Source organism: Lepisosteus platostomus, chromosome 3, assembly GCF_059453375.1.
Source record: "Lepisosteus platostomus isolate fLepPlt1 chromosome 3, fLepPlt1.hap1, whole genome shotgun sequence".
Taxonomy (NCBI): Eukaryota; Metazoa; Chordata; class Actinopteri; order Semionotiformes; family Lepisosteidae; genus Lepisosteus; species Lepisosteus platostomus.
In genome coordinates, this window is record NC_142613.1 from 61,710,661 (window position 1) to 61,854,839 (window position 144,179).

General features: G+C 36.2%; 3 protein-coding genes across 9 annotated transcripts; 2 read left to right on the forward strand and 1 right to left on the reverse strand.

Annotated features, from left to right (window-relative positions):
• The first annotated feature begins 3,680 nt into the window (after positions 1-3,680).
• adgrg6 (adhesion G protein-coupled receptor G6) lies at positions 3,681-82,078 on the forward strand. 7 transcript variants are annotated; one of them, XM_088626304.1, is made up of 27 exons: positions 3,681-4,135; positions 16,741-16,832; positions 26,524-26,871; positions 29,960-30,565; positions 34,394-34,441; positions 37,977-38,045; positions 41,020-41,088; positions 54,485-54,573; positions 55,196-55,248; positions 55,487-55,540; positions 57,514-57,656; positions 58,110-58,224; positions 58,463-58,554; positions 59,746-59,947; positions 60,745-60,910; positions 61,389-61,529; positions 62,170-62,289; positions 62,867-62,912; positions 63,406-63,512; positions 65,448-65,575; positions 66,032-66,300; positions 66,865-66,967; positions 67,272-67,555; positions 71,530-71,631; positions 74,764-74,919; positions 76,043-76,090; positions 80,194-80,331. In XM_088626304.1, coding segments are annotated over exons 1-26 (3,630 nt in total). In that variant the 5' UTR covers positions 3,681-4,133; the 3' UTR covers positions 76,069-76,090; positions 80,194-80,331. The 7 variants fall into 7 exon arrangements, with proteins under 7 accessions (XP_088482430.1, XP_088482425.1, XP_088482426.1 ...); XM_088626299.1 differs by lacking the exon at positions 76,043-76,090 and having other exon boundaries at positions 3,689-4,135; positions 80,194-82,078; XM_088626300.1 differs by lacking the exon at positions 76,043-76,090 and having other exon boundaries at positions 3,689-4,135; positions 26,527-26,871; positions 80,194-82,078.
• LOC148675205 (uncharacterized) lies at positions 47,893-54,477 on the forward strand. Its single transcript, XM_088626306.1, has one exon. It carries the CDS (start codon positions 50,021-50,023, stop codon positions 53,075-53,077), a length of 3,057 nt encoding a protein of 1,018 aa, XP_088482432.1. The 5' UTR covers positions 47,893-50,020; the 3' UTR covers positions 53,078-54,477.
• Positions 82,079-114,193: 32,115 nt separating the features above from the next.
• On the reverse strand, positions 114,194-134,156 carry LOC148675206 (uncharacterized). Its single transcript, XM_088626307.1, has 4 exons — positions 133,972-134,156; positions 122,244-122,412; positions 117,150-117,278; positions 114,194-115,560 (listed from the first exon to the last, which is right to left on the reverse strand). The coding sequence occupies exons 1-4, from the start codon at positions 134,141-134,143 to the stop codon at positions 115,431-115,433; spliced, it is 600 nt and encodes a 199-aa protein (XP_088482433.1). The 5' UTR covers positions 134,144-134,156; the 3' UTR covers positions 114,194-115,430.
• Positions 134,157-144,179: the final 10,023 nt, after the last annotated feature.

Below are 144,179 nucleotides of genomic sequence, written 5' to 3' on the forward strand. Positions count from 1 at the left end.
TCAATATTTTGTAATGATGTATAATTTTGTACACACAATGCCCTCCTCTCATTGGACGCCTCTTAGGTGCCCTTATATAGATGTCATTAATAAGCCACTAATAACAAAAATTAAAAATTATGCGTGGTGTGGTTGACAAAATGCATTCAAGTAGGGTACTCCATGATTAGCAGGTGTGTCCACAATTTAGTCAAATATAATCATACACAATTAGTGGTTTACACCAATGAGACATTAAACACAAACCATGGTGGGGTCTGTCCATTAAACTTTCAGAGTAACAGTATTTTGGGGCAGTACATGTATATATACTTATAGTATATGTTCTAAATGTTAAACCCTATCTAACTGTTTATACAGTGGGATAGTGCCTAACATTAGTTTCCGATTGATGCAAATGTTTTGAATTGTCTCTCATTTTCTGAGTGATCCTTGAGTGTGGGTATACGGATTATCATGGTGAAATATTCATTTGACAAATGTATTTAATATTGATACTTTTTAAGAAATGTTGGAGCACGGGTCTTGAAATGCAGTGACATAACATACGTAATGCTGTATAGTGATGTTTCTATTGATAACGTCTGCTCATAAAGTTGGCATTAATTATCCCACATTTTAGGCCAAATCAATTTAATTCCCTTATCAAAACAGCATTAAATGCTTTATGCTTTCCCTGTGAACATACTGCATACTTTACTGCTGTCAAATGATTTGTGAGTGGTCACTCCTGTATTGCTACAATACGTGCTGTTGTTCAGTTCACGGATGCGTCATTTCAAACTATAGTTCTGCTGGAGTCCATTTATAGTGGATAGGCAGGACCGAGCTTGCCATTCCACCTTCCAGCAATATTCCCAGAGCATATTTCTCTCTTCTAGTGCCACAGAGTCATTGTGGTTTAATTAAACCTGCCCAACCAACATGTACAGTACAATAAATGCAAACTCAAGCATAAATTATGTGATATTATCAAATAATTATTGTAGTTTTTAAAGGTATATGCCACATAATATCATACTCACATAAGTTCATTATGGAAGCTTTCTAAAATGACCAATTAAAGTTGAGAATATATGTTGAATTATTAAAGTGTTTATTTCGTGTGGGGAGGGTCTGATGGCTACCAATCTGGAATTCCATTTTTCTACATTATTTGCATTTATAGTTACATATACAGAATGTCAGAGATCATGTTTGTCCATTGGCCTATCACCTTTATGTAGTCTGCATTCTGCTCACTATTCAGTAATGCAGAAGAAGGCTGAATGATGTCATTGCAAATGTTTTTGTTTCTTTTCCCTCACTATATCTTACTTCCACATGTAGGATCCTTAACCTCTAGAGAGGTTTTCTGTTGGCTACTTTAAAATAAGACGATCCCAACAATTTAGTCCATATTTAAAAGCAAAATATTGATAATGTTTTGCCAATTATTGTTCAGAAATAGACTTCAGGGAGTTCCCTTCTACCAGTGACGGGGACACTATACTGTAAACAGGCGCCGTCCTTCGGATGAGATGTAAAACAGAGGTCCTGACTCTCTGTGGTCATTAAATATCCCAGGACGTTTCTCGAAAAGAGTAGGGGTGTTACACTGGTGTCCTGACACAATTCCCATTGGGCCTTACCAATCATAGCCTCCTAATAATTCCGATCTATGAATTGGCTTCATCACTCTGTTCTCCTCCTCACTGATAGCTGATGTGTGGTGAGTGTTCTGGCACACTATGGCAGCTGCCGGCAGGTGGATGCTGCACATTGGTGGTGGTGGAGGGGAGTCCCCATTACCCGTAAAGCGCTTTGAGTGGAGTGTCCAGAAAAGCGCTATATAAGTGTAAGCAATTAAATTAACTAGACCACTGTGAACAGGAGTTATTCTTGTAGTTGTGCATTTTTCATTGAGTACTTAAGAAAACTTGCCTCAGACAGAGAATTAGCTGGTGTTTATGTCTTACTGGGTGCTGGAGGTTTTGCAGTGTCGTTGGTGAGAGTCACATAATTCTTCCGGTCCATGTTAATTAATGCTGCTGTTGGCACTGAAGGAACCACTGTGCGAATGTGGAAATGGTTCAACAGAACTCATCATTCTGTCCTGATAGACACAGAACGGGGTGTCACATGGATTCAAAGATCATTACGTCTTAACAGTAAACGTTTACACTATGTCTCAGGATGAAACCCTCGAGCAGGAGCATGAATAATGAGAAGAGAGTGGGTACAAACACAGTGTCCTGCAGGATTCCTCACATTGATTTTGATAAGCATGAATTAAAAATTATGCGTGGTGTGGTTGACAAAATACATTCAAGTTGGGTACTTTACATTCTCCCTCTTGCAATGTTATAAAAACCTGAGACTTCTCACAAAAAAGTTTAAAAAAAACAGAAGCACTAAGGGATTTTTGCCTTTAAAATGAGCTTACATTTTGCTTATTTCAATTCCTTAGTATGTTTTAATCTTGTCCTGCTTTGTATCATAAGAATGTCTAACTTGTAAGTACATTTTTTTCAAAACTGTTAGTGTTTCAAAGACCATCCTCTGAGTGTCAATTTAAACAGATTCTATTAACTACATAGTATGAGGATATATTAAGTCTTTTAAATGTTGAGAAAAGATCATTTTGCTTCTATATTAAAACAATAATAAACCAGCATTTCGAAAATTCTACAAATATTAGAATGTACTTGTAAAAATTCATCAATGATCTTATAATATCAGAAGAAGGGCATCATGTTTGAAAAGGATGATGTATGTTGTCTTCCATGGAGAGACAGATGTATATTATACATACAACATAATACAAATAAAACAGAAGATAATAGCTCTCAAGAATAAATCGGGACACTAAATCCGATCCTTCTACTAGTGAATGGCTTCATAGTCTGTCAATTAGAAAGCAGCTGTCATCAAGTTCATATTTTAGGTCAGAGTAATCTGTTGGTGTGTGTTAATTTGTTTATTTTTAAAATAACGTTTACGCTGTATGTGATTCCATTAAACATCTTTCTTTACATGTCACTTGTAACATACTGTACATTTTAGTGTTGTTACCTCTTAGATAACTTCCAAAAGTTCAGAACTACTTTAGCATATTATCATTATTTTAACAGATTTGGTAATGCTCATTTCAGGTTAATGGCTACCACGCCATCCCATTTCATTGAATATATTTTAGGTTAAATTCGTAGTACTGATGAGTATGTCTTTTCTGCAATTTCCCTCACGGGATCAATAAAGTATCTATCTTTACAGGTTTTCATTAAATTTCTTGTAATATTTTTAACAGAAATTTGTGTTGTTGGGAGACTAAGTGAACTCTTCATACAAATAACCGTGAATTATTGTGACCTTTCACCCTATAAATGACATTTCACGAATCACGACTAAGTGATTTAAAAGTCCCGCGAGCTGTCAAAACATCTATCAAAAAATAAATAGCATCCATTTAGAGTTTTTTCTTACTCAAACTGAATTAATAGTGTCGTCTTATAATCTTCTTCGTGGTCTGTTCTTTTCTAAGCAGTACTATTTCTTGCACTCTTTTTGAAAAAAAAAAAAAGGTGGTATCGTTAAGTTTAGAAAGCATCTATTTTCACTTATCGCTTTTATTCTATTGCCCAAGAAGACTATTTCAGAAGCCGTCTGTCCCAAACATTTTTGTTTGTAGAAAGAAAAAAAAGAAATTAATGTTATTTCCTCTTTTTCTAACGCAGATCATATTACTTGTATTGCAAGATCTTTTTTATTATTAATCGTGCTTTTTATATTGGGTTGTTCTCCTTGGTGTTATTGTAGGGTGGGGCGCCAGCACTGCCTCCAGTTGTGCGGTTGAACAATTCATGACTCGAAATCCGTTTCCAACAGCTTTAAGCATCTTATCTAACACGGAGGAACAGGTTCATCAAGGGAATGTGTCCCTCTGTACAACCACGTTGACTGGCTACAATCCCGAATGTGGAAATTTATTTAACATCGTTTTATATATGTATATTAATCCATGACGGGCTGAATGCGGTAGTACTGTCAAGTTACTGTACCAAAGTTTTTTAGAAGCTGAAAACTCCACTCGGGCTGCGGAGAGAGAAAGAATGCTTCTTCACAGAGACCAGCGTCCAGGGCAATAATAGAGAATGTAAGTTCAGAACTTATTTATTTTATTTCGCTCTTTTATGTTATGTATCTTTTTTTTTCTTAAGTTCTTTTCGCATGTTTCTGGAAATACTGTAGCCATAGTTTACAACCACATTCTCCGTTGCTCATTTTTGTTTTTAATCACGTTCGCTTTGTTAATTAAAATTTTGTAAAATGTGTAATACAATCTAAGCATACATTAAATCTTTCTTCTACAAATAACACGACATAAAACATTACACATTCTCTCTATTACGTCTGTAGATTATATCTTAATCAAAACTCTGTTGTCTTAAGTCTTGTCCGCTTTAAAGCCAGGTTCATACAAATCGGAGGGTCTTTTCTCAGAGACACAGTGCGATTTGGTGTCTTGTTCATCACACGTACACTTCGTCAAGATAATAATGATAGAGAATTTGCAAGTATACAGTAGGCTATCTTAATGTGTTACAGTATATTTTCAATTTAAAATAACAACCAATAATCTGACTTCTTTGAAATGGCTATTTAATTCAGTTCAAAAACTTTTTTATCATCATGTCACCTACTTTTTATTCACGGATTCTAGAAAACAAATGTCTAAAGATATGGGAATCTCAAGTTTCTCTGCCTAGGGAATTTATTTTCAAAAATGCATTTGCATCCATTTTCTAAACCGCTTTATCCAAAACAGGGTCGCGTGGGAAGCCAGAGCCTAACCAGAAAAGCAAGCAAGGGGCGCAAAACGCATTACATGATTAATAGCAATAGTGCTATCAATTATAAAACATTAAAAGTGGAACTGCAATTTAAATGTTCCAGTGTTAGAATAATCAGTGGAAACCAAATGTATAAGAATCTTGATTTTGTGCCATAATATGTTTTGGGTGAAAGTGTCCTCTTTGTTTTGCGAGACCCTGGGTCAGTTGTGAGTACCCCTGGGGCTCCTTGGACTCCTGGCTGAGACTTTTAACATTCAGATATATATTTTTAAAGGAAAGTGAGTTGCAAAATTCAGACAGTTAAAATTTTCATTAAAACAATCTAATAAAGGATTAACTCCCAAAACTTTTCTGGGTTGTATTCTGCTTCTCTTTAGATACAGCACTAGGAATTTGTAGTTTACCATCAACATAAAACGATGTATTTCTAAAGAGACCCAAAGGGGCATTTTGAAATTGTTGCTCTTTACTTACCCAGGATTATTGAAGGATTTGAAAATCTGATAGCCATGAGCTGTTCAGATTATTTGTTTAAGTGTGGTAAACTCACTCTTAGTGATGCATTTAGTATAAAATTACATTCTGAACTGTTTTTTGTGCTGTTCTTTTATGCTTTTTTAACCTCAGTGAGAATAATTAAGCGGACATGTGCCTTGTTGTTTGATGAACATTGAAGAGCAGAACTGTATATTATGCTGCAGAGATGTAGCCAGAAAGGAAAATCAAGCCCCTATAGTTAGTCTGTGTTTAGTGTCTTCATAGTCTGGCAGAGTTCCAAGACCTGAGCTGTACCATAGCTGGTTTTGGGTTAAGTAAAACAGTCAGGTGTAGAGTACTTATTACCACAAAGGTGACGGTGTGGGAGTCTTTTCTATGCCCCAACTATACAAACAGTGATGAGTGTGATCAATAATGACTGTTTTATTTTACAATGGTTACATCGAAGTAAGAACACAAAATAATTTAACTTTTAAACTTATAATGAAGGTGGATAGTATTGAAAGGATTTGGATACCAGTTAAACTGTTAAAATTTCTATTAGTTTGTAGTAAGGCTGTACACCTTTGTGTCAAGGTTAAATAGAAATTACTTCATACATCATTGTGTATAAAGCAGTTGTGTTGCTATGGAAGAGTTCAATAGCTTTTTTTATTTTTCTTGGGGTGCAAGTTTATGGCATTTTACTAAGTATAAAAACACTTTTTAATCTCTTTTTAAGTCTCCATTGATGTTCCAAAAAATAAAGCAAACTTCACCTGTGAGTGTATTCTCTTATGTTATAGCTTTACAGTACATCAAGGGGGTACACGCATCCCCTCTTTTCATAAATTAACTTTTATTTTCTGTTTGAATAAGGGTTCAGGTTTTTTTCATGTGTGGCCATTTTCCAAAGTGCAAAACAAACATAATAATAATTGTAAAATCAATTTCAGCCACAGCAGCTCACTGGGCCTGATCCTATTCTGGTTGCTCTAGCATTAAATGGACTACAGAGCATGGGACACCCCCACTGGATGAGACAGTGGTACTTCACATGGATTATTCCCCAGCAGGGCTGGTCCCCAGTTATCCAGCTACATGGACTGGAGCAAATGGGGTTAAATACTGTACCTCACTCAAGGTACAACACCAGTTTCTGTAACAGAGACTTGAATCCAAAACCTGTTAGTCAAGAGTCTGAGTCCAAAAGCTGACCCATTGTGCTATACCACCTCCAAAGAGCGAGAAACTTAAACGTAATATACTTTGAGAGAAGAGTTAAACATAAAAATAGTTATCTCTATACCACATAATGATAAGAGAACTGTGTGTGGAGAGAAACATACAGTACCTGTATTTAGCTGTGATTCACAAAAGCTGAGAGACATTCACTACTTTGCTGTTCCTTCAAGCATAATTCCAAAAGTAAATGTGATTTAAAAAAAACATGAATGGAAAATGAAAAAGAAGAAATAATTTACAGTTAAATTTAAATTTTGTAGAACATGGTTTCTGTATTGAAAAAACACTTTCTTAATGAGTAGGCTGGAGACTATGAGTACAGTCTTATGTTCTACTGTATAACAGAGTACAGTACGTATTAAAATATGCATTTAAGCTTTCGTTCTATTTACATCAAATATAGATGCCATAGTCGTATCTTGGAGAAAATAAGATAAGAACATATACTACAACTATACTATACAATTGTCTGTATACATTTATAATTAAACCTGACTTATTTTTTTCTATGTCAGGCACTTAAGCTATAACTGTTATGATCTCTGAACTTTCTTTCACCATCTCTTAGTCAAACATTATTTCTCCACATATCTTTGAAAAAGGAATGTTTTTTATCGTGATCTTCAGTGTTTCTTGACTTTCTTTTATGATAACTAAACAGTTCATACTAGTAGATAACCACCACCTAAACCATTAGGTATGGTTTACCTGAATATGAATGTAAAAATAGAATTTTCAAGGACTGGGGACTATGCGTTTGAATTGCTACCCTTGGTTATTTTACATTAACATGAGTTGACAGAAACAGGACCATAAAATTGTGGCAACACAGCCCCAAGACACATGGAAAATAGGATATTTGTAATTTCACATTTATTCCTGCATTGGAAACTTTTTTGCTTTAGGAGTGATGTGATGTCTCAAATTGGTTAATGAAATGAGGTTTTCATTCAAAATGTGACCAACATAAGAAAAGGGTAAACTGCCAATTTTTCACAGAGGTGCCATGAATCAGCAAGTGCATTTCATATACAGTACAGTCTTTTAACTGCTTCAGTGCACAAATAAATGTCTTGTTGTGGTTTTCAGTACTGTTAAAAGAAGTCTTTTAATATTTTAACAAAGTTTCTATAACTGCTGCTGTCTTGTGTCTTATATATTATGTCTTATGATGGGAGTTTCTGGTTTATCCAGCAGAGAAATTAATGCAAATCCAAGCATTAGCGGAAAAACACAGGTGTTTCTGCAAAACGTTTAATGCATACAAGAAACACAGACTCGGGCAGCAAATTCATAGTAATTAATGTGTTTTTTGCCATTCCTAAAATCTATCTTGGTCTCTTTCCTTGTACAAGACCATCTGTCAGGATCCTGTCCCACATTACTTCTGGGGTCTTCTTATATAATAGGCTCCAGTTACCGATCAATTATTATTTTAATTATAGTTAAGAGAAGCATGGTTGTGCAGCGGTTAGCAGTGGTGAGCATTACTGCCATGCTGCCTTGCAGTACTGGTGTTCTGGGTTTAATGGCTGATGTGCTCTATGTGTGGAGTTTGTATGTTCTCCCCGTGTTCATGTAGGTTTTATCGGGGTTTTCCGGTTTCATCCCACAGACTTAACTGGTAGGTTAATTGAGTTCTTGGGAGTTCTTGGGAAAACTGGCCCTGGTGTGAGTGTGTGAGTGTCTGTGTCAGAGTGTGAGCCCTGCGATGGACTTGCGTCCTTTCCAGGGTGTATCCTGCTTTGCACCCATTGCTTCCCCGTGCAGGTTAGGAGAATTTGATAAGCGGTTTTGAAAATAATGTCATGTGATATTGCAGTTTTTAAGTAGAAATTCTGCAGGATGACATTTTCTAACCTTGCCATTTCAGCTCTTCTATGCATAAATGTCTTATCTCTTGGCCACCCCTTTGGCACATGTTTTTCACATCCCTTCCTCCCCCACATCTTCATCCTTGCAGCTGCTCCCTGGTTCATTCCTCATGAAGTGAGGGAGGTGTCCTGTCAGCCTCGTCCCTAGAATTGCTTTCATTTGCTTAACCAGGCGAGTTAATGCCAAATAACATCAATACATTTTGTCTCTATGTGGCATTAATTAGGAATTCACCAATCTACTGAATCACTGTTATTTAAGTTCAAGAACAAACAGATGTTTACAAATGAGAAGAGAATGCTAAAAAACTAGATAAGAGCTATTTAAACTTAATGTATTTCTCTTGTTTGTAAGTTTCTTACGTTCTTATTCAGTTATTCCAGCCAGTTTTGTAGATAATAGTGAATGTATCTGAACATATCATGCAGTCTTTTCAAGAAAGAAGCTAGGATATAAACTTTAGCTATATTGCTGAATATCATATTTGCATATTCCCACAACCTTTTGTGTAAAAAAGTACCTTCAATTCTTGGCTTTAAATGCCCTACAGAATAATCCTATTCTCAAAGAATCCTATCATAGTTTTGGGGATTCATGCATAGTGCTATTCTGTGCCAACAAAGAATGTTATTGTGTCTTGTAAATATTTTTTTTTCAATTCAATGAAATGATTTGTAAACATATGAATTTTAATATAGTACCAAAATCATACAGACCACTTTGTTTCTTGTTTTTAATTTTTACTATTTTTAATTATATTCAGACTTACAATTTGTGGAATTACATCACCTATGTTTTAAAGGGGTTCCAACTAAGGTGTCCATTGGCCAAGAATAGTAAGGAAAATGATCCGTGCTGCTCTCACACTAATTATAATGGAGAACAGCAGTCATCAGGAAGGTGACAATCAGTGGTGCTGCTCCAGAAAAACCCACATAACCTACTGCGTGCCAGTATTTGGAATAAATACAGTGGATCCTCATATTATTTTACCATATTATTTGTGACAGTTGATAGATTATGCCTTGCACAATTGATATTTTATATGCCAGTTTTTACATCTTTGTGACATGCATTATTTTCAGTATTGGGTGTGTAACATTATGATGATTTAGTCCAAAATTTTACCAATTGCAGAAGTGACTTAAGAACATGTACAGTGAGTGGGGTTATGCTTTACTTTTCATCAAACTTGGAGAATTGTTTAATAATCAATAGCAAAGTATTAGTCAGTGAAATACATTTCCTGGTATTTCTGACTGTAAAGGATCGGTGCACTTCAAACACCTGGTGCAAGTTGTCGTGCAGAAGACATTTATTCATTAAATGGTGTTGCTTAATTTAGTTTCACAACTAACATGAAATGTGTGGGCAGTGAATGACTACATGGGCGTTACCATTCATTCTATCAGTGACGTCAAATCTCACTCCAGTCTCTAGGAGCCTTTCCCATTTTTAGAATATTATATGGTAAGGCAACTATTGTTGTGCATATGGGACCTCCTTGAAGCATGGGTCTAATAAAATATGTTTCCAATTACCATTGACTATAGATGATATCATAATCTGGCATTTGAAACACTAGGATTCCAGCATATTGGGTGTATCGTACATAAATTTCATCTTACTGTAAATGAAGCATAATGTATCAGTTATGGTTTTAGTTAAGACAGGTTTATAGTTGTACATGGATTTAGACATTATACAGTACATCAGGCACGTAGAGTATTAGTGATAAGGCAACCTTGCAACATCCTTGCTCCGAATAAAAAATTCAAATAGGTGGTGATGCTTAGGAATGTAATAAAATATTTAAACTCTTTTACTGAGAAAGTATGTACTATATTCTAAGATTTTGCTTGCTATAGCATCAAAGTTGCATAAATACAAGGATCTTCTGTACTAACATATTTAATTTTAACAGATTTGTGTGTACAATTTTTATGAACATGTGCAATAGTGTACATCATTTTTCAGCCTCCTCCAATATCATTGTAAAAGCTGGATAAAAAGACAGAGAGACTATTGTTTCCCTTGAACTTAGGTGATTTATATCATCTACAGAAACCGTAATAATGATAATTACTTATTTACTTATACATTTATACAGTATAGTGCTTTTCTGGAAACTCCACTCAAAGCGCTTTACACCAATGTGCAGGATCCACCTGGATGATGCCATGGCAGCCATAGTGCGCAGTACACTCACCACACATCAGCTATTAGTGGGAAGGAGATGAAGAGTGATGAACCTAATTCATAGATAGGGATTATTAGTTGGCCATGATTGGTAAAGGCCACTTTAGAAGAGACACCTACTATTTTTATGAAACACCCTTTTAATGACCACAGAGAGTCAGGACCTTGGTTTTACATTTAATCCGAAGGATGGCACCTTTTTACACTATAGTGTCCCTGTCACTATACTGGGGCATTAGGACCCACACAGACCAAAGGGTGAGCACCCCCCACTGGCCCCACTAACACCTCTTCCAGCAGCAACCTTAGCTTTGCCAGGAGGTCTCCCATCCAGGTACTGACCAGGCTCACACCTGCTGAGCTTCAGTGGGTTTCCAGTTGTGAGTTGCAGGGTGGTATGGCTGCTGGCAGACTATTCTATGGCAGACAACGACTCCACCAAGAACAATTTTAAACAAATTAGCAAGCAACTGAAGAAAAGGACTAAATCAGTCACTTTTCTAAGGAATTGTATCAGCTTCTGGGAAAGTTGAACAATTATAAATGTTATTCCATAAAAACAACACACAGAAAAGGACATGGTGTTCTGTGTGCAGAAGAAGGCTTCATTTTTTTTGGTCACTGGAAACCTTTCTATGGCAAAGACCATCTGTACTGACACATTTAATTTAAATAGCATGGGTACCAGTTATCTTGGTGCAAGAATCCACATACTGTAGAAATCCAGAAATATTTCAACTAGAAAGTGAAACAAAGAAAATGGAAAGGGAAGTTACAAGGGGTCCAAAGACCAAGAGAGAACCAAAAATAAAAACAACACCAATGATGATGTAACTAAGTGCTTATACTTAAATGCTGCAAATATCAGAAACAAATAAAGTGTTTATACTAACTCATAATTTACAGGTCCTGTACAATATGTGGAAGCAAAAAGGCAAGCAAAATGCTTTAATATACTGTTAAAAATGCATAATTTAAATCAAAGGATAGTATACTAAAATTACATATCTTATGAGTAAGGCCTCATTTAAAATATTGTCTATGCTGCACTTGCAACATGCCAGAAAAGAGCATACATTTCTATGGGTTTAAGGGGATGTCTTGCACAGAGTAGCCGAAGGGGCCAAACAGTTTTAGTATTGAGCAAAAATAATAAAAGATATTGACAAAGACATTGAAAAATCAACCCAGTGAATTTCTTTAGAATTAACAGTGAAGTACAAACCAGAAGGTACAGTGGAAACTATGTGGAAGTATATTTAAAACTGAGAACAGGCATTTTCCTCCCCAAAGGGTTGGGCTTTCATTCTGTCCTTTTCTGTTCACAACTGGAATTAATTATTATTTTGTTGTTCAAACTGTAAGCACAGTTTATACAGTTGATGTACTGTATGAATGAGTGTACAGTAAAGAAACAACAGACAACATCCGTTCATGGAAAAGTATCTGTAAATTTGATTTCATCAGAAGTAAAATGTACCTGAAAACTGATTATTTAATATTTTGTAGGATATGCTTTAGTAAATATGCTAAATGGTATTAAACAGAAAAAGATTTCAAAATGTGATCTGGACACAAAAGTGAATGTAATTTATTAGTTCTTATTTATAACTATCAATCTTAACATGGATAATAGATTTTCCTTGTTCAGATGTTGTTGAAGAAACACGTGTAATCCCTATGCAACTTCTTAAGATGCTGGAGCCTGAACATGTTCCTTTGCTCTTTTGCTGTCCAACAGGTATCCGAAAATAATCAGTATTGAGCAGTTGTTACATTTACATACTGTATCTACAAATTATCTAGTTTCCTTGTATTTTGATTTGTGTGTTATTTGGAGATAATCCCATTTCTGCAGACATTCATATGAGAATATATGAAACTACATACTGTACATCAAAACTTAGACCAATATTTAAATAGTAAGCAGTTCACTTAATATTCTATATACTGTACAGCCTAAGCTCTGTTTTCTACAAATATATTCATATCCTTGATAAAATGCAATTGAAATTACATGGGATCCTTTCAGAAATGGATAGATGGAATTGTTGGATCATTTAGCTTTGGGCAAACAAATGAGTATGATGGGCTTTACGGCCTCGTTTGATTTGTAAGAAATCAAGAATCTCAAAGACTCTTAGGCATCAGTCAGGATACTGAGTCTACAGCAATATGAAAAGAAAAGGCAGGTGATTTCTATGCAGCAACAGAGTTAGATAAGATAAGATCACTTTATTGGCCATGTACAATTTCTTGATTTAGGAATTTGTGTTTTTTCACATTCCCCAACTTGCTCTCTATGAGACACACAGACAGGGAGAGAAGGTTGGGGTCAGAGCAGAGGGCTAGCAATTAATACGGCACCCCTGGAGCAGTTGGGGTTAAGGGCCTTGCTCAGGGGCCCAACAGAGTAGGATTTCTCTGCCGGCTGCAGGATACAAACCAGCAACCTTCCAGCCACAGGCGCAGATCCTTAGCCACAGAGCCATCACCCTGACCCCTTGGCGAGTTGAGTTGAGTGGGACTATGTGATGTGGTTGGAAGAAGCACCAATTGAGCATCTTGGATACTCTCACCAGTGGTATGTTTGGCACAGACAGGTCAGCATTGCGGTCTTCAGCATTATACAGCATAGTATGTAAAATCATGTACAGTACAGTATATTCCTCAATTTACAGTTTTAAATTGTTTTGTGATCATTATTTTGCAGCTTTTCTTTTGACTTTGATAACTTGAACAAATTCAGGTTCTTCTCAAGAGGGATTTTAGACTACTCATCCATGCAGAACCATGGTCACATTTATGACCTGGTCCCTAAAGGACATGAAATTACTGCTTTACAGTGTACTGTATGTGAAAGTTGATAAATGTTATAAATAGTCTTCCTAATTAGCCACTGATGGTTGTCAAACTGTCTCATTGGACACAAAAGACTGGTTTGGTGAGCTTTGAAAAAACTGTAAATTATTAATTAAAATAACTGCTTGGCTATCTTGCAAACCATTTCTTACCAGAAAAGGTCTTCAACTGGCCTGTAGAGCTTCCCTCTTAGGTGTTAGAGATTATCTTATGTAATGTTCTTGTTTTAAGTGTGTTTCATTTTTCTAAAGTAGTTTCTTTCCTAGAACAGTATTTGGTCCATGTGGAAGTCACTGTTGAATTTCTTTCTTTGTTCAGTATTGCTGGAATATATCTTGATATACTGTACTGTACTTAAATCATAAGTTACTTCACACATCGTGACTTGTGCCAGTACACTACATCATATGATAGCTTTTTAAAAATATAAGCTGTTTTTTAAGTAGAATGAAGAAACACAGGAACTTATAGGTCATGAGGACTGGGGAAGTTCTAGGCACGAGCAGAATTTTGAAATAATTAAGGATCTGTGGCCTGGAGAGGAAAACAAGTTTAAGAGATATCTTTTAAACAAATGTGCTTAAACCCAGTTCTTGTTTAATTGATAGTAAGCTTATTCAGTAAATTAATTTGGAAATAGTTGACAGGAATTCCCTTCAAAGGGATATGCTGAAAGACCAACATAATGCATTTTGCTGACAAAATTACATTTGCTTATGAGTCGTGGAGCAATTTTAAAAAGTAAATTAAAAATTCTACCTTGTGGATGTAGGTCAGGAAGGTCTGGCTGCTTCATTCTTAGGGCACCAGAGGGAACTGTTTTAACTTTGTATAAGCACTCAATCAACTAATGAAACTTTTTTCTAGTTTAGAGTTGTCAGGATTAAACTTTTTACCAAGTGCACAAGCCAGAAGTATTAATTGGATATTAATATCCTACCTGACCAAAGGAGGCCAGTGGGTTCAATTGTAACTTAAAATCAAACAAAATTACATCACAAAAAGTATACAGTAGTACGTCCTTATCCATCTTATTATTTTTTAAACATTTAAGTGTTTCCGTCTTTCCATCTTCATATTCAAATAATTGGACATTTATGAATTAGAAATATTTTTTAAAACTTCATACTGTATATTTAAGGGAAGAGTTATCCTAGTTAAATAAAATGTCCTTTATACAGAGGTGCTGAAGAATCTTCACGTATATACCAGTGCCATTTTTAAAGGTCTAATACAAATATATTCAAAATATTTTGTGTCTTTCCCACAAAAAATGGTTCATCATGTTGCCACTGTAATTGCATTTTAATGAAAATTCCTGCTGCTTAAAACACACAAAAAGGTTTTTTAGTCCAAGACTGCATTGCTTGATAGCTAAAAAATGTTTGGCTTTGATTGCCTTTTAACAGTTTTCCTCTTTGCACTGTCATGACAAAAATTTGTGTGGACTATGAAAATATTTGGATAGATATTAATCTTTATTGTACACACTGCACATGCATTTGCATTTTGATCCCCGTGTAAACTTAATATTGTTGAAAGGCACTTGTCATCGAGTCAAGAATCAAGAATCTGGCATGGCATATACTGTACTGTACAGTACAGTAGTACAGCTGTGACAAAGGCCAAACAAGTATTGAAAAAAGGCAGTTTTCCATTACTCATGAGGTACAGTAGTCACCAAATGTTCTGGCTGAAATAAAATCACACTCACTCAGAAAATGATTGTGTTGGTTAGAATGATTTTGTGTCGCAGTAGGTCTTAAATACATCGATTTGTCATACTAAACACTAGTAACTTCTGCAAATGTAGTTAATTTTATGTTGCTTATCTTTTGTTTGGGCTTTTTTGTCATGGCATGTTTTGAATTCAAAAAATGTTTTGAGTTTATAATCACCCTCTCATTAGGACAAGATGTCAGTGACAGAAAAAGGCAAATTGGGCTCAATTTGAACATTTCTATGCAATCATTTGTTGGTTTTGTGGAACCCAATGGCTCTTTTCATCTCAAAGAACACAAGAGAAATGAATCAATCGGAAACTGAGTCAACATTAATTATCGACATTGGCAGAACTGAATTGAGATACAACGTTTCCACTAAGAGTTCAAAAGAATATAGAACCAATAGCAACATGGAGCTGTTGTTAAGACCTCTGCAGTAGAGTTGTGAGTTCACATCCTAGGTGGGATGTTACTGATATAGCTTTCACTCTACAGCATAAATAGGTGATCTCGCCACTTATTATTGTAAATTAATCATTGATTTTATCAGGTTAAAACAAAAGGATTGAGTAAAAAAATTAAAATAAGTTATGGATTATCTTCCCAAATACAGAAAAACACTATTATTCCTTTTTCCATCACGTAGTATAACTGCATTTTAATTCAGATGCTGGAAGTCTAATAACAGCTCCTTGCATTTGTGCCATGCTTGACAGCTCCTTGCATTTGTGCCATGCTTTTAATCCCCAAAAAGTGTTTTTATACACAGCAGTCAGTATGCAGCAGCAGCCTTGCTGCACAACAAGCTGTTAAAAAAAGAGAGGAAAATGTAGGTGCTATATACAATCTGTGTAAAATCAGAGCAGAATATGGCATAAATTGGGATAATACCCCTTCTCTTATGAACAGTGCCATGGGATCATAAAGACCAAGTACTATAGTCAGAAAATCGGTTTTCTGATGATCACTGGATCATTTCATAGAGGCATCGTGAAAGTGGCCATTTCAACTCCTATAAGTTGTAACCTGACAAATATGATAGCGGTGAACTTAACAAGAATATGAGAAAAGAAGTTAAAAGAGAAACACAATCTTGTAAATGTACTTTAATTTTTAAATAATTTATGCTAATAATAGAGAAACAGGCAAAAAAGTATTCCCTACTGTAGGCTTTTTTTCTGGAATTCATTACAATTTGAATTTGGTATAAGCATTAATTATATAACTACATCAATAACTATAGAAAATGGCATTGCCATGGTCTTATTATCCAGTGCCGTAGACATACATTTAAAACATATTGGGTACTGGCAATGTTGGACACTGAAGAACACACAGGAAAAATATAAGCAAAATTGATAGACGTCAATGGATATAATGCACAAATAACACAATGCATGCTGCTTTTCCCTTTCCACCATTTGCTTGTTTTAAATAAGATTTTTATTGCTTGAATTAAACACCATAACTTTTGAGAATGAATCAAAACTACACAACGATTTCACCTGTTTTGTGACTGACAGGAAGTCCTTCATCAGAGGTGGATGGTGGAGATGGAAGTTCCGGAACATTCTCTATTCCATTGCTGTGCTGTTGATGTGTCTGCAGAAAACAGGTAAGCACATGTCTCAATTTAGACTCTAACAAAGTATGTCTCACAAGATTACTTTTAAGTCTTGCATCTGTATGCAACATTATTTTAAACGTGACTACCCATTTGAAACGTGCTTTTCTTTTTTTAAGGTCTGTATGAACTTTAAGTTTTTCTTGTGCATGTCTGCTCTTTCTGTTTCCCCTTGTCTCTGCTTTTAAGTTTGGTATAACTTTCATTGCTCTACTAATTTTCAGATTTTATATGATGTTATAATAATTCATTCAATTCAATTCAATTTATTTTTATATAACGCCTTTCACAACAAGGTTGCCCCAAGGCGCTTAAATAACGACACAGTTAAAACAGTATTATTTTCACATAAATAACCCAAGGAAAAATATCTGGATAATGTTTAGTTTCAAATAGTGTACAAAGTATTTCAGCTTTAAACTGTTGCGGTGTGTATTTTACTGTGGACTGTACAGTATATCTCAGGGTTTTATTTACCTAGCCCTCAGAATATTAAAAAATGAGTTTTTTAATTATACTTTTTATCACCACACCAAATGTTGAAATGCATCTTTACAATGCACGTATGCTGCTTCAAAGGTAGCTGATATTTTTTATCTCTGTGCCTGGAAGCAGTACAAATTTAAACCAGAGCTTCTGGAAATTTCTAGCGTTTATGGGGCGCCTGGGCCTCTGGTGTCTTGGTAATAATTGGTGAGCATAATGTTCTCAAAGCCATCCCATCCCCCTCCTCATTATTGTGTGACATGCTTGGAAGCCTACTGCCTACCTGCTTTCCCAGTGCCCATCCTCCTCACCGAAACCCGGTTTTATGCTCGCAAACCCCAACACCGTCACTGGCTCCCCAGACTCTCACTTTCATTACAGTCTGTCTGTTGGTAATTTACTTCCGTGAAGTCATTAAGAAATACCATCTACCCAAGAACATTACGCACTTCTTATTCATATTTCTAAACAGCGTCTCAGACGTATCTTAAATAGGATAATTGTTCTGTGGCTTGGTAGGCTGTGACACAAAGTAGAAGGCTTTTTTGTGTCTCTATTTTTAAGGCAGCATTTACATTTCTGTGCAGACAAAATGAGGAAGTTATTGTCAGTTATGCAATATTGTTTGTGACTGGATGTTTCCAATCAAAGGCACTTTAGATTAAAGAGCAGAAGTGGAGAGCCATCATGGTTTTGACCACAATTCAAGAAGCTGCTCACAAAACGTGAGTTGTACTTTCAAAAGCATGTCTCATATTAATGTCACTTCCCACTCCAGTGGGAACATGGGGCATGTTTTCATGTTATTGAATTATTTTATTTAAATACTCCTGTGAAAAAATAATTTAATAATTTTTTCTGTTTATCATCTGCTGCTAGTAGCTCAGGAGGTTAGCTGCGTCATATGTTGTGGACAATAACTATGTGTAAAATTTGTAAAATGATTTAAAAGAACCAGCACATGCAAAACGTATATTTATAGACAGAGAGAGGTAGAAAGGAATACTGCAATGAAGGCTAAAATATTTTTTTTGAGTATTATGACAGCAAGACCAGTAAAGGATGAAGTAATGTTTCTGGGTTAATAACTGAAAATGAATGATGTATTGAACTTACATAAACGAATGATGTATTGAACTAATATTTCATTTAGATGCTCACCAAGTAAAAAAAAAAATCATCAACAGGCTGAAGAAAGACAAATATTAGCATAGGAAAGGCTGAAGTGTTACGGGCATTAGCAATACATGTGGCATTACGCAGGGCCGTGCCCAGTGTGGAGGCGGGGCCCTGGTAGTAGGACGACGTCTGGCCTTTGTAGTCCCAGCTGTCCTGGCTTCCAGTTGATGAGCCCCAGCTGGGCGGGTCCTATAAACGCACACTGGTCACTGCCTGATGATGTTCTGCTAATTGTACATAAATATCTGTAGGCCATTAGCAAAGCTCTACCAGGAGTCACTCAAAAAATTCCCCCTACTCATTCTGGGTAGGGGTACCCACTGACTGGAAAATTGCTAATTTAGTGCCAATCCTTAAAACATGTGACTGAACCAGATAATTATAGACCAAGGAGTCTTGCTTCTATTACATGTAAGGTTAAGGAAAAGAAAATTAGAACCTAAATTAGAGAGTCATCTAAATCGAAAAAGGATACTAGATGATAAAAAGCACAACTCTAGAAGAGATAGATCTTGCTTACCTAACTGGTTATATTTCTTTGAGTAAGCAACAAAAATAATTCATGAAAACAGACAGTATATGATACAGTGTATTTAGATTTGCAGAAGGCTTTTGATAGAGTTCCATTAAAGTTCCATTTAAGATTAATTCTCAAATTGAGCTTGAAGGCATTCAAAAGTACTGATGAATACAAACAGAGTACAGGAGGGTGTATGCTCCAATTGAGGTGATGCAATTAGTGGAGTAATGCAGGGATCTCTAATAATTTTAGGACTCTCTATTATTTCTTACTATTATAGTATATCTATTAGTACTGTTGGTACTGGTGCTTCTTCTGATTTATATCAGTGATTTAGGTTCTGGTGTTGTTAATAAACCTGTAGACAAACCTCTGGTAGTTAACATTAAATGTAGTTGAGTGCAGAGTATTAAAGCAGGTAGAAAAATGAAAAACTATAGATACAAAATGAGAAACACTGAGCTTGAAGAAGCTATTGTAAAAGACTTAGATTTTCATTTTAATCCTTAGGAAATATAGCTGAACAATTAATGAGAAAATGTTAGGCTATATATTAACATACAGTATATAGTTAAAAGCGAAGAAATGTAAACTAGTGATGATTTTATGTTAAAGCTGTACAATTTCTTAGTAATACCTCATTTAGCATATTACAGTATGTATTACAAAAAGACCTTGCAGGAAGTAGTATAGAGAGAACAATGAGTTACATTCCTGCGCATAAAGGAATGTCTCACTTCAACCTGCTAAAAGAACTAAATCAGTAAAACAGTAATCACAGATAGAAACAGGAGGCACTTTGTAAAAAAACAGTTGTGGGTTCAGGAACAAGCTGTTGATTCATGTTGTAGAATCTGATATTCTGGCTTTTCTTCAAGAAACAGCTGGATGAGATTCTCGGATCAATTAGCTATTAGGATCTAAATGGGTGAGACAGGCTGACAGACCTCTTCTCATTTGCAACCCAACTTATTTTGTTTTTTCTGTTCTTAGATCCCAGTTTATTTGTGGAAAATGGAACTATATGCTATATACCTTCATGATAGCATCATATAGTGATGTATACATGTATACATTAGTTAATCTATAGTTTTAATGTTATAATAATTGCTTACACTTATATAAAGTTGTTACAGTATATGTTATCTTTTTTTAGAGAGACTCCTTAATGACCCTAATTAGTCATCTGCAGAATTGTTTGCCCTGAGGATTATACTGATCCCTGAAAATCCCTGAGATGGTTCTTTTAAAATGCTAATACAAGACACTAACAAGCTTTGTGCCATCACTTTTAAAATCACTCTAAAAGGAAATTTTAATGACTCTTCCCTCAGAATTTATGCCAACCACAGTTTCTAGACTCCAGTGCTGAACCGCATTGCAAAGTATGATTTCAGATTCATATTGCAATGAAAATAACACTCTGCCTCAACATAGTGCTTGATAATTAGGTGCAGATGTTTACTCTAGCCCCTATCTTGGTGTCTGATCAAAATCTGTGTGTGAGTGTTTTGACTAATGAACGAAATTCTTTAAATATATTTTGGCATGCCATGAATTTAATTAATTATCATGCTACAGTTAAATCCCCACTGACTCCATTGCCAAACTTGTTTCAAACATATCATGGGCACTCTGAATGAAAAGATGAAGACTTTTCGTGTGTGTGATCCAAGCTGACTACTTCATCAAGTCATACATAATTACAATGTTAATGATAGACGATAATGATGGACAGAGGAATGCAATTTGGTAGGAAACACCTGGGGGACAGAGATTGCAAGTGGGCTGCAAGCAGAGATAGATATAAAGTGAAAGGCCCTTTGAAACTTTGTAGAGCTCACTCACCTGTGAGCGATCTTTTCAGAAATTAAGTATTGCTGACGGGTAAACCTCTCCTGCCAACTTTCCCCATTTTACATACCATACAATCCTCCAGTATCACCTCTCTGCTCCTGGCCTTCAAGTGACATTTTCTATCTGACATTTTAATTCCTTACACCGACCCTGGCCAATAGTCAGGCTGTTAATGATATCTTTAAGTTGACAACGGTTATTTCTTTTAAAATAAACCTTTGAAAGTAATGCAGATGGAAAAATAATGTGCAATCCTCTTTCAACCTGCTGCTCTTCAGAAAGTTCATTGTAGTTATATAGCAGCTAGGAACAGATGACTCATTCATTCATTGGTGGCCACATTCCTCTTCATCAGAAAGGCCTGTCATTGTAGATTTGTTCACTAGAAAATCTTTGAATCTTCAAGTCAAACTGCAGCTTTATTTGAGATACCTCACATGTGTCTTCTAGACAAAAAGCAAACACGGCTTTTTTAACAACACTTGTTAACATTATACAGGCCTTTTAAGAATTGTTTTGTCAGTTCATTTTATTGCTAAAAGCTATCTTCATATCTTTTCATTTATAGCTAATGTTGACATAATCTCGCAATTACTAACTTTTTAGTAATTTATTTGTCTGATTTTGCATAAAGTGACATACAGTAGGTTTGTGCCCATACTGTATATAAAGCTGGATGTTTTGCCCAGAAATCAGAGTAAAGCATGTTTTCCAAGGGTACATCATGGAATTCTTAACCTACAATTTTCCAGTTCAGAGTCTAAAGCCCCTGATGAACCCAAATAGTGAGGTTTGGCAAAGTCACAGTGCTGTAACCTTGTTAGAAATAACAGTTTCAGGATATATGACTATTGTCTCAAGTGACATCATACACTAGTTGCCCTGGTTTCATGAAAATAAGGTAACCCAAGTCCTGGGTCACAGCTTTGGTGCTCTTCCTTATAAATATACGAATTATACTGTATGATATTTCAGACATTCTGGATTATATAATTAACACCACACTGTGACAATTTCAGTGGGATTTAGTTTCTGTAAATTAACAATATTGGGACTTTGCATAGCCTGTGATGTGGGAAAAGGTATATTATCCAATTAAATGAATAATTCATATATTAAAGTAAATGATCACGCATATGTAGACATCTATAGTCATATTGCATTATAAGGTATCAGACATTTTGCTGACTGCAGCACCCTGAAGGTTTGCTTGTTTCACAAACCAAAAAGTGAAACCTTTGGTTTTGTATACCTTGCAGTTTGGTAAAGAGTATTGTGGCATCTTGTGGCATTTTCTAAAACCTGTAAAAAACAACAGCCTTTGCAATTGTATGATTTAGGCCTGGAGGTTCTTTGATATGGTAGATGTAAATTTACCATTGAAAATTACTAACACGTCTTTGAATATTCCACCCACTGCTATTAGAAAATTGATAACCACTGCAGAATATATCTGGAAGCCACATCACATCATTGACTTTTCACTGGTATATTACCGTTCCTTCATCATGCTATACTGTATATCTGTCAACATCATGTTACTCAAGCAACCGTGAGTTCTTTAATAAAAATAAAAAATGACCAGATTTATACTTTAGTTACACCAGCAGCTGTCCATTTTCCACCAGACTCGTGCAGGATTTTGTTAACACCTTACAAAACCATGAGAATACATTGTGTTCAAATAATGAAAATTGTAAAACAGTCTCAAAACTGAGTTTGTTTAATGAAGTCCCGGGAACCTATTGTATGCTAGGTTGTATGAAGTGCTAGTTTGGGAGAAACAGGAAATGGCATGCTTGTTGATGGCCGAAGAGGGAGTCTTAAAGAACTTGTGTGATGTAAAATAAATAATTTTGAACAGACGTCCCTTATTCCTTGTTGGTACATGTTCCAAAGTAACTAAACACTCACAGATTGGTATATGTTAGCACTCTGAACACATTGCTAAACATATCATGAAATAGTTGCTTCCATATTTTAAAACATTTTGTTGACAAATCACGAAACAACTGGAATTCTTAAATGAAAATCCAGAGAGGAAATCAATTTATGGATAGCAGAACATATTTATTATGCTCTATAATCTGAAAAAGAAGGTCATTACCTTTTCTAATTCATGGTGTTATTTACCAAAGTGGAGCATGGTGATTCTACCAGACAAATGTCTCATTCACGAGCAAGTAAAAACTCAGAAATTCAGAAGGAATGTCAAGACATATGAAAACCTGGACACCTTTCCAGTTCTGTTGGCTATTACCATGTGTCCATCTACCTCTAATACAATGTGATGCATTTTCCTTTCATGTTGGCAAGGAACCACAGCTTCTCTGGCTTATTTCCAATAAACAGTTCTCTTGGTTGCTCTGTGGTCCCAGATAAATTCACAAGGTATCCTCTGTCAATATTTAAAAAAATGTATTTTATGATAACTCAGAATTAATCTGAAAGAGATTGATTCAATTTACAGAAATATGATGCAATAACATTTAACTCAAGTTAATGACATTTAGTACTATTTAAATGGCTCTCCAGTTGAAAATGATGCTAAACACTAACCTTTCAGTCTGTACTTCTAACATCTGCTGGTCAACTACAGTCTACTTATTAGCCATCATGAATTTGACCAACTTGTCTAACCAGTTTTCAGTCCAAAACCTAAATGTATCCACTTCAATGCAATGTCTATAAGTTTTATTGGGCCAAATGTTACCTACTAACTTATACAGTAGGACTGTCTTTGGCATTACATATAGTGTAAAGTATCCTTGAAATGAAATGACTTAATCCTAATTGATCTGTATTTTGTAGATTCAGATTAATGCGACCCAAACTAACTTGTATTAATAACAAAGTTATTATAATGGTAGAAAACACTAATCCCCCAATAAATTGTTGATACTTACTGTATATTGTAACTTGATTGTGGCTAAGTCGTCTCAGCCTTTTGCTTTGTGTTAAGCATATACTTAAGCACACTAATGTAAAAGCATGCTTAAAAGCGTACAGTAGCCTCAGACTGATCATTTTTCATCACAAGTATAATACTATCATCCACATCACTAGAGTTATATCAGTTATCACATGGAGCTAAGCCTTAAGATTTGTATAAGCAGAGAGAACAATAGAGAACAAGAAACTCATAACCCGGTTATTTATTTCTGCTCGTCTACATGTAACTGAACCTCTAAATGATTGAATTTCATCAGTGTCCTAATTTTCATCAAAAATGTCAGTGTTCTAAAAAATACAAACAAATGACAAATTTCTGAACTAGCGTAAAATGAAGTGATTACACCTACCAGGGGGAAAATGAATGCACACTTGTACAAATCTACTTTCTCTTAGAAAGTTCACAAACGTTCAATTTTAAACAAGCCTAGGAGCAACTCAGTCATTGATGGCCAAAGCATTGCATTGTCCTACAGGTAGGTACCTCTGAAATCATCAGTCCAGAATTCAGTATGTAATAACAGGGTAGTATACTGTACTGTATAACAGAATAACCAGCCTTCCCAAAACACTTTTGTTTTGGTAAAAAGGTAAAAAGCCAAGCAAATAGTTTAATTTCAGGATGACAGCATGACTCCTCTGTGGGGACTCATGTTCTTCTTGCTTTCATGTGAGTTTTCTCCAGTTTACTTCCACCTCCACAGACATGCTGGCTAGGTATGGTTGGCAATTCCAAATTGTCATTTTCTCTGTGACCCTGTGATGGACTGTCATCCCATCCAGAGTACGGAACAGGATAGTCGTACTGTATGAATTCAGTCCTTTCTTGTGCCCAGTGATTCTAGGAAGGTTCCAGGTTACCTCAACCCTCACCTGGACTTTCTGATAATGAGCAGTAAAAGATAAAATAAGGTCTTGGCTTTATGATCAAGTTTTTGCATGAGAGTGACAAAATGAGATCTCAGAAGGCACCATCCTTTATGTCACTTTCTAAGGGAGTACATGTGTCACGGTCGTCGGTTCTGACTCCTGTGAAATGCATAGTTAAAGACCCTATGCGAGACAGTATAATCCGGAAGTGACTGGAGTAGGACATCAGTGGAGACACAGCAGGATCAGGTCGGGTAGAAACACAGGGGGTGATGACGGCCGTGATCTGGTGCATGGGGGGAGTGCAGGCGAACGAGTCCAAAAGGAAGTCCAATAGGGGAAGTCAGGGCGCAGTCCAGGGTCCAGGTGCCGGGAGATCCATCCAAGATGAACACAGGGAACAGGGAACTAGGAATACAAGGCGCTCTGAGCCCCGGACTTAGTAGGTCAGGACAGTGCCTATGCCCGGTGGTAGGTGGACTTCTGAGCCCAGAACTACGGAGACTCTGGGCTTAAATATGGAAAAGTTGATAAGACACAGCTGGGACAAATAAAACTGGGAACACAACAAAAAGGTAGAAACGCACTCTAGAGGAGGGATGACGACCGTGACAACATGTTTTCATACTGAAACCTCAAGATCCTTTTGAAATGTGATTACTCAAACATTTATCTACATATGTACAGTGGTACATAAGCAGATATATTAACATGCATTTCTAAAACAAAAAGTGTTATGGCTGTGGACTGTATAAAAAGAAAAAAAATGGGTACTAGTTTCACTTTTAAAAAAAGGAGCAGAATTCACAAACTCTGCATATTATTTTTTTCTTCCAATTCTGCCATTACTTTTTTTAATCTTTGTTCGCTAACATTCATCTGGAAAAGCTAAGGAATGAAAAAGACTTTCTTTTCTCACAGAAATAAGTCATGATTTGTTTTCCTCAGATCCTTCTCGCCTAGTTTTAGGAAGTTATTTTTAAAGAACATATTCATATTTAGATATAAAATGTTACAATGGCCATTTTTTGCATAAATCAAACCACATGTGTGAATTTAGAAATAATGGGGACATTTTATTCATTTTCGGTTTTATAGCCATGTTTCTTGTATTATAGAAACTTATAGCCTCTTCAAACCATTGTTTTTATTTTGTTCACATTTTCTTTCCTGTATTGTTTAATAGTAATTAGCAAAATAAGTGGTCTTGTTATTTATGTTGGATGCATTTCAATTACTCAACAGTGGGATTTTTTTTCTCGGATTTTTATATTTGACTTTATGATTGCTGTGGTTTTGGCTCATTTGAGATGCTGGCATTGATGAAGAGAAGTCATTGTTTGCTGAAATAAGACTGCTTTCCAGGTTATTAAAATTGTACTCAATAAGAAGTCTCCATATTACCTGTTAAGTTATGCGCGCTTTAAAAGTATTTGTTTAAATACATTTTTATGCATTTAAACTAGAGATCATTCAGTTTTTACACATTTTTATGTGTTCCATTCCCAGACGTTCTAGTGTGTAGTATATTTTAAAAAGCTGAAATGTGCAGTCTAGTTTGAATAGGCAAAGTTTTTTTTTAAAAGCATAGATCATGAGACTAGACTGCTGACTATTACACATTTCTACTGAAAGTCTGAATTTTCCCTGTTTCTTTCTGCCTGGCTCTGCATTCTGGTCCACTAACATAATTCCTGTACAACTGCTAGCCTAGCTTTGCACTGAAACCTGTGCTCCTCAAGTCTTCATTACGCCCTCTGTCCCTTGCCATTCCTTTGGCCCTCAGTTTGAAAGTGACCTGTCCCTGTTTTGGTTCAGCAGTACTGAGCTGTCAAGTCGACTGCAACAAAGTGCTCACCGCCTCTTCAGGATTTTTTACGTCCCCATGCTACCCCAGCGAGTACCCCAAAAGTCAGGCCTGCAAGTGGACTCTGCAGGCACCAGCAGGATTCATCGTGCAGATCACATTCCGTGATTTCGAGCTCGAAGAAGCTCTGGGGTGCATCTATGATCGTGTCATTGTGAGCAATGGGAAGAGCGAAGTCACGTTCTGTGGCATTACAGCCAATGGCTTGAGCTTCAACTCCACCGGGAACGTAATGAACGTATCTTTTAACTCTGACTTTAGTGTACAAAAGAAAGGCTTCAATATCACTTACAGGCAAGGTATGTTGAGAAACGGGCACATTTTATTTTATTTTGTTTTGTTTTGTTTTTGTTATTGTTGATCTTTTGGGATCTGTTTCTATATTATTCTTTTACTTTTATGTATTACTTTAAATAATTTGTGTACATGGCTTTTTATTATTGTTTGTTAATTATTTATAATTTATAAATCATAAAAAACATATTTAATAATGTTTTTATTCATTATTCATCTCTTGTGTTTGTTTGCAATGCCCCTAATGTTTCTCTTGTGTATTGAAAACTGAAGATAAAACACACTAGTTCAATGATAGAAGTGGTTTCTTACTATATTTAAATGTAGGAAAGCACCTGTTTTATTCCCTTTCAGTGAATAGGACTTACTGTAGCATTCACAAGCATATGATCAGTAGGATGACATAAGCTTATTATATGTTCATGTATATATTGTACAATGAATCCAATATTCATTAACTAGTTAAATTGACTATAGTCTTTAATATGCATATATATATTATAATTAATATTTTGATTTCCCTTCACTCCTCACTTCTGTATTTTTTGACAATTGTATTGTTACATCAACCTATAATAGCCTGCTCTACTGCCATGACATGTTGACCTGGAAGTGATATTTTATATACAGTACAGTAAAAACAGGAGAAAGGTTCAAATGCTATCTTCCATTCACAAAAAAATGGAGATCTTACAGATTTGAATAAAACTGACTTCTAAACAATTACTTAAAATATTGGAAGAGTCCTTAAGCAATAGAGTGGAATTATCAGGACTTTTCCTAGTCGGCCTCAATGAAAGTTCAGTTTCATAGAAACCAGAATTTGCTGGCCAACTATCACATATCTTTATTTTAAATATCAGCGCCCTCCTAATCCTTGAAAATAATTTATTTAAAACAGGGCTAATATCAACAAAGAAAGATCATAACAGTGGAAGTACAGGATTCCAACTACAAATAATGTGTCAGGAAATTTGCTCAAGCTATACTTTCACAATAATTCAAAGTCTGGAGAAAGATTTTACAGAAAAAGTCCTCAGCCAATACATTGGAAATAACTCCAGTATAGTGCCAGTATAGTTCAAATACTGTTAAACAGTAAATCTAGCCAAGAAATCTGGTTTGAACTGTGCTTGCTCTACATAATTATGAGAATTATCACAAAATTTTGAGCTGTAAGTTTGTTTAGGATTGTCAGAACAACTGATAGGGAAATTAATTAAATATTGTTTTTTAAAGAATAGCAATTATTTCAAGCAATTATTGAAGTGTATGCATTGTAGACATACAGTACTGTTTCTAAAAGAAACTAGTTAACTCTTGGGTGTCAAGAACAAAAAGTTGTCATAAAATTGAAGGGAATATTTTGTGTTTTGTAAGTCTTCAAAGGAAAACATTACCTCTGTAGCCTACCCAAGACGTAGAAGTGCGATAGTTTTGAATGAGAGTTATTGTAATTTCCATGGGAGTTTGAATAATTTACAGCTTCTTTGAAACATGATTCCCTTTCTACACACACTGATGCTTTTGACATCAGTCCTCATTGTTCTTGACCTTCAGCTCGGTTGATAATGTTCAGGCGGGTAGAAAGACAACATAAGATGTGAATGGACCACATGGTGTCCTCTTATTTGCTACCTTTCTTATGTTCTCATATCTTGTATGAGTGTGAAGTCAAATTTCGAAAGATAACCTTACAGTACAGTCACAGTTAGGGCTATTGTAACCAGTTGCACATCGATAGTCACGTACCACTGTTAAGACAAACACTGAAATCATATTAACACCATGAAATTGATCTATGGCTCCGGCTCCCCAGAGATCCTGTGTCAAATAAAGCAGTTAGAAAATAAGTGGATAGACAGATGAACGGATATTTGGATGGAGAGACATTTTGGACAGGTGGCGTTAAAATGTGACAAATAATTTTGGCCACACTTTTTGTATTCAAAGTATTGTTTATTCATTTGCACTACAGGCAACCTTTAAATGCTCAGTATTTACGTCCAAATCTAACAACCATCAACCTCTACCACCCAAGCACCAAACTGTCTAGCGACTAGTTACAATGTCTAGTGACATTTTCTTTGATGGCAGTGCTGCTTCATATGCGCTGGCGGCTGTGGCAGGAATTAAAGCTTCTGTTAGGAGCTGGCAATTATCCTGGCAGACAATCTGTAGACAAGCAGAGTAAGAGACGATTTTGGATTTTAAATCTTGCAAACAGGACTACAAAGCAGAGGTGCTTTTATCAGAAGGTGACTTATTTGAAATGACATGACTGTACCCTGATTTTTACCTGCAACTCTTTTCTAATCCATGACAAGAGAGGGGAGGTGGGGGGGATAAAGCTGTTAATGGTAGGACATGCAATATTGTGGGGAGAAAATGAGGCAAATAGAAACTGTTAACACAGAGGTAATCTAACACCAGAAGTTGCAGAGAAACAGGAAGCAGAATAATGATTATAAAGGCGAGCTTTTGCTGCATTTTCTAAACCACGTTCTTAAAAACTAGTTTATACCAGTTTTCAAATCATTATTGATATATTTAGGAAATGTATTGCAGTAGTTTAAACAATAAGACATTCTGTGTTATTATTACATAAAGTTATTATATCAACTGTATTAAATGGTCTGTATTAGCTGAATGTTAAAAGAATATTATGGATTACTTAAAAATGTAAATGGAATGTAAAAAAAGACCTGTAACATATCCAAAATGAGCAATGTACAGTACATGGAAACTAGCAAAGCAGTCGATAACTGCTTGTTATAGGTAAGTACCCTCAGCTCAGAATGGCAATTACTAAAGAGTCAGGACAGTGTGAGTGACAGATATCAGTGTAACAGGTCCAGTATGTCAGTGCTGACTGGTGTATTGCAAATTGCTGTACTAAATGATGTTCAGACTAAACTGGCATCTTGGATTACAGAAATACTGTATTTCTCATAAATGAAACTGTTGCTCAGTGAATAATACTTTATATAAAACCAACCTCTGTTATCATTGCTTTGCTCTCTGAGCATTTATGCATCTAAAATGTACAATGTCTTCCTAAAGTATATCTGTTTTTTTCTCTTTCTTTAACAGTTGCTGTGTCACTGAGGAATCAGAAAGTATCACTTAAACAAAATAAAGCATATATTGAAAGCGCACCTCAAGTGACCATACCTGTTCTTCGCCAGTTCACTACTTGCTTTGAGGCAGCAAAATCTGGCAGAGTCAACAAAGACTGGATGGTTTACTCCTACATGGACTCTTCTTCTAATGACATTCTTACTTTCGTAATATCAGGCACCTACACTGCTTTGACTGTCCTGAACCAGACATGCATGTTAACAAACATATTGAGTGAGAGTGATTTCACATTACAGATGACCCTCTTTTGTCTTACATGGGATAGTACAACAGGGAACACTGCAGTGTATACTGGAGGGAATTATAAAACCTCTCTTTGTGGAAATACCAAAGGGAAGATACCACAAAGCAATGGGATGTTTGTTCTCGGATCCAAAAATGGGAATATGGATGCCTTTTCTGGAGACATTTACAACTTCAGACTGTGGGATTCTGCAAAGAGCAAACAGCAACTTTCTTCCCTCACCTGTGATGTAAAGGGAAGCATTCTTGATTGGGAAAATGAGTTCTGGGTTATCCCTGCATCCTACATAAAAACAGACAGCACATTGAGTTGTAGTAAGTATACCCTTATAATATAACAAATATAAGAAGCAGTTGAATCCTCTAACTGTTATTCTATGTTTAGAAAATGTATATGTCACAGATTTTATCAAGTACCTTTTTTGCACTTTGATAGGAGATTATAAGGTTAATGATTGTACAGTCTGGTGTTATAAATAATATACAGTATATGGTAATTATGTGTATACAGTTTAATCATACTCAATTTAATATTCAGGCCATTTTCTGACATCCAGTACAGTTATTATACAGTAATTCGAATTTGTTTTCTTATAGAAATGGATATTGCATGCTTTAGGCAGGTTAGACGTATATAACGTGCTTTCATGTGCCTAAATATTTTTTCTTAGGCTTTTTCGTTAGAAAGTTTGGTTTAGAAATTGGGGTTTAAAATCATGTTTTATGCCCGTTAAGACATTAATGTTGAATTTCATGGTGAGTCTCTTTTCTTTTTATACCATTTTCACTTCAGGTTATTAACAGAAGAATCTTATTTATAGAAAATAAATCTCATTTAAGAATTCAACTCTGAATCAGGCTTTATATACCCAGAATAATGCATTTGTAAAATTATCTTCTTCTTTTCTTTTCTTTTTTCTTTTCATGACCATTCTAGCAAAAGACATAACTCATACCTGTACATACAATAGGTTTTCTTAATGCCGAAACTGTGATCCAAACCCTTGTATTAATATCAACCCTAACTCCTGTCCTAACAGTAATCATAGCTATAAACCAAAAATACATGCAATTTGCTAAATGTGATAAATACTTTGTTATGTTATAAGGAACAATAGTCTTCGGCATTGCATGTTGTTAGAACAACTAACAGTATATACCTTCTTCTAAGGTATTATGCAGGCTGCAAAAATGTAATAACATTCATATATAATAATGCTACTGCATAAAACCTAATTCAAAGGAAGTGTGACAAAATACTTTGATATGAATCACATTTGTTGCTTTGCTGCCTGTTAATATTTTTAAGTTATTGCAGTTGCAGAATAAGCTAATCTAAGCAATTGCTGGTACAGCAGCATGCAGATGAGCTTTTTGACAAGCAGTAGCGTATGGATGGATCTCACAATGGTTTCAGCGTTTTGCTGTTTTTAAACAAAATGGCAAGTGAACTGTTAATGTTAAATTTAAAAATAAATTCTGATAACTTATGAATATGCTTACACAAAGTCTGGCAATTTATGATAATAGTAATACATCATAAACACAAATGTACAGTCTGGAACACTTAACAAAAAAAATTACAAACAGCAAATGAGAAGTAAACAAGGAGTATTTAATTCACAAATGCTTATCAATATATTTATAGATATATAGCAATTTCCAATGATGAAAAGTAGGCATACATGTATATGTGTTCAAAATTTATTCTCTTATTGGATTTTGGATCAGTGCATATTTATGACCCTGTGAATTGAAGTAGGGAAAAATTCCTGATTTTCCACGTGAATTGAATCACATTGTAATTGAGGTCCTAGTAAATGAAAATCAATGGCATCAAATATGTATATAAATAGAGATAATAATGTATTAGTGATAAAATTAGGTATCATTAGCAAGTCAATCTAATGCTACAATGAATTATGTTTTCCAGATGATAAATGCTTTTATGAATGACCCTGTAAATACTATCATGTTAAGCACCAATAGTATCATAAAGGAGACATCGTGGTTTATGAATATTGATTGAAAACTGTAAAACATAAGATGAGCTGGTTGTAATGGGTCTTTCTCTGTATTCAGAGAAGCTATTGTGGTGCTTCAGATATTCTTTCTACTGCCGCTGATGCTCCAGTCATCCACAGAGCCTGAACTTTCACACCAATATTCTTCATGGACACATTTACTGTATACATTACTTAGCTCAAGATCTTATTCTGACAGGCTAAAAAAACTGATTAGTCTTGAACAGATAAAACTACAAGGGGTCCTGATTCAAATTCCAAAACCCTGAAAAGAACTGACAAAGTCCCAGTGGAGCTTTTCAGAATCAACAGGTAAACACAAACCACAGGTCTCAAATGGAAAATGAGGGGAAGCGTGTTTTAAAATTTAAAAAACAGGAGGCACATTATGACTGAAACTTGGGGCCCCTTTACACATAAATGGTTATTTGAGTCTGTAACAAGCTACTGAGTCGTGTTGTTGAAGCAAGTACCATGGCTTCTTTCATGAAACAGCTGATGGAGATCTTTATTCATGACGAATTAAAATTAACCACTATTAACCAGATGAAATATATGGACCAAATGGCCACATCCTGTCACTGATAATTTTATGAGCTATTTTACATCAAACCTCTGAACACTAGCCTCTACAATCCAAAATAGTGGGATACATACAATGAGATACTTTTCAGCTTGGTAATATAAACCTTGACAATTGTACAAAAATTGTATTTGATGGAATATTTGCAAATGCAAATCTCAGCAGAGTGTGAGGCAAAGGCTAATTAAAAATGTCAGAGTTGTACATCTTGAAGACAGAGTGCATTGGGTTAATCTTCTCACTTCTTAAAGACTTTGGAAACAAACAAAACACTTTTAGTCAATGTCGTCTTGTTCTCCTTTAGTAGCAACAGATGTCTTAGTTAGAATGGAGCTCTGACTGATTATTTTATAGTACCCGAATAAACAGAGCTATGCCTGTATTTTATTGGACCGTGTCTTCTAGAGTATAAACATGAAGTGAAACCAAGAGACCCAGTCATCACTGCACTCAGTAACAATAATTTTAACAAGCAAAGCAGATGCATGCAATCCTTATTAAATTATGACAAATCATAACTTAATGAGTGTAAATACTTACACCCTGGATTTTCTGTGGAAAGCATACATAGTGAACATCTATTAGTTTTTATTATCGTTTTATTTCTGTCTGCTGTCTAGTGCAAACAGTGAAATGAGCCTTGAAAAAGAGGTCTTCAATTTACTGATTTTGTTGCAGCAACATTTTGTTGCTGGAAAAGCAGTTTTAATGGATATAATACTGAAAAGAGTGTTTCGAGTAAGAACACTGTGTGTGACAGCTCTGAATGTAATGGTTTTGGAGTGGGAGCTTTAGAATTCTCTCTACAGGAAGATATTGAAAGACAGATTAAATTCTGCCAGCACTGTGCTCACTAGAGTTTGTAACTCTGTGGTTACAGGGTAAATGAACTACAGAACTGGACATTTCTTTTACTTATTCAAAACCTCCTTGAAAAAGGTTCAGACCTTAATGTTAGGGAAATATTATTTCATCTATAGAGGTCCCGAAACATTAGATGTCAAGGCACATACTGTACTGATTGTCAACTTATCCGAACTAACAAGCATTTTAATTTGTGGTGTGCAGGGTCATGTAGTAGAAGCTGGAGTAACATTTGCTTTCCATCATAGTTGTGGATATGGATATTATTCAGAGTCTTTCTTCAGCTTGTCTGTTATGTTGAACATTTTTCAAGTGTTTATCTTGGAAGTATGCACAGCATTTGGGTGTGGATAGTGTAGCGTTATAGAATCTGCCATTAATAACCTTCTTAAGTTACCCTGGCAAATCTAAACATTATAATGCCTGAATATAACTATTTTTCATTATGTTTTTCAAATATTTTATGCTAATTGTGTTTGATATCACTTAGATATTGTGATATCTAATATGGCATGACCATATTTTTTTATTTTAACTTAATTGTGCACAGAGCTGTTTCGATATTAACGTTTTTTGTGGCTATCTCTTTAATAACCATGGCTGCTACTACCTGCAGTTTTAATTAAGTGACCTGTATAATGATCCAACTAATTGTTAATCTTCTTTTTACAGTCTGTTACCCAAGTTGCTCACACTTAACAACAGCTACCCCATCTCGTGGTGAGTTGCTTCTAACAAAGTGCTTGCTTAGAGGAAGTGCTTGCATGTTAATTGCTTGTAAAACGGATAATATGACAGTGTAAACTAGTGTTTTGCATGTCCTTAATTTTCTACAGCATGAATAACAGTGTGTTTAATTTGATAACTCATTGAAATCAATGAGACAGGTTGACCTGTACCAACTGTCTGTTGGATAAATTGAGGCTGGAATCATTGGAGAATTTGCTTTGCTGGTAACATAAAATCAGAAACTATCAGACACAATTATGATATATTTCAGACTGAGTTCTTTGTCATACTGGAGCTTTCTGCTCCTTGAATAGCTCAGGCCTGTTCAGCAGGCAGTTATATTTTGATAGATACCGTATGTTTATGAGCAGTACATACACATACTGTAACTTGGTGCATTAAAAGCATGTTTGTGGTCATTTTCATTTTTGCACTCAGGCTTTTGATGCACAATTTGTCATCCTGTAATGACTGCTGAAACCAAAATCTCTCACAGACAGTAATTAAAAACTTCCTTTTCATTGACCTGCATAGAAAGACATATTGACATGAAGTCTAAAGTGCCAAAGGATCAGCCTAGATCAAACCATGCAGATACTAACCTTACCACTAATAACCCATCATCTGAAGGATTGGCATGGGATGTGAAAACACCCAGTATACTGCCAACTTGCACCGATCCACCCCCAGAAGACATCAACAGCCCCCTTATAAACCGCGTTGGGTTAGCTTCAAACCAAACGGAAATTAACCCTGGTTTGTCTTTGTGTTTCCATGAGCTCCATCTTTTTCCAGGAAGACCCACTGTTTTCGCAGAAAGGTGGGGTGTAATACGTAAATCAGTCAAACTTTTGGCCAAATACAATATATTGTGTTATTTTTCCAGAAAAATCCTGAGAAAGTGGTTTCCTTGTGGTTTACAACCTTTAGAAAACATTTAAACCTACAGTTAACAGGTGACACTGCATCAGAATTAAATTGTTTAAGCATGTTAATGTTAGGCTAATGTAATAAAGCAGTGATTTGTATTGCCACTTTTATTTGTTTAATGTCTATATACTCCTGATTAAAATTTCTCAAATATCGCTGAAGGGCAAATAATAATATTATTTCTCAGCTCTCAGCTAGATACTGCACCTTCCACTAACACATTTTAAGACTATCTGGATTGGGTACAGGGGATGTATCTTTTTACCCTGTCATGGTTAAAAGGAGGAGGCTTCCATTAGAGGAAGATTATAAATGTCTCCCAGCCTCATCATCCTATCCTTTATCAAACGAGTCGAGATATAGGTGGGTAGCTGAATCAGCGTGCATAGGCTGCAAAGGAACAAGTAATAGGTTTATTCCATGCTGAAAAGACAAGAAAGAAAACACAACTCAGGTGTGAGGCTCACATTACAGTATACTTGATCACTTTTTCAAGTGAAATTGATGTTTTCATGTGAAGAAATTAGGCGGAAATTTCCTTATTACTCTTGAAAATCACAGATAGAAGAAATTTTACCCCATCCATTGGACTGACCCCTAATTAAGTCATAAGCATCAGTTTTTACAGATTTTCTCCTAAGTATTGTATTCATGCACGACTGTATTGTCACTTCACGTGACTATAACATAATACTGCATCCTTAAATCAGAGGATGTGTGCAAGCCTCCCTCATAAAATCATTACAAAAACAGAAGCAGGCACAAGGAAGTCATTTTACATTGTATGATTAAGTGATGTAAAATCACTTCCTGAAAAGGAAAACTATAATATAATACTGCCACAACCATGCGTGACAGTAGGGATTGTCTAGACTGAGTGATATACTATGTTGGGTTTGCTTCTGATATAACACTTTGTATTTAGTCACAAAAAGTCTAATTGTGTGAACACAATACCTTTTTACTACATGTTTGCGGTAACACTCAGGTGCAAGAGTCCTTTGTGCAGTGACCAAGTATTGTTGGACCATAGACCATTCTTCCATGTCAACCGATGAACTCTAACTCTTTCAAAGTTGTTGTTGGCTTCACAGTGGCATCACAAACAAGTTTTCTCCTTGCCTGGCTTCTCAGTCCGGAGGGTCTGTTCGATCTTGGCAGTCTTTCACTTCTTACTGATCGACTTCACCATGCTCAAAAAGATATTAATGGTCTTTGAAATGTTTTAATATCCTTCTCCTGATTTGTGCCTTTATACAGCTTTACTTACAGTACATACAATCTTTGCTTAAAATTCCTTATGTGACTAAGGGACCTAATAGAGATGGTTTTAATTTACTGTAACAATTACTTTACAGTAAGTACTTTGATGACTGTTCAGTTGGGATTCAATCAAACATACTGTAATAATTTACAGTTTCAGAAATGGATTTTACATGTACTATACAGTACAATATACAGTTTGTTGATATAACACCAAACATGCATAACAATCAACAAACATAATAAGAATATTTTTGTGAATCAGTCTGCTGTGATACAAAAGGCTGATCATTCACGCAGGGATTACAAAGATCAGAGTTAATAACTTCAGAGTTAAAATCTAAAAACGACTTGTCTAACAATGTAATGTGTTATGGTTTTATCAGTCTCAGATAATTATTCATCCTCCTTCAACTGAACTGGCAATCTGACTTTCCAACCATGTGACTACATGCAGTCTGAATGAGAACTACAGTAACTTTTCTCCAAGATGCCAGGTTGAGAGAGTGTTTTAATAAAGTACAGAATTCTGCCCAGGATATTCTTTCTGCAATAGAATAAACCTTGTAATTGTAAACCCATTGTTATTTTCGCCTAATCAACGAAATAAGACAGTTGTACTCTTTTTAATCGCCATCCTGAATATCCAATTATATTCAGAACCAAGATATAGCAGGGATGAACTGAGTTCTTTCCTCCTGTCTTCCCTGTGGCCTGACCCCAAGAAGACAAACTGTACACAGACTCCTTTTAAAGACTGAATTTGAGCTTTAGGGCAGAGACAGGACAGGGACAGTGTGTTAACCAATGAAAAGTACGTTTAGTGCTATTTTTTAAGGTACAACACCACAGGTCGTGATTAGTTTAGGCTAATTAAATTGAATACATTGAGGCTAGGGTAACAAAGGGGGAGACTTTGGGGGAGTTTAGACAGAGCTGTCCCAACAAAAGTATTTCTGCAATTTTCCAGGTTATATAGTATCCTGCCTTGCGCTCGTTGCTTGCCGGAATAGGCTCTTGCTCCTCGGCGACCCTGTATTGCATTAAGTGGATGGATAAATCTTTCTATTGCAACCATTTAAGCTAAGAAAACATAGATTAAGCAAGCTGAAATGTATGATTTGAATATGTTTGTGCAGAATTTAGAAACAGTGAGTTTGTAGTGTACTTTTGAGTGGTGTACTATACTTAATACCAATACAGAACTCAAGGTCCTTGTAATAAAATGATTGATGGATGTGTTCACCATGTTTGTTTTAGTTTAACCTACAGTGTGCTATACTACTGTTTATTACAAGAACGATAAGTATTTTGTGTTTGGTTTGTCTTTCAGGTACATCTATAGTTTCTCCTAGTGCTGCACCAACAGCTAGTTGTACCTCATCTGGTCTTGGCTGTCCAGGTAGGAAGAATTTAACCTTCATTTTTATTTGCCTGATGGAATGTATTTGAAAGATTGATCGTTAAAATACAGTATCTGTAATTCAGCTTTAAACTATTAAATACAAACAATATTATTCCAGTATTATTATTCTAAGGGAAACTGACGCAAATAGAATTGATCGAATGAAGAAACAACCAGAGAAGTACCATACTTAGTTCCTGATGAGAATTTGAAAATAATGGAGTTTGCATGTTCTGTTATTGGCATGCGATTTGGTGACGAGCATGTTCATTTGAGGAATACTGTAGGACAAGGTTCAGTGTTGTGACTGAAAAATATGGTTCCAGAGAAGAACAGGGTAAATCTCATCAACATGAGAGAATAGATTAAAGGCATGAGAAATCAGTTTGCTAGCATTTACCCCTCATTTTTAATGCATCTTTCTAAAATTACTTTCCTTTATGCAAAATTTGTCCCCTCCATATTTTTGCATTGCATCATAAATAAAATAACATTCTGCTTCAGGGTGGATCAGCATTTTCTTTCAAAGAATAGCCATAAACACTCTAACTGCTTTGAAATAATATTTGGATTACATCAGAGTGGGGGAATGTTTATAAAAACATGTATACTGTATGTTCTCTTTTGTGAGCTAATTTGTTTGCCAAACCAGTTATAATACAAAGTGGTCACAGCTTGATTTTAAACTGGAGGAATCAAGTAATAAAAAAGAAGTCACAGAACAAGATGTGATGAGGCATATCAGGTATATTAGGTTGAATTAATGTTGTATTTTATGTGGAAAATTAAATATTTTTGTCAAGTCAATAATCCATATGCAAGCTAAGAGAATATACTGTATGTATTCACTTACAATTTAACATAAGCTTTGTTTAATTGCATAATACAGACTTTCACAACAGCATAGTGACTATTCTGTGTGGAACATAATGTACTGATGAATGTATATAATGAATCTCAGGAAGAACTAACTACTTCAGGTACTATTATTATTTCTAGAGAACAGAAAGAGTATGAATTAAATCCAGAGTTGGAAAGTACAGTATTACCATTACTGTACAGTAGGCTTTCCTTTGACCATGCACTCAGTGGGGAAATCAAACAATTAGCCTTTGCATGTATAGCTCAGTTTCATTTACCAAAACTTTGATACATCAAAATCATTCAGGTATGAAGACTACTCATTATTTTTTGTGCCATTCATGGCATTTTACAGAATACAATATATGTATTGATGTCATAGACTACTTAGATAACATGGAAAAACAGACATTACTTTTTTGACAACTGAAACAAAACAACAATTTAAAACAAACGTTTTTCAAAAGAAATATGTCTCAAGCAATAGATGTGATGTCACACTGTATTTCTTTAATGAGACCTATGAAGAAGGGACAGTTATTTGAGCTGCATTGTTCCACAGTTTTATATCTAAAAGTAACCTACATTTTTGTTTAGGTGTTTTTATTTAATGTCTGGTTGATGCGTGAGTCTTTTCATTGGAATTTCTGGGTACAGTGCTATCTCTTACTGTACCTTTTAAAAGACACAACTAAATCACAAAAGAAAAATATAAAATGGAAGATCAACTTGGTAGCCATTTAGGATTTATTGGCCTTTCAAATATCTGTATTCAGATATTTATACTATAACATCTAATTAAAGGCTATTTGCAAATATAATACGACCTAAAATATACATCATCTTGAATAAATGATGTGTTATAATGTATACTGTATAGATTTTTATTTGTTCATTTTTAAATTTCTTGAATTAAAAGAAAAATACAAAAATGTTTATTTTTCACAAAATTAAGCAAACATGTGGTCTTTGAAATCATGCTCACCAACACGTGCATGCTGAGCTTGTTGATCCAGATGTCCTGATTTTGAGCCTTGTTCATGTCACGTGGTGATGGTGACCAGGATTCCCCATGTAGTGCTCCTGTGATAGGAAAAGGATTAGTCCGGGACTCTCTGAGCTCCTAGAGACATAGCCATTCCTGGAGTGCTTGCAGACTCCCATTGACATCCATAAAGGACCTGCCTCTTTACCACTTGACACTGAGCTGGTTTTACACTGCTGCAGAGCTGTTACTGGGTGAAAGGTTGAATATCTCAATGTGTGGGTTGATGGAGTCCGCCTTTCCTCATTCCCACACATGGGCCTACTGTAGCTGTCACTGCTGTGACATAAAGACACAATAGCTAAGTCCAAACTGAGTGTGTGTGCTGTATAACAATAAATACTCATCAAGTCCTAATAAAATTGTCTCGGCAAACTTGACCTTAAAGTATTTATTTGAAAAGTTTAAGTGAAGTATTTTTTTCACTGTCTAGAGTGGTGTACCTTGAAATAATAATGTTGAATTAATTAATAATATACAAAACAATGCATGTCTTATTTTCAAGTAGTTTTTCCCTTTTTTCTTGAAAAGCTCAAATTCCTTGCATTTATATAGCACTTTTCAGCCCAAAGGATCTCAAAATGCTTAACATATACTGTAGATGGAGATTCACAATATTAACAACTGAAGTGCAGCAACATCTGGATGACAAACTTATCTGCATAATAATAACTGAAGTAGTCCAAAAACATGACATAATGTTGAAAATTAATGGATTTGGATTTTTTACACCTAGCTGAAAAATTAGAATTCGTTTCCTGGTTTTATTAGAAAAGAGAGAATAAGTAAAGAATTAAAAGGCTAATACAATAATATGTCTTCAGAATATTCTACTTTTATTGTGATATACAGTAGCTTGAAAATACATTAAATCAATATTTCAGCTTTTCACCACTACTTTTTAAGTGTGATCCATGTCGATCCAAGTCTAATACTTTCACTCAACTGGTAAGTGTCCTTAATAGCGCTTTGTGTTTCTGAGTATTTGTTCCATGTATTCTTTCAACATGTTTCATCACACATCCATTTAATTCATATTTAACCTTTTTCCATCCCTTCATCCAGCCACTTTAACTCCTACTACAACATCCTTTGTCAGCACTAACATGACTGATACTAATCCAGCATCACACGGTAAGAAAGACTTTTAATTGTTCAAGGTGTTCACTGTTATTATGTTGTTTGAAAACTGTGACTTGGTGTGAGGAGGGAGGGAAAAGGGGTTATTTTTAATTAAAAACTCTTGTCTGCTTTTCTTTTGTTATATAACCCGATGTGGAAATTTTGGAATGCCACCTCACTGACGTAACTGAGAAATAGGGTTGCCATCCAGGCCCATTATTTTGCAGCACTTAGTTAAACTTAAATGTTAACCACAATTTAATAAAAAATCTTTAGCTTTGTGAAATGTGCCAATTTCTGCACCATATTTTGCATACCTGTTATACTGATTTTCAGGACTGGATGTTAGAATTGCTAGTGATAATCTAATAGTCTTCACTTGCTGATTGTGGTGTGTCTGTACACATGATTTATATATTATTAATAAATGACAGACAGTTGTGACTTGAAAACACCAGAAAGCAAATGACAAAATAAGCAAACATTCTGATTGATCTTTTCATATTAAAGAATAATATAAAGTTATTTCCTTCAGGTATTTATGTAACAATATATTGTTTTGTGTTGGTGTCAGACTTGCTTTATGGACCTATTGCTTTCTGTCGTGGAGCTAATTAAAAACTGTGTGACAGTATTATGGAATAAGAGTATTAAGTAACAGTCCTACTTTTATTAGAGTATGTAGAGCTGTAGACCACATGAGAGATCCCACAGCACATACCGTATAAAGCCTGTTTTCAACCAGTAAATTTCATTTACTGCTGGGAAACTATGGAACAAGGGTGGAACTTGGATTACTTTTCTCTGTTTAGTTGATCTAAGTCACTGTGAATGAGGTAAATTATTCCCTTCCCAGCAATGACAATCTGAATGACCAAAGCAGTGCTCCACTTTAGGTCCTAAATAAAGTCAGCAACTTAGCAATCTTGGCTGAGCTCAATCATGATTATTATTTTGAGTCTTTTTAGAATGTGAGTTAAACAATATAAAACATCAGTGCCCATTGCTCCAGTATGGGGGGCTCTCTCAATATTTAATTAATATTTAATTATCAGCAAGGAGCAATATGTTGTTTACTTTTAAATGATGATCCAAAAGGGAATAAATATGTCCAAAAACACTTAAGGTTTATATCACCTCACTTCACTTTATTCAATTCAGTGAATAAACTAAACAAAATCAAAGTAATACTGTATGTTATGAAATTTCCTAAAGAGACCACAGTCAGAACTTCTCTCATCCACCAAATGCATTTATGTGTTAATGCACTTTTTTTCAAGCAATAAACCTTTTTATTATTAGTGAAACTCTTAGACATGATCATATCTTGAATTAAGCAAGACACCTCAATAAAAATTTAAAAATCGCTGTTGTGTGCACTAGTTCTGATCCAGCTCCTTTTAGTTAGCTGTTCTTTTTGATAGTATTCTGCAATGATTCCTCCTGTCTACAACCAGACATTTGCAGTCATTAACATACAAGCAAAGCTATCTGGTATGGATAAATGTATATATTAAAATAAGCACTTATTTTAACTTAAACCTCTATGATTGTTCCATTATTATGGCCCAGGCAGTTTAAAGCATGAACTGTAGCTTTGTTTGAGAAGCGTCTAATTCCCAGCAGGTCCATTCTCATTTTCCTCTCGGCCGTGAAATTACTTCTGAGTTCTGGTTTCACTGCTTGTTGAAACACGGTGGGTGACAGTTATGACAAATTCATTTTTCCATAAAACATTCTTGAACTGGGCACAGGACAAAGAAAAAATAACAGTGATTACTTTATGCATTTCATTAAGTGAGAACATGTGAATTAGTTCCAAACTAAGGCTTACCAGCACCCTTGCAGTGATTATCAAAGTTTTCTATTCCTAAGCAAAATTAGCTTCTGACTTTGCAGAAGTTGGCTAATTGCGAAAACATCATAAGTATCAGTGGAAATATGTAACATGGAGATTAACATATATTTTTGTTTTTGGAATTTTATTTTGATTTTATCTGGTAGGTAAAAGTGAAACATATTTTCTGCTGGAACAGAAGGCTATGATAAACGTTTTTGTAGCAGTCAGCTACATCAACATCTGACAGAAAGTATTAGGTTTTATTTTAAATTATTGTATTTTAAGGATTTTGTTTAAAATGTGAAATGTGTAAATGCACATTTGAAACTATGTTCAAAATTGCAGTACAACTAAATAAACTAATTATTACTAAAACTACAGAAATAATATTCAGGCACTGCTTTAACATTACCCATTTCGTAGACATTTCATGAAACTCATATTTGTTCCACAAATTCCTCTTTTCACTCTCAATTATTTTTGATTACAGTTTCCTTTTTTAATTGGCATTTCAAAGCATCACCTTGTCCATTTTTATCACCAGTCTTTACAACACCTATTGCAGCTACTGTCACTACTAACTTGCCTGACACTAATTGTACAGTACAGAGTAAGAAAACTATTTCTCACACATTTAAATTTTTTTCCTGTTGAAACAAATGTACGTCTTTTCTTAAGATACAAATTTATTGAGGTAATAAACAGAGGTAATTACATAGATCCCATACATTCCTTAAAGAATCAAAGCTTCTGGTAATGCAATGATGCCATATTTTTTAAAAAGCATGATTAAGTTTAAAGAATAAAAGAATACTTGAATCCAGCCACCAACTGCAAATGTGCACTATGAAAAGAATTCAAACAAAGAACATACTTGTTCCTCTTCCTCCAACTGAAATATTAATAGAAATGTTCATACAAATAAAATGCCCATTCAATGCCCATCCAAGCACATACATTGATTTTAACCCTACAGCTTTCCAGTGCAGAGTCCACTTCAGCTACTATGATTCATTACTGTATAAAGAACAAAATAATTACATAGCTATTGATAACTGGCCACCCTGTTGGCACAATACCCTACTGGAGCACAGTGCAAGACATATTCTCCTAACCTCCGCTCTGCCACTTAAAGAGCAACCTACATCCCATGCTGTTCCTCCACTCTCTGAGCACCCTGTAAGGCAGCAAAGCTAGCCTCACTGCCACTGATCACATACCTGTGGTTGAAGCCACTTTCTTGAAAGCAAGGTTTCCCCTGATGGCCACCCTATTAGTATCACACTACTGTGGGTGCTAAACTTTCTGCCATGTGCAGAAGATTGTCATACTGTGTCTTGTATTCTACAATGCATTTCCAGGACTCAGTTTCAGGATATGGCTATTTCATTTTTTCCTGTGTTTACTGCATTGAAGGCACTTTATGTATGGAGCATATTCTAAAGAGATTAATGGAATAAAAATTGGAATCAAAGAAAGTACTTACATAAGTATTGGTTTATTCATGTAAGCAATATATCCTGTAACATACTGTACTGTAGCATTTGTTCTGTTACACTGTAAACCTCTAAATCACATGCAGCAGTCTGAACTTTCATTTGTTACTAACACACCTGTCTCTTGGTCACAGCATGCCATATTCTGTGTTAATTTCTTAAACAATTTAGTTCACATTTCCTATCCTTGTCACCTGTTATTCATTGCTCTAGTACGCCCTCATCAGCCATGAGTTGCATCCCAGTATTCACCAGTAGAGCGTAGGGTAAGGCATTTGTCTTCTGGTGTTCAGAACTTTGCAGGATCTTATATATGCCTTTTTCATAGGCTGAAAGTTACTGTAGTATGATTTTGTTCTCAAAATACAGACTTAAACAGTTGACAGCAGTCTTTGCACAATTCTGCAAATGTTAAATTCTCTATAGATCTGCATGCCTCTGCTGAAAAAGTAAACAATTTGATGTGATATTTTTTAAAAGCATAAATAGCAACATATTAGTTATATGGCACAAGTAATAGGTTTATTCCATGCTGAAAAAAAGAAGAAAGAAAACACATATGCTAAAGATATTAGTTATATGATATATTAGTCATATTAGCAGTATATTGTATTTTGTGTGGAGACAAGGAATACTGTGGACATTTCTGCATCAGTGGAATTCCCCAAGGGGTCTTGTAGCAAATCATCAAGCTCACAAGTAGATGAAGTGTCATACACAAAATACTCCACATACAGTATATGCCAGTTAGTGTGGATCAGTTAGAGTTGCATCAGTGTGTGAGCTGCAGAAGGAACAAGTACTGTAGATATTCAGCTTTTCAGAAATTACTCCACTTACTGTGCTTCCTCCTTATACTGTATACTGTACGTGTGTGTTAAAGTAATGTATTTGCACATTTTCATAACTCATGTGACCATTTCCTTAATCCTTAAATGAAAAACACCTGCTGCAGACTGAGCCCCTTTAAATGCCCTTTGTACATCTTTAATTCTGATCTTCACAACACTGACAAGCAAAGCTAATAGCTCAAAGTACAGTCATAGAATACCTTTTTTTTCATACAGTATGTTAAATTTAAGGACTGTTCATTTTGACCTTGTTTTAACAGACTTGTTCTCCTTATTTTTAGAAGCTAGGTTGTTTAATACTTAAATTTATACTTTTAATACTATTTTATACTTAAATACTTAAAAAGTCTTTGTGCTACATACATTAGCTAGCTCGTGTGCTTTTGACGTGAAGAAGACTTGAAAATGAAGAAAATATAATGTTTACTATTACAGAAGAATTATGTTTTTAAAAGCTTTTAAAAATCTTGAATGCACAGAATGTGTTCTTCTATTCATATAAAAACTCCTAAAGTATACTACTTATACAGTATAAAAATGCTATGTATCAGACACTGTATCAGATACTAATTAACATACTTGCTACAACCATCACATTTGAATGCTCATGAAAAGGCTAGTTTGAACTCTTTCCTATGGACTCTCTTTAATGCATATGCAGTATTCTGGACTATGTTTATGTATATATTATATAGACCACATAATATATTAAACAAATCCTCTTCTCCTTGATGTAACAGAACAGAGGGATCTAGAGTGTTAGTCGTGGGTTAAACCATAGTGTATAAACACTCCAAAGGCTGAACTAAATAGTTCACAATCTGCATGGGTTTGTTAGAGATATTGGTTTCACCTGTTGCTGAAACATATTTTTCTCTATAAAATGCAACAGGAAAACGTTACAGATGGCTGCTGTGTCAGGATAAAAAAAATATCACAAGTTCCGCAAGGAAGATAGAAGCTTTACTGAAAGGGAGAGTGGAATGGCTTAAGGCCAAACCAGGGAGAGAAAATTTTAAAGAACAAGGATGGTCTGACCTCTGCCAATTAGCTACGTTTCCTAAAATTAAGAAAAATATAGTTATATATATATAGCTCCTTCAGACCACACTACCTAAAGATCTTCTACTAATTACATACTGTATTTCAAATAATTATGATATTAAACAATATTTAATAAAGATTCTACTTTCTCGCAAATATAGAAACAATGTACAGTAAACCAAATAAAGGGAACATAAACACTGGAAGAAAATTTAGAAATCATCACCTTTGCAGCAGCTACTGGGATTATTCCCCTTAGGGGAGGGAGTCTCCATTCTCTGTCTTGTCCCTTTTGCATCAATATTCACACAAGAGGTGTGGTATTGATTATGGCTGTCTGTTTTAGCTACCCAAAACTGCAACATGTGCCGTCTCTAAAGCTATGGTCCCTTTGAAAGGATCTAAACTAGTTTTGCTGTCTTTAAAAGGCTGCATGATTCTTAAATAACAAGACTCTGTGTTCATTTTACTGAAACATGTGACCAACCGATTGAGTATTTGCTGGTGAATTAGGTATCTTCCACTGAATATAGATATATTGAGAAATATTGCAACTCTGGCTGGAGTGGTGGTTAAGTAGTCATTATTTGCTTAGTCATTTTAATATAATTTCTATGTTGTGTTGTGTTACAGTCTTTGAACACTTCGGTTTTAAGGAGGATCTTTGACTCTGATAGTATTTCTGTCCCCCTAGAGTGCTACCTGAGCTTTCAATGTTACTAACTCTGCTTTTAACAATTCCTACAAGTAGTTTACATACTGATGCCATTTAGTAGGTAGTAATGTGGAGCACTTACTGTATTAGGGTTGTGGACTTCTCACTGGAAGGTTGTGGGTTGACATTCTAGGTGAAAACTGTTGCTGCTTACTTCACCATAAATTGTTCCATTAATATACCAAGCTGTATAAATGACTTTCAGAATATGTTTGCCTTTGATAAAAGCTTCATCCAAGGTTTGTAGTTCAATCTGCTCATGTGCTGCTCATTTACTTGCTACTTTTGGCTGTTTCAGTTTTACTCAGCATGTCAGTTTTTCAAAATAAAACTGACTTGTGGTGTGGGTGTTTTCAATCTATATGTGAACTGGACATTTCTGATCAAAAGACTATTGCTGATTGACTGTTAATCCCTCTGTCTCCTATAACAGTAATAGACTGAGTTTTGTGAATTCACTTATATGTATTTGGTGGAGAAGTTCACAAAAAACTTAGTGTATTTCAGTTTGTTTTGCATGAAGATTGTTTTGCTCTTCACAATAACAGTCTTAACAAGAGTATTGATATTCTAGCCCAAACATATCATTCTAGAGGAAGACTAAGCTAATCTGATCTGACTGTTCATCAAGAGGTTTCTGAAGAACATCAGCAGGGCTGTAGAAATGCTTTTAAGGTGGCCATATTTTCTTTCTATTCCAGTCTTACTGGGAGATGTCACAGTAATTCCATTGTCTTTCACTCTCCTATTGATAAGAGGCTTGAACAATATAATAAGACTGTTTGTCGTTCTACTACTGACCAATGTAACACATTCATGCAATTATTTCATGAATAATATATATGATTAAAATATATATTGTATATACCTATATATATATTATTAAAAATCAGATCCTGACCTCACCTCCTGCAGTTATAACAGCCACACCTGTTCCTTCTTTATGGCTTCAATTTTCTCTCATTTTTCTGCTGTTGATACTGCCTGTGAGACTGAGGTGGTAGCTAAAATGACACCAGCTGCACTTGTTATGCCCCCTTTCTCTACACCCCTATTCAAAGCTAGTTTATCTGTTCTTTGTCCATTTGTTATTAACCTCAATTATGATTTCCTGGAATCTGATCTTGTTCCTGATGGCTTTAAGTCTGCTTGCTCTCACATCTGTGTTAAAACAAACGTGGCCTAGTCGCATACTTAACAAATGGTAAAACCAAACTTAATTTCCCTTAGATCACAAAAACACTGGAATTAAAGTGGCAGCTGAATTACCATCTCTTCTTACATCCAATGAACACTTTGAACCTTTCCAGCTGACATTTAGATAGAGAAACGCTACAATTTAAGCAACAATTCAGAAATGAAACAGCCATTTTACTATAATAATTTGCTAATGGTTTCTGACTTTGGGTCACTTAATGTACTTGTATGTCAGAACGTTAAGTGCAGCTTTTGGTACTGTCAGATAAGATATCTTACGGGATCACATGGCAAATTATCTGCGAACCAGTGGAACTTATTTCTTTAGTTTGATTTCTGTTGCACTACGAAGAACACATTTATTGATTTTAACTGTTTAAAACCTAATGTTGTCCTACTTTATCAGTGAGGTTCTGTGCTGGGACTTTTACCTTAAAGTATGTACAGTACATGTTTATTTCTTCATCAAAATATTAACCATCAAGGAGAGATTCAATGCAGTGCTCGTGACTTTCAGATGTATTCACTGACCAAATCAGATATGACTTCAACACAACTGTGATAAGGCTGAGGTTCAAATAAGTCTAATATCATCTTTGCAAAGTTGGTGACTTCATTGTTGTTGTTGTTGTTGTTGTTGTTGTTGTTGTTGACAGTGATGTAATAAAACATTTGGTGGGAGTTAGAAAACGTGGTGTTATCATTCTCTGCTTATCTAAAACCGAAATATTAGATACATGCTTTTATATTATCAAGATTACATCTTACTTACTGGGGTATTGTCTTAGGTACTAAATAGACTTCAGTACATCCAGAAGTCTGTGGTGTACATGCTATATAAAAGTACTTCAAATCAGCACAAACTGGTTCCAATTGAAATTTAAGGAAATCCTGTTCACACATTTGGTACTGAATGGTCTAGCCCCAGGTTATTTAAATTGCTTATTCCATCAGTACAGTCCAGATCTTAACCTGAGATCTGCCAAAGCAAACCATCTTAACCTACCAAACTCCAGACTCCATCTAATAGATAACAGAGCCATCTCACGTGCAGCACTTCATCTGTGAAACTTGTTGGCAAAGAACATTAGAGATTCAAAGAGTGTCAACATTCTTAAAAATGACTCTTTTCCCCTTTGTTTTGCATTGTGTTTATGCAATTGTACAACCCATTGAGTTTGTTGAAAAAATCAATAGTTGAATTTTTATTCATATTATTCTGAAGATGCCTTTTCACGACTGACCCTCTATTTCTCAGCTGCTTTAGACATTTGAAATGGCTAAATGAAATGAAAATGAAATAAAAATCAATTAATACATTAACTGTCAATTTATACATTAACTGTTATACTGATAAGACATCAGTTTATTTTCCCAAGTACTTGCTATTAATTGTACAGAGCTAACAAATGTGTATGTGCGACCTGTTCTCCCACAAACATTCTTTGAGGTTAGATTTCAATATTATTATTGACCAGCTGTAATATAAGGTTAAACAAAGGTAATTTCCACTTCTGAAAAACAAGCTTTATGAAGGCAAGATACCTGCAAGTACAACTTTGCTTGATTCAAAACCTTCATATTGGACTTTGAATAGCTTGGTTTGGGGAGATTAGGTCACATTAAATCTATTGTTATATTAGAGGTAAAAACACAAAACTCTAATTTGCCATTTTATTCACAGCATTGAAAATAGTTATTTTAGAATAAGAGTGTAAGTGTATTATATAGACCAGAGTAAAGAGAAACCAATAAGTGCAAATAACAGTAACAATTTGCTTTAACTTCTTTATTTTTCACAATGACCAATTGTCACGGAGCAGGAAATGATACGCTGACAGATCTTTGGTTGTCTTTCAACTTCACCGAATCCGAGGTAGCGGGCTCTACCCCACCACAGTCAAGATCACATGTCATCCAGGGTCCTAGGAGTTTGAAAACATCCTTGGGGATAATTTCAACACCTTTAATTTGGCCCAATAGGAAGAAACCAGACATTGTCACTCAGAGACAGGAAAAGCCGGTGATCCATCTGACTAAACCTCCGATCACAGACGCAAACCACACAACAGCCGTTCCCTCTAAGCCCAAAGTGGCCACAACACACTCCGTTGCTAGGAAAACAAAGGAGATACCTCATGACACAACTCATTCAGAAGTGGCTTTCCCATGGCAACCAATGGACAGCCAGAACAGAAGTGATGACATAGAATCATTTCAGGCAGCTTCACTCAGTAATCGCAAGAATAAGCCACTAGTTCCATACTGGACCCTGAATACTGACAGCGAAAACAAAACACTGAATTGGACAGATGCTTCAGAATACCCTTCTGGCTCTGAACCAGCTGTATATGACATTGAAACTTTCAGTGGCATGGAAACCTTTTCTTTCTATGACATGGATTCTTCTTATAAAGTAAATGCAAGCACAGTTTCTGTTCCTCATAATGCTTCCAAAAATGCACCTATTGTCACGAAAGAAGAATTGAGCCAGATGACTAATTCTGCCAGAAGTTACTTGTTGGCAGAGAGCTCGCTTCGGGTTGCTCAAAGCCGCTTTGTAGAAATCCATCTTTTCAACGGGGTGCTTGAAGGGACAGGTGTGCAAACGCCTTCACAAAGACTGAGCGCAATCAGTCAGGCAACAGCAAATATGAACTTTCAAACCAACCAGGCTGCACTGCCATCCATATCTCTAGACTTCATTCAGCATTTAAGAGCTGAATCACAGACACAGATATTAAGTTTCAACACATCAGGAGCCTCCGTGCCTCATGGGTTGTCCACTGGCATTATACCCATCTACCAGGAAACAGTAATGTCTGTTTCTGGAAAAGAACACCATGAAGAAAGTAGTAGTTTCGATAACTTTTCAAAAGAGTTAACAAGATCTCCATTTCTATATAAAAATGACATTTCTACATTTAGGAAAGATACTGCCTACTTTGGCAATATTAAGAGTGATGCAATGCTTCCTAGCAATTCAGGAACTATTCAGCCTTCTCAAACTCTCACAGAGCACTTGAAAAATTCAGAAGCTATTTTAAAGGCATCAGCAGGGATTCAAAGTGAAGTATTAATAATAGAACCATCTAGGCCAAATATACTGCTCTTGTCAGATATGTCAGAGGTTTTTCCTTCTTTAATACATGATTTTATGGAAACAAGCCTCACTTCTTATGATACAGATTATAGTTCCCTACTTCTTCCATCCTTGAAACATCAGTTAGAATTCACTGGAAACTCCCATACAGAGGACCAAAGACTCCCAATATATCAAAGTTCATTCCCTTCAAACCTGAAACCAGATAACACAATAATCATGTCAGAAACAATTAGTGATTCTGAGATGAGTTTCTTTTTATCTTCAGAACAATCCAATATAAACAGTTCAACAGAGCTCCTTTTCAGCAGCTTGACAGGCTACAACAGTAATAATCCTTCAGACTCTGGCCTTAAAGAGTTGTCACCTAAAGCTCATATTTACTTCAGTGCTGTCACTCATTTGCCTTACAAGGCCCTCGAATCAATGAAAAATGAATTGACAGATTTTCAGTTTTTGCCTTTTAATGCATTTTCTAAAATTAAAGGAGGGACAGCACAGTACACATTTAGCACAGACTCCTTTCTATCAGAAACCAGTATCCTTCCAGAAAATGTATTTGAGGAACTGGCAAACAGTTTTTCAATGAATTTAACAACAGGAATTATTGAGGATGAAAGTATTTATTCCATGGTTCAAGTATACTTGTCATTTTTAAGTGCCTCTTCAGCTTATTTAACAGGCAGGGCCCACTCAGAATCCATTTACTCTCTTACACTAAGGGAGATATCTACATCCTTCCATGGTGTACAGGGAACTCCATATAACGTTAATGAATTAGAAAATGCTTCAAAGAAAAAAACAATTGTATCACAGGATTATTTCTATAGTGGTGTGCAGCCTCCACCTAGCAGTAGTTTTCTCGGATCTAGCAGTGCATTTTCACACTTGAGCCATGAGCTTCTGCAACATCCATACATCAGCAGTTCCACTAAAACAAACTTGCAAAGCACTCCAACAAATTTGAACTCAAGGATTACTTCTCAAGGATTACTACCTGAGATATACTCTGATATGACTTGGTATTCACAGGAGTCCCAGTCTGTCAGTTCTGAATCTTACATGAATCTCTCACAACTGAGTGAGCCGTTTCAATTCAAAGAGCAAAATCCATTTTCTTATCCTACCCATCTTCTGGAAATGACCTCCGTGGAACCCACTGCTGCTCCTCAGCACATGGCCACTATCTTCAAAACCCCTGTGTCGAATGAAGTCATTATGCAAGAATCTTCTATCCTGTCAATGAAAATGCAGCCGGCATCTGGCCCAGTGTGGTCTACCAGATCTTCAGGAGCTGTAGAAAGTGAGTCCCCTGTGGCCAAAGATGTAATGGCTTCATCTGAGCTGAATCTTCTCCTATCTGGTTCAATGTTGGCAGGAAATGTGCAGTTTGAGATTTCTGCTGAAGATGACAAAAGTGATGAGAAATGGGATGATGGACTTGTGCTTACTTCTTTGGATCAGGATTTGCCTATGGCAAGTGCATCGCTTGTTGTCCAGACACCTGCCAGTTATGCAGAACTCGTATATAATAAAACATCAACAGAGGACCACCTGTCTGGCTCAACAAAGGATCCTCATATTTTAAATATGTTAGGAAGTGGAATCAGTGGAGAAAACATTGACCTGCAATTGGGAAATACCACTGGAAGTCAAACAACAATGGGTGTCACTGAAGTCACCCTGTGCCTATGCAAAGATCATTTTGATAATTCATGTCTTTGTGGATTTTCAACCAGCAACCGTATGTTATAAAAAACACTACTATATATATGTAGTTTTGGACTAGTTCTTAGTACCAATAATAAAATGCAGTAGTTGTTTTTTGTTTCTTTGTTTTCTTTCTGTAGTATTCTGTAGATTTTCTTATATCTAACGGTGAGGTGATTTGCTGTGCTTAAATGAGTGGAGCCCATATAAATTGATGGGAGGAGGGAAATTAATCACAACAGACTACAATCAAAAGCCTGCGATTTTTTGAGGACTGGAAAATGATTGTTTAAAATGCAAAATCAGCTACTAATCTTGATTTCTAGTTTCCTTGTATGCCAACTCTCAGGAGACTGCATGTCAATTTACTGTATCTTAGTCAAAACAATGGGGTCTTATTTGGGCAATTAAAGAAAACTCTGTCAATTTATTTGAAATCACTTAAAATACTGAAGTCTCCTAAGAGTGAAAGATTCTGCTTAGCACTTCAGTAGAGATGTAATTCAAAATAGACTAACCTTGGATGGTACTGGGTTGTCATCTAGTGGTGACTGTGTGGCATAGCAGCAGAAGACTAGTAATTTATGTTCTTTATTAAAACATTTGTTCCTAAGTTGACACCAGGCAATATAATCCTGATATTTATTTTGGTTACATTTTACTGTATCTATTAACATTTTTGTTTGCACAGTACAGTTATTATATATTTGGAATTAAAGGTGTAGTACAGTGGACTATGCCTTGAATACATTATTGTTTTAAGGGCTGCAGGCTTTGTCATGAAAACTAAAGGTTAGTCTAACAAATGAATTGATGGTAACAGTGCTGAATGTTGTAGCCATGTTAAATACCTCTTTGATGAAACCCTAAATTAAGACTTAAACCCTTATTACTAAAAATAACGAATCTTTAATTTACAAAATGTATTTAATTTTTGTGCATAATAATAACAGTAGGCGTCTGGCTCCTTTCGAATGCATTTTTGCATGCAGCAAGTTGCATTCATTACACAATGAATGTAATGTATGTTTTGCATGCTTTTCTTTTCATTTTGAGGGTGGTACGCCCCTTGTTAAGCAGTCATCCAGTTAACATATTTACTGCAACAGACAGGCACATCTCAGAAATGTGTCTACTTTTTCGCCTAGTATTAATACAATACAAGTATAAAATACAAGAAACACAATGAATTACTAAACAAATACTAGATAATTTACAAATATGACATGGCTTTTAAAGAGTATGCGTTTGGTAAAATGCTGTGCATACTGCATCTTTTGAACACCAGCATTGAACACTACATTGAGATTTTTGTGAATAATGTTCCAATACTGAATGTGAGAGTGTTTTTTTACCCTCCTGCATTCCTGCTATGCGACACAGTGTAAGATTGCTCAGACACAGACATATTCTTCTCATTGGTTAATTTCCTGTATTTCCTTTTTTTAACAGAAGGGATATTCTACAGAATTTCTTTTGTTGTATATGAGTACCAGGTTCATGTTACGGAACTGGAAGTGGAACAAGCTGTACTAACCTGGGTAGGACATATTCTACGTCAAAGTCACTTTGACGTTTTATGAACTATATTTAGAAATATAATGGCTGTATTGTTCTTCACTGCAATAAAATATAAAGCAGTTTGTTGTGTTAAGTAAAGGCTGAAAATTGTTTGGAATTGTTTCTTTTGGATATATAATACAGACTGTATGTACAGTATGATGGAGTGTTACTGATATCTCCCATTACCATATTGGCAAACCAATGGTCAGATTTCTAAAGTATCTGACCATTTCTAAAGTGGTCAATTATATGCTAACTGAAGTAAAAAAATCCAATTATATGTTGCCATTTTGTCAACAAAATAGAAAAACAGTATTACATACTATTCTCTGTGCAAAATATAGGCTTCAGTGCCTTTTATTAAAAAAGACCACTTCTCTTTTTAAAGATTTTCTTTAGCTAATAGCATAGTGAGAACATGAAAGCTGCGTGATTGCATAATGACTTGCTGTACAGTACATATAAAATCCAAGCAATGCTGTAGGAATATTACATTTCATATGTCTGTACTAAATGTATTTTATTTATTTTAAACAATTATTAATAATATGTATTTTATAGTTTACAGTATTAATTTACAGTGTGCCTTTACTTTTTCAGCTCAACCACACATTTCAAAACTGGACATACTCTGTTTATGTGGCTAATATCAGGTAGAGTATACACATAAAAAATCTGAATGTGTTATAGTGTTGTTTTAGTACAGTCACATGTATTGACTTATACAAGGAAAACTCTTGATTTATTCACTCCTATATTCTTAGCTTAAATATCCCATATATTTAACAATAAACTAGTTGCAAAGATTCAAAACTGAGTTTGTATGTTTACAAAGTGTATATTAATTGGACAGTGAGCCTTACGCTCTTACCTTATTATTGTGTTTACCAGCATTCAGGTCAGCAGCAGCATATCCTCAAGATCTGCACGGAGCACTGTCAAAAGGTAAAAATTACTGTACTGATCTGTCATCACAATATTTACCCCTTAAAAGTAAAGGTCATTAACAGATCTTCTAAAACAACTTTTATGACAATCCAAATGTTGTAAAAATAGGCAATAATTTTGTGGTGATACATCTTTAAGACAAATTAATTATGTATTTATTGTATCAAAATTACAGTTAACATTTAAATTCCAGCATTATAATATCTTGCACAAGCATAACAGGATGTGAAGTGAGGAAGACCTTTTGAGTGGATATGGAGAAGATGTTCAGGACTCAGAAAATCAAACCCTAAAATGCAAATACTTGTTTGAAATGAGACAATGATAAAAAAAACTATGATTTTGTTTTAAGAGAAATCTATTTACTATACCTATCAATACCATTTTTTGTGTATACTATGATTTTAACATGGTCACATTTCTTTGAAGTTGTTTCTATTTCTACCATTCTGCTTCAAGATTTTAATTTGCTTTCGTGGGATTACTTTAATACTCTAGTCCTAAGGATTGTTTTTTGTTTAATCTTTGTCATTATTTTCACATTAATTTAAGTGAAAATGACTCACCCACCACCAGAGATAAGATTTCCTATGACTCAGTTCACTCTGTCACATGTGTGTATCTCTGCTGAAGTACAGAATGTTGGGTACAAACAGAGACTTGGTTATGTGGGGGATTCAAAACCCTAACATTTCACCTTGAAAAATCTAGGGTCTTCATTCTGGCTTATGTCTCGATCGAGAATAAATAAGGTGCTTTCAATTTAATTCTGGAGGGCATTTTTTTCCATCATAAGTGGAAGACTGAGTGGCTGGGACCTGGGGCACTTTCAGAGCTATAGGAAGGAGTGACTGCCCATAACCAGTACATATCCCTTACTTTTCATTTGATTTGTATTAAAAAATAAATTAAACTACACTCATCCCTTTTAAAATTAGCACTTTACTTTCAAGTACTCGCTAAAACAAACAATGAATATACATACCTTTCCCCAGCTAATCCAAGCACAGACTGCAACTTGTTCTTCCATTTGTATTTTTCATGCCTCTCAGCTGTTGTCTTAACAGTGTCTTAACAGAAATTGTAAGGTTGTTATACTACTTATGGTGTAAAATAATATTTGAATGTATAGCATAAAAAAACAAATCTGAACATTTTATTAGACAAAATGTTTTATTTTGATTATGCACACTATAAATGCATGTTATTGGTGTGACCAGACAGGTCGATATTCTGTCTTACTTTTAAATGTTATTTTTTTTTTATTTTATAGGTATCAAGCTGTACAAAATGTATTAACTATCATGATACATTTTTGTTTATTGAGACATCTTGATGAAATTTTAGTTCTCCCCATTATGGCTTCAGAATACATTCTTATGTGTACTTCATACACATAATAATCTAACAAAATAATTTACCCACACTGGACTTCTAAAGTAATTCAGTTAATCAGTTATTTTCTGTTTTATATTTATAATCAATTGAGGATGATCTGTAGGATTTTGTTTTTACTGTGACATTATAGTGTGTTTTGTGTTAATAAATGGCAAAATATCACAATTAAATTATGATTCCATATTGAAATTTCACACAATACATTGCGGAAAAGTCCAAGAAGGGTGAATACTTTTGATACCCACTGTAACCACTTGCATAAAAAAAGAATTGTTGGTAAATTCTGCTTCTTATAATGTATACTTAGCAATTGATGGTGCCAAACTATTCAAATACATCTGAAAGGTAAAGTACCTACAGTAAATGCGGCTGGTTTATGCCCAGCTATGAGGACTTGGAATGAATCAGAGACCTTTAAATATGTTTTAATGGGAATTTGGGAACCAGTCACCTGCACAGTGAGAGATGAGTGTATTAGTCTTTTTGATTTTTATGCACTCAAAAGACCTTAGAATTTATATTTATGTAATAAATAAAAGTTTTATCTATAGTGACAATTTTGTCATTTCTAGATACATATGTCAAGCATTGCTCATTTACAAATATACCAGCGTTATCCTTCTTCAAGAGGAAGCCATCCAGCGCCGACTGGTACAGAACAACATTACAATGGGCAGTGGGCTGGTGCTAGAAACTGTAGCTGTCCAGTCAGTTGGTAAGAGTAAATCTACGGCTCAAACCTTTAAATTAATGTGCATCACAGTTTGGTTCTAATTGCAAATGTTGATCTACTTTGTATAATAATGTGAATAATCACATTTCTCTGTCCTGGCTCACACTTCTGGAGGATATTTAAATTTAGTAAGGTACTGTATTGATTGGTTTGTATGTATAAAGCAACAGACTCAGGTTCATTTTTAAATAAAATGTATTTTACCTACTGTATATATGATGAACTCTTGTTGACCTAAACATACCAAATTCTGCTAATTAATATATTTTTGTAAGCAACATTTTTGTGTTTTCTATTTGTTTTAGTCAAAATCTCTTAAACACTAAAAAACACAAGAATATTAAGTTACATTCTGTGTCGCCTTTTAAAGACAAGAAGAATAAAAAGTGGAGACATTATCTCAACTAATGTTTCTATCTTGCTTGTGTATTCTAGAAAACTGTTATGCTGAAGAAAATCCCTTCCATTATAAATGGCCAGAGAGCAGACCAATAGTTACTCAGTTTTCACCCTGCTTCCCAAATAAAGCTCAGAATGCTTCAAGAACATGGTGAGTCATCTGTACTGTGCCTTTTTCTTTTTCTGAAGAGTAATGGTTTACAAGCCGACTGTTACCATAGTGAGTTTTTACAATGGGTTATACATTTTTGGTATTTTAAAAGCATGTGGGAAATGGTAAAGGGCATTTTGAAGGATATATTTTGCGATAAGGTTTATATTATATAAAAGATAATGTAAGGCAACATTAGTGTTTGGTGTTTTCTTACACTGTGCTGTTTTTCTGTTAGCATGTTAAATTTGCAGAACTACACATCTTATTGGAGCCCACCTGACCTTGGTAATTGCACGGGTGACATTGACAGCATTGCAGTGTCTGCTGGTAAGGTTTAAAAACACTGCTACAGCACTATTTATTAATCTGTTGGCATTGTTATTAATGCAAGTACGGACAATAAGGAAATTAAACAGGGACATATTACTTAAACTAGACAGAATCCTGTTGTTGAAATTTGATTTTAATTAGGATATGAACCAAGAATAACATTTCAACGAAAAAACTTGGAATAGAGAACATTTTAAGAAAATCTTATGAGGAAACTATTAAACCAAACAAAGAGTGGCATCAAAGCTCTACTGAAAACATTTATAAAGAGATAGATTTGTTTTCAATTTTGTTCCGGTGTAGGATGACTATTTATCTCAGCAAAATAGTTCATAATCAGCAGAAAAACAAAATATAACCTGTACATGTAGGATGATGTTTCTCAGAGCTAATAGTTATGTTGATGCTGACAGTATCCCTTTTTCACATTCACAAAAACAAAATACAAAAAGTAGGGGGGATATTAATAATCAAATTATTGTTAAATTACTTTTTATACAGTTTCTATTTGTCTATTGCATCGTTCTTACTTTCACATCACTGAGAGAGTGTCTTTACATATGTTTTTTCCACTTTGATCATCTTTTTACAAATATGTGTTGTCGATTTCTAATTTCCTCCATCAGATTCAGTACATTTCATTTATAGAGACCTTCCACATTAGGCTAGGCCTGTTCAACTTAATCCAGTTTCTCTGGATTTGTTTCATGGCTTCAAGTCCGATAATTCTAAACAAATATTTTTTCTACTTCTGTTGGCAGTTCATGTGGTGTTTGTCCTAGAAGCAAATTTCTAGAATCCAGTTTTAATCTGACACTGAAGATTTCTGATATTTCCCTGAGACTCCTTCTCCAATATATTTTATTACTTTGCATGATGAAACAAATGCAATTTGTGTGATTTCCAGATGTTCCCCACAATTCCTCCAACATTTTGTATTCCCACATTTATGAAGTTTCCATGTATATTCTCTACATGCAGGTGAATTTGTGGTTTTATGTAAATTTAAACTTCCCATAAACTTCCCATTCCTCACTTGGTATGAAACCTTATTTTCATTTTGTGATTATTTACTTTACAAGGATTTATTATCAGTTTCTTTTCTTCACAATGCTATTGATGATAACGAAACTGATATTTTTGTCTTTTTATCTCAATTTTAACCATTTCTATCCCTTTATATGACAGAAAATGCTGCAGATGTAGCCACACAGCTGGTAGACATAACAAACTTTGAGCTGACAAAAGAAGAGGTGACAAAAATTGTGACAAAACTGAAGGAGATTATTAATGTGGCTAAGATCAATGCATCACTGGCTTCCACTGTTGTGACAGTATTTTCTAATGTAATGACGAGCTCTGACAGTGCCTTAGCAGCCTCTTCACCACTGTGAGTATACATGTGAGACCATAATCTTGCTATTTGCTGTTATCCCGTTATTGAATTATTGCAAATACCGTAGATGGATAGATTTTCCTGGTACACTTCACCACTAAGAATAGCTCCTTTTTTCCTTTTAACATGCCTATCTTAAATGAAACCCTGTTCCCAAATATGGACTGATTTTTAACTTGCTATGAAAACATCTCAAAGCACTGTGGTAATGAGTTCTTTAGCACATTATAAGATTGTCTAAAATTTGTAAACCAGCATTGCTGTCTGCAATATTGCACAAAAATGTGAAGTGAATCATTTCAAATGTATTTGTTGTTTTAGAAAATAAAGATGACACTACTTTGTAGATTACATACATGTATGATATTGCATTTTTTTGTCTGAAGATTAAGCATACAGATCTTAATGGAGTTTATAACAAAAGTTCGGGAGGGATGACAGCAACCACGCTCAATCGTACTCAGCTGTCAGTAATTAGCAATCTCTCCCATCATCCTTCCTCCACCAAACGCTATAAATACCAATGTGATTTCCTACTCTCCCTTGTGTACGACTTTTGCATCCTACCTCCACCCCAACTCCACCTCTGCAGCTACCCCTTGGTTATCCTGCGTGGGGGTCCTGGCCTCCTTGTGCTATGGCCCTCAGCCAAGCGGGTTAAGCCAATATCTGCTCCATAACAGTTCATCACGCTTTGGTCTTGGGCATTGTCATTCCTAGTTAACTTTATTAATACATTTTTACGGCCCATGAGTATATGTACCTAAGTTGCTTCTGTTTTCATTTTAAAGTGCACTGAAAACAGTGGATGAATTGGCCCTGAAAATCCTTTTTGATGGACCATCCCTGAGCATCACATCTAAAAACCTGGCTCTTGGCATTTCAGCAGTGAATCACAGCATGTTTAATGGCACATTATTTAGTGCAACAGCTGCCAACAATGCTTCAGATATCCAGGTACGGTTGAACAGAATTGTTACATGACACGTTCTTTTTCTTTAAGTAAAATATCTTGAATAGAAGAAGTACAGCAGGTGATTTCAACGTTAATGAAACTTAAACCTTAAGGCATCTGTTTTCTAAATGAGGTGTTATTAGTTTTCTTAATATCCACTATGGAAAGGAACCATTTCTTTCATGTATGCATCTCACAGACAATACCTCATTTAACAGAGCTTCCAACATTGTGTATTGCCAACTTTCCTAGCATGGGCACTGGCAATCATCAGTATCTAATTCTGACCAAATGACCAGCTTGTGAACAAAGAATTAAGCGGAGAATACACTCACCACACATTGTAGCGTGTGAAACTATCAAGAAGCAAAATAATGAGAAAACACAGTTCTTAGATACAGTAAGTTTTTACTTAAATTGTGCTGTACATAGTTTCTAACTTCTACATGCATTTATATTAATTGTTATATATTTTTAAAGGTGGATTTTGAGACTGACCAACAGAATCCACTGGCTGAGATCCGATTGCCTTCAACTCTGCTGAGTAACCTAAGTGATGTGGAAATTGACATTGTTTCTAGGATACACTTCACATTTTTTAGTAAAACTGGGCTTTTTCAGGTGAGTTCTTGTGCTTTATACAAAGGCAAATTAGTAAGATTTTAGAAGACAAAAATAAGTCTGGATTTGATAGATTATGTAGTATTATATTGAAGAATTTGCTTTAGTGGTAGACACATTATTTAAAGAACGCAAATTAATTAATAGAAATTATACATCTTAGCAAATTAAAAATGTACAGGATTGCTTGTTGTGAATAAAACTGTGTTGTACAGTACATACGGAATATCAGAATACTATCAGTGATATCAGTGATATCGACGATATCAGGTTGAAAATAAAAATGTATAAATGCATTACAAAAAGGCTGTTAACATTAAACTGAGAATTAATAAAAGAATATTAATTCGGCAAATAATGTATATAAAGAATTATATATATGAGGTTCAGTTGTTATAATAAACATGATAACCAGTAAGAATCATGTCATACTAAGTTATTACTGTTAGTCTGTGCATTAATCTAAATACTTTCAAAAAAAGGATTTGCTTATCATAATTCAGGTATTAGGTGTTAACAAATATATAAGTCAAGTAATCTACATGAAACAGTCACCAGTCTAGTAAACAATATGACGACATTAAGCAGTCTTCATATTGTCTACTAGACTGCATTGCTACCTCATATTTCTATTTTTTAGGAACAAAAAACCAATGGAAATTCCCTGAACAGTTTTGTGGTGGCAAGCAGTGTTGGGAATGTATCAATAAATAATCTGCAAGACCCTGTCAGGATTCAGATCCAGCACATACACTACCAGGTACTTAAAATAAAGAAGTCTTTTCCACAGTCAGAGGCTGTACTGTGCATTACTTTATATAGATTTTTTCTGCCTGGGAAAAATGAACTGGAATTGCTGAGTGGTTAGTAGATTGGAAATGCTGCCATTTCATAATTCTTAACTTTAAGTGTATCTTATCATTTTTTATAGCCAGCCAAATTAGATCAGTGTCATTGAAAATATTAAGTAATGTTAGAGACAGCAGTTGTAAGGGGTCTATATTCAGAATCCTAGGTGAGACACTCGTTACCTTGAGCAAGATAATATCCAACTGAATAAATGGGTACTAATGTAACTTAGGATAAAGGTGTCACCCATTATTACTATTATTATTAGTAGTAGTTAAATAGAAAATAGATTATTTATAATCTATAGAAAATAGATTAACTTTAAAAACAGCCTCTGGAAGAATTAGTTCGCTTTACAAGATTATCCTTAGTCAACATTGTGTTCATTGGGGACATACATCTTCCAGAATATATACTGTATATATATAAGCAGTGCTAAGACTTATTATTTTCATGTTTCCTTACAAAACTAAAACTTTTTTTTTCAGCCAGAACCAAAACCTGTGTGTGTGTTTTGGGATTTTACTTTAAAAAGTAAGTGCTATTCAAGACTTTGTGTACATTCTGCAAATATTGCAAATATTTTGGACTTATATTTTCAATAGCCTGAAAATATTAAGCAATTTATTAAATGTGTTTAAAAAGTGTGTTATAACTGTTAACTATCAACCCCATCTATGCACTTAACTTACAACATCCTTTACACCCGTTAAAGGCTAATAGCACACATGAGACAATAAGATACAGCTATGAAAGAATAATATATCTTATGGTTATTACCATTTATCTGTTTACTATTATATTATATTTAATATTGTATACTATTTATACCGGGCAATTTATACTATATACAATATTATACAGAATATAATACACAGTATTAGTACAAGGAATAATTTTGCGGCTACAAGAAGGTTACAACGAGGCTAGCACAAACTGGGCAGATATGAAACTGTGGAATACAGTCCAAATGCAAATTAATGAAATATTAAAAACTCTGTGGCCGACTTGTCATTCTTTTCTTCAGATGGGAGTGGGGGGTGGAGTGGGGATGGCTGTACTGTCAGTCCTGAATCGAACAGCAATATGACCATCTGCCTGTGCAATCATCTTACACACTTTGGAGTTTTAATGGTAAGATTCAGATTTGTAAAGAATGAACTTTCACAGTCAGCTGTGGTGATGCTAATATTGCACTACCTAAAGATTGCACTGAATGGTGGGAATCTGTTTAATACATCAGTGACTTATGTTTATGTCTTACCATCTTTCTCTCTGCCCGGAGGTGATGATGTAACTGACACTTCTACACTGCACTAATGAACTGCAGTATATCTTTACAACAGCCAAAGCAATGTCAATAATTAGAAAGATCTAAATATATCAAACTCTCATAAACCTTAAAACCAGATCTCAGAAATTCAAAAAACACATATGGTCAGTACTAGGATGGGAAATCACTAAGGAGAATCGGGTTACTGCTGGTCGTGGTACAAAGAGTAAGAGTCCTTAGAAAATTCTCATTTAATTTTACTCACTTTTGCCTACCTGGATTTCTTCCTCAATTAAATTGATGAATTAATTTCTTACTTTTGCACCTGATCTGCTGTGTAGTCAGGCTGAGGGGGCAGAAAGGGTTGTGGAAGGCTGGACCGTCATCAAGTCATGTTGTTGAAGCTGATTCCTTCACTTCTTTGAGGAAACGGCAGGATAGGATCCTCAGATCTATTAGATACCACCAGCCAAACAAACTAGATGAGCCATATGTGTCACGATTATAGTCCCCCCTCCTTAAGGGTGCTCCAGCCCTTTCACTCAAGACCTTATTCTGTGCACCTGTTTCCCATTCCCAGCCCACCTTAAAAGCCAGGCACTGACGCTCATCCGGGCTCTGCATCTGATTTCCATATCGTGCGAGTCTGGGACCTGGAAGCGCCTGGTCCCGTTAAGGTTTTAACCCCTGTTCCTGTTCCTTGTCTGCCGGTTCCGACCTGGCCTTCGTGGTTTTAATTTCGTGTTCTGATGGATCTTCTGGTTTTGGACTTTCTCGTGTATTTTTGGATACTCTAAGGATTACTCTTTGGGATTGTTAGTCTCGGCCACACCTTCCCCGTGCACCAGCGCACCTTGGACACGCCCCCCTGTCTTCAGCCCCGTATTCCTGCATGACGTTTCCCCAGTGTTCCCCCACTTCGTCGGATTGTGTCGTCCGCATAGGGTCCGGAAAGAACTGTTCGTTACAATATGGCCTCCTGACATGGCTTCTTTACCACATTATTACAACATTCTAGACTGAACTCACCAGATCTCTGAAGATAAGAAGCCTGGGCTAGACTTGGTCTGTACTAGGATTGGAGACCTTTAAAGTGAGCCACATTTCTGTCAAAAGAAATGTTGGTAGACCAGTGTGAAAGTGTCGCTTTTCGTTCTGGACTAGAAATTCCAATCCAATGCCCTAGTTTGGTGATCAGGGCCATTGTACAGTATTAAACCAAGGTCTTGATTACTTGGTTAAGGATCCCAGAACCAAGTATGGGATTAGCCCTGTTCAGGTTAAGCAGTTTCTAACTTCTCCACCTCATCTGCTGTGTCCTGATGGCTGCCGTGCATCACCGAGGTTGGTGCTGCTCTTTGGTGGGTGATGAAGTTGAGTTGAAGTAATTTGGGATCTTTCTGGATAAAGCACTATACATTGCAAGGAATTATTTATTCGTTTTCAGATTAAGTGCTGTAGTAATATTCAATATTTTTTGTATATAAGGAATAAGATGTAAGTGTACTGTATATTCCTGTAGCTCAATAACGTCATATCAGAGGCCTGCTACCCTCTGGTCAAACTGTGCAGAAAACAGTGTTGACTTGGAGACTAGCAGTGGCTCTGATATAGTTCCTGTCTTTTGATTGCAGCTAAATGAATACTGCTTTAACAACGTTTTAGATGATTCTACAGTACACAGGAAGAACACTATCTTTAAAGATGAAAAATAGAAATGTAAAAAACAAGTTATTTGATAAAAGATGTAAATAGTTATTTTAAGCAAGTCTTTTTTTGTATTTTCTTGTTAACAGGACATTTCTGGAGCTGCTCATCAGATTGATCAACAAAACACAAAGATCCTGACCTTCATCACCTACATTGGCTGTGGCATCTCTGCCATCTTCTCTGCTGCAACACTTCTTACTTACATAGCCTTTGAGTTAGTATTTTGTTTTACTTACATGTTTTTATGTGAAGTTCAGAATTTACCAACTACTGCATGGTCATGGACTTAAAAGCACATAATCCTTTATTGTGTATTTTTCCTAATGTTTATGGCACAAACTAGTAGCATTGTGTAGGAGCTTTGTTGCATCATTAAGGGCCTAACAGAGATGCTTAAACAGAACGCTGATATTTAACCACTGAGGTAGAGGTGTGGCGGGAATTCTGCACAACTACAGTACTACACTGTTATTGAAGGAGGTCAGTGTAATATGTCAGTACTGTTTATAGAGAAATATATCTTAAATATTCATCTGTGGTTGAAAACATGTCATTTTAAATAGAAACAAATGAAAAAAAATGCTTTATTACTAAGTTAATAAGGTAATATCTGTTTTACTTTTTGCCTTTTTAATTTAATTATCTAATCTATATTTATAATTACTCTTAGAAAATTACGCCGGGATTACCCTTCGAAAATCCTGATGAATCTCAGCACTTCTCTGCTGTTCCTTAACATGGTGTTCCTGGTGGATGGCTGGCTGACCTCCTTTGAAGTCAAAGGCCTCTGCATTGCTGTTGCAGTGTTCCTGCATTATTTTCTCCTGACCTCCTTCACCTGGATGGGTCTAGAATCCATTCATATGTACATCGCCTTGGTTAAAGTGTTCAACACTTACATCAGGAGGTACATTCTGAAGTTCTGCATTGTTGGATGGGGTAAGTTTAGAGAAAAAAAGGGTTTTTACCTTTGGGATAAACAGGGATCATGGAGTACATGGCAAGGTCTTGATTTTTTTTCTTTAATAATAGATAAGCTTGGTCACTGTTTAACTAAATCTTATCAAAACAAAGGTGGGAGACATAGAAGTTTTTTTTTGTTTAATATGTTCTCCACATATTAAAAAAGAATTTTGGCTTTGTCAACAATTTTTAAGCCTTCATTCACAGTATGCTATGTGAAATATCATTTGGTTAACCTTTATGAACGTGTTTACATATATTATTAAAATATATAAATAAATATATTGAAAAATGATTAATATGGTGTTGAGGTGGCACAGTGATTAGCATTGCTGCCTTGCAGCGCTGGGTTTCCGTACCTGCGGTACAATCTGCCTGGAGTTTTTGTTATGTGTTTCCTCCTGGTGCTCTGGTCCCTTCGCTTCTGGGAAAAGTGCCCTGCAATTGGAAAAAAAGGTTAGAAATTGGATGGAAAATGGTGAATACAGTTCTGACTGATGTGTTTATTTTTTATAAAAGAAAGCATTATTTACTTTTCAGGACTTCCTGCGGTCATAGTTGGCATTGTAATAGCAATTGATAGAAATTCCTATGGAAAGCAACATTATGGAAAAGATGAAAATGGACAAAGCTCCTCTGAATTGTAAGTCTCATATAAAATACTTTAGTGAACTGAACAGAAAAAATAGAATGTCATGATATATCTCTGTACATTTTGCATGCTGATACCTCACAGGGCAGTCAGTATCATAATCCATTTTGTAGTTTGGATTTAATTTGTAAAACATTTGTATCAAAATGTTTTAATATATACTGTATGAATAGCAATGCCGAGAGTAAAAGTATTAATATCCTGTATCATACTGTATATCCCTCAGTTTCAACTTTCCATTTAAGCGACGCTTGATGTTTTCTATTAAATGGATCCAAAATCTATTTTATTTCAGCTGCTGGGTGAACAATCAAGTGGTCTTCTATGTCACCTGTGCGGGTTATTTTGGGATTGTGTTCCTAATGAACGTGGCCATGTTCATCGTGGTGATGATGCAGATTTGCGGAAGGAACGGGAAGAGAAGCAACCGCACCTTAAGGGAAGAGGTTTTGCGCAACTTGCGGAGTGTCGTCAGTTTGACCTTCCTGTTGGGGATGACCTGGGGCTTTGCTTTCTTTGCCTGGGGACCTGTTAACCTTGCCTTCATGTACCTCTTCTCTATTTTCAACTCTCTTCAAGGTCAGTCAAAAATTCTCCTTTTAATTTTTTTCAACTTAATTTGGTAACTTTGAAATGAGAATGTGCTGAAAAAGAATCATTCTTTTCCTTCTGCTATTACATTTTTTATCAAGATAAAAAGACCGACATTTACACGGTACCATTTAAGGCAAATCTTCGGTTCTTAAAAGCATCTCTGTAACAATAAACATCTTAGTAAATTACTTAGTAACTGTTGCACAATACACAGTGTGTATTGTGCAATGCTTTTGTTTCCAAAGACAAAAATCCTTGATCATCAAAGGTGTGACCTGTTATTTTAAATTACTTTCACACAAATCACTTGACTGATTTTGCCCCGTGAAAAAATATCATTGATATTTGCTAAATTCCTTAACTATTATAGTAAAAATATCTTCTTCTCAAACTCATAGTGATGAAGTAAGAAAATTAACCTACCGTATGTGTCGTTATCGCTTTTTTATCAGTTGGTGAAGCAGTATAGTTCAGAAGTGAATAGATTTACATGCCGTTCAGAAAACGTCTGATTCACCATCCACTGTTTTGCAGAAATACATAACTAGACATAAGCTGATAAGATTATTACTACTGCATTGACCCCCAGTCAACTGAGCCTTGTTAATCACTCCTCTGTCAATTTCAATCCATTTAACTACATTAAATTCACCCATTTGGGATGTTTTTCAAGGTGACAGTTTTGATGGAGGAGGTTATGAATACGTTATGAATACATTCTATTAATTGAGTTCAATGGACAGTAAATAGCAGGGTTGTGAATAACATCTTACTCCTTAAGTAGGAATGTGTACAATCTCAATACTATTTAAAACAGCCTTTGCAAATGCGTTTGAATGCAAATATGGATGTAACACAGACAATGCATGCACATTTCCTGCAGTGAAATTCGGTACTTTTAAGAAGATATTTTAGAAGATGTGCAATCAAATTAAAGTTCAGTGGTACCATACGTTTATGACACTTTCAAAGAGCTATAAAGACATTTCGAACATCACCATACTGTACATCCCAGTAACGCAGATCATACAAGGAACAGTACAAGGAGCTGTTCAATTTCTGGCCCCTGCAATCCATTCCACTACGCAATTTTGCTGATACCAGCTCCCTATTTATTTAATTGATCATAGGCCAGATTGAAGTAGAAATTAGAATGGCTGCAAATGGAGTAGCCGTGCTCTGAGTAACTCATCTAGTAGATTAGAACACTGGAAGCATACACGTTACTCCTTAAAAAATCATGTCTGCTATGAGCCAAGCACAAGTTTTCTTAAAACACATACAATACAGTATCATTGTATACAATATGTTACTGTTGTACTTAATTATAGTGTATAATAGATGGTTGTAGGCTTATGAGCAACCACAAATGCATAGTAGTCTATAGGCAATACAGTGTGCAGCTAAATGCAGGTGATATATATGGTTAATTCATTCATACATGACTTTTTGATCCATCCTTCTGGTCAAATGGAAAATTACTGTAGCTCAAACTGCTTAAAAGGTCAAAGGCAAAACTGCATCAAAGTACCTTATAAAGTGTATTAACTAATCATAAACCAATCAAGTGTTTCTATAAATGCTGTTTAAACCTATGCACATTTTCTCCTTAGAATGTAATACAAAATATGAAGCTCTAATGGCTTCCCTAGAGATAGCACCTGAGGTCATGGCTTGTAAATACATATAGGAAACCATATATACTATATCGAAAAATGTCTTTGTCCATGAAGAATATGTTGGCTTGACCACTGACAGTTGCTTTTTGTAACTATGTTATTTTTGCTAGACATTGATGGTGTCGAGCCAGACATTTAATTTATTAAATGTATCATGAACACTCAATTCTTAATTAGTATTCAAGAATTTGTCTGCTAATTAATTATATTTTAGCACACCATTTTTGTAATGTCCCATTATTTTCCTTACAGGCAGTATGGTATTTTGATTAAGAGAGAGTGTAACGGTTTAATTGGATTATTATTGTTGTTGTTTAGATTAGTAGAACCTGAATGCTTACAGTATATAGGATGCTGGAGATTCAGGACTGTGTTTACAAAGTTAAAATGTTTTGGTTGGGATATCTTGTGGGACAAACAACCATCTACAGCAAACTTAAAAATAAATAAACACATATCCATAGAAAACACCATTTTAGAAATAAAGTAATATATTATATATATATATAAACTTTTTATTTGAAACAATAATGTAAATTGTAGCTTCTACTGAATGAACCTGCACTGCTGTATTCCAGCAGATGTCTCCCCTGCCTACAGAAATTAATTGTGCTTCACTTTGGTTCAGTTTGTTATTTTCAGTGATAGTGACAGTGAATACAATTGCTGTTCAAATAGTATGTTAAAATATACTCTTGCATGATGAAAATTCAGTGGTTTAAGTTTTACATTAATAGGTCATTGGGCACTTAGTGGTATTGTCTGAATAGTTACAAAATCACAAATTCAGGTCACAATTGTATAACAAGCAGCAAGTGCTCAGTGTTTGGAATTTGAGTTAAAATGACCAAAATGTGAATAATTAAGAGTTAGGAATCTATATAAATGGCCAAGCAAAAGCACGGATTTTAATGTATGTGAAAATTAAAATCTTTAGTAAGGAAGATAACCTGGTTACTTTTAGTATGGTTGAAGGACATCTGTCTATGAGAAAAGTTAGCAATAGTCTAAAATGTTCTGTTTCAACAATCAACAATCAACAGGCCACTGTCAATAAACAATAAACTACTCTCTGAGAGAAAGACCACATCCTGCAAGAAGGAGAGTCACTACTCATGTCCTGTGTAATTGTTTGCAGACTGTAATGGCTATCACAGCAGCAGACACTTCAGGTTGAAATAACACACACATCAACAAATTGACTGCATCTCGCCATCAGCACTAGAATTAACTGCATTATGTTCAGGTTAACATGTTGACACCTGAGAGAAATCGCTGTGTTCTGCGGGCTATAGAACAGAGGTGGCAGAGATAATGGTGGAATGTTTTCATCTCCAGTGAAAGCAATTGCCATTGACAGAATTGCTGGAAGGCAAAATGTGTGCAGGCAACTGTTGTGTGATTCAGGTCCTCCAGTGGGGTAATAGCAGTATGATGATGTGGGGGAAGAATACCTTTTAATCAAGACCAGATTGCAGATTGAGGGAGATTTTGCTGCACTGTAACCTTGGTTAACAAAGGCTTTGAAGAAATATTTCTTTCTCTGTCCTTGCAAGCCTGTCCAGATGTATCGATTTTCCACCAGGTCAATGTTACGCCACAGGGTAATTCGTGCACTGTGACACAACTTCAAGAAAATATTTTTCACTTTACCCGAGTCCAACAGAACATCTGTAGGGCCAGCTTGCCCATGCTTTAAGCAGCTGGAACTGGCTGACCCTTAGTTAAAAGCAAGCTGTAGCTGCATGGGGAAAATGGTGGAATGTCCTATGCCAGTTTTCTTGAAAGGGTGATCATATATATCTGTCAATTATACCACTGTTCAGGGAGATCATATTAAATTTTTGTTTACAATGTTGTGTTTTTCATACTGAGAATGTCTCATTAGTCCTTGATCTGTATTGATGCTCACAATTTATGTGATTTTGTTTAACATCTATGCTTAGAAAATGACTTGAGTTGTGTGCTTTTTTGTATACCAGTACATATTACAGTATAATCTTACATATTAATTATGTTCTATGTCACTTTTTTCTATTAGAAAAGTCAGAAAAGAAAAATGGACTGAAGCATTGACAGTGTCAATATAAGCTGTTTAAAGTGTGGTTTGAAAGTGTAACAGTACATTTTACGATACCTTCAAAACTGATATTCAATTCCTATTTTTTATGGCAAAAAGTATTTTTATATATGTGGTTTTAATGCCAAGTGTGTCACTCTTTATGTTTGCAATGACTTAATAATGCTTTCCTACATAATTCCATTTATTTTTTACTGCAGGTTTGTTTATATTTATTTTCCACTGTGCTTTGAAAGAAAATGTTCAGAAACAATGGAGAAGATATCTGTGTTGTGGAAGATTCCGCCTCGCAGATAATTCAGGTAAATTATGAATTATGACCATGAGTTTAACTGTTCATCTGTCTACTGTACACAGTTGTTCAAAACTATTGTTCAACAGAGAGTAGTTTGCCTTCATTTTCATTGCACAGGAAATGCAAAGATAGATAGATACTTTATTGATCCCATGAGGAAAATTGCAGTGCAACAGCAGCTTAACACAGTCAACACAGCACAGTGTAACGAATGATACAATACATACAATACATGCAATACAATCAGTACAGTGAGAAGTGCACTAAGAAGAGTTACTCACAGTCCAGAACATTCAAAGACAAACCAGAGCAGTACACAAAAAGTTGTATTGCACAATATAAATATAAAGATAAATGTATTGCACAAGTCCCTGGCATATATTGCACAAAAACGGTTGCAAATGAAAAAAACACAGATGTAGCAGTTTGCTGTTCAGTCCAAAAACAGGTCACTGTCCATGTTGCCCCTGCCCAGATGCAAAGTGGATGCATTGTACAGTCTTAGGGCAGAAGGCAAGAATGACCTCCTGTAGCGCTCCCTGTCACACCGTGGATGGATCAGCTTATTGCTGAACGTACTCTTCATTTCCACAAGCATGTCATAGAGGGGATGGGAGACGTTGTCCATGATGGCCTCTAGTTTGGACACCATTCTCGTCTCAGCCACTACCTCCAAGGGGTGCAGGCCAGACCCAATTACTGAGCTTGCTCTTCTGATGAGCTTGTTCAGCCTGTTAGAATCCCCTGCTCTAATCCCACCACATAGAAAATGGCGCTCGCCACAACCTATTGATAGATCATATGTAGCATCTTACTACATACATTGAAGGACCTGAGCCTCCTCAAGAAGTAAGGTTGGCTCTGACCCTTCTTGTAGATGGCCTCGACCATTCCAGTCTATCGTCGATGTGCACTCCCAGTTACTTGTATGAGTCCACTATTTCCACGCCACTCCCATGGATGTAGACAGGAGTAGGTTGAACCCTTTTCCTCCTGAAATCTATCACCAGCTCCTTCGTCTTTGCTACATTGCAGGTGGTTCTCCCAACACCATTCCACAGAGCTGCTGACCAGTCCTCTGTACTCTTCCTTCCGCCCACCCTCGATACATCCCACAATTGCAGAGTCTACTTCTGCAGGTGGCACAACTTTGAGTTGTATTTAAAGTCCGAAGTATAGAGGGTGAAGAGGAACGGAGAAAGAACTGTCCCCTGAGGAGCCCCCGTGTTACTTACTACCAGTTCAGACACACAGTTCTGAAGTCTGACAGACTGTGTCTGCCTGTCAGATAGTCAGTGATCCATGAGATCATGGAGGGACCGACTTGCATCTCCTCTAGCTTCCTCCTTAGCAGTACGGGCTAGATAGTATTGAAGTCACTGGAGAAGTTGAAAAACATAATCCTTACTGTGTTGCCAGCCTTGTCCAGGTGTGAGTAGGCCCTTTGCAGCATGTAGATGATAACATCCTCCACACCAACACTGGGCTGGTAGGCAAATGTAGGGTGCCCAGTGATGAACTGACCAGGGGTCTCAGGTGGGACAAGACCAGCCTCTCCAGTGTCTTCATGACGTGAGAAGTCAGCGCAACTGGTCTGTAGTCATTGAGGACAGAGGGGCGCCCTTTCTTTGGTACCGGGACCAGGCATGATGTCTTTCAGAGCACAGGGACTCTCTCCAAGTGCAGGCTCAGGTTGAACAGTCGCTGGAGCACTCAGCTCAGCTGGTTAGCACAAGCCCTCAGAATTCTGGGACAGACGTTATCTGGTCCTGAGGCCTTACCCTGGTGCAGCCTCTTCAGCTCCCTCTTCACCTGGTCGGCCGTGACGGTCAGCCTGGCCTGGGGGATGGTGCTCATAGCGCTGTCAGTGCTGCAGGTGTTAATGGCGGAGGTGTTGGAGAGTAGCAACTGTGGGGGAGAGGGGGGTGAGTAGCTGTTGGGGGTCGTAGCTGTAGGCGGCCATGATTGTGTGGGGATGGAGTAGGTGTTGGGCAGTTGCAGCTGCGAGGGCTTAGGGAGCGTGTGGCTGTGGGAGGATGGGTGTTGAGCCACAGAGGGCCCTGAATCAAACCTGTTAAGGAACTGGTTCAGCTCGTTGGCCAATGTTGAATATAACATTCAAGTCCGGAATAAGTTCCTGCAGCCACGTCTCGGTGAAACACATGATACTGCATTCTCTATACTCCCTCTGACTCCTCACCAATGCTCCCAGCTCGTCCATCTTGTTCGCTATAGACCTCATATTTCCCATAATGATCAAAGGGTTTAAATCTCCTTCTCTTCGCCTTACGCGTCGCACCAGCCCTACAGCCTCGGCTTTTACTCCTTAGCTCCTCCAGAACTGATGGCTTCTCTCCATGAGTAGAGCCGGACGCGCTAGCGCGATCAGCTGGTCCCGCGTGTAGACAATGCCTCTGTAGCTATCGGCATTGCAACCCGATAAAAACAGAGGTCCGAGTAGCAGAAAAAACAATAAAAAGTATCTCAGCTCCCTAGTATCCATCATGTTGCGATCACAAATCTAGTCACTGGCAAGGATATGAAAGAAAGACACTAACTCACTAACACTCACTGAAAGAAACAAAAAAAAACAAAAAGACACAGAGCTGCTGTTACAGGCTGCAACTAACACGGCGCCATGTGATAAAAATATCACATGTATTGTGTTTATAATTGAATTCCTAGGCAAAGAAACAATTAGTTCCAATATTTAAAGTTAATATTATTTGGAATCATACCAGTGCTGCTAAATACTCTGTTCTAACCCATAACAAAATCCAGTAAACCCCTACGCAACGAACTGCTTCAAGGTTCCCAGATAATAATAGAAATGGGATTATTTCAATTGAAACCTGATAAAAAACATTGAAAAAGACTTCCTGCTTCAATTTGATAAAAATAACAGATATAATAAAACAAAAAGTAATTCATTTCTGAGAACTGTTTTGTTTGTAACTTTCCACCTTTGCCTCGTCACAACACTGGGCAGTGGTGTTACAATAGTTCACCTTGCATTCTAGAAATTTACAGCTTTGAATTTAAAATCAGTAGATGCCGCTGCAACTGCTCTTTTAGAAAATAATATAAGAATAAATAGCTGTTTTAAATTCATAAAGGTATAAACTTGTATGTGTTACAGATTGGAGTAAGACGGCAACCAATAACACAAAGAAAGTCAGCTCAGATAACCTTGGAAAGTCATTATCGTCTAGTTCCATTGGATCCACCACTGCCAACTGGACATCTAAAGCCAAGTCAACTTTAAACCCCTTTGCAAAGCGCGGCAGTAACACAGGTATGGTACTATGGGATTCGGAAACCAAGTAATTGCGTGCAAGTGCCATGCATTTAGTTATAATTATTTGAACATGCAGGAAGACTGCAGAAGTAACTACTTTTTAGTTCCATTTACCTTTCTTTCAGAGGGTATTTTGCAGTGTGTTTGATGACACGGCTGACCTTTTGTGAATGTCTCTTGTTCTTGATTGCTTTTTTGCACTGTAGTTAATCTCTAGCAGAAACACATGAAAGGAAACTCATGTCTTGAGTGACTTAGCTAGAGTTATCAGTATGTTTCTTGAATATTAGTTGTTATTCATGGAGCCAAAGCTCCATTGCTTTTAAAAACAAGATAAATAGATGTTGTATATACAGTACACTGTATTCCTAGTAGAAAACAATTATTGCATTACGTTAAGAAGGCAGTGAAGACAAAAAAATCTATGTGATTAATATAAAGATATAAAGACTTGCTTCACACTTATCTGTTCAAATTCTCCATTGGTGAAACGGAAAACATAAATTACGTAATATTTTCTTTATTTTTTCATTTCTATTTTAACAGCTGGAATGTTGGTGAAAATGTCTAAGGTTTTTTTTTTGCTAAAAAAGGAAATTTGAGTCTACGTTTCAGAAGGACCAATATGTACCACTCATTAATGAATTAGACAGGGTCTTTTGTTCTTCCCACTGTATATTAGTATATAAACTCTCCGTTGTACATCTCTCCAGATTCTACACTACCCATTTAAGGAGCCTCTAATTTCTAGCTCTACCTAGGGGTTTTCAACTTTGATCCTTATCTGTGTACAGTAGAAGTCAAGGTTTCCTTAAGAAACATCTCTTACATCTGTTCCATTTCCTCATGTCAGCAGCTGGAACCTATTCACAATCCAGTTCTTTAAAGTTCACTATGAGGCTAATAATCGCATCTTTGCTAAATGGGCAATCATTACAAAGCAGAAGCTTCTTTCCAGTCTAAAAAAAGTAGAATTAATAAACTGTAACTCTCTTGTGGGGAGATTTAGGGGTCTAGTATAGTTGTACTTCTGTCAGAAAATCTTTCTTGTCTTTGTTGTCATTTTGTGGGTCACTAAACCCAGTAGTTCTTGATCATTTCATTTATGTTTGTGGTGTAGATATTGGGTCTAAGTCCTTCCAATAATCAGATGGGGAACTCCTGTAAGGTAAACTATTTCACAGCCAGCTTTGCTCCATGCTTCTTCATCATGTGATTAGCCTTTTCCACTTTGAAACAAAACAGATATACAAAAAAAGTGTAACATTTAGACCTTTCAAACCACAAAGCTCTGTTTTTTAATCAAATCAAAAAAATGAAGAAATGTTTTACATACTTAAAATCTACCTGGGTCGAAAGATAAATGAGGCAGACTAGATTAGGCACAAATTAGTCTAGAAAAACTAATGTTTTGGGTTAAAATTTGAAACGTGTGCAGTCTTACATTAGTCTTTTTTAATAAATAGGTGAGAGGTGAACTGTGCTTATGCCAGCTCTGTTTGAAGGGTCTGATTGTTACTTTCTCTCATACAATGCTAATTCTGCTTTCCTGGGAGTTTTTTTTTTTGGCTTGCTGTGTTGACTACAATACAGAAACCTACAAGTCTCACACAGCAAAACACAGAAATGTCAGATGGAGAACCATATGCAGTGTGTGCACTCCAAAGTGTTTTAAGGCAGCCCCTACTGTAAATCTGAATTGACACAGTATTTATGTAACACTTTGATCTATGGCTATATAGACAAAAAATACATGAATTAAGCATTAACCCTTAAAGTGACCAATGCACCATGTATATGGTTTAAATGGCATCAATTTATTTGCTTCTTAACTTGGGATATCTTACCACATGCCACTTCATCATTTATTTGAGTTCAATACTAATATTTTTATACCATGCATGACATTTGCGTAGCTAGCCATGTTCTGTTGTATGTGCAAAAACATGTTGTATACAGCAAGTTGCAAATTTTAGCAATCTTATGTTTTAGTATTTAGTATTGACATGCCACAAAGAAGAGAAATGTATTGAAGAATGTTTGCAGTTTAAATGGCTTGAAATATTCATTCAATCTATTTCCCAGTACTATAGATTTTCTGTAGACAGCAAACATGCTGTTATCAACGACCTTATCATCACCATTCCTGTGCAAAATACCATGCAATTCTTTTTCAGAGCTTATTGTACTGCATTCTGTGAGGTTGCCATTTTAGTTATATACAGCTACTGTATCACAAAGACTTTAATCTCAAGGATCAGTTTAAAATAAAATATATTAATTTTTCATGAAAAGTAGAATGGGGGCAGTAATCATGTTTTGTGCTACTGTTACATCTGTCTTTCTTAGATTTATTTACCAAGGTGTGTACTTGATATAGTTGTAACACATTAGTGAATGTCTTTGCTGACTTGACTGAACTGCAGTTCATGTTTATACAGGTTTTAGATGATTGTGCAACTGTCTATGATGTACAACACACTTACTGTACCTGTCAAATTATACTGAGCGCAGGTGTAAAATATACTCTGTAAAAGTGCAAAAAATCAGGTGTGATTTTAGAGAACAGAAGATTCTACATGAACTATTGTTTTAATGTAAAGATAACTGAAATCACTTAAACACATAAAGACAAAATAATTCAAATGTTGCATTCAAAAGTAATAAATAAATATCAGTATCTAAATGAGTTAGATGGGGAGGGGAGGTATTGATAATTCGTAGAACAAGAATAATTTATTGTAGTTGGGTACATATTTCAGTAGCTTCATAAATTCAGTTCACTATTTATGGTAATAGAAAAAATATTGAAGACTGAAGACTGCATAGAATAACAGCAAAACTGCAGCAAAATTCTAAACATACAGTAATAGTTCATGGTGTTTGTCATTTTGAACCTAATGTTCCACAGGCTATGGGCAATGCAAAGCTTTTTAAAGTAAGTTTTAAAAGATTCTGTTTGAAGCACGGTTTCATTCTCAGAGTAAATAACTCAAAGTTTAAAAATCAGTGGCCTAAAAGGTTTAATAAATCAATTAAGAAAAATATAAGAGAAAGTTGTACATTTTATACAATGATTAAACAAAAGGAGAACAAAACACTGCAAGAACAGGTTAAAAATATTAGAAAGGCCAATCTAAAATAGATCATTAAAAAAATGATAGTTCTTATCCATGCTACAATACCAATAAAAATTAATGTAAATGTAAAGTCTCTTAAAAGATAGTAATGGGAAACTTTTATAAGATGAACTACAAATGGCTAATGTGTTAAATTAGTATTTTACTCTTTTGTTTTCTCATGAAGGAATAGACAACAAGGCCCAAGCTATGAAAATACAAAGTACTATGTTAAATAATATTAACATAGATGAGCACTAGAAGAATTTAAGCTAAACAAATTTCCAGATATACTGACAACTATGCTTAAGGAAATGTTGACTGTTTTTTGTAACAACATCAAGAATGTACCAGGCCACTCTTCTTTTGGACTAATCCTAGAGTCGCAGTGGTTTTACTACTGTACTGTATAATTTTAACATTTCTTACAATCATAACTTAATGTTCGTTTAAGACCATTGCTACTCTGGTATTAGTCCAAAGAAGAGTGGCCTGGTACATTCCTCGGTTTGTAGAAGTGTCCTACACTGACATGCTAAAATAACTAAATCTTTTTAATCTTGAGCAAAGAAGATTACAAAGAGCCCTGACTCAAGATTTCAAAATCCTTAACCAATTTACCAAAATCAACACAAATGACTTCTTCAAAACCAACAGTGCAACACAAACCACAAGACACAAGTGGAAAATATGGGGAACTGCATTTAAAACTGACAACAGAAGGGTCTTATTTTCCATGGAGAATTGTGGCAAATTAGAGCAAGCTATCCAGCCATGCTGCTGAAACTGATATCTTGGCTTCTTGCAAGGAATGCCTGATGACATCCTTTACACCAATTAACTACTCACAATCAGTCAACTTATCTGGACAATATAGCCTCCTGTGGGGGAGATTTCCTTCAGTATGGCACACAATTGGTAGAGCAGCTCTGAGGGTAAAGTTGGGATTAGTGGGGCAGGGCTCTCTTGGACTTGCAGTGAGGTCCTGCAGACATGCAGTGACATCAGTAAGACTCATACAGTACCACTTCTCTGTTCAGTGCCAGCTGCCTGTCAGGTGCTATGGAGCTTTCAATTTGTGAACAGATGGATGGGTCCTTGGGGGGGCAGGTAGTATCTGCCCCTTGCTGTACCAGAAGTACAGCTGCTGTGAGCCAAGACATAATCAATTGATGGTCGCAAGCTTGGAGGGTATAAACTGAAATAGGATACTAAAAACATGTGCGTTTCCTGTCAGTTTCTTGTGCTTTCCTCACTGTTTAGTAGTCTAAACAGTGTTCCTACTTAATATGGAGTGTTTCAAGGGACATACGCTAAGGATGCAGTAGGAAGATGGTTGCTTAAACTTATCTAACTTTAAAAGTTTGCAAAGAAATGGTCCACGATAATATATGGGTTATGTATAGCCCTGTGAATAAAAGTGTTCCACATTTTCTGTTTTATTTTTTCTCACGCTTAGTTACTTAAGACCTTTTTAGTGTCCCAGTTAAAAACACTAAGAATCTGCTTTTCACTTTTCATTTTTGTTTAACACATTTCAGCTGCTGTTTTGCATCTTAAAACAGTTTACAAGTGATACTGATCACTAATCCCAGAACTTTGCATTTAAGTTTAGCTTGCATTTAAGTCCTCCAGGTTACCACCTGATACCTGATATTCATTTCATGTTTCAACTTCAGTCACTTCATGGTTACTATGCAGGTATAAAAATATTTTGAAGTGTTACAGAAATACAGGGCATATCTGTATTTCTTATTATACCATACAATGTATGTTATAAATAAGCAGTAATCATATCAATTTAGAAAAAAAAATCTTTAAAGCTTGATTTATTTTGTTATTTTCTTTCACTGTGGGAGCACAATAAAGTCACAGAATCTGAAGGTTACCTTAGATGTAGTATAACCCTGCAGTCTTTTTCAATGCCTAACTTATACACATCCAGGGTATGACCTTAAATATTTAAGCCTAAACTACACAGATATGCAACTGATCTTGACAGATTTAATAATTCTGGAACAAAAATGCATCAAAAACTAAAAATAACACAATAAAAGGGAAACATCCTGCAGAAGTAAATAAATTGGTGTTAATAATTTCCATGACTAAATTTCAAAGATGCTCATTTTATATTTTGTTTTGTCATTGCCAGGTAAAATGTATTCTGACCAGACTAACACTAAATTGAACCCGGTAGAAGGGGACCCTACTTCCATCATTCCTGTGCACCAGGTCATTGACAAAGTGAAAGGATACTGCTCTGTGCGCTCTGACAACTTCTACAAGAACATCATCATGTCAGACAGCTTCAGCCACAGCACCAAGTTCTAGAACAACCCCTTCCTTTTGCAAATGTGATGTGAATCCCCATTGAAGTTGAGAGTGGCCCGAGCAGTAATGTAAAAAAAGTAATTGGAACATGTGTATACAATCATGAGTAAATAGAACTTAAAAGCAAAAGCAGATAAAATACTAACTGTATAGATAAATAGGAAGAACGTAGTGTGAGAATTACATACTGTGATGTTTTTTAAACTGGTTCTTTGTTTTGATAATATTTATTTTTGGTGTATTTTCTAATTGCTTTCTGTGCCTGTTCCATGTTCTGTTTCTGTATAGTTTGCTTTCTTGTGTATGAATGTTTCCTTGCACTGGGACCTTCACATTGCTCTCAGAGTGACATGGAATTGCAAACAGGAAATAAAAAGAGAGAAACCGCTAAAAAATCTGGACATTTCAGAACATTTCAGAATATTTCAAAACCACAAAGACTAACAAAACTACTGGATGTGTGTAATGCCACTTTTGGCTTTTGAAAAGGAACGTCTCTGATTTTAGATGCTTTCCTTCCTGTTTTTTGTTTGAGAAACTTATTCTTTTGCTGGAAAGCACTGTAAGCCATCTTTAAACAGTTACCAAAGCTTACACATACATATTATCTGTTTGTAAACCTTCTTACAAATATTTTTCATACTTTTCATAGTTCGGCTTGAAAGTGCTTTACTACTGAGTAAGATAAAGTCTAATATCTTCTTCTGAAAGGGAGAGAAGGGTGCTGATCATGATGGATTCATACTAGCAGTATCACACATCTGGCTACAGTAGGTGTTCTTCAGTACAGTGGAGCTTAAACAAAGTTGTTGTCAAACATCACCATGTTCACCATCTGAAAAAAAACATTGCTAATTTGTTTGATTTTGCCCAAAACAACTTCAGTGTGCTTATTATAGCTAAGTATTTAGGCCTACTATCTTGTGACAAATAGAGATCAATATTCTTATTCAGACTTTTTATTTTGATATAATGCCGCTAAAGTGAATAGTAGTGTGTCCTACCTGTCTTGAGACCATTAATGTCTCATTGTGTTGTTTTATTATAAAGTGTGTGAACCATCACAGCAGTTATAGTGGATCCATAGCTAAGGTTGGTGCCTTCTAAATAAACCTGAGAGGCAAAAGCAATGGTGAGTATAAAATGAGGAAGAAGGGTGTATTATTTTATGTTGTTATCAGAGTATAAAGGTTTTCATCAAATATAGTTTTCAAGACTGTTCTGGACAAAGTGGTGGAAAAGTAGTGTTTGAAACATTAAGAAAAATACAGAAGATTGTTTTCTAATTCTCTAACTTGTCCATTGGATCAATGAAGGTGGCTATTGTGGTCACTCTAAGAGTATATTCTGATGACGAATATCCCAGAACCAGTTTGTTTGTAACTTTATTTGCCCCAGAGTTTATGTCCATAAATTCATGTGTGAAATGTTTTTGGCGTACATTTCCAATCATTATAAATGGCCTACACATGATAGGCTGGATATGTAATTTTCTGTGAATGTTCAGAAAAACTAGTATGGTCCATAATAAAAGCAATGTTATCTTGTAATAAAATTGTTGGGTTATACAGTTAAATACAATAGATGTTAAAAACTGAAAAAGTGCTGTGGGAGAGAAACTGGACCTGGGTGTGCTGTGTATTTCTAACTTGTTTTTCAGTGCATATTAGAAAAATTAATATGAATTAAAATGTTGAGTCCACAAATCATCATGAAAAGTGTTCTAAATCCTTTAGCAATAGAAAGGTGCTATTATGGAAAGTTATTTTGTCCATAATTTATCCCTCTTGAGTCCAATTCATATTTTAATCAATCCTATGAACTCTCATATTAGACCACATCGTAAGTAAATTAAAAATGTGGGATAAAAAAAACAGCTACTTGCTTTAGAGTTACAATTTTCTAAATCTTGTATGTTGATGAATAATGCCAACACAGAATTGGATGCACTTCAGGATGTTTATTTCTGTTCTGATGATGCTTAAATATATTTCCTTACTAAACCTGCTACACGCCATGTACCATCAATTACATAAAACTCATTTAGTAACCCTATCAATGGATGGCATTGTGTTGGAATTTCAAGAAAGATCGAAGACTTTTCAGGTGATGTTTGATCCTGGCTTGACTATGTGCAGAATATTGTAAAAACATCAGTCTTCCATCTCAGAAATATTGTCATACTACATCTTATGTTGTCTCTGACTGTAGCAGAAAATCTGGTCAACACGTTTGTCTTACTGTGATTCCCTACTCACTTGGGTATTTAAATCCCCCCCTTAACTCTCAATATTTTAGAATTCGGCAGACAGAAGCCCGACCATCACATGCAAGTGATTACGTTACACCTACCATGGAGTCCTTACACTGCCTCCTTATAAAGTCAACTGTATTCTAGTCAACTTCAAAATCCTCAGGCTCACAGTATAAGGATCTGCATGGCTTAGCACCTCAATACCTTTCTGACTTTTTATCTGTCTACTCCCCACTTCACAGTCTTCATTCATCTGACTTTAGTCTTCGATATGTGCTCCAAGTTCATTTAAATTCTATGGGTGACAGGGCCTTCTCTCCGACCCAAAGCTCGACCCAAAGCTCTTCAATTCTATTCCCACGGATTTCAGGGAATCACCTTGCCTATGTGCATTTAAATCTAGAATCTAGAGCGCTTTGAGAACTTTTAAAAACATAACATAAATTCAAGTATCATGACATTTGGATTATTCCACTTGGCTGAGAGCCATCCCTTTGATCATAGGATGAAGAGCCTGGCACCCCTATGCAGAATGAGAAGTTAACCATGGAGTAGCTACAAAGGTGGAGATGGTGTGGTATATGATCATTCATAAGAGAGGGATTTGTGAATGATAATTATAGTTTTTAGGGATAACATCTGGAATTTTTATGATGAAATCTGAAATATTACCCATCCTGAATTTCAGTTAAGAACTTCCATACAGTGCATCATAAGGAAAAGTACATGGTCCAGCCTTGGAAATTCCTACAACTTCCCCTTTATTCTTAAACATCTTGTAAGATTTGGTTGAAATGACTAGAGCCGAGTTGGATATCATACCTTTTTTGGATGCTATTTATATCTGCAAACCAAATCGACCGATGGCTTAAAAATACCTATAGTACTTAATTATCTTTCTGAAGTAATTTACAGAGACAGAGAGATTGACCCTGAAGCTAAACACTTTGGTTATACAGAAACAGAGACGGTTACACCCATTTTGTGACATTTCAGCTATTCTTTATTACCTGGACTGATTTAGGCGTGTTGTAGCAAAGAGGCTGATTACTTGATCATCTCATTTTCTTTAAAATGCAATTTACACACAATCAGATTTTTTTTCTTGTGCCAGTTTGAAGTTTGTGTAGATTCTTTATGTCTTATTTCACATTTTCATGATTAAAATGTAATGTTTTTCAGGATTGCAAACTCTTACATTGCAAACAGAAATAAAGTCGTTCAAGTGGGTCGCCGCGTCAGCATGCATAGGCTGCAAAGGAGCAAGTAATAGGTTTATTCCATGCTGAAAAGAGAGGAAAGGAAACAAAACATTCCAGCTGTGGAGCCTTCTTCAGGTGTCAAAGAAGGCTCCCGGAGAAGGCTCCACAGCTGAAACATTTTGTTTCCTTTCCTCTCTTTTCAGCATGGTATAAACCTATTACTTGTTCCTAAAATGTATAAACTTTACAGAAGGATGGACACTGTTTGAAGGCACTGCACGTAACAGAGAAATAACTTACTTTAAATACTATTGCTCAAATAGAAAATCTCCTGTGCCTTACCTATTTGCAAAATTGTACAAGTAACTCAGCAGTGTTTTATTCCTTGATCTTTTTGATCTAATGTAAACAAACAGTAATCGCAAAAGTATAATTCAAAAACACCTTTTAAAAAAATAGTGTACAGAAGAACAAATGCAATGAATAACAGAAATCATAATTGTAAATGCAGTAGTTTTACTCAAAGTATTAGATACACAAAGTGGAACACTTTGGAGGAACACAGGTGGAGAATGGAGTGAATGAGAAATATATACAGTATTGTATGACTGCAAGTCAGCAAACAATAACATTTAAGGATCTGGCTTGCTTGAGACTGGAACTCCGTGGCAGGCAGCTGTATTGATGCAAGAAGTCATAACATAGGTCAGTAAAGTTTTGAAATGCATTTTTATTTTATATTAAGGTCACTTTATTGGCCATATACAATTTCCTGTATTAGGGATTGGACTTTTCACATACCCCAACTTGCTCTCCATGAGACACACAGACAAGGAGTGAAACTTACAGTACATTAAGAGCACAGGTTCAGCCATTGATAGGGCACCGCTGGAGCAGTTGGGTTTAAGGGCCTTGCTCAGGGGCCCAACGGAGTAAGATTCCTCAGCTAGCCACAGGATACAAACCAGCAACCTTCCAGCTACAGGCGCAGAGCCTTAGCCACAGAGCCACCACACCAGTTTGAATGGCCTTTTAGAGAGAATATTACTTTCTCTCAAATTTCTGTTTAACAACATCTTGAAGTTTGACTTGTGCAAAACTGTAAAATCAACATTCTACTGTATGTCTCTTTGATTGGAATTCCAAGCACAATAATGGGGGATATTATTAAATGTGATAAAGATCAAATCTGGAGTTAAAAAATGCAACAAATCACAATGTACAAAATTATACAGATTAGGATTTGAGTGGTTTTACCGAATAGGCTTTCCATTCAATATTTTATTTTTACATTTTTAACACATTCTTACTCTTCCACACAGCTGGTACACCTACTGTTAAACAATGGTTTAGGGTAATGTCTGTGTAATGTTATTCCAATATGTGAGGCTCAAGTCTTATGGGCCTACTCTCACAGAAAAGACTAAGCATACATCACATTAAATTACACTTACCTGTTTGCCGCATCAAGGAACGTGTGTTTGTGAGGTGTAGCTACCAGAATGAGAGAACAGTCTTATATAGGAAATGGTGGAATGTGTTCAAGGACAGAGAGGGAGTAGCTACTAGGAGGCAGAGGGAGAGTGGTGCTGACCTAGGCCAATAAAACTTTTTGTGCTGGGAATATGTTGCTCTGAGTCCTTTGACTAGCTTGGTGTCAGAAACCAGTAGGGCTGATTCGGACCCTGTGCGGGGCTGGAGTGAACGGTAGAGAGGGAGAGTGTGAGTCCTGTTACCGAAGTCCAAATTGTAAGGCAATACTGCGGTCAAGAAGGAGGGCACAGATCCGTAATCCCGAGAGCAGAGTCTGAAAACCAAATTCAATCCATCAGGCAGGTTTGTAGTTGATGGGGAGGCCAAATCAGTAAACCAAGAGTCGGGAGAGATTTCCAAATCCAAATCATGAAGCAGGTCCGTGGTCGGTGGTAAGGCTGAATCCGTAATCCAAAACGTTGCTAGACAAACAGCAAAAGGAGTAGCTCAGGTGAGTGAAACTCAATAGTGAGCATGGAAGTGTGCCGCAGAAAGGTTTAGGCAGGGAGAAAGGTGAAAACAGGTTGAATAATGGATTAATTGTGGTGAACAGTAAACATTGGAATGCGGCGGTGAATGAGTGGATGCGTAGTGACTCTGACACTTGGGCCTGCTCCAGTGAAGGTACTATTCACATTGAAGTATCGATCTCCCTTCACTTGTGTTTTACTCTTAATTTTATTGGTAATAAGAAAAAAAATGCAGTTAAGATGGGGGTAAACTTTCCACTGATATTCCTCTTTTTCCCATTTATTAAATTCTCTCAGCTTTTTGCTTTCTGATAGACCTACAATGTTTGAAATCAAAACCAAAAGAATGAGATCCAGCCAAAGTGTCTGAAAAGGTCATTTAATGCACATGTTCAGTACAGCCAAAATAAGAACCAAACTAACTTTTTAAAGACTAAATACCACAGGTCATTCCACACAATCAACTAATGTATGAATTCTAAATGAGGTTTCAGATAAAAGCTTGAGTGAAGGTCAAACCATAATATCGCCGGCTTTTGCCTACCTACATGGATAATATAAATCATTCTTTAATGATTCTTTACCAAGGTGTGCATTTTGTTTCACATGTTACCATTTTACACTTGCTCTCACATGAGACAGACCTTAATAACTCTTGGTGACTTCCTTTATCCATCTGCTCAAAAGAAACTAAATCCCAAACCTTCCAGTGCCTCAGCAAGCTGCAGAACTCCAGTCTGATTAAGATGCTGAATTTCTCTTGGAACACAGCACTACCCAGAATTCCATTTCCAATTCACTATCACTGCTGTCTTCTTGCTTTTTCCATTCATTTATCTGTCTCCAAAACCTGCACCACAGTGGCTGGCGGCATCACTCAGACTCCTGCTCTCAGTCTCCCCAAGCCCCCTGGTCTTCACACAGGTCTCCCAGCAATTGGCCTCAGCCCTCTGACCTCACTTATTTCTATCTTGGCTGCTTCAGTCCATTCTGAATTCTTCCAGCACCCAGATTCAACCAGGGTCCCAAGTCTCTTCTCCATGCAAGCCACTCTAGTCCAACCTTTTCACATCACATTGACAACCTACTCACTGGAATTTTACTACCAAGTCCCTTTTCCCTCAGCCTGTCCTTTCCACTGAGCTCTGATGCAATCATACTCCTCGTGCCAAACCATTCATTATCACCTCTCACGTTGGCAACCCCTTGTATTCTTTAATTTCAGAACTGACATTACAAAACCTTCCTTAACTTCTAAGAAACTCATTAAATCAGACATTTTCTTAACATTTGGCCTTTTTTTACTTCTCTTACAACCTCCAAAGAGGTTGTTAAATCACACTAAATGAAGGCCTGTGCATGCACTTCTCTAACATACAAATATGTCAGATTAATTAGTTATTCAATGCACTTTGTGCTCTACTGTTAAACCAAGAAAATGTACAGTAATTAAGATGTTACATGGATACAGTATGGTTATATTGTTTTGTTCACATGAAGTGTGGATAAAAATTGAAACAAACTTAGTGCTGTCACTGGTTGTTGGTACTTAACAAAGAGAATGTATGGGAAAGATCAGGTGTTGTTGACAATGAGACCAGTGAGGAAAACCTGCCCAACTCCTGATTTAGGATCTTAAAGTGGATGTGAGATTTACAGGATGTAAAGACAGACAGACCATCTGGTATCCCTTCAGAAGATATGTTCTGTCACTGCTTTTCTCAATAGGAGGGCAGTAAAACAGTAAATTAAAGTTTAAAGGGTGAAGCAACTGAAAATTGAACAAATGTTCTACAGATATATCAAAGACAATATAACTGTCACGACCACCAGCCAGCGGAGATCATCTCACAAAAGAGCTTACCAGTACCAGCAGCGGGTTAATAATAACAAGCGCCGCCACACGTGTTAATCCATCAGCACATGCTCTGCTGTGCGACGAGCAGCTCTATTTAAACCATCCTAACCCTGAGTCTACTCCTCGAGAGCTCTACCTGGCATTTATGCTGTACCACCCATTCTTCTGGATTCTGGATTCTGGATTCTGGATTCTGGATTCTGGATTCTGGATTCTGGATTCTGGATTCTGGATTCTGGATTCTGGATTCTGGATTCTGGATTCTGGATTCTGGATTCTGGATTCTGGATTCTGGATTCCCCTTTGGACTGTGGACTTCGCCTCTCGTTTCGGATTGTTTGCCACTATTTGTACTTCCTGGATTTCGAACCACCTTTCTCCTTTTGACCTCAGACTCGCCTTACGTACCGGATTGTTCGCCTGCTTCGTCACGTACTGTACCTACTCCTGCGTCTGCACAGGATCTGTATACCTTTTTATTGAGGATTCCTGACAAAAACACCTGGATACTGTTTTGAAAGGGTACAATGTCTTGAAAATGTTATGATATAATAAATTACATGTGCTTGAAGAATTTTCATTGGGGTTATACTAATGATAATACAACCAATGTAAACACTACATCTTTTATTGGGCTTGATCTTACTCTGTCTGTAATGACTTTACAAAAATTAACAGTCAATGTAATTTCACAATATTATGTAATTAAGGCAAAACTTTAAACATAATTCAATAACTGAAAAACAGTTGGTACAGATCAAACCAACTAAAAGAAAAAATCTTGGAGCTTAGGTTTGAATATTGATAGTTGTGCCTCCTAGCATTAACATTTTAATCGAACACGCAGAGCTTCCCCATTCCTTTAGAATAAAAATAAATACTCAAAAGTCAAAAACAAACCATGATTTTATTACTTAACAGATGTGATGAGTTTTTCATTATGGACCTCTCCTTTTCATTGTCCCTGTTTTCAAAAACAACTGAATTATCCTGCTTTTGGACATAAATGAACACATCTGGCTGGTGGATATAGATTTTGACACCATATATTCTTATGAGTAATATCTTGAGCTTTAGGTTTTATTGTGCCTCAAATACAGTGTTTAAACCTCTTGTTTGAGAGTGTTCTGATCTTTGTCATGCTGCATGTCCTTATTTTGCATAGTTTGTGCAATTTCCTAAATACTTGTTGGTTTCAGTATGCATTGTAAGGGGATATTACCTGGCTATGAAACAGTGTTTTGTTAATACTAATTTTGTGAGAAATATGTGAGAATCAGTTCAATCAGTTCATATTGTTCCTGAACCTTTTCATTTTGAACCAATGAAAACATTTTATGTCATAGTTTTCTGTTGCATTGCCAATATAGATAATGCAGTCAAAATGTTGCCTGGTTTGAACATAAATACTTGGGACACACCCAGATGGACATATCCCAGTTTCTTTTCTTTGTTTGATCAAACAAGAAATTTCCAAAATATGCACAGGCCAAAACCCTCAAAATGGTTTCAATCATTCCCCTGCTGCAGGTCATTTTGTGTCTGCAATGCCTTGCTATGGCTGACTTAGACGTGGACAGATTTAAACCGAACACTTTATTATAAACACATTTATACCAAGATCTTAATTTTTTTAAATGGCATAGTTGAACTAAACTCAATATTTAATTTTTGCTTCGCTTTTGCCTATGTCAATTTAATAGATAATTTAGTTTTGTACTTAAATCTGTTCACATTTGTTCACACTGTACTGTATGTCACACAATTTACAAAAAAAATGTGCGTAAAATGTTTTGGTGGTTGCTGAAACCCAAAAGAATATAAAAGTTGAGAAATAAAAAGAAACAGTAAGGTCTCTAAACTGTATTTTTATATTCAGAGTGAGAGGAGGCAATGAGAAATAAAACTTGAATTAAGTTTTCATCAAGAAAATAAAAATAAATGTGAGTAAATTAAAATAAGGAGCTGGTATTCAATTAGAAATATCAAGCGAATATCAAAACTTTAATAAGGTGTTTTAATACTGATAAAATGACACTCAAGTTAAGATCTGTACAGTATCTCATAATAACCCATTTGGACATTTGCATTATCAATTGAGTTATCAGTACACAAATGCACATTAATAAATCTACACACAAAATATTATAAAAATTAAAACCTATACAAATAATGTTTTAAATATGTGAATCTAATAAAAAGCTTAGTTTTTGGACCAGTGTTTTAAATCAATCCCCACCCCTTCTGGAGATATTAATACTTTCAGTGCCTAGCAATCTAATCAAGCACACTTCATGATTGTGTGCATTACAATGTCGGACAAAAGGTGAATGTTGCTTTCCATTTTAGATTTTGCTTTTACATTAATAAATCCTAATTTTTATTTATTGAAAGTGAAGGTTTTTCTAGCCCTGGTCCTTGAGAATGGTAATCAATATGCCTTATCTTGTTCCCTAGATATAGTGCCTTATTTCTTCAGGAATGTGACGTAACTCCTGCCCCACAGACCACCAGAACAGCCCAGGACAAACAAACTTGTCTCATTTGTTAATGTCTGTGCTGGTTTGTGCCAATGAAAGTAGTGTCTGAGGTGCTATCATTCCTGGAGATATACATGTAGCGTCTTCTTTTTTTGGGGAGTCGCATGACTGTTGTCGGCATTGTGGGGGGCTGAGTGACTTTCATCTTCCATCAAAAAGAAGGTGCTACAGTACATCTTGGGAACAAAAGCAGCACAAACAGAGAGCTAATGAATGTGGAGGGTTTCATTGTTTGTGCTGTTTGTAGGGGGTTCAGCTTCACAGAGATTCTATTTTATAAAATGGAGTCCTCGATTTTGTAAACTACTTGATTTACATGACCTAATACATTATTTTGTAAATGTACTAGATTGAGGAAACACATCAACTTTTTTGCTCTTGCCTCCCCTTTTGTTGAAAAGGAAAAACAGTGTTTAAAGACTGCTGGCTTACTTTCTTTTTCTTTCACATGTTATTGTATACCTTGCATTTGTATGCCTTCTTAGTAATTCAAAAAACAATTAATGTCAATTAATATCTTTTTTATCGACCTGCTCATTGTTTGGCAGCCAGCAACTTCTTTGTCCAAAATTGTGTTTCTAATGGTTGAAACTGCAATATTGCTCCTGTTGTCATTCTCTAGTCAACATACTGTAGTCACAGATTACTTTAATTGGATTGAAATTCAGATTCTTTGAAGCCCCTCATACAGATTTTTGTCTTTCGTCTTCTGGTTATTTTAGATAAGTCGATTATATTATCATTCACTAAAACGCCTTGATATAGGTGAAGTCCACAACAGAGCCATGTCATCTTTGTGGGCCAGGGTTTATACTGTTTCCTGTAGTATTAAATCAACTCAAGTGCACCTGACTCCCTTTGCTAGATGAGATTAGTGGTGCAAAAATACAAAGGATTCGATAAAGAAAATCACCTGTAAATAGCTAAATCACAAAACTCCATCTTCAGCTATACACCGTCAGGATAAATTTCATTACAGTAACTTGAAATGACCATGTTAAATCTTCCAATGAAATGAATGCAACTGCATGAAAATAATTGACATTGGAAACTGCTCAAAGAATTTTATTTATATTTGTGTTACTATTTACTGATGTTGGAGTTTGGGCAATTTACTGGGACAATTTATTAATTGTAACAGTACATTAGGAGGTGATTCTTTTTGGCTATTAGGAATCAATTTTCAGAACAATCAACAATACACACACACAGGTTCAAATACACAAAATACATTTATTAATACATAACATTGTGCACATAAAAACATATACCAGTCTGCGAGGATACTGAAGAAAGATATAAGATGTGAAGAAGGGGTTAACTGATTCCTTTCTGCACAAGCACTGGACGTCTTTGGACACAAGACATTCCAGGCTTAGAGTTATGGCAGGAAAGGGGGATAACTGATAAAGATTTCAGATGCCAGCTAGAACCCCCCCCTTAAACTGACCATTAAGAGTGGTCAAAGCCTGGGGGACTGTCCAAACACCGTGACCTCTCCCCATTACCATGGTAACGAGCTACATCAGAAGCGGCTGAAAAGTACTACAGATGCAGAAACCAGGTGCCAGGAATGGCCGTCCACCGTGACTAGTTGGGCACATCCCCATGCTGGGAACTGTTCTTTATCAGGATGGCAAACATTCCTGAAACAGTACACAGCATTAATGGCTTCTCTGTAGCTTAGACCACAGAGATGAGAGAAATATGGGGCCTCACTGGGAAAATCCCAGCATCACTTAATTCTGTCTTATTAATAAGCATTGCCGCTAAACTGTACATGGACAGTGAAAAGGGTTTTCTTTATTATGGAGCAAAAGTGATGTGTTTGGTTTTAAGGAAATGTTATTTAATGATCGTAATTTTAACAATGAAGCATGAGGGTGGTAGAGCTTTTATGTTTTTAATATTTATTTGATTAAGATGGATTTGTCAGTATGCTGGGAAAATAAATGAGGCTCTCTCTATAGCACAGACTCTGGAGCTCAGTTGTAGATTATAGTGAAGGAATGCAAGAAGTCGCATCTCAGCATAGTGAAGTTTTGAAATGAGTTTAATTTTATAGACATGCACTTCCAGAGAGCAAAACAGGAACAAAAAATGTGTCTTCCTGCTATGCTATAAATACCATCATTCTTGAAGGTCTTTAATAATTCAGATACAGCCACGTCCCATAGTATTTTACTCTAAATGTCAAGACAAGGATATATTTAACCATAGATTGTAAAAGTAATACATAAACAGTAAAGCACCAGTCACAGAATAGAAGTCAGCTGAACATCTAAATGGTTACAGCAAGAGTCAAATGATACTGTATTTTTTATCTGCTTAATTCTTCAGTAGGCCTGGATGTAAAAAGAAATCAAATGAACCAAGGTGTGTTATAGTTAAATGGTAATGCGGTATCATTCAGGGCATCCCATTAAAATCAAGGATGCGTAAAGGGTGTGGTTTTTTTATTGTAACCAAAAGAGGTTCAACAAAAATGTTGGCTAAAATCTTTAAGGTTTTTAATATTTCTGTATGTTTGATTACCACTACATTTTAAAAACAGAATGTTTACAAATAAGTATTATATTGATAAAACATGTCCTCTTAATGTACATTTTTTTCCATTACTGTCAATGGTAGAAAAGCCACATTACCAATACAAACATATGGTAAGAGAGTTTTCTTTTTTTAAACTTTTAACTTACTTCACCAATGTTTTTGTCACTGATTTTGAAGTACCTTAAAAGACCTCATCCAATTTTAGTGATCCAACCCAACATTATGTTGGGTAGCTTTATGGTAATGGTATATAATAATGACAGCTAAGATTCTTTCCAATAATTGAGCCTTAAAGTTATTACTGTGAATGGAACAAGGAGAAGATTCTGCAGTTTCCTTGCCAGCAAAAGATTGCAGTCATGAAACCACTGGCCGCTGTGTAGCAAGCAGTTGTACTTTGCAGTGACAGTCAACAAACTTGAGACTGAAAATATTTTAACTAACAGATAAACTACATAGTACTGCTTCTTAGTGGTTTGCCGAATGCAAAATTCCAGTGGGAGAAGTATCCTGTAATTCTGTCAAATTGGACGAAACTGAAAAAAAAATCATCCATTAATTAGAGTAATGCCTCTGGTAGATATCAGATGTGTACGCATAATACCTACAAAGTCCCTAATTACCAACTCCACAATTTATAACAGCAAGCAGCAAGAGATCTTTAAAATTCAAAATTCAAAACCTTTACCTGGATTTCTGTCATTGGCTAATGTGTGAAGGAAGAGGGGGTGACTGTGCTTCCTGCACGAAGATTGCTGTGATGTGACAATTGAAGTAACAGTGAGGATCATCTAATAATAGATAAATAACTGAGCACTTTGGTTCTCCAGATTAATCCAAAGGAATGTCAACAAATTCAGGCCCAATAACATCTGAAGAAGGCTCCACAGTTGAAACATCGTGTTTTCTTTTTTCTCTTTTCAGCATGGAATAAACCTGTTACCTGTTCCTCAATAACATATCCTAATCATATAGAAAGTGTACTATACATTGTTCGCTTTGCATCCTAGGCATCCATGAATTAAATTGATTTGTGATCCAAAATTAAATATTTTCAGCTTACTGAACTCCAGTTATGAGTTAAAGTGTTTATTGATCATTTCAGGAAATGACTGCTTGTTCAGCTGATTATGAACATGAGATGCTTTCTGCTAAACCTGTATTTGTTAAGAAAGGTTAGGGAATAAGGCCCATATTTGTAATTTTCCTGCATCTTTCATCTGACCCCCTCCATTCTCTGGCCAATGTTTTGACTCCCAAGAATACTTGTTCCCACTATCTGTCTAGGACTTGCAGTTCTTCATTCTTTTCCTGGCAAGTCAAATTCGTACACCTACAGTATGCATGGAGTTTCTATACTCTCCCATGTCATGTGGGTTTCCTCCCATACTCCATAGTCATACTGGTAGGTTAATTAGTATCTGTGAAAACTGGCCCTAGGGTGAGTGTGTGCATATCTGCAGGTCTGCCCTTTGATGGATTGGCATGCAGTCCAGGGTGTACCCTGCCTTGCATCAGTTGGTTGCTGGGATAAGCTCAGTCCCTCCCCCCCGCCGGCCCTGAATTGGAAAATTGATGGATGGTTAGTTCAATTTAAACCTTTGCATCCTGCAACAGTTCAGCTGTACTTGACATGTTGTCTTGTGACCCCACCTGTTTTTTAAAACAGTCATTTTAAAACGACCACCCTTTTTCCATTTTGCATTTTAATGCAAAACGTTTGGTACAGATGGTGGCAGCTCACTCTTATCTTGCATCTATTGAGCTCTTTGGACCTTTCCTTTCAGGGTCCAAACAGGTATACTGTACTGAAGTAGCCCATGTTAATGTAGTTAATGTTCACAGACTTCTCTTTCTGGATATAAATGCTTTTTTGTTATTGCCAATCAATGCATATTACTTGATCACATAAAAAGATGTTATAGTGATTACTGGGAATTTCTAAAATAGCAAATTCAGCAAATTCATGCATTTTGCCCATATTAAAGGGGAACTGCAACGCTATTTTATGTTTAAGGGTTAGAAAAAAGCTGCAGTGATGAGTGCATTTCAAAGCACACCAAAAGTAAAGTGTACACAGTCACATGTAATTTATATCACCAAATAGCCAAAATTTCCAGGTATGCACAGCACCATGTTCTGTGATTCAGATTGAGTCAACAAAACTTCTGTTGATGTGAATTGGCCCTATTACATTGTAAACAAGCAAGCTTGTGAATACATCTCTTTTAATAGAAATATTGCTCTCGACTTTGAGATGGTCTTACTGACAAATGCAAGTTACTTGTTAACTCTGCATTTGTGCTGTGAAATACCTGCTGCACAACCTGTACTTAGTTGCCATGTTGTTGCAAAGCGATGGTCTCAAGTGAATTGTGAAATGTCCCTTTCTGCTCAGTAGTCCCTGTAATGACTAGTGTAATGCAATGTAAGAATGAATAAAGGCCTCTCCTTCCTGAAAATCAGCCTCTCACCCAATCAGACTGCATCTTATTCAGTATATAACATGGAGGTTTTCAGGGAGGAGAGGCCTTTATTCATTCTTACATTGCATTACACTAGTCATTACAGGGACCACTGAGCAGAAAGGGACATTTCACAATTCACTTGAGACCATCGCTTTGCAACAACATGGCAACTATCCAGTACTTTCTTCATTCAGAATTTGTCAAATTTTGTGATGCCATCAATTAATTTATTTTGTTACTAAGATTTAATAACCAGTCTGAGAAATTGGAACTGCAGTTTCCCTTTAATTATAATGTTAGTAAGTTACCTCTTGGATAGATTATGTGCCTCTGTGTTACTTCCCAGTGTGTGTTCTGTGTGTGTTTTTTTTTGTTCCACACTGCTGACCTTTGATTGTTCTCCCTCCTCCATTGGCCCACCATTACACCACTGTTCCGTGGTATTCCTAGTTCACTTGTGTTTTGAGTAAACTTTTGTGTATAAGGTTAGTTTAGGTTGTTGGGTACATTCTATACACTTAGTTGATTTTGTATTAGTAACACTAGTTTAGTACAGGTGAGTGCTGTTTGTCTTGTATGGTTTTGGGTAGTCAGTGGAGGTTAACTAGGGTGTTGAAGACGCTGAAGACCTTGTGTTTCGGGTTTTCTTTTGTAGTCAGGTTAGCTTTCCCTCACTTTCCTAGCCAGCTCCATTTTGTTCAGATCTATTTGTAGGCCAAGACAGACATCGTCTGTCTGACATTAAAATATGGATGAGAAAGACCAGATAAAGGTTTATTCCATGCTGAAAGGAAAAAAAAAGGGACAACATTTTGTTCTCAACACCTGAAGAAGGCTTCACAGCAGAAACATCATGTCTTTCAGCATGGAATAATGCTTTACCTGTTCCTTTGCAGCCTATGCAGCTACCTACTTGAACTTATATGGATGCAACAAAACTCTTAGGCTAAACGGTATGAATCCCCAAGTCACCCTATTAATCAGCAAAACAACCCCAATCAAGATCAAATACTCTGAACTGCTGTTTGGTTTGTTATCATTCCAGCCTCTTTTGTTACCATTCAAAAATTGCACCCTATCTTCATCCTTTGCCTCGTAGCCAATGAGCCCACCAGGCAGCTCCACATAGCCATGCCAGGTAGACCTGTTCATGCTTGCTTGGCTTCAGGGGTGTGGTTTAGATCTGAACCAACATAATTGTCATGGGCTGGATTGTTTTTCTTCTGGGACATCATCTCATACCTGTTCACTAAGGGGGTGTCACAGATGTCGGAAGGGACGAACCATGGAATGGCAGGAAAGTGAAAAAAGACCCTATGTGTAGCGGCGTGATGGGGTTTAGCCGGGGCTCGGCTGTTCAGGAAATGCCGGAAAGAAACCTATGTCCTCAGGTCGAGGACAGGAGTGACCTGGTGCAAGGTGGGTCTCAGGACATCCGAACCTCAATGCTGAGCGAGGAGCAGAGCAGACACAGTAAGTAAATAGGCTACACAACAAGACACACCAGAAAGACAAGAATAATCACAGGGAACTAGGAACAGGACAGAAGTAGAGTGCACTCTGGGTGTACTGGGCGTGACAGAGGGATGCCACCAGGAATATTGGGTTTCAGCCTACATTACTATGGAGTTTGCTGGAATATGCAAGCTTCTCCAAGATACCGTGCCCTTGAAATGTATTGAGACTGCAAAGTCAAAACTTATTTTTGCTTATTTTTGTCAAGTAGTTTGTATTTGTGATTATGAGATTAATATCCATGATAAGTACAGAGAAATGCATGTTTAATTGTTGAATAATTCCATACAAAAATGTGATCATATCAGAAAAAAAAATATTTGTGTTCAACCAAGTGATTTCAAGTAAACCTTATGTATATGTGTATGTTTAAAGATGAGGTGGTTATTTTTGGAGCACCTACAGTTTCTATCTTTCCTCAAACTTTAATCTTTCCATCACTTTGGTAATGGTTGATCTTGATTCCATGTGTCCATACAATGTTTTTTTCCAAAACTCTCTAGACTCATCTTTGCACTTTTCAGCTAATTCTGAAGCATAATGTAGATAATGTCTAGGGGAAGCCTGTGCATACATGGCTTCCCCTAGAACTGGCTCAAATGTTTTTCTTGATGATGTAAGAAATGCTAGCAGTGGCAAAATCAATTCTGCAGTTTACAGAACCATACAGTGTCACGGATGTCGGATAGGACGAACTGTGGAGAGGCAGGAGAGCGGAAAAAGACCCTATGTGTAGAGGCGGAACAGTATTTGGTATACACATTTTTTTAAATGACAAAATACCTGTTAAGTACAGGTACAGTACATACAATATATGCAGAACACTATAATGTACTATTTATCCAATGATATATAATACAGGATATGGATTACTGTTTAATGTCTGAATTGCGACACTTAGGATAAACAGTGGTAGATGTGTTTTATTGCCTAACTGACTGGAAGATCAATGCTTTGAAGTTGAGAATGCAACACATTTTGGACTGCCACCAAAATGAATCTCCTGCCAAAAAGATTTCTGAAAATTGTATTAAAATTGGGCATTTTTTTCACTTCTTATTATATTCTTATATTCTGTATACACAAAAAACAAAAGTCCATTTTAGAATTTTCTGTAGTCCACATTTTATATATTTTATTTTAATATTTATTTTTAAACATATCAAGATTTAATCAGGTTTACGTAATGCAAATTTGAAAATTTAGTTATTTTAATATTTAAAACTTGTAACATGAGGCAAGCAAATTATTTATACATTGATAATAAACCTTTAAATAATTTGACTTTTCTGAACTCAAATACATTTTTAAAATTAAATGTTTCTCTTATAATAAAAAGCCTTTACTGTATGTAGGTGAATTAGAACGACCTGAGTAGCCAGCAGTTCAGACTGAAATCTGACATTGATTAAGATACTTAAGTGAAGTCAAAAAGATAATATCTACACCTAAATGTAAAATATTCACTGATAATAAGGGACAATTACCACATTTAAATGGTTTATGCTTTACATAGTACCAACACAAGTTGGTAATGATACATGGTAAATAGTTACAATAGTAAATAATATTTAAAACAGATCACTTTACTAGTTCAGTGCAAGAACTCTCAAACACATTTATGGCAGTAAAGCAGAGTGAACGCAGTAAAACTGTTCAAAACTGTTAACTGTTAAAAACATTTATTTGATGACAAATACACAATAATCTGGTATAAAGTCACTTAAACTTGTTTTGCATAACACTGAGATAGTGTGAAAGTATGAAAGATAATATGAAAATAATTAAGAACACACAGAAAATGAGCAATTCTCCTTAAAAACACCTTCCTATTTCTTAGATTATAAATTTGATAAGATCATATTTGTGTACATATACAGCACTAGAGCCCTGGGTCCAATTCCTGGTGTGCTATCTGTGCCAAACGTTTATGTTCTCCCCATGTTTGAGTGGGTTTCTTCCAACAATCCAAAAACATACTACAGTAGTAGGTCAATTGACCTCTGGGAAAATATGGCCCTGGTACATGTGTGTGTTTGTCTGTGCCCTGCGATGGACTGGCATCCCATTCAGGGTGTATCCTGCCTAGCGCCTGTTGCCTGCTGAGATAGGCTCGTACTCCCCTAAGACCCTGTATTGGATAAAGTGGTTAGAAAATGGATGAATGGATTTTGCAATTATATGCTAATATTTGCTCAGTATTCATTGCAAATCACAATTATTCAGCATTTATTTGGCTTTGAGGTAAATTATGACCTTTTTCATTTTTAGTTGTTTGCTTTTCCTCTTTGCATTGATGAGTAAATTAATTAATTTTAAGGGTGAATGTGTAAAGTCATCATCCATTTAATGGCCCAGGATTAAACAATTTTTTTATAACATTTTTATGTTTTTAATCAAGTTTTTGTTGTGGATTTAAGTCCTTAGAGTGTGAGAATCAGTGACCCTCCCTTCATTTGAAAGAAGATCTTCTGTTGGCTGCCGCTTTTTGATTATATAAAGTTTGTTATATTATGCAAAGCAAATGTTTTCTTTAGGGTTTTATCCATGTGGCAGGATTTTTGTGAAAAGCAAGGATGACGTCCAACATTGTTTTATAATTTAAGTTTTGCTTTGAAGTTCATTTTGCTATACTACCGAGGTTGTGTGTATTACTTTAGTGGACCATATTAGATTTCTATTTTTTTATGATTTAGCTGCTAGTTTTGTTTGCTAGGATTTGCAATGCTGTTTCCATAACATTTAAAATCTGTTCTAGAACAATTAATAGTTTAAGCATTTGGCAATTCAAAAGATGTTCAAGAGGAGGTCAAAATCTAATCTTGCACTTTCATTCTCCTATTTATAAATATTCACAGGGTGTCCACAGTTCTTAGCAAATCTTTTTCTAGCCCTCTGTGTTTCAGTCTTGTCAGAGACAGATATCTCTGCACTCAGCATTGCTAAGACCTTAGTTTTGTCATGTTCTCCAGGACTGGAGTCACTTTGTTCCTCTTTCTCCAACAAGCAGCTCTTCAACCTCAAATATCCTTTTCAACCTTTTTCTCCATGGAAAATTCACTGGTCTCTGCGCCTGCCAAGCCTTTTGCTCCTTTTTTCAGTTCTTTTGATGTTGTCACTTCAGTCAAGCATTCAATCCACTTCCCCAGCTTATATTTGTTATTTCATCTTTCCCTTTGATCAATCCCTCTTTTTGTCCCCATAGCAGAGTGCAGGCCTCCTTGTTTGCTTATTTTGCAAGCACTCAGGTGTAGGCCTGGCTACTATGGTGACAGGTTGCCCCCCTCTCTGTTGATGTCCAACTAGTGTGGTGTCAGCCCTTGTCTCTTTTTCCTACCCAAACTTCCATCTGTGAAAGTAGCTGAGATTTTTTCTTCATTCTATTAATTCTGCTAGAAATCCATCTTCTTCTATTCAGTTCAAGCAAACTTCATCAAGTGATTACTCACTACCTGCTCCTATCCTACTTTTGTGTCAGCATATTTCACCTTACTCTACTCTTGCAGTTTTCCACAGTGTCTTCTTCTACCCACCATAGAGTTCCAATCTCACGTGAGATTTCAAGCTGTATTCGTTCTGTAAGCTGACTTGCATTCCATCACCTTCAACATACTTAATACTTTGGGCTTCTTTTTCACTTCATTCTCCTTCAGTGTTGCTCTGAGGCATTGCATATCCAAATCAATCAAAGCTAAAGCCTGCATCACACATACTTCTGATTCACTCCTGACTATGACTCAGGTCTAAAAATTTTGCAGCTGCACTTGGTCTTAGCTTAGTGTATTCAAAGAAATCTGATTTGGTTACCACCAAAGTATTAAGTATGCAACCCCTTTATATAAGTTAGCTCATTTCCTCATTATAAGAATTTGACCAGACAACTGAAATGGTGTTACTTAACACAAATCCAGTAGGAGGTCAAATTTTAATCTGATACTTTCACTCTCATACAGTATTTAAAATACTTTTTGGATGCCTACAACTCATCATACATTTTAAAGCACTCCCCTTTTCTCCCCATTGCTCTTCTAGCTGCATCTCTAGTTCATTCCTTGTAAGTCAGTGGGGTTAAAACAGGGCTGAACTTTGGCCAGCTTGTCATTTCCTCAGCCAGGCGAGTTAATGCCAGTATATTAATTATGCTATCCCTTTATATTCATTGGTTTCATCATTATTAGAAGTTGAACAAACTAATGAATTAAAGTATGTGCATATATTTTGAAAAGCGGACCCAAAAACCTGTTCAGTAAAGAATCTTGGACTCAATAATGCCCATGTAACCAGGTGACAAGGTGGTGACGCAGGACTCAGAACAGCCTACAGTTGGGAAAAGTTAGAACACGGTTATACATGCATCAGGCACATGCAGTAGACTTTCCAAATTGGTTTCATATGATTTCAGCAGTTTGTTGGATTGCAAGAAAGTGATAATGAAACTGGCCAAGTAGTTACGCCATGGGTGTCTTAAACATTGCCTTCAACACCTGCTCATCACAGTATCAATGCTGAAGGGAGAAAGATGAGCAGAAATCTCATATCAACCTATAATATATATTAAATATTATTTAATAAATACAGAACCATGCAAATGTATTTACCGCTTCTAATTTTCTTGAATCACAAATGATGAGAATACAGTATATTTTGAAAAAGCAAATATTTTAATTAAATCTTAAAATCTTTACTGCTCGAACTAAAATTAATTATTCTCTGGGTAAGAGAAATGCCAGTAAAAACTGCAAAGAAAAGTAAAAACTAAACTAACTGAAATATGTTTTTGAATTTATAATATGTTGCAATTGAAAATTCACTCCCTTTTCTCTGGCAAACCCAACCTAGTTCGGGTACACAAACCAGCTTTCACAACTCTCACAATTAGTTGAGTGGCCTCTGTGTGTGTGATTTCAGAAAACAATACACCTGCTTTTGTAAGGTTTTTTAGTTGGGTAGATTCAGCTGTGAAGACCAAGGTGATTTCAAAACAACCCAGCAATAATATTCTAGAACATTACAGATCAGGAGAAGGAAATAGAAGAATTTCAAAGTCAATCATCCACAAATGGAAGGTGTACCGTATCTTACCACTCGCATGCTGCCTTGATCAAGCCTTGATCCCTCCAAACTGAGCAGTCAGGTAACCATTCCCAACCAACTTGTCAGATCTTGAGCAAGTTTTCAAAGAAGAATGATCAAAAACAGCATCGTGGTGTACAAGTGTTTGACACTTACTGTAGTTGCTTCCACATGCAGTGCAATGCAGTGTATGAATATTTTCACATTCAACATATTTTAGGTTATATTTCTGTAAAGAGTCAGTACTGTATAAATTTATTTAGCAATTTTATAAAGGTTTTAGTAATATTCTGTCAATTTTATGTACATTATACTGTTAACTTTTTTAGTATTAGCTGTGTTACTTGATGTAGTCTCCAATTTATTACTTGTTCCATGTAGAACTAGAATACTTCCTGTCCACAGTCTATGGATGGCAATCTGGCATTCCATAACTCTGGATGATCTTCAATCCTTTTATTCTCCTGCAGATGTCCAGCACATGCTGTGTTTTTCTAACATCTACTTGATTTATTACAGTTCATCCTACAGCATACGAAGCTAACTATTCAAGTAGGCATTTTGATCTTGCACAAGTCACGCCACTTCTGTACTGTATATCAGAAGGATCTATTTTGCAAATGAACATTTTAATGTTTTTTTGTATGCCTCTTCAGCAAAAGATTTTACTATGTTGCATTTTGAAAATGGCTGAAATAAAGATCAATGTGTTCATTCATATCAAACAGTGGAATGTAGTGTCATTTTTAGGGAATATAAAGGAAGACATGTTTTTACAGAACAAGAGAGGCACAAATATATCCTGTACAGTAAAACCTTAATATTTAAGTGGGACAGTTTACCTGAAGTTTCCACAAATGGTGAATTTGTGAGTATGGAAATTGACAAAAGATGGTGTATGATACCACAGCTCACAAAACTGTACATTTTCCTAGTAATATTTTTAAATGTCTTTTAACTATTTGAGATACTGTATACTATTAGTAATTATTGTTAGTAAGTATATTTAATTAAAATGAGTACTGGAAAATTGAAAAATCATTGTTTCCCCTTTCTGGGACAATTATTTGCATGTGTAAGCAAATACATTAGAGCACTGTTACGGTATATTACATCTTACCATGTATGCATTAGAGTTATGTTTTCATTCTTACTAGTGCATATTTTCTTTACTTTTTACATTGTGTTTTATTACTCTTATGAATGCAGTGCTACTATACTGTAATAAAGTTTATTACAGTACAGTAACAACTGACATAAAAATGTGTTCTCACTACCTTCCCACTCAAATTAAACACTCTTGCAATTTGTCTAATTGTCTTTCTCGTAATTTTTTCTTATTCTTGTTTTACAAGACAAATGAGAAATACCACAGAGTTTTTAGCATTTCTTTTATTTCTCTACACAATACTGGGTCACATCTGATAACAGATAATCTGTTATTATTCTGATAACAGGCCTATCTGTAATGCCCATTAACACTGCCATGATGAAAACTGAATAACTGAAGCGTAATCTATGGTGCCCTTAGAAAAACAACTTTTAAATATCGTAATACCAATATATAAATTACAATACATGTGGCTTAAACAGTGGTATCCATTTCTCCTCCTGGAGAATTTCAATCCAGTTCCGTCGCTAAAGATTGGCCACACATGTGAGTTATTTACCAATTAATCGAGTAATTTGTTCAAGTAGTAATTACAATTCAATTCAAGCTTTATTGTCCCATTTGGGGAAATTCATTTTACAGCACGCTCCCAGTGCAACAGTGTTACAGCAACATAAGAGAGAGAAGATAGTTATGAAAATCATTGAGGTCTGAGAAGCACTCTGATTGTAGTCCAAAATATTCTCTTAATGATGTAATGTAATAAATCACTTGCTTAATTGATCACAGGAAAATTATGTATTTTGGAATTTAATGGTCACCTATAAAGACCTGTAGGACTGGGGTTCTCCAGTACCAGGGATGGTGACCTTGGGCTTAATAGCAAGAGAAAGTTAGTAATAATAATTGCTTACACTTATATAGCTTTTCTGGACTTTTCCACTTTTCCGGACACTCCACTCAAAGCGCTTTACAGGTAATGGGGACTCCTCTCCACCACCACCAATGTGCAGCATCCACCTGGATGATGCGACGGCAGCCATAGTGCGCCAGAATGCTCACCCCACATCAGCTATCAGTGGGGAGGAAAGCAGAGTAATGTAGCCAATTATTAGGAGGCCATGATTGGTAAGGGCCAATGGGAAATTTACACCCCTACTCTTTTCGAGAAGCGCCCTGGGATTTTTAATGACCACAGAGAGTCAGGACCTCAGTTTTACATCTCATCCAAAGGACGGCGCCTGTTTAAAGTATAGTGTCCCCGTCACTATACTGGGGCATTAGGACCCACATGGACCGCAGGGTGAGCGCCCCCTGCTGGCCCCACTAACACCTCTTCCAGCAGCAACCTTAGTTTTTCTCAGGAGGTCTCTCATCCAGGTACTGACCAGGCTCACACCTGCTTAGCTTCAGTGGGTTGCAAGTTGTGAGTTGCAGGGTGATATGGCTGCTTAGCATTAATGAGCAAAAAAACCCTTGGTGTAGGAATTTATTTGACCAATGGAATGAATGTCATCCTTAATAACAAGGCAGATCCTGTATTTGTTTTTTAGTAAAGACCTACGCCACACTATTTTCTACAGTTCTAAGCTCCTTGCCAGACCTTCACCACACACCACATACTGCAACCAAGGGACAACCTCAGGACTAGCCTGTGTAAATCTGTATTCCAAATATTTTAATATCATTTGCATTTTTGGGGTTATTTACTGCTGTTTGGATTTTCACTGTCAGCTCTTCTTTGGATAGAAGTGGCAATCATTTCCTTTTCACAACCCGCCTTTCCCCCCACTTCTATTGAGAATTTTTAACAATTAATTTTGCAGCAACCACAACTTGCCTAGTCAGTTGCTAAGTAACAGTTTTAGAAAAGCTCCAGCAAGGGCATGCTTAAGTACTGCAAGTGACACATTATAAAATAGCTGTAATTTAAAAACAAATCTTTTTTACTATTATTAGGACATTTGACTGAAGGGTCCTCTGTTTGAATTAAATGAAACTTGTATTTTTACATTGCCCAGAAGACCCCATTAAAATGAATTTTAGTGACCTGCTTTGAGGTTATGGCTCCATTTGAGAACTGATGATTGAATGCTTTAAAACTAAAATCGTTTTATAATTTCATAGCTTTTCTATAGATTTATATGCATTTCTGCATTGGTTACTTGTGGATTCAAAGTCTTCTTCCAAACTCGCTTCTTATATTCTTCATTCGCACTTCAGAAATATTGCACATCTGAATCTACTCGATTAAGTAAGGTTAAGCCTGCATCATAGGCACTTCTCATTCATTTGATGAAACACCCATGTTCTGCTCAGTTCCTGCAAAACTGAGGGGATGGGACAGCACTAATCTCTGACTAGCACAGTCATTTCCTCAGATATGTGGAATATGATATTCCTCAGTGAACGTCAAATAATGAAATATGCTATCCATTAATATTCTTCAACTCGTTTCATCAGTAGTTTCATCAGACTACTGAAATACATATTGCACAAAAAGAGAGACGATTTGCGATATGTTCAGATTTGGAAAACCACCTTGTATTGCATGGCAGATTCCATGTTAAGAATTGCCAACCCTTACATAAGCTAACATTCAGTCATATGGTTTATGTTTTCTAGCTTATTGTGAGTACATTTGCCAAGGAATTGCTTTGTAACTAAAGTTCTTTTAATTACTGTGTTTTATGATAATACCTTCTTACACTTACTGTATATAGTGCTTTTCAGACAATAAATAGCACTTAAAGTGTTTTACAGGTAATAGGGACTCCCCTCCACCACCAATGTGCAGCATCCACCTGAATGATGCAAAGGCAGCCATAGTGCGCCAGTACGCTCACCACACACCAGCTATCAGAGGGGAGGAGAACCGAGTGATAAAGCCAATTCACAGATGGGGATTATTAGGAGGCCATGATTGGTAGGAATTTTGGCCAGGATGCTGGGATTACAACCCTACTCTTCTCGAGAAACACTCTGTGATTTTAATAACCACAGAGGTTCAGGACCTCAGTGTTATGTCTCATCCAAAGGATAGAGTATTTTTATAGTATAGTGTCCCTGTCACTATACTGGGGCATTAGGACCCACACAGACCATAGCATGAGCGCCCCTAATGGCCCCACTAACACCACTTCTAACAGCAACCATAGCATTCCAAGGAGGTCTCCCACCCAGGTGCTGTCCAGGCTCACACCTGCTTAGCTTCAGTGAGCTTCCAGGTTTGAATTGCTGCTGTTTTACTCTCAAGTTTCATTGGTACAATTTATGTACTGTAAGATGCTGAGCCTGTCAGGGATGGCAGTAGGAGCACCTGGTTGGACCCTATGTGGCGCTAAGACTGTAGGTAGCTAATGATTGGCATCCAAATTCCAAAGGCAAAAGGCAAAAGTCGTAGTCGAGTTAGAAGAGCTAGGTCGGGTATCACAAGAGTCAGGTCAAGAGTATCCAAATCCAAAATGAGAGACGAGACAAAGTTGAAGCAGGAGGAAAACAAGGTCAGGTAGCCAGAAATCGGGTCAAGAGTAGTTTATGTGCGCAAGAGAAAGCCAAGGGTTATTCTCACTACTGAGCAAGGACTGAGTGGAGTGAGAGGGTATAAATAGGGAAGAGAATGAGGAATGACAATTGACTGTCTACGGGGAGAGGTGCTCGTAAAATGTGGTTCATGACAGCGCCTAATGGAACTTTAGCTGGTTTACACTACCATGCATCAGTCTTGTAAAGAAACAAATGGAAAACTCATTTGTTACATTGCAAGCAGTGTTACTTATTTTACTATTATCAGCAAAGTTCAAATGATTTACAGTAAATTAAATATTTTGATGAAACTGCAATTTTAGTAAATAGGAAAAGCACCAGGAAAAAAATAGATCAGTGATACCTGTAATTTGACATCATAGCAACTCTTCAGGCCTATACTTTCGAGCATAGGACATCAAGGCTTTTCCCAGGCATAGACTGCCTGACCTCACCCGGAGCCATCTCTGTCAGTATTAATAAGGAGAAACGAGGCTGATTACCCACAGCTATTTAATCGTCTGGGTGTGGGAGCCAGGCGGCCAAGGATTGGTTTTTTCTGTGGTGCGGAGCCAATGGTGTCACATCTAGGGCTGAAAAAATCACATGACAGCCTGTATCCCTTGTATATGCCATTTCATTTAACTCAGGCACTTAGAGTCCTTTTAATCTTAAATAATGTTTTGATCTGATTTCAAGTTTTTCTTACAGGTATGCATCTGGAATGCTCAAAGTACAGTATCATTTCCAGAACATGCCATTATCAGTTTTATCTCAGCTCAGACATCTGTGTGTTCAAGAGATCTTTGCACTGAAACTAGGTAGACATGTCAGGGATGGTACCTGAATTTCTCATTGGTGGAGCACGTCTAGCAAGTCTAGAGGATATAGGTTTATTATTGTGATATTAATTTATTGCTGTACTTTTTAGGCTGCAAATATTTCCTTCAATTTCCTACTTTACAAGTTAGAAATACATTTTTATGTGAAATAAAATGGAATCACTGGTTAAAGTAAAAAATGTTAAAAATTGTTTCTTAATGTTAGAAGCAGACATTTCCATTTCCATTCAATTTACTTTTCTGTTTTTTTTGCCATCAGAATTCTGTTCTTTTTAGTTCAATGTAGCCAGATCTCATCAGATTTCAGAAGCTAAGAATCATGTCACATGGGTTGGCCTAAAAATATCAAAGCTGCTGCAGCAGGAAGTGTCAGTGGACACTGGGTGGTAGATAGCACTCTTCCCTCTGTACAAAAAGTCCAAAGCAATGCACCAGTATTGTGACTGCAGAAACGGCCGTGTAGAACGTGCTGTCTTGCAAATGAGACTTCAAAACGAAGTCATGACTACACAGTCATCAAAAAGTAGAGGTGTTAAATCAAATGTCTTGGATACAGTAAATTCCATTCTTGTAATATTTGTCTTTAATTCATTTAGTAAAGGACTTTCTCTCTTTTGTACCTGATCTGCAGTAATGGGGCTGGTGGCAAACAATGGCTGTCATGTGTCACTCAAGTGGGTATAGTCATCACTTCATCTACTTCAGAGGTGGATGAAGTGAGTTCCCTTCTATGTGTAAAGCACTTTGAGATCCTTTGGGATGAAATGAGAGAGTAGAGGAGCAGACATTCATGAAAGGAAGCTCTATCATGGGTTTATCATGTTTACACAATCTGTCAATCTGTCATATACTGTATATACAACCACACATCCCTTTCTCAGAAATCTTCTAATTCCTGGAAAGATCATGGCAATCTGGAGCATTAACAGAAGTACAGGTTCAATTAACAGACATTAATTACAAATTAACTAACATGTCTTTGAAAACCCAGAAGGAAATTTGAATGAGGGAATAACTGAAATGCTCAGAACCCCTGTTTTTCAAATTTTAGAGTAAGTCATCAGGAAATACTTATCAAAAAATAAAAAAATAATGTCAGTATGTCTTGGACTGCTGTTTATTGTCTGAAGAATTAAAGTAGAATTCTCTCCACATAAGATAAGAACCATAAGATAGCATAAGTATAGTCATCAATTAACTTCTTTGATGAGCTACCAGGAAAGTCACATGAAAAGAATAATCGCAATGTTCAATTTAATAATAATATTATTAAAATGAATGTTATCAAATATATACATACGTTTATTTCTGAAGGTGTCAACATATACTGTAAAAAACCAAGATCAAAACTGCTGTAAAAGAATGTGTTATGAGGTTCTACTTAGTAGTTAAATTTAAACTTGACACTTTGTGTGTAGATCAAACAATGTTTTCCTATCCTGTGTAAGGTGTATGTATTTATAATGTTAGGAGCTGCCTGAGGAAATACATAGCACGTTTCTGAATATGTTTTAAATAACATGTTCTAAGGGAAATTGGCAGAGCGCTCAGCTGCCCATTTTGCTCTCTATAAATCTGACAAACAGCTTCAGAGGTCATGAAAAACAGACTTGAAACCAGCCAGATTCTTTTCTGCAATTAATAACTCACATAAAGAGCTCCCAGTCAAATCTCCTTTCTATGACAGATCACATTTGTAGAATGCTTCAAAAAGAGTTGTTTCCCTATTGAAAATATTTAGAAATGTGTAGGTTCTAAAGTTTTACACTAAAAAAAATGCCTCGTTTTTTAAAGAGACACTCATGTACAGTAAGTGGCATTGTGCTTCAACATATCAACATTGTCTGACAGTCTGTGTTGCGGTTCTATTGCCACTAGTATGATTTGTCATTTTTTTACACAGCATTTTCCAGGAAAAAGTTCAAACAAATCCAGGTGGTTACTGTGAGGAGGTCCTTAGCTCATCTAGCTCAGTAAGTGGTACAGTGTAATTAGCTAATTATTCTATTCAACATGGGTGAGCTGCTTGCTAAATACTGCCACAGCACTTTGTGTAATGAAGTTCCACCTAGTCTGACATATTTGAATCCAAATATACAAAGAAGACAAATCCACACGTTAATGAAAGGTTAGGATATTTTGTGAATCATTTGTTAGTGTACCTGCAAAATTAATTTGCAGTGGAACTGTCGCTCCACCAAAAGGTAAGGGTGTTTAATGTGAAACCAAACAAATGTATGCAGCTTAAATAATCTGCCAATAATAACATAAGAGGACAAGACACTACCTGAGAATTTAAACAGGTAACAATATTTACATTATTTTCATAGTGGTTTAATTTCTTGGACCTATTTCTTCTATTTAAAAAGCATTTCAATGCTGATAATCCATCATTGCAGTATCTTCCTTACGTTGGACGTCTGTGTTTTTATATTATGATTTGCAAATTTCAGGACAGAACAGAAATGCATATTACATTCACTAAGTAGAACTTTTGAAAAAAAAAATTCTTGATGAAGAAATAGATGAAGAAAATAGAAAATATCCAAAGCCACAAGGCATGCAATCAGGGATTAAGTTAAGTGTGTAATCTTCTGTGCTCCAGGATCCTGTGGGTTTCAACCTGGCAGAGCTGCAGGATGCTGGCAGCTTCTTGAGGACTCATTTCCTGCCTTCTTGACGACAGCTGAGTGTTAGGTGGCTGCACTGTTTATAATTTTTGCGACAATAAAGGCAGTTCACTGCTAGACACCCCATTAACATTTCCCTGCTGTAAAAGCTTTATAGCCACCGTCCTGGGTTTTAATACTTTATAGGAATGGATCTCAACAAGCCCTTGTTTAGGTCAACATTTAAAAACTTGTGGAATTTTGATGTTTTCAGCCTACCCTAATGAAGTCATTTTGTCACCCTGGCAACGGAAATGGTGTTTTTCAAGTCACTGTTATATTCTACATCTTAGAGGGAGGAATTCTTCTGCAAGGAATGTGAAGCAAAGGGGTAGGTTAGGAGAACAAATGACAGAGGGAGTAAGAATAAATAGGGGAAGATGAGAAAGTGTCAAAGAGAATAAATTCCAGGGGATGTGCAAAAGACATATGTAAATGGTATCCAATCTCTGTATAGGGAGATTTAAAAAGAAATAAGTCAATTATTGCGAGCTGGTGGAAGGTGTGAATGAAGTTAAAATAATCCTGATAAGATAAGAATTAGAGAGAATTAGTAAGACTTTTGTCTTATAATTGATGTTTAATCAATTACTAAGAATTATAACTACTTATAATACTGTATTTTTATTTTTTATTTATATCTTTCCATTTATTTTTATTCAGATCACATTTTGCTGCTCCATTTCCTGTTTTTTATCTCTGATTCTTTTTAATTCACCTTGTATCTTTTCTTTTTTTATTAAGTTACTGATTATGTCTTACACATTTATCTTTAGCTATGTTCATGGGATTGTTTTGTCTGTTTTTCAATAATTGTTTCTCTCTCATGTTCTAATCCATTGTTTGAGCAGTCAACGCCTATTGTGTATATGTCAATGTGATGAAAAACGACATATGCCTAATACATCAAGGCATTGCTTTGAAGTTTTTAATGGCGGACGTGAATCACATTAGGTGGGGTCTGCAAACTCTTCTGCACCTCAGGCATAAGAAGAGAATAAGACAAAGGAAATAGCAGAAGACAGTACTACAGCCAGAGGGCATGTCCCATTAAATATGAGGGAGCCTCCGTGAACACCTCTTCTGATCTATAGGGAAAAAGAGTCGCCTGTAGGCAACCAGGTGCTAAATTTTTTTATTTTAACATTTTCTGTGTAGTATTACATTTTCTATGGTCTGCAGTGATTTAAGAACTTTTTACTCCTTCTGGCCTGAGCCCCTTACCTCTCTCTTGAATCTTAAGCGAAAATAACCTTACAAAGAGTAAAAAGTGTTAACTTCTCAGTAATGAAAATGTCTGTCTTACAAACCCACTGTATTCACATTTCCTTTATAACTATTCGCATCTCTCTTTCCTTTTCTCAGTTACTCAGACTTCATCATTTATGCAGAGATGAGATGAACTTCCATACAAGAGCCCTTAAAATTAACTCTTTCTTTCTTTAACAGAGCCCTCACCCAAGCTATAAACGGACCTCAGAATGTGAGCCCCACAAGGAATTCCAGCACTCAGAACAGCATTCCACTGCTCCTTCCTTTTTTTATTCCCCAGGCCACGAAACAAAAAAATCTGTTTTACAAGATGAACCTTCTACTAGAACACCTTTTCATCTCATACTGCTGACCACCTGATCTATACTTATTGTACACCATTCCCTTGACCATCCTACTGCTGCCATGCATACCAGGTGCAACAGAACCAGCTGCATACAGTACATACATACATATATACTGTATATATGTGGTATAGAATTTATATAAATGGCCTTTTCAAAATAATCTACATGGTATCATGTATTGCATCTACAGTACAATAAGTGCACTTGGCAAAACAGGAAGAAGACAACCCAAATGTTTCAGGAAATATGTCAGAGGATTAAAGATCAAAACTCTCTCTATTCTTAGAGTCCTCCATTTTACCTCTCTTTCTCATGATGACACTGACCTTTCTGTCTGTGTATGTTCATATGAAGACATAAAGTCAAAATTATTGTAAGGTACATTTTGGAAAATTAAAAAAAAAATTAAAGCTAATGCATTGATTTCAAGAACCAATTCAGCTAGTATGATAAGGGTATGAGTTAATTGTGTGTGAGAGCTTTGAGGCCATTATCATGGTGAATGACCATGTGTTAGGTGTTTATTAAAACAAGCTCTGGAACAGCATATGTCATGGATATAGTATGAATGGTATAGAAGTACTGTATATAGTGACCCCAATAAGTACTATACTTCACTTTTATAGCAATCTACGCCACCTAACAAATTTAAGGGTGTTAGGAACTTTCCCCCCCACAACAAGTTCATTATATTTCTGAGAACCAACTGTGCACTCGTAGACCAGACAAGACATCTGATACAAGCCCTTTTTATTACAGTCTATCAAGTTAGGAGTTACAGCATCTATTACTGGTCAACCTGAAACACAGAACCCTTCACACTTCATATTATTTATAAGGGACACACACCCATAGACCAGCACAAGAACCCAGTGGACCCCAGTTACCAAAATGTCCTAAAGGAAAGCAACATTTTTTTTCCATGAAAGCAGCTCTGGTCAATGACCTGGTGTGCCAACTTTCTGCCTTCCCAAACAGTGTAGTGCCTTATGCTCTCCCCCTATATTGTTTTGTGCTTGTCCAATATTGGGTAAGGGCTGGAGGAAGAGGGTATCAGAGCCTTCCTCTACTATACTCTGTAGAGTTCCCCCCTGGTGTCAGAATCCTCTCTGTCTAGGGGTGCAATCTGTGTTCCTGCAGATTCTTCATATTCTATCTTCAAATTCTGCTCCTTTGTTCTAAGACCTCCTGATTGAGGCTTATTAAACCCCTTCCTGTCCAGAGCTCAGGACTTGTTATGAGGTGAAGAGTTTTCATTGTGATATCATAGCTGCAGGTAGAGCTAACAGCTCGGGGTTAATACTGAGTGTATTCAGACCGTCTGGTGTCGTGGAGCTTTGTCTTTCCTTTGTTAACCTCTGGCCGAGGTTTAGAACACTTTGGCTCAGAACCACCACACACCTCAACATGCCACCTCTTACTGTTTCATAATTGAGTGATGTCTGAAAAAACATTGTGTCCTTTCAGCTTTGTTGATTGGTACACGCCACACTATTTGTGCTTGAAGACTTTCATTAGAGAGAGGCAGCAGTCACCAAAAATTCTGCCACTATATCCAAATTTAAAGTCAATATAGTCCCTGACACCTGCTGATCTACACCCACTTTTATCACTCTGTGATATATACAGAAAAGACTGTTACTGTTACTCTTACAATGGAAAACTATGACAGATCACTACTCAATGAGTGCCAGGTTATATAGTATATCCTTAACTGTGACTACTGCTTCTCTTGATGGATAAGGGAACACCTGAACCAAAAGTGATTCAAATATTGTACAGGTGGTATCGATAATCACCCATATCCTGTGATCATAGCACACAATACACACACACACACCACAACAATATGGTGGAATGGAGAGAAAAACAACAAACACAACAATGAAGAGTTATTATGGATCCACACTAACATGTAATACATAAAACATAATGAACACCATAGCACAAACAAACATCATCTATGCAATTACACACCAAGTCAAAAGTGAAACTAAAAGTTTCAATCAGAATCCAATGCCACGGTCAGACAGGCAAGGGTCGAGCCCAGGCAGAGTTTCAAGCACAGGAATCTGTCCAGCACATGGACAAAGAAGCAGGGTCGAAGCATGGAGATAGAGCATACAAAACACAGAGGAGATCAGGAAGCCATTGTCAGAAATGAAGGAGATTCGAAAACTAGGAGATACTTGAAAGCACCAAGGATACCAAGACTTGAGAAGGACACACGAATGACTGAGCAAAGAGCATTGTCAAAACAGGGCTTAGATACCCGGAGGTAGGTGCCGTCTAAATTGGGTGTAGGTGGTATCAATAATCGCCCATATCTCGTTATCACAGCACTTGATGAATTATCAAACCAAGTGGTTACTCAGCCTGTTGGTATAGAGATATGGGAAAGCAAGCTGGTGTTTAAATGGGTATTAGTGACACCAGTATTGAGTGTCCCATGAAACTGTGTTTATTTCTGCCTTCTATTTTGTTTTTGTAGATGGGGAGTGTTTTGTTCTCATTACTATTTCATAGTCTATGTTTACTGCATATTTGATGTCACAACAAATGACCCCCACAAAAAAAACAGCATTTTACAGGTACTGTTTATATAGTTTATTGTTTTTATGTTTCGTTTCTTTCACTTAAACATAATAAATATTTAAATAACATCATAAAATAAATATTTTATTAAAAAAAGAAATTGGCTTATAACAGCTATGTATCTGAATACTTAAAACAATGCTGTTGTACAAAACTATTGAATAATATGCAAAGGTAATAAAAAAGCATAACAAAGGGTATTCAATTCAGAAAAATATAAATTTGCATTTTACTACTTTGTTATGTATACTCTATATTGTTGTCACAAAGTTTGTAACAATGAATTATTACTCAGTAATTACAAAATTAGTCTTGTTGAAAAATATTTCTAGGATACTTTAAAATCACAATCATAATATATATACATATGTATGCCTCATATGTAAAAAATACAGGATTGCTTACTATAAGACACGTAGACAGAGCGCAAGGTCTGTAAAGATAACCTATGAGCATGGTGTCCATGACAATATGCAGATTTTCTAACAGTCTAATAAGCATTTAGTGTCTAGTGTTCTTGGAGGTTATAAAGTTCTTTTTTTCTTGACCATGTGAATAACAATAATACAGAAATTAAGGCAAATGTTTCAAACTGCATTTATAGTAGGGAAATGAGGTTAATGCAACAAGTTTTCTTTATTCTACGTGTTCTCAAAGGGATCTCATGATCTGCCTAAACATACTGCCACAAAAATACAAGCAATATGTTAGTGTTTATTATGTGTCTGTGCTTTCTGACTTGCTGAACACAACACAATGTATTCATCCTGTGATATACAGATGTGAGAGCATGAACAGGAGACAGAAGGAAAGTCTGATGTTTACAATCTACTTAATATGAAAGAGTTTATTTAAGTTCCGGTGTTCCAGCACATAAGTTATGGAATCTTTAACATTAAGAATGTTCTTTTATCTTGTCACATATTCCTTTCTTTGGTAAGAGCACTCTCTTCAGGCATCCAAGAAAAGCATCCCGGTTCCTGTTTGTTTTCACACTTCACGTGTCATTAAACTTTTTTTGAGCACATTGTGAATATACTATGTTGAAAGGAATATAGAACTCCCTTATTGTGGGCTGCATTCTGCATTAAACTCGGCCAACTCTTTATCTATTATACTATCATTTCACAGTGGCCTTCAATTCTTCATTTTGTATTGGGGGGAAAAAAGGGTGCTGCACAAACCACCTCCTTCTTTTATTGTTGCAGCTTTTCTCCTTCTTCTTTGTTTCTTCTCAAGTGTTTTGGATTGAAATTTCAAGCTTGCCTGTCTTTACAGATGGGCTGTCCAGTCTGCGTTTCCTCTCAACTTTTTCCATCTTCTTAGCAAACAATGACTTATTTAAGAGAACGTGTGCTGTGTGCCTACAAATAGAAAAAAAATATCATCAACATATCTTTGAAACTTTGCTTACTTAATTGTTCTTCAAAAGAAAATCCTTAAAACTCATCTAGGACCACTTTAAATAATTAAACACAAAAAACTCAATTTCCAGTATGCATTCAGATGAACAGTAGTCTTAATATAAAACATTTAAAAAGCAATACTCTTGTTCTAATATCTACTACGGCATTATTCATTTGTTTATTGTGCTTCAGAAATCATTTTGCACCAAAAACATAAAGTTTATTATTTCAAGATACAATTGGTGATTGAAATGCAAATGAAGGAAGTCAGACCACCAATGTAGCACATATTATACCCAATTAGAAAAATGAAACAGCACTCCAAGATGCTCACTTTATTGATTTTTTTAATAACAAACAATTTTTGGAAATAATAAAATAATTGTACAATCATTTTGCTTTTGATAATTGTGTAACCTGTAACATGGTAACCTCAAAAATCATGGATGGCTTTTCACTGTAAGATGCTAAAGTCATGCCACTCCTGTGCTCATGTCTCCTGTGGTAGGAGGCTGGTCTTTGGCACAGTGGCTTTGTCTGCTGCTTGTGTGGGCTGTGTGAGCCAGTCCCAATGTGGTGCCTAAGAGACGGTGGATCTAACCTCAAGTCCAACCATACACCATACACATGTTCTGCTTCCCAATAATCATTTTTGCATGATTTACATAGTGCTGGGTCTCATTGTGAAATGTTTTAAAAAATGAACTCCGGATCTGGAATAATAAATAATGTAATGGAAATTAAATACCTCAGTAACATATATCTGTATTTCTGAGATGAATATGTAAAGGCAGAGTTACATTTTTCTCTGGTCCCTTCTTACAAAAGTTAAATACAGTTCTGTATTTTTTTAAAGTATTGCATAGAGCTAGGTATTGTACAGAAAAGAAGGAGAATCATCACCCTACCCTTAATCTAAGTTTGCGCCATGTGAGAGGAACTTTTTCTGATCAGTCTTAGACTATAGAGACTAGATTCTAGATTCTTAACTTAGAACGCCTGCTGTCCTGGTTATTTTTGGATATTCTGATTTCCTGTACTGCGGAATGCTCTGACTCAAAACATTTTCTCCTAGTTGGAAGAGAGATTTAGTTCTGTGGTTGTTCTCTTTTTGGCCTGTTAAGGTGGTGGATATTTTTTTCACTTTACATGGTTGAATCCACTATTTCTAGATCTGTAGGATGTAGGCTTCTGAAAAGCATTGATTTTTACTAATGTGGTTATAATGTAACTGGTGTATGTTGTGTAATTGTGTTATTTTATTGCTGATAATTATATGTCAGTTCAGATTTGACTTCTATTTTATTACTCTAAGAGCCAGAGGACATAAAGACCTTGCGTGGCTCATTTTTACCTACATGTACCTGGTTTCTTTCCCTCCCATTTATTTAGTGATCCTGTTTTGCATTCTAATTGTGCAGTGTGTGCTTCCATAACATGTTAACTTATGACTAGTTATACACAGATAGACATAAATGCCTCTTCTGTTGGCTCCATCCTCATCACACCATCACAGAAATAATGACGATATATTAGATACTACATACTCTTGCAGAAGATATTTCTTTGTGCAGAATCTTGTGCACTGTACATCGCTGTTGCTCACACAGAGGCACCTTGCAGTTTCTCTTCTAAGGCGCACTGGGTAATAACCAACTCCATATGGTACAACCTGTCTGAAATCAGAGAGAGACATTTTGAGCAAGAACAATTATTATTATCCAGACGTAGTCTACGGATGCAGACAATGTATTAAGTCAATTTTAATACAGTGTATTAAGCAGAGAGATGGCAGCTTGTGGATTTTAGTATTTGCAATCATCTATGTTAAGCTCACTTCTACCGACGATCTGTGTAAAACTTGGAAGACTCTTTTGCTTTAAAAATCTAAGGGTGGACAGTTTCAATAAAGCAGGTTATCGCTGGGTTTGATGTTCATGGGAAGGATTTATATCTGTAAAAGTTAGGTGTGCAGTTACCAACTTTTCTAATTTTAAATATATACTGTAGTGTGCATGACATTAGTTAATCTAGGAAATAATAAAACTGTTGATTAAAACCAAATCTTATTCAATCTATATATGAATTAACCATTAAATTCTAATTTCATCACATCACTGAAGTCAGAGAGAAGGCAATGTGTAATGTTAACCATCTGGGAAAAAAAGATGTGAAGGTCAGTTCTTCTAGTCATGATGACTCTCCAGACCATGGCTAGGCACTGCCTCTCCCATTGCAAATCTGAAATCATTGCAGAGGGCTGAGAACATTGTCCTTACCAATGGTCACAACAGAAGCTGGTCACGAGGCATGACTCATCCTGGAACATGACATGTGACCACTGACTGACTACGCTAAAATTACAATTTGATCAAATAATAATAATAATGTGTTTGTCCAATATGAGGTTGCCAAGCCCTGCGTTGAGCATCTTACAAATAATTTCTCACTTCTTGTGAATCTGTGGCGTTCAAGGACCATCCTTCCATCTCTCTTTTTACCACTATGCTAGCAATAGAGTTCCATAGTTGGCTAATAACAAAATAAAATATTAGGCACTGTTCACCCGGGTACTTTCAGTCTGCATCATGCCAAGAGCCACTCATCTTCAACTCCCTCATAAACCTGAATGGTTGCTGAATAGACACTAACCAAATGTATGATCAGATGCACTTCTTGTTGTCAAGAATACACAGCAATAGACTCAATAGACACAAAGAACTTTTTATAACACAAAATCTGTAAATGTTTCACAACATGCGAAAAATGACAAGCAATCCAATCAAATGATTCATGACTTGCAGAAGCTCAAACCTTTCTATCATTATACAAAAGTGACTACAGATAGCTACAAATTAAACACCTATTAACAGTATATCTGAGATAGATACAGAACAGTGATTCCTGTTGCTGCTCACAAATGTCACTCAGAATTTTGTCAAAGAAACTGATTGTCTTCAGTTTTACTGTGGGAGAGCAGGAACTGTAACAGCAAATATCATTGCTGATTTTTTAAAAATTAATACCAGACTGAGTTATGCTGTTGACCCATGTGAACTAGCTCACATAGCTAATATCATAATTCCCCAGTTTCAAACCTGTAAGCACTGTCAACAGTCTTAGGGACTTCAAATATGCATGTTAAACTCTCATACTGCAGAGTATTTGGGTGAAATAACTTTGGAATAGTTCCAATTAATGTCAATTTGTTGTTAAGGTTAGCCAGTGCTAAATATTTCAGACTTCAACTATCTACAAATTGACAGTGCCACTGGTAGCTATTGATGTAGTGTTACAAATATCTTTTTCCTTTTATTCTGAATTAACTTTGCCATTGGAGTAACCTAAGAAAAGCAAGCTACCCTTCTTTGTGGCATTAAATTAACATTCTGTTGGAAACACATTAAGCAGACCACACACTGAACCCCAAACCACCCTATGGTAGAACAGCTTCAGATAGACTTCTAAAAGCATTAGTTGCTTCCCATAAAATGCCTCCCACATTCTGCCACATTTCAGAATCAACAGAAGCTGCATGCATCTGCATTCCATGCAGGTTTTATTTGTTGTACGTGTACTACTGTGTTTCTCTTCATTTGCAGCTTATTGTTCCTTCAAAAGCCCTCTTAGATTAAATGCAGTTGTACTGTTATTGCCTTATCTTTGATGTAAGTGTTATATCTGGTATGACTAATGTACTATAGTCTGTGGCCAACTGGAATAGCTCTGTGTCTCCAGTCCCTAACACTTATGAAAGAATGCATCATGCCTTTAAGTTTAGAGTTCAAATTATGTGTGCCAAAATTATTTTAACACTTCCTCTGTTACATCTGGGAAAGCCAGAGCTCGCAGACCTCAGTCTCCACATTTGAGTCCAACACCTCTCAGTACTGTGAGAACTCATTCAGGATGGCTGTCTGTGCCACCTGCCCCAGCTTAATGGGTAATTATCTCATTAGCATAAACCCTTAAACCCTGCTCTGCACATGATCAGACACTCTGTCATTGAGCTTTCCAACAAATTAGGGAAGTGCTCTTAGCACTAACCAGCCTGTCAGAACAAGAAGTATTCTACCTGATTTAGCCCTACAACCTGATACTGAGACAGATGCAGCAAAGCCAGCTGGATCCCAATCTACCCCCTGTTCTAGATCACGTTGCTTCCTGCTTTCTTCGCACCGGCTGCACATCAGACCAGTTTGCTCATCCTCTGCCCGCCTGCACAGCATATCCCCAGCTTTGTTCCTCCTCTGACTGACTGCACTGTACATCCCCTGGTTCATACAGTATGTCTTTGCCCACACAGCACATCCCCCAGCTCTTGCCTCTCCACTTGCCTTCACTGGGAACAAGCAGGTGGACTCCTTAGCCTGACCTACAGACACAGAACTTTCCAGCCCATCACTGCATCCAAACCAATTGGATAAAATACAGAACAAATACTGGTCTAGGTTCAGTGATAACACTGCCTGTACCTGGGGGAGAGAGGTGGCCAAGATGGCAAAGAGAACCCAAGTGCAGGTGAAGCAAGCAGGTAGACAGGTAGTCTGATGTGTTGATTGAGCAGGCGGAAGCAAGGGAGTCATTACACATTCCAAAGGAAATTACAGAAACGTAGCCCAAGCATAAATGCAAATACTGTTTGTATTATCATTTACAGAAGGTCTTAACATTTGCAAGGGTTTGGTGCAGAGAACTGGCGCGAATAGCCATATTCTCAAACAACCAAGACCACCCCTATACCATTTAATAAAGCACTATAGTATTGTAACGCACGGGTTTCAAGTGGGCACCCTCGCCTGCTGTCTACACAGGTCGGCCCCACACCGTCAGGACGCAAACCCAGGCCTCCGGCATCACTCAACAGGGACCCAGCCTGGTGAGCTAAAGAGAGATCTCCCTTCAGCCTAGCGGCTGTGGTCCTGCTATTACAGGGAAGGGTGGTGACGTCACCACTGTGGTAAGCCGGCTCTTACACACTCACTGTCGGCCGTAAGCGTTACACTATACAGTATGTATGGTTGAATGACATAAGTAACCCTCCCTTATATGATAAAGTACTAATGCATTGGGCTTAATTTAATTCATATAAGGTTGATCAACTAAGAAACAAGAGTATTCACAAACTTATAGATATCAGTTGAAATTCCTTTGCATCCAGACGGCACTTTATCTCTCTGCCTACATGAGTAGCATGCCCCACTTTTATGAAACAGGCAATAAAACTGTCAAAGAGCAAGTGAAATCATCTCCGGTCTCTTCTCCACACTGCCAACACAGAACCTGGAGAATTCATTACAATATATAAACAAGACCACACTGAGATGCGGATGGTGGGTAGTGGGTAGTGGGTAGTGGGTAGTGGATACTAGGGCAGAAGGCAAGGAGAGGCTCAATCTTGAGCTAGGTTCATCTCACAATCCTAGCCTAATTGTGCCACTAACATTTAAAGTTGCGGTTAACAACTTTCTGCTCAGTTTCATTCTGTTCTCCAAGACCCAGTCCGCAAGACTGAATACCAAATATATGTTTATATAATATTATATTACATATAAAATACATCACCAAAGCAGAAGGCCAAGTTTACACTAAATCCGTTTAAGAATACGAAAGTGTACAGTATGCGATTCAGTTAACAAGTCATTTTCTCCTACTGAAAATCTGTGAAAAGATTTGAAGACTGCTATCCATTAGCAAACCTCAAGCATCCTGAGAGAAGTTGAGCAAATCTGCCATGAAGAATGGACAACAATTATACCAAGTTGGTGTGCAAAGCTGGGAGAGACTTGCACTAATAGATTTGTGGCTGTATTATCTACTAAAGACGATTCCACCAAATACTGAGTTTAAGTTTAAAAACAGGTCCCTTGCTGGGGGGACACCTTAGGAAGAGTTGAATGCTTTTGCAAGGCCATGTGTGGAAGTAGGAGTACTTTACAATCCTCTTTAAATTTTGCAGAGAGCAAATGCAATGTACAGTCAGTTCTATTCCTGTTACAACACAAAGTGGCACATCATAAGGCACATAATCAGATAAACACCTACAATGGTTGTGCTCTGCTAGCCATTATGAAACATATGGTAAACGATGCATTTTAAAGTAAAAAAAATAAGAAAAGGCACTACCAGCTTGCAATATGTTTAAGGTAATGTAATGTACATGATAATAAGCACAAAATTAAAAATAATGTACATGAATACCTTGTTTTACAATGTAACTAGTGAAGAACTCACAGGAAAACACCAACAGCATTAAGATGCTTCTGAACTCAACTCAATTCTGTTGCCTGTTTCTTCATTCAGACTACAGAGGAATGTTTTGAAAGGTGTCTTGAAAATCCTTAAACCCCCTTCTAATAATTGTGTTCTAGTAAAATTACTGATCCTCTAGGACATTTTTCCACAAAGCTGGAAGTTATTTTTTCATTATACCATTATTGTTGCCTTTGGGGATGTCACACTCAAAAACACTTTCTATTCTAATGAAGGTTAGATATATTCCTTTAAAATAACAGTTTAAAATTAGAGTAAAGTTAATTAATTTCACTTTAAAAAGTGACTCTTCACCTTTTGGAAAAAAGATTACAGAAGTTGTGAAATGAAGCTTCAATATACGTATCCTTTTGAACTGTTTGACTCACCCTGGAGTATTGACCCACACAATCCCAATGTGGCAGAAATAAACGCATTCTTTGTCTTTCAGGTTTACACAGGAGCAGCGCTTCTCTCGATGCAGGGCCTTGTGAGTGGGTTTTGTCTCTGGGTCACTCTCTGATCCAAGCAGGGAAGCTCCAGGTGATGTTGAATATGCTAATAACAACAACAATAATTACTAAGGGCAATATGCTATTTTCTCATGACACTTTCATAGCTGATATAAAAACATTGCAGCATTGTAAAACAATATAGAACTTTTTTTAGCCATTAAACTCTAGCTAAGCATTCAAATCAATATTTCAAACACAAAAATGCAAGATCTGTCTTTACCTAGGCTCTTAATTCTCAATATTGCAGAAACTGCAGATCCCACAAAAATTTAAATTCTGCCATAATATTCTAGTTGTGTACTGGGACTGTATTTCAAAACACAAAACTGCTGCAGAAGGGAGCTCTGTATGTTACAAAATCCTAAATCTACATGTATCATAATATCAAATAAAGTTTAGTTTTCCAAAGAATAATTAATCTCTTCGTCACCAGGTGCTACTATTGCTAAGAAATTAAATGTTTCTCCCAAACCACCTTAACCAACAAATACCATTTCTAAATGACAAGGCACGGCTTACTCATTTAGTTATCCTTCTATCATCGGTATTGCAAATAATTGCTACTAATAATAGTCCTTAATCATAAATAAAATTAATCATTTATCAGCTGTCTACTTTCTGCACATCCTGATTTTCCAAAATCAAACAATCTAACAAAAAGCAGAAACAAATATGGTGTCTCTAATCACTGATTTCCATGGTTACTCCAGGGATCTGTGTCTGTGTGGGTTCTGTTATAAAAAAGAAGAGATTCCACAGGGTTAAGTAAGTAGAGTAAAATGCAACTAGGCTTGGGTTTGAGACCTTCTTGTTCTATTTATTATACACTTTCTTTAGGAAAGAAGGATTGATTCTTTCCTAAAGGTACAGGTCAACATTTTTCATAGTTCCTGTTACAGGTGCAGCCTTTTTGCTTTTTTCATTTATGCTTTATACCGTTGTCAGTTTTACCTTTATCACTGCCAGATATTCTGTCTCTTTACCTCGACACTATTGGTCCTGTGAACTTAGTCCAGTTTTCTCTGATAGGTCTCTGTGATAACAGCAGCTCACAAACCACTATATTCCCAGCCCTACCAGTGTGTAACCTACGTTTTTCCAAGTTTCAAGTGGTCTGTCATACAGTACATATTTTGGACCCCCTCCAGGATCGTAACTCTTACTCGTTGTTCCCCTCTCAGGTATGTCGGCACAGTCTTCTTCCTTCCAGGTTGCTGATTCTATTCAAAGTCTTCATTATTCATTGAACACTTAAGTAAATAATTACTTATTCATTATTCAATGCTCATCACATTGATTAGACCTTCTCTTTCTCCAGGCTCCATCTTCGTTAAATCACCAGATACTGAGTTATCCAACCGTATTAACTCTGCATCACCCAATCACAACCATCCCTAAAACCACTTTCCCTCAAAGCGTTGCTCTGTGTTCACGAAGCACCAGGGAGTTTTTGAAACTCCAGCTGTGCTCTCTAAACTTCTATTAGTCAGTGGGAGAAGCTATGCTGCTATCTTGCAGGTGATGCCCCGCTCCTCTAGGTACCAACACCTCAAGTCATCCCTGGTTCAGCTGGCCAATCCTGTTCCTCAGCAGCACACATCAATCCCATTGAGCCTAGCAAACTACCATGCAGCCCACCTTACCAGCATTTGTGACACCCATGGACAGTGCAAGTTATAGTCCCACAAGCCTATAAGACAGCCCAATATGTTACTAATGAGCAGTCCATTTCACTCTCCCTCCTTCCAAACTGAAGTCTAGACACTGACTGAGACCATTCTCCTCCTCAAAGTTCTCACACACCTCTCAGTTAGTCAGAGGAGTGGCCAGTTCCACAAAGTCTAACCTGACAGCTCCTTTCCCTTATGTGAAATTGCACTCCCTCAGAGTGCAAATTTTTTTACCAGACCTGGAGTGCTTTATTCTGCAAGATTTCTCCCCATTAACAAAAGGCTTTCTCTCACAACCTCAAAATCTTTTGATTATAAAAAGAATGAGAGATGCTGAAAAGTCTCTAGTATTTTGTACTACATTTTATAAATACTCTGCAATTTTACACATTATATTACATTTCAAAGAAAAAATATTTTTAGTCAATACATTTTTAAAAAAAGGCAAACACAAGGTTTCATACAGTACAGTCAATTATGTGCGAAAAAACTGAATCTGCAATAATTTTCTTCCTTCACTGACAATTATTTGCTGCATTTAACCTTCTAATTTGTTCTTGGCAGTTTTTATTTAACACAGCTCATAAGCACAAATATCGGGGTGGGGGATGGGAAATTAAAGAATGCACACTTTCCGCTAAAATTGAACGCATTTACTGTTTCAGGCTCCTGCATAAGTAGACTTAAATACAAGATTGACAAACCAAATGCCATGCTGTTCAATGATGCATTTTATGTGAAATATAGCTGCTGAGCAAGAGCTGAGATGGAAAATAAATACAATATAAATATAATTCTTAATTTTGCTTTTTAACAGGGTACCATCAACTCAGCCACCATAGCAACAACGAGGACAATAACCTGGCCACCCAAAATTAAACAAATGAAAATAAGGGAATACCAAATTGTTTTCCCAATGGGGATCCATCTTAATCCCATCCACACTCATGTCAATGCTACTATAAGGGAGAGTCAAAAACAGCACGCCCACCCCTTTACAATACTATCAAAAACACCAGAATAAAAATAATTCCCCTGGTAGACAGGGACCGAGACACGTTGTTCTACATAAACAGTTTATTCAGTAACTAGACTGCCATTCATTACTAACGTTCTATGGTCTGTTTTAAAAGTGTTCGAATTCTACAATTTTGAAGAACCACCATCATGATGAGTATCAGTTAAATACATTTTCCAGATGCTACTTTAAATAAATTACAAGAATATAAAGGAGACCATTTGTTAGTTCCCCATCTTACAAAAATAGTGTTGCAGCCATAGAAAGAGTTCTCAAAAAAGTGACCCAGTGAATTCCACATCTATAAGGCATACCACATGTGACAAGCACAGCTCTTCCTGCCCCTGCCAGAATCCCATCCCAGTTGCTTGCTGGCTCTGAGTATCCACACCATTCACTCCCTAAACAGTGGATAATTCAACCACACCAAAATAACTGGGCCCTCTACTGTGGCTGAGCTGTACACTGTCTAGATTACAGAGGGAGGTTACATCATTTCTGTGCCTTGTTATACATGCAGTACACCAACAGATTAAAAGAGTTTAATGTCTTTAATGTTAATCTGAAGACAAAACAAGTGCGATCAAAATCCTGAAAGGTCATTAATACAGTAGGCACTTCAGGGTCAATAAAGAAACAAGGACTCAGGGATACAAATAGAAATTAGGAGGAAGGGCAGTTACTGTAGGATTGATAAGAGCAAAAGCTTGATTGCTTGTCTGGGTGGTGGGTCTCAAATCCCTGGGATCATCCACGAAACAGCTGGATGAGATGCTTACCAACAAGCAAAGAAATGTGTTAAACAGACTGAGTGATCTCCAGATCTTTGTAAACTTTCTAAAGGTTTCATGCTTTAAAATGAAAAATATCAGACTGCGTTTAATGCACTTGTGTGACAGTAGGGATGGCACTAGATTAAATCCATCCATTTTCTAAGAGCTTTATTTAATACAGGGTCCCAAGGAGCCAGAACCTATCCAGTTAATCAATGGATGCAAGGCAGGATACACCTTGGAAGGAAATCCAGTCCCTTGAAGGACACACACTCACACCAAGGCTCATTTCCCATAAGCAAATTAACCTACCACTCTGTTTTTGGCCTGTGAGGGGAAACTGGAGCTGATTTGGTTACAAAACCTCCATTTGGAAATTTGGAAAACTGGTTAATTATTATTTTATGGAATATCACCAAAAATCAATGTAAGGCAAAAAATAAAATTGACAATATATTTTGTTATGTGTAAAGATTACATGGTATTTGTGTATATGCACTGTAAATATGTATATACAAAAATAACCTGTATAACTACCAAGGCATGAATCCTTCGTTGATACCACAAAGCCTTATCATAGTTATGAAACTGGAGCAAAACTGCTTTGAGTCCTTCATTACTGAGGATTTGGGATGCCACAAAAGGTTACACTCTCTGGTGAAAATATCCTTTTGCTTTACACTATTTACGTGGCCTTAAGTGGCTTGTTTTTTGCCTGACAATCAAAGTTTCAAATTGAGGTTAGACTCGGTATGAATATAAAGCTCTTCTGTCTGCTGCTTATTCTGGTGACAGTTTAGAGCTTGTTAGAGGAAAGAGATGGATTTCTGAACTGAATCATCTTATTGCTGATGAAACCCTATTATACCTTGTTTTCAGGGATGGTGTATTTTAGTTTACTTACGTGCACTGCATTGACTCCTAAAAATTGAACTGAGAAAACTCATTTAATTGTAGTTTCTATGATTTCCCAGTTTACTTGAATTGTTACACATGAGGACAGGTATCTCTTAGGTTAAAGGAGGGAGATTGTGATGCTGATCTGGTAAATTTACCACAAATAGTTTTAGATCTATATTAGTGTATTAGAAAGCAGAACATGATTTCTGTAAAATAAAACCTTTTAGCCCTGGAATGGAATTGATATTTAATGTTTTGTATATCCCAACTGGTATGCATGTGTGATTTATCTTTGCCCCATGTAAAGAAAATTGCTGTTATTGTCAATCTTTTCTTTACTTGTAAATTTGAAATCAATGTTTTCTTAAGTATTTTAAAATATTGCCTTCCCTGGAAGTCAAATCATAATCCCCTTTCTTTTTTTAAATATCTTTTAGCCACAAATAATTCATTCACTTCTAATGGTTTTCTTATAATATATGCAAAGGAACAAATAAGAAGTTTATTCCATGCTGAAAAGAGAAGAAAGAAAACACAACATTTCGGCCAAGGAGCATTCTTCAGGTGTGAGGGTGTGAGGTGTGAGGTGTGAGGTGTTGCTCACACCTGAAGAAGGTTCCACAGCTGAAAAGTTGTGTTTTCTTTCTTCTCTTTTCAGCATGGAATAAACCTATTACTTGTTCCTTTGCAGCCTACACATGCTGACGCAGCTACCCACCTGAACTCTTAAAATATATTATCACCTTATATAATATATTATTCCTCTGAATTCCAAACAATACTTTCGCTAATGCATTCTATTAATGTATTTTTAAAAAATTGAAACATGATTAACAACTCTGATATCTGATTGAAAAAATAATGAAAGTTCACCTGGATAAAAACATTCAAAACATCATATACAAGTAGGCCCATGCAAGTACAGTAATCTTTCAAATCAAATTACAGTTACCCATAGTAAAGACAAATGCACATCGTGTGAGGAGACTTTTGGATATTTTCTTTCCAAATATTTGTTGATCCTATTGGTATACTGCACTATGGAAATAAATCAAGTGATAAGCTTTTCAGGACCCATAAAGAGCACTCACCCTGAGGTCTGTGTGGGTCCTTATGCCCCAGAGTAGTGACGGGACACTTAACTGCACGAAAAAGTCACCTTCCTTCAGATGAGATGTAAATCTGAGGTTCTGACTCTCAGTGGTGATTAAAAATTCCTGAGCGTTTCTCAACAAGAAAATACATCACCTGCAAGTACATATTTAACACCACGCTAATCCAAGCGGACAATTCCAGATCACTCAGATGACATCTTGTACCTCCAGCAACCTTATTTACTGCAGAAAATGCCCAGCTATCTACATTGGGGAAACAGGAAGGAGACTCGCTTCAAAGAACATGTTAAGGCAGTTAGGATAAAATATTTATTTTCCCCAATCTGCCTGCCCCTACTCCTGCTTCCTCCACACTCCCGACTGTTGTTCTCCTATGCTACATAATCTCTGTTTCTTTCTTCTCTTTTCAGCATGAAATAAACTTTTACTTGTTCCTTTGCAGCTCCCTACTTGAACTGTTTCTCAACAACTGTAGGTGTGTTAACCTCAGTGTCCTGGCCAAATTTCACGGCCTTCTAATAATCCCAAACTATGAATTGGTTTCATTTCTGTGTTTTGGTAGCTGATGTGCGGTGAGTGTATTGGAGTGCTTTGCCTGTATTTGCATCATCCAGGTGGTTGCTGTTGTTGTTTTAGAAATTAAAGGTCCCGAAAGCTAGAGATTGCAATAAATTCTCAAAGTGCTGTAAAAGGGATACTTCTGAAAGATTTGGCTTTAATCTGCTTCATCTGGGGGATGACAGCCTACAGTATATTGGAAGAGACACTGGCACTATAAGGGAACTCTGAGTCAGAATGGTATCAAGGCTCTTATTTATGTGTGAGCTATGATTGGCACGCATTGTGTTTTTTCCCCCATCTTTTGTTATGCACTCACAGTGTCGAATGATTGACCACACCTTCTTCGGCTTTTGTAAACTATTTTTGTCAAGGAATGAATGCATCACACCTGTAGCTAAAAACAGCATCTCTGTGTGCTCAGTAGATCAGCATCCTGGGATGAGGAAAGGTGAGAAGCCGAGTCACAATATCTGCAAAGTCCAGGTGTAAATTTAAATAAGAGTGGATAATGCAAGTTTGTATGTATATGTTTGTTTGCATTAATATTTGAGGAGATTCAAAGATACTGGATTTTTATTTTTACGAATGTTTTGCCATGATAAAATAAGAGACAGAAGTAATGTAAGAAAAATATCTCAATATTAATGAATTGTGTATGAAATTATTTATATTTTTAGATGATTGTTTTTAAAACCACTATATTAAATTATGTTTAAGTGTTTCTGTTTGTGTTAATAAATCCACTGTCCCCAATATCTAATTAAAGAAATTAAAGAAATCTGTGAAAATTACTTATTTCTTGTGTTGAAATTCTCTTTGTTTTTGTGAGGCTCTTGTATCTACAGTAACTTCCGACTTCTGTTTTTAACTGAATAATTAAAATCTGAACATTACTCTTAAGAGTGCACCAAATACGTTTGTGGTAAGTAACAAGTGATAGTTATTCAATTTCTTTAAAAAACTACAGCACTTGTCTTATTTTTGTATTTCTTAATATTAGAAACTTTGGGCCATTAAGTTCAAGATCTATGCTACATTCTTCTTGTGACAGAAATAAAACCATATTCAATGTCTAAATATTTCCATTACACTAAAAAAAAATCAGACTGGAATGTGTAAATCCTAAATATAATAGTGTGAATAAAGTATTCAACAACAACAAAGGTATAAGGATAGATCATTACAAAAGTTCACATAAGAAGGACATAAGAAGGACATAAGAAGGACAACAGACAACAGAAGTTAGAAAATGGAGCATACACAGACAATTTAGTAATCACAGATGGTGAGGAGTCTGCATACAGGGAGGAGGTTGGAACCCTGGCAGCATGGTGCCAGGAGAACAACCTCTCTCTTAACATCAGTAAGACAAAGGAGATGATTGTGGACTATAGGAAACATCAGGAAGGAGACCACACACCTATTTACATCAATGGGACTGCAGTGAAGAGGGTCAGCAGTTTTAAGTTCCTGGGAGTTAACATCTCAGAGGACTTAACCTGGACCCACCACACCAACATCGTGGTCAAGACAACACGGCAGTGCCTGTTCTTTCTCTGCAGGCTAAAGAAGTTTACCATCCGGTAAATGGTACCAAAGCATTCGGTCCAAGTCCAACAGACTACGGAACAGCTTCTACCTCCAGGCAATAAGACTGCTAAATAGCCAACCTTCAGCTCCTTTAGCAAATCACTTGTAATGGCTACATGGACACACAGTTTTCACTGTATTCAGCATAACTGCACTACATGTATATATTGCATACACCATGGACACATGACAGCTCTACTCATATTGAGTTTTATTCAGTTTAAAAAAATGTAACCTCAATTTTGTGATTTTTGTGTTTTTGTGAATTTTGTGAATTTTGTGAATTTTGTGATTTTTGTGATTCTTGTGATTTTTGTGAGCTTGCAGAAAAAGACATTTCATTGCCAGCAACTACTGCTGCACGCTGTATTGTTGTGCATTTGATAAACAAACTTTGATTTGATTTTTTGATTTGAGTAAAAGCTTTCCTGAAAAGAAAGGTTTTGAGTTTAGATTTAAATGCATTCAGGTTAAGTGACTCTGGGTGTAGCTAGAGAAAGCCCTGTCACCCATGGAATGTGAATGAAGACTACAGTCATACAAATAAAGGTTGCAATGTGGGAAGTAGATAGACAAAAAGTCACATAGGTACTGAGGTGCCAAGCCTTATAGTAAAGCCTTATAGATGAGCATGGGGATTGAAACCTGATAGGAAGCGAGTGCAAGGACTCCAAAACAAACATAAAGTGACCACTTGCATGTGTCCTGGATAGGATTCTGGGTGCTGAATTCTGAACACACTAGAATTGGTTTAGTGTGGATTTAGTTACCCCAGCAAGCAGGACACTGTAGAAATCAATTCTAGAGAAAATGACAGTATAAGATAACATAAGATGCAGTCTGACTGTCAATGTTTCTGAGATGGAAGAATTATGTTTTTACAATATTCTGCACATGAACATCAAAAGTCAAGCCGGGATCAAATATCACCCCAAAATTATTTAATTTTGATTGAAATTCAAGCACAGTGCCACCCACAAATGTGGTTACTGCACTGTTTTATGTTGGTGATGGGAGGTGCCAAGTAGCGTGACCCAAGTCTCATTGCAGTTTAAGTGAAGGAAATTTGGAGTCATCCAAGTTGTTATATCAGGAATATAATTAGAGAGTTCAGAAACCTACTAAACTGTCAGGTTTAGTGTGGACATACTGTAGATTTGGGCATCATCGGCCCAAGTGGGAGAATATGTAGATCCTGAATATCAGTGGGCCCAGTATCAAGCCCTGGGGAACACCTGACTTAACAATGCTCCTTCTAGGACTAGGAGTAAAGTCAGAAAGACACCACCTATGCTCTAGTTTGCAGGAGACTGCCTAAATTGATCATAAAATGGGGCAGAGCGAGTATAGGAAATGGATTGAGTTTTAAGAACAGTTAAGGAATCAAGAGTAGTTAAAAGAGACCTATTAAAGTTTTGCACTCTGCACTTTGTCATTAGGAGTCTCAGAGAAAAGAAAGGAAGACAATGAAGAGAGAGAGGGAGTAGTCTTATTAACCTATTCTGGTTAAGTGATGTGAAAACATTACTGAACATAAATGTGTGTTAAAGGGGATTCTAAGTCAAAGAGGACAGCTAAGTGATCGTTAAGACCTAGTTCAAGATAAGATAAGTGTGAAACAAAAGAGTCATTTTCAATGACTAAATCCAAGGTGTGACCCTTTTTGTGAGCTGGATTTAGAATAAATTGTGTGAGACCAAAGCATTCTAACTTTGCTAGAAAATCCTCAAATAAATAAATAAAAAACATGGGCATAAAATGTTTTGAAATATTACTAAATTGCTAAGTATACAGTTGTATAACTAAGTTGTATAACTGAGGTGCTCACACCTGAAGAAGGCTCCATGGCTGAAATATTTTCTTTCTCCTCTTTTCAGTGTGGAATAAACCTATTTCTTGTTCCTTTGCTAACCAAGTGAAAGCTATGAGAAAACATTTCTTTCCTATACCAGTATAGAAAAAGAGTGTGGGTAATACTGTGTGTATTATGACACATTTTAAGGATTTTATAGATGATCCTTTTCTACAAAAAGGTTGTTAAATTTAGGTTTATGTTTCTTCAAGGGAAAGAGCACCAGTCTCCTCCACTATTCTCAGGAAACTCAATTTTTGTTAACAGCTCAGTGGGATAATAAAAACAAATTTATTTTCTTTTGCAAAAGAGCAGATTTAGTTTTTTTTTCTATCATTATAGGATCATGCAGCAGGAGTAAGTAAACATCCGGTTAGTAGAAAAACAACTTAGTTCTTAGGAAAAGTTTTATAAGCACAGCACAATATATTTTTTCTGTCAAGATGTTTAAAACACTGCAGGAGGTTAATTGAAAAACATTACGTAGCTGTTTTAGTTATTCTGTACAGTCTTACAACCTATGCATTCTTATTTATATTAAATGTATCTGTAACTTTTCTCATTGCTTGTAATAGATGCAAAATATGAAAAAATAAATAGGAAGCACAAAAAATGTTGCACTTTTCAAACCAAGCTCTTCAATCATATCCTGTCTCATTCTCTCTCTCTTTCCTAGCGTTAATCCCGCATCAGCAGGGTCCACTTGTCGGCACACCAGTCTCCATTTGGTGGTTTGAACCAAATCTTTGAGCTGACGTTGCCATTAAATGTGACCGAGAATACTCCAACCGGTGCGTCGCTCCACCTGCCAGCGGAGTGGGGGGGGGAGAAAGTAATGTAGCCAATTCATAGAGGGGGATTATTAGGAGACATGGGAAATTTGGCCAGGACGCCGGGGTTACACCCCTACTCTTTTTGAGAAACACCCTGGGATTTTTAATGACCACAGAGAGTCAGGACCTCGGTTTTACGTCTCATCCGAAGGACGGCGCTTACTTACAGTATAGTGTCCCCATCACTATACTGGGGCATTAGGACCCACACAGACTGCAGAGTGCAGCCCCCTGCTGGCCCCACTAACACCTCTTCCAGCAGTAACCTTAGTTTTTCCCATCCAGGTACTGACCAGGCTCACACCTGCTTAGCTTCAGTGGGTTGATAGTTGTGAGTTGCAGGGTAATATGGCTCCTGGCTATATCCTGTCTAATTATTTTAACAAAATCAGTGACTAACTTATATAAATAACACAATATATTTTTTTAAATTTGGTAGTTATATAAATAAAACAAAAACAGCAAAAAAAAAGTAATTTACCAGCCCAAGTCTCATTTCAAAAGTTCAGGACAAGGAAAAGTGCAATATTTTATATACTGTTAATAATATATACTATTATATTCTTAACAGTATATAAAATACTTTAATATTGTGCTTATTTTAAAAACTATATTTTTTTAATCCCTTGGTGTTACTGCAGTTCTGTCTAGTCTGTTGTGCTATTCATGAAAACATCGCAAATAAATAAGTTCCATGTACAATAACTGCAAGCTAAGAAAGTAGGTAGTAAGCTGAGGAGATTTTTCTTTGCCATGAAATATATAAAGTGGAAATTTCAAATAAATTAGACTTAATTTATGTTAATGAAGCCCTTTAAATTTAGAATTAATCACCTTGCATAAAATAACATAATACAATTTAACAATTCTTTTATCTGCTGGATACAAAACACAAAGGACTTTCTACAGTTACACTTTAAAGTGTAAAACGGAGTAAGGAACATACTAAATTTTGACTTAATAGCCATTTCAATTCATTACTGAATTTATATGGCACTGAAGAGAAAACAATGAGGCATGTAAATTTATAAAGCATTTGTTAAAACACATTATAGTCCTGTATTATCAACTTTTTATGAGTTTTACCCCAAATTTAACAACATAGAACAACATTTCTCATTGAGAATACTGTAAATGCAAGATCATTTGCAGTGAAATTTGTCCAAAACCAGCTCTAATCACAATACTACTACTACTACTACTACTACTACTACTACTACTACTAATAATAATAATAATAATAATAATAATAATAATAATAATAATAATAATAATAATAATAATAATTACCTTTTTGCTCCAGAAATAAAACCAGTGTGCTTGAAAAGAAATAAAAGCTGATGATATCCATTTGTGAAACAAAAATAAATAAGTTTAAAAATGTGCAGGTATTGCATAAGAATCTTCGTAAGCAACAGGCAGTTACAGTATATCCAGTAGCACAGACAAGCGAGTGAAGCATGTGAGGGCATAAGCACTTTTTATAGGCTGCTGTGTGATCAGTCTTTCTGTGAAGAGACCCAGAACTTTAGACACCTCATCACCACGCCCTCCTTTCATGTCTCCAGCCCTGTCCACCCCCTCTGTCGCACAGATTGTCTTTCCCCAAGAATCCCTCTTCTCAAGGCGACGCATGCATGGAAGTAATTTGCAGCACCCTTAATAAATCCATATGTCTGGGGAATGAAAGCAAGTTGACTAGACATCACAGAAAAGCAGCACAGAATGTACAGTAATTTGCTCCACATTTGATTTTGCACCACCTGAAATCTTGAAAAACATTTATTATTTCCTTGTCTAATCTTGTAAAGTAAATTCCATGGAACAATAGCATTTACTGTAGGTTCAAACATGAATCTAAGATGGGACATCATGTTATGCAAGATAATGGGAGGAAGAAGCAAAACAGATACAGTACATACTAACGTAAAGTGAGAAAAGGCAAGTGAGAGTTAGTATTTCAAGATGTTCATGCACTATTTCATACAGCATGTGGAAGATCCAAGTCCATTAATAAATATAAATAACTGTCTTTGTTGCAGAAAGAAACCACACACCTTCCAAAAAAATGTATTTTTGTTGATATATGTTGAAATTAAAATCGAAAAGTCTAAAAGTGTGTGTGTTATGTTTATATTTTCGTTATTTTTTATAATTAGTTTCAATAGTAATAGGATTATATGTATATGTATACAATTATATACAGGAGCCTTCTCCATGGACGGAATGTTATGTTTTCTTTCTTCTCTTTTCAGCATGGAATAAACCTATTACTTGTTCCTTTGCAGCCTACGCATGCTGACGCAGCTACCCACCTGAATGACTTCAGATTATATACAGTATGTATAGTTTTTTTTCTGTTTTACTAAAGAAAAGTGTATTGTAAACCTTTATTTATCAAAACACTATCTGGTCTGAAAAACGTATTACAGAGTTAAAGCTTTTCTATAATGTTTCCCTAAATGTCTGGTAAAATAAATTATGAAGCAATTAACTGGTCAATTGGTTTTAAAACTATACAAATCTTACTTTGGTTTCCTGTTAAAAATTCAGTCACCCTGGGGCTGTCACATTATACCTTGCCTGAAATTTGAGAAAAAGCAGAGTATGATTCACTTGCACAGAATAAAATGTGTTATGAGTTCACTATCAGTATGTTTTAATTTACTCTGCACTGTGTTTCAAAGGTTTCTTTAATAACCGACCTTAGCTCTTAAAAAGTTATTCCAGGTGTTTGAAAGCTGCTGTATAAATCTAAACTATACCAGCAAGGCAATTACTCCCACCCTCGGTTCCATTTAATTCATTTTTTAAGTTCTCATTAGTCCAGATTTAACTTGGCTTAATCTTGTGTTTAATTTTGAAAGGCCTAATTAAAGGCTTCTAAAAACAAAAACAACATATTTTGGTTAAGAGCCCCTGGCAGTAGCAATTTGAGCATTAGGGAGACAGAGGGCTTGAGGAAGAAAAAGGAAGTACAAGGATAAAAGTTCAGATGAACATTGCCCCACATTTTAAAGGATGGATGTAATACTTTGCCTTTAGCAAAAGCTGGGATAATCCAAGACTGAACCACACTTGGTTTCTGTTGATACCTGGGTATAGAGTGTACATAGCATTTGTTGAAACCTGGTATATATTATCTACTGTAGAGTTGGTATCTTTAAAAAGGAATGTTTGGTGCTTGACAGTAACATTCTCAATCAGACTTGCAGTATTTAATCTAACATTAAATGTGCAAAACTGTGACAAGCATATATCTTTACAAACAGTGTGTGCATACCTGAGTGTTGGTGATTACATGTTCCAACACATTAATTATATAACTTGAGTTGACACATCTATAAAAAAGCAGAGTTATTTGAACATGATTTATGAGAAAATATTATCTTTAAAATTCTTTAAGATGATGCTTACAGCTTGAGCCCTTCAAGAGATAGCACAATATGGAATTTATAATCTTATTTATTTTTACTAGAGTTCTGTGTAAGTTATAGGAAATGTTAAAGGAAATGTTTGGTTTTTTTTATGGACATGAAAATTGTCCAACAATATAATTATATTTTTTTACTCTGTACAAAATAATGACTGCATTGTATATTCAAAGAGAATAGATAGAGGAAAGCAGAGCAATTTAAAATGGAGTTTTTTAGCGAACGTTTGGGAGGGATGAAGGCAGCCAAACTAATTAAACTCAGCTGCCGTAACTCACAATTCAATTCTGACTTAAGAGCTTAGTCTCCATATATACCAAACATCACCCTCTCCTCTTCCTCATTCGTTTTTCACATCCCTCCTCCACCCCCTCTCCACCTCTGCAGCTGCCCTCTTGGTCAAATGGGGACACTAATCCTCCCCGTCCGATGGCCGGGAGGTTGTGGGTTAAGCCAAGTCACATCTCAATAAACAATCCTACTTTCTCTCAATCTTCAGCTGCTGTCATTCCTCATGGAAAGATGTATTATCACTCATTAACCACGTGATATAAGGAAGTTGTGCTCAAACTTTACAGTGCACTAGTAAGGCAATATTTAAAACACTGCTCTGTTTTTCAAAGAGAGCAAAGAAGAACAGCAAGAATAATTCCTAGTCTCAGGGTATTGTCATAAGTGAACATGTTGAAGGAGCTAGATCTCCTCAATCTGGACAAAGCAAAGGCTTAAATTAGGCAGTGGTGAGCAGTTCTGAGTGTCTTATGGGAGGAGAGGGTTCCAATCCTCTATGAAGGGGTGGTGAATTCTTACTGAAGGCTCTATGGCTGAGACATTAGTGTACTGAAGCCATGGTGTGTATTTCAACATACAGTATATCCTGCATATATTAAATAAACACTTTACTAAGTGGTTAGAGTGGGGTGTTGTGTCAGCAATCGACATCAGGAGCGTCAGGAGCAAGAAGAGGTTAACTCAGGGCTGAAAATTAAAAGGAAAGAGGGTGAAGCATAGAATGCTTTGGCAGTGGACAATCTTTTGACTTTTAAAATTGCCTGGACCAGACAGTGTTTGCCACACTCGAAGAAAGATATTGTTGCTTTACAAAGGATGAAGTACAAATTAGATCAATCAGAGGTTTTGCCCTAAAGGAACTGAATATCTTTCATCTGTTAAAATGAAAATTATGTAGGTACTTAATTCAGGTATTCAAAATCCTGAATTGTATAGAACACGTCTATGCAGGAGACTTCTTTGAGACCAGCAGCTACTCAGAGGCCTGTGGACACAGAGAATGTGAAGTTTATGTACATATAACATTGAAAACAGAAGTTTACATTATGGAAATCATGTGGTTGTAGACAGCTACAAGCAATCTTTGAAGAAATTGATAGATAGAAATCTCAGAACACTGCTGCTAGCTGAATGACCACCTCTTGTTTGTAACTTCTTAATAGTCTTATCTATTCTGTATTCCACTACTACAGTAGTCTCAAAGAATCACAAATCTGAGTTTGTCATTGTCGTACTGGTCTGCAGTCGGGGAGGATACGAGCATGACAGGAGCCTGGGAGCCCCCTGAACTTCCAGAAAGTGAGCAAATTGTTCTGACTATGATGTGAGGCATGACTGACCTTGTGAAAGCTAGACAATGTAAAACTGCCACCAGAGAGGACCTGGTCTTGCGCCACAGCAGAATTCTACACTGAGTAGAGATGCTGTGTGGCTCTGATGTGGCTCTAGGTGTCCTAGGAGAAGTCTCCCATGGCATATAACCTGTTCTTTTGGGGTAGCTGAGTTATCCCCTATCTAGGGATTTGCACTGGGCATGCTCAGAGCCCAAGAGCAACAGGGATCAAATCCTGGAAGAGGCAAGGAGAGCTGCACTCATTGCACATCTTTATGTAATGTCTGATCTGTATATAGTGGTTGTTGGATGTGCTCGGGAGATACAATAAGTGCAAGAGGAAGAGACAGTGAATAGTATTTCAAGCCTTAGGCCAAATCTACACTGCTTCTGACATGAGTATTCCACTCACTAAGTATTTTAAGCAGCTGATGACCTACAATGGTGGAGTCTCCAAAGCATAAATTATGTCATCGTCCATTTTGGAAATAGCACACACTTCTCAGCTTTTTCTTACACTAAATCTCTAATATCACACTAACATTAATATCTACAGTATAGCGCATGTACTAACAAAAGTGTATAACCAAAACACATATTCAATAACCATACAATAGATTTTACCATTTAATTAAGGATCATGCCTTATATCAATTTACCGATTGATCTTAACAGTTGCAGAGCAAATTATAGAAATATGGATATACCAAAAAACAATAATTGTAAATGAAGAAAGAGACTGTAGGAGGATGTGATATAAGCCAGAACATGTTTTGATCAAAATACTTCTGTGTAGACCTTCATAAGAGAGAAGCATTCATCAAAATCTCTTTCAAGTAGATCAAAATCTCTTTCACAATTTCCATTGTGGAAAAAAAAAGTTTTTTTTTTGCTGGTAATTATCTGACTCTTTATGCCACTCTACACCATGGAGATGGACGCAAACTCCACAGAGTGTTAGTTTCTGTGGTTCAGGAGATGAGACTCAGGATAGCTGAGTTGTAAAACTAGAAAGTAAAGGTTTACTTTACTCACGAGACTGGGTGGCAGTTACTGTGCATTTCTTCATACTCCAATCAGTTAAAAGCCAGAGGCACTTCTTACACATAACTTAGATATTTGTGATTCTAAAGAAAACTCTACTGTAGTCCTGTCAAGACAGAGCCACATTGCAGGTTCAATTTTCCATTTTATTAAATATGAAAAGTACCAATACTATGCCCCACAGTGTTCCTCTGTGAAAATCCCATAAATCCCATACAAATACTATTTACTTAATAATTCTGTTTTAGGATCTCACTGAAAAGTCAGGTTTTACTGTTCTTGCAATGCTGACAATCGTTATACTGTACTTCATAAAGACTGCAATAAACTCTGCTTGAGGAACGTCATATGAAAAGTATTGTTGTATTGCCATCTTGTGTTTGTTATTTATTTTCCAGCCAAGTGACTGCCAACTTGCTGCTCCTTCAGAGCCTTCAGAAAGCTCCTAGGTGAAATCTAAGGCTCAATCCCCAGAAAATAAAAAAGATAAAAACAAATGCATCTGAAGCTCAATACTTTCACACAATCAGTTAATAATATTTCAGATTGTTTGTTTTTCAAGCTTTGCCTTTTGCAGGTGGTAGCACATACTACAAAAAATACATACCCTATTTTGCTTTCATCAATACATTAGTCCTAACGAAGGATATAAATGCATGTTGAAACTGTTTTTAGTGGTAAAGTGTTATGTGATCACAGCACTTTTTTCAGGGTTTCAGGTTTGACTGTGGCCTTCCTATAGTAGTACCTCATAGTCAAAAGTATCTGCACCACCCTTCTGGAACAAAATTCACCTGGTATAGAAATGGACAGTGCATTCTAACACACAACCTTACATTACATTTACAGTATGTGTGAGCATATGAATAAATATACCACTGTATTTATGTGCATACAGTCTCTGTGAAAGGTCATTTCATCTTAATCTTCCCTCAAAATGATTGAATGCGATCAATGTGGCACCATACAACCAGATTAAGGTCTGCGACCTCACTTGAATGAACACAAAATCTTATCCTGACACAATAATATTCAAACAAAATGTGTTTCATAATACCTGTGACCCCATGTACTCTTTAAAGATTTAATATGAACTTTAGAAAAGGTGAGAGATTATATGCAAACTATTTTTTTAAGCTTATCTATTTTTTTACTAGAGTATGTATGGGCTTCTTTTCCAAAGAAAATGTACCCTATTTCCATTAATTGTGGTGTTACTAGAGTCTTGTGTGGCTGCCAAATCATGTGACCAAAAAGTTTTAATCAGTTGTGGAACACAATTCCCATTAGCAATTATTTCTCCATGATTATTCTCGAGCTTACAATATTCTACAATGGATGTATGTTGCTACAGTATGTAAGCGCATATATGCAAATTATAATGTGAGGTATTTGAAAAACACAAAAGAAAAGTGTGCAGAGCACCAGACTTTATTGACCTTTACTATTTACAGAGACAGATAAGCCCAAAATGAAATGAGAAACTCAAATTCAATTTAAGCTAACTAGTGACCACAGAAATTATACTGGGAAAGCTACTCAGCTCTTTCTTAAGACTCTATCCTTGGACAGCTGGTGGACAGCACTCTGGGGCTGCCAGGGTAACATCTACAGGGTGTCTTCCTGCTCAGTTTCCGGAGGGGAAACGTCAATCCTTACAATATTAAGTGCACCAGAAATTTGATTGGCTTGTAGCATGCTGTTTAAATCTTGAACACGAGGTAACATCACTCATCAAGTATCAGATTATTGCTTTAATTTGTTTCTGTTAAGAAAGAATTTGGAAATTACAAAACCTTTGGTACAGTATGTGACTTCTCAGCCTCTCTTTCCCATAGATCTCCTCCGTCCTGTAAAGTTTCATAGGTTTGTACTCAGTGGTATGGATTTTATGTCCTTTTAAAACATTACAGTATGTTAGTAACAAAGATTTAACTGAATTGGCAAGGATATAGCGGTGGAGCCCAAAGTGCTGTGAAAATCTGTTCAAATGCCCCAATTAAGCTAATAATTACTTCAATTAGATTGTTAAAACATGTACTTCATTAACCTAGAACCAGCCAGGTCTGAAGTCCTGATACACAAGAAAGGATAGTAGTTCTTTTAATCAAATTTTAACAATGCAATAAAATAATTTTATAGAATTTTCAAATCCATGCAAAAGACATAAAATCTAGAATTTAATTAATTTATTTTTTGTATTAAGACTGTCCAATTCAATGACTGAAGTAGATTACACTTTTTATTAGCAAGCTCACTGTTTTTTTTAATTGTATGCATTGTAGCTATCAAAGATAATTTGTGCCATAGTTAAACAGAACATAAGGCATCGTATACTAGTCCAATACACTATGGATTCTTTTTAATGCGGTGAAAGTCCTGATCTCAGGACAAATAAACACATGCAAATACACATCTTGCCATTATACTAGATAAATTGACAAGCAATTCAAATATCCCAAGAATCAGGTAGATATTTCAAGATCTGTTTGATCTTAAAAATATTGAGAAAGACAGATCATTTTAAAAGTCTGGTTTCTAGTTTTAAGTCTTAATAAAGTTCTGACAGTCTCTTGGCAAGCTGTCATACAAAGAGAAGAGGAATTTTTTTTTACCTTATTGATAAATTTGTTAAATTTTGTTGAAATCTTTCCTGGAGTTACTGGAGTCTGTTTAACATGGCTTGAGAAATTAACATTATAGAAATGCTCTATTAAGAGTATATTCCCTGGTAAATCCACAGCACAGTTTTAGGAATGAGGACTAAAGTATTGAACTTCCAAATGTATGTAAAACAATGATTATTTGTACAATGTAGAAATGCTATACAAAATAAATGTCTAAAAGGTTAAATAAAAATTAAGAACATGCTGATGTCGGAGATCATTAATGACACCAATAAAAACGTCCAGCTATGTTCAGACAGAATTCTTAATATATAAAAAAATGTAAAAAAACATACTTTCATGGTCATTAATCACCCCCATTTGAATATCAGTTTGCAACATTATAAGTCTTCTTTTCAGAGAAATGTGGTGTTTTTCTTTTCTTCTTATGGTATGGGTAAGACTTATTTGAACAGTTAAGTGCAGTATGCATTAGACTTATTTGAACAAAGAACTGAATGCACTCTAACTCTATTAACCGCCATTATACAGCCCACACCTGTAGGTCTATACATAGAGCTACTATGAAGGATTCCACCTTAGTTTTCCAAATACTGCTGGCAGACACACGGTCCGTGTTTGTATTAGTCAGCAGGTCACATCTGCATACTAATAAAACAATATCATTAGGCATTATGTTGCACCTTTCACAGTGGTTGCTGTCATTTTGACAGATTAATTTTCCATGATGACAAAACCCATCATTGACAGGCATCCCCAACAGGAGGGTCTTTCTCAAAAGAAGAGTATCAATTCCTCCATATTAATTTCGGCCAACTTATTACAAGCATGATACATCATTATTAAATATGCCTTGCAGTTAACAGAGAACAAAACCATTACTGATGCGAACTAGTCTGTGAACTCCATTGACCTGCTAGTGTCACTGATATCATTGCCATATGCGTAAGTATTTCAAAACCAAACTGTAATGTTGATGAATTCAAAATAGTTTTTGTGACTCTTGGAGTTTTACAATACAAGCCAACATACTGTAAACAGTACATACATACTGTGATATGTAAATATTAAATGATTCAATGGAGTTCCCCTCTCCCTCAGGCTCTTTCTGTCACACTTAAATCTTCAAACCTGAATCCCTCTTGATTCTCACAATTTCTGAATTCTGTCTCACCTTCAGTATTTTCAGAGATATCATGTGTTCTGTCTTTCCTAACCATTCCCATGAACCAGAGGACTATATACATGTTATATTGGATTTATATTTACACTTCAGGGGCTTACTGTTTTATGAAGACCACAAACAGTTTCCTGCCAAAGCCACAGCACATTTACTCCAACATGAAATTACCCCAAATGGAACCAACATTCCTACTGAGGAGCTCTGGATACTGACCTTTACTGCTACAATTCTGTTGATGTAAGAGCCCTGCCCTGCCCTATTTCCTCTGGAGGATTTCATACTGCAAACCTCTGTCTTGCATCTATCACTAAGATTTTCTCAGATCCTTTTACCTTCTTTTCCCAGAATCTCCATCCTAACTCAAATGGCAAGTCTTCTACAAGCCAAGCCACTCTACAGATCTTTGCGGGTGTCCTGGTTTGTTCGACGGTATACATCAAGTCTTTAACAACTTTTAATTATTCGGTTTGTTCATCTTCTTCATGATACTTCTTTTATTTGGTCTCTGTGTTACATGCCTCCAAATGACTGCTCCACCCTGATTGATATTCCCAATCTGGCTTCCGAATTATTCCATCATTATTTACATAATGGCCTTTCCTTAGTATTCTTCTGGTCTATTCCCCTTTCTTTCCTCTTCCACTGTCTTCAAAAATTTGTAGTCAGCAACTTCTGACCCCTGAGACTGTAAACACTTTACCTAGGGCTCAAAATGACAAAGGTTTTATAATTTGGCCCCTTTGATTCACTTCCTTTTCACATTTACTGTATCAGCCCCTTTGTGATCCCCATTCATAAACTTCTGGAAAGAAGCATCTCATAATTGATAGGTCTGCTCCCCATAACTCCTCTGACCTTGATCTTGGGCATATCTTTGGAGTATGCTAGCAGCAAAACTTCTACTTTGCAGTTCATTTAACATTTGGCTGTAGGAGCGGCATACAAATTGTAAACATCTTAGCCTAAGTCCTCTGCCCCCTCAGCTACAATCTCCTATTTCTCCGTGATGATTTTCTGACAGTTGATTTCCCCCAATGTCCCCACCTTGATATAGTTTGTTTTTTAAACGGGGAGTCACGCTGGGATTTCCTCTGAAATGTTCTCAATTTGTCAGTGTCTTTGCCTCATGACAAGCATGACCGGATTCAGTTGTATCTTTCTACATACCTGTCAGCTACGTTTTGAACAGAAAAGGAAATCTTGTTCTATATGTCACCTCAACTATATAGGTGAATTATAGCATACCCTGAGGCTGATCTTTTATTTACTAGTTTAGCAAACTTGGATAATCAGTCTTTAAACCATCACATAACTCTTAATTCTAAATGTGAAGTGGAATTGCGGTTATGGCACATATTTACAGACTGGAATATTGTAGGTTGTCCTATTTATGACATGTTTTTGCCCTCTCCTATTTTTTACAGATGGCTTCAGAGGCTGTTAACAAGGCCAAGGTGCTGTAAACGTTGGCCTTCTGGGTTTTCTCTATTTCTCCTTCTGATCATTCTTCCTTCGTATTCAAACTGTTTCCAACTGTCGTAGCTGCATCACTTCAGCTCCAGAAATTGGAAAGAAAAATTAGTTCT

Excerpts from the sequence above, each read along its gene's own strand:
- adgrg6 (XM_088626299.1), top strand. Across the intron at positions 54,574-55,195 it reads AACAAGCTGTACTAACCTGG|CTCAACCACACATTTCAAAA; the intron begins GTAGGACATATT and ends TTACTTTTTCAG. Across the intron at positions 55,541-57,513 it reads GCACGGAGCACTGTCAAAAG|ATACATATGTCAAGCATTGC; the intron begins GTAAAAATTACT and ends TGTCATTTCTAG.
- LOC148675205 (XM_088626306.1), top strand. The coding sequence starts at position 50,021 with ATGACCAATTGTCACGGAGCAGGAAATGATACGCTGACAGATCTTTGG.
- LOC148675206 (XM_088626307.1), bottom strand. The coding sequence starts at position 134,143 with ATGCTTCACTCGCTTGTCTGTGCTACTGGATATACTGTAACTGCCTGT. Across the intron at positions 117,279-122,243 it reads GTGTGGGTCAATACTCCAGG|ACAGGTTGTACCATATGGAG; the intron begins GTGAGTCAAACA and ends CTCTGATTTCAG. Across the intron at positions 115,561-117,149 it reads AAGAAATATCTTCTGCAAGA|GCACACAGCACACGTTCTCT; the intron begins GTATGTAGTATC and ends TTCTATTTGTAG.